Below are 144,179 nucleotides of genomic sequence, written 5' to 3' on the forward strand. Positions count from 1 at the left end.
GGCAATGTCAAAGATAGTCTTCACTTTATCAGTTATTTTCTTGAATCATAGACAGAAAGGGGAAAAAAAAACATGTTTCCTTCGATCTGCAAGCCTTCATACTTGTCTCTTTCATACAGGAAGAAAACAACATTCCTCAGGGGAGCTCATCTCATGTAGGAGAAATGGAAAGATGATGCTTGTATCTTTAACTATGTGAGCTGCAAAATTATGTGGCCATCTGAAGAGACAAATGTGGTGTAGGTGGGAATGCAGCAAAATCCATGTCAAAATGTACCAGTGGAGTCGCTTCTGTTCTTGACTGAAACAGGAGAAACGCGAGATTGATGACAGGATCAGGGGAACGATGAAAATATGGTCAGTAGTACAGAAAGAAATTAAAACTGTCAAACTCCCTTTGTAGAGCTCGTAAAATAGCAACCAACCCAGATGTTCTACCCTCTATTATGGACGCCTGCTATAGGAATTGGGCATACAAGGCGTTAATATATTGTGCAAGTGATCAGCGGACAAACCATGAGGTCATTCGAGCAACTTCCACAGGAATTGAATCTACCAGCCCATGACCTTTATAAATTCCTACACCTAAGACCTTACCTTCAGAACCACAAGGAATGGGAGAAAAGATGTAAAACACCACCCAAACTAGAGGAACTGTTAATGGCATCCATAGAGGAAGAAACACCAAAAATCTATAAAGCACTGCAACGTGAATCTAATGATAACAACACAGAGGTCAAAGAAAAATGAGAGTTGGCAGCAAATACTAAGGCAAAACGGGAGGAAACATTGAAAGTTGGGCACCGGCTAACCAACAGCTCAAGATGGAGGTGAAAATGTGGTATTTGAACACTCCATCTAACACGTCAAACTACAGCAGTACATCTGAACTATACGTCTGGGGGTGTGTGGGCTGGCGGGGGGCTTCACACTTCTATTTAAAGCTCCTGGATTTCTGGAATAATATTCAAAAGGAGGTATTTGCTTAAAATCCAGTACTTTTCATACTGGGTGTGCTTGCTGATAATATGACGGCTAGAGATTTGATTTTTTTTGTTTTTTTTGTTGTTTTTAATTGAGAATTCTGCTTTTAATGGCGAAAGAAAATAGATAGCAGTTTCCTGGCTGAAGCCAGTATAGTGTAATAGAGGGACAGGGTAAACGTGTCTTTATCTTTTTTAGGTTTGTTCTTTTATGATTTCTGATCACGGAGAAAAGCCCAGCAAGACTCCGGCTGAAAGCGGGTTTGGTCGCCGTTAATACAGTGGCCTCTTTCTCCTTATTCTTGCTTTTATTTATTTCATTGTGTTTATTTGTGTTTGTATTATTTTCTCAGGTATAAGCCACAAAGTATGTTTGGCTAAAACTGCAGTTATTGTACTGTTCATTCACTGGTGGTACGAGTGGTGTGGTATTTGATGTGCTGCTCACGTTTGTGTCGTATGGAAATTGTCATTACCGATGAAGAGAAACTATTTCATAACAACGTCCAGAACAGGCATGAGAAGAATACAAGTTAAAACCCCCTCCAAGTTGTGTGTTCTCTGTATTGTGTGTGTTGAATGAAAAAAAAAACTGATAAAAAAAAACTATGTGAGCTGTAAAACACACAGAAATGCATCTCAACATCTTCTTCTTCTTCTTCTTCGTGGATTTTTCCACCTTTTTCTCCCCAGCTGTGCTTGTCCAATTACCCCGCTCTTCCGAGCCGTCCCGGTCTCTGCTCCACCCCCCTCTGCCGATCTGGGGAGGGCTGCAGACTACCACCTGCCTCCTCCTGATACATGTGGAGTCGCCAGCCGCTTCTTTTCACCTGACAGTGAGGAGTTTCACCAGGGGGACGTGTCACGTTGAAGGATCACTCTATTCCCCCCCAGTTCCCCCTCCCCTCCGAAGTGGTGCCCTGACCCACCAGAGGAGGCGCTAGTGCAACGACCAGGACACATACCCACATCCGGCTTCCCACCCGCAGACACGGCCAAGTGTGTCTGTAGGGACGCCCGACCAAGCCGGGGATCGAACCAGCGATCCCCGTGTTGGTAGGCAACGGAGTAGACCGCCACGTTGCCCGGACGCCCTTCTCAACATCTTTGATGCTGCTTATACCAGCTCATCATCTCCCTCCACCTCATCATCTCCCCCCATCTGCCCACAGTGGGCCTGCTAATTACGGTTTTCATAATGCCCATGTTTTCCCCACGTTTGGGCGGCTCTTACATAAAATGTGCCGTGTTGCATGAAGATATGCTTTTTCGGTGGATCAATATTCGAACGGACTCCTCCACCCTACCCCGCCAGTCCTTCACAGAAACAAACAGTTTCGCAGAGGCTCGGCGTGCGTCTCCTTCCACAGCAGCCTGACTGAGTCCCAGGAGCCACTGGTGCACAAACGGGCAAAAGAAAGCAAGCTGCATGGAGACGTAACTCTCTCTCTCTCTCCCTCTCTCCCTCTCTCCCTCCAACCCAAACTTATGCAGTGATTATGTCACACTCCGGGGAGACTTGTTAAAAGCATTCTGGAGATCCAAACTTTCATTCCATTTGCAAGTTATCAGCGCGGTTTGTCACAGCCAAAGTGTTGCCATGTAGCTGCGGTGCTCCCGGGGGGATTCTGTCAAAATACACCCCGCCCCCCGCCCCCCACCTCAGCCTCCTCCGCCGCCCTCTCGTGTAGAGCGCGAGCCGAGTGTAGTTTAGGTCCAGCGCTGGCCTGTTTAAGCCCCTGTGGCGTTGATTTAAAAGGGCCACGAGAGTCAGCAGGGATGACTGGTCCAGGAGCGTCCTTCCTCAAGCAAGGCGGGCAGCGGAAGAAAGAGGAGGCGCTAATGAGGTAGCTGCTCTTTAACACCCTTCAAGTGCCTTCTCTTCGGACAGAGCCTCAACACCAGAAAGTGCGCGCACTGTGTGTGTGTGTGTGTGTATATACTACACACACACATCTCCTGTAGCCAGCAGCCCTGGAGTCCTCACTGTAGAGCTCTTTATCAAACCAGGCCAGCTGACCTTTCACTCTCAGTCGTCTGCACACAGCTAGCAGAGCTGGACCACTGAGGAGGTAAACGACCAGCTGGGAAAAAGTAATGATGTTGCGAATAGCCTCGGCGTTAACTCGGGGTTAGCCCGTAAATCCCTGCACCCTCGCAGCCAGGCCATTACACACACTAGGTGTGGTCTTTGGCTGCCAGGAGGACTTCTGGCACGGGAAGGTGCTCCTCACATCGAGGCCTCGCTGACCGGCGGGTCGGTTAACGCGCTCTCGTCCGATCAGTTATCTCTGCTGCCCCGAAAACGCCGACGCCCCCGGCTTTTCAAGTTCAGCGGTTTGCATCAAGGCTACGCGTTGTTTGCACCACGTTCTTTCCGCTGCTGCTGCTCGCGGCTCTTATCTCAATTCGACAGCCTACGTATACTCCTTAAAGAGGCGGTGCCAGAACGTAAAGGCCACAAATGGGCCTTTTCAGAGGATGCCTCCACTTTTAAGATCACCTCCGAGTCAGACGTAACGCACATGTGGCGCTTGGGTCTGACTGGGAAACGCCGCGCTTTCTTCCCCTTCTGTTCACAGGCGACTTCCGAATGGAAATGGAAGCGGCCGCGGCCTTGAAGATCTCAACCTCGTTTGTCTCCTCGTCCGGTTGACTCTGACTCGAGGGCTATTACGCAAGCGGGGTGACTCTGGGTAGATGGCTGTAGGATGGCTCCCGGCAACCAAGTTCCCAAATCCTCTTTTCCTGCACAGCCTGCCTCCGCAAGACAAAGCCGGCGAAGATGAAAACATCACCTCCAGGAGAGGACCGGGTGAAGGGAGCTTACAGATAACGGTGATTTCATCCCGTAACCCCCGTGAGCTCATCTTCCCCATAAAACAACCAAAAAAAAAAAAAACCAGCTTAGTTTAGATTCAGGGACGCCGCCGCTTTAACACGGCCACCCGAAGGCCACGTATAAGAGCGGCTGCCAAGGACAAATTGGCAATGATTTAATGACTCAACTTGTTGATCTTCATTTTCATGCTTTGCGTGCTGGCTAAAGTCAACAGAAGAAAGCCTTTCCACAAACACAAGGGCGGCGGCGTGCTTCGCCAAAGTGGCCCGCGACTCGACGAGAGCTGCTTGAAATGCAAAGCGTACACATATCGCTGGCAATTTGCGGGAAACAAAAAAAAAACAAAAAAAAACAACAGCGGGCCTTTTGTGCTCTGCACATCATGGCACGGGCTGAAGGCTAGCCTTCTCTATTCAGAATCCAGTAATTATCTCAAGCCCCGCTCTCCTCACTCAAAGGAAGCGATGCCCCGTCTCCCTCTGTTTTCTGACAGTATTATTCAGATGAGTTCTGCACTGCAGTCTGAGTCATGTTTACTGACCAAAGCCGCAGTGTGAAATCCAGAATAATTGCTCTCCACAACTCCCCTGGCGTCCCCTGGCACATCGTGCCACGTTGTTTAGTTCATGCAGCAGGTCTAACCGAAATAAAAATTTCCAAAAATAAATTGAGTTTTTTTTTTTTTGCATGTGTGTGTGTGTGTGTGTGTGTGCTGTTTCCCCCCCCCCTCCCTCCCTGATGCAATTTTCAAAGTCAAACAAGAGAATGAAACAGTTACAGCATCGCCCTCGTGATATGAGGTGAGAAATTAAAGTCGAATTGGAACAAACTAAGGTGATTAGGGCACGTTTTAGTGGTAATTACACCCACAGCTCCCAGTCGGGGTTTTCTGACATCCTCGCCCTCCGCCTCTTTCTGTCTGGGGGAACATGTAATTGATCTTAATCCCACTTTTCTCAAGAGTGCTCATCGATGTTTTGTGAGCTGTTCTTCGTCATTCATTGACATAACAGAAACTCTCCCCCCCCTCCCCCTTCCCGGTTGTATCCGGCTCCACTCTTCCGGTCGCTGCTCCACCCCCCTCTGCCGATCCGGGGAGGGCTGCAGACTGCCACATGCCTCCTCCCATACACGTGGAGTCGCCAGCCGCTTCCTTTCACCTGACAGTGAGGAGTTTCGCCAGGGGGGACGTAGCGCGCGGGAGGATCACGCTACCCCCCCCAGTCCCCCCTCCCCCCCCTGAACAGGCGCCCCGACCTATCAGAGGAGGCGCCAGTGCGGCGACCAGGACACATACCCACATCCGGCTTCCCACCCGCACACACGGCCAATCGACCCTGTGTACAACTGTTGTCCGCTGACTTCCGGTATCCACTGCAGCGGTCACACCAGTTTCCTGTGTTTTGGCGTGTGCTATCGCCACTGCCATATTATGAGGATGAGGATACTCATCCTCATAATTGTGGACGTAACTTGGTATGTACAATTTTAAACTTTTCACCCGTTTGCTGGTAGGTGCAGGTGAAAGTTTGCCGACAATCCTGTGCACGTCGTTGACGATCTGGGTGGATTAGATGGGTGACATGTCGTCGACATCCATCCAGGGTAAATCTGGCAGGCGTCGCGAAAACTATGCCATTGTGGTGACCCACATCTATATAACTAGAGACATTCACCTAAGAGGACAGTGTACCTTTAAGGGAAGAGGTGAGGGGTCAGATAAGGCACTTCCGCTTCCGGTACACAGTTCAGTGTCGTTGTCGAACGTATAACATGCAAAGTTGGAGCTAGTAAACTACCTCGACTACGTCCACTCTCACGTCTCCTGTCTCGTTGTTTTCTAACTCCACACCATTGTCAATAGCACGCGCCAGCAAACGGGAAACCGGCATGACCGCTGCAGTAGAAACCGGAAGTCGGTGGACTACAGTCACGCAGAGAGCCGAGTGTGTCTGTAGGGACGCCCGACCGAGCCGGAGGTAACACGGGGATTCGAACCGGCGACCCCCGTGTTGGCAGGCGACGGAACAGAGCTGCCACCCGCACCCCCCCAGAAACAAACATGTCAACTCCTCTTTGTGAGGGGCTCGCCCCGCCGTTGCAGAGTCTCGTGGAGAACAGAACCGACTCCGCCCCACCGTCTCTCACGTCAGCAACGCCAGCTTCCGGCATGGTGGCGTGAGAGAGCAGACCCTCAGAAGAGCAGGCCGGTGCGGGTACAGGAGCTATTAGAAACAGCACAGCTCGTGGAGCCGTATACAGATGTGGCTACTCCAACATTTACACTTGCTATTTTCAGCTCATTAGACCTTAATCTGTTTATTCAGTGTTGATGCACACATTGACATCCAGGAACAAACCGCGTGTGTGTGTGTGTGTGTGTGTGTGTGTGTGTGTGTGTGTGTGTGTGTGTGTGTGTGTGTGTGTGTGTGTCTTTGTGTTGGACAGCTTGGCGTGGCAACACCAGAGAAAGGCAGAAAACAGTCCCACCAAGAGTGTGTTGCCAATGATGCAAATAAGGAAGCAAAGGCCAGGAGCGTCACAACCCGGTGACACACACACACACACACACACACACACACACACACACACACACACACACACATACGTTCCCCCCGCTGGCATGTCAGACTCCGAAACTCTTTCATGTGCTTTAGGATGACTAAATAAAACCAAAAGGCAAACAAATTCTCCGGGGAGGGAGGCGGAGAGAATGTGTCTTTACTTAGCACGTCTGCCTATGTCAAATACGGAGGGGCTCTGCTGACAAATACTTGTCAGCAGAGCCCCTCCAAATTGGCACTTCGTTCTCCCTCACAGCCTGAACCTAACTATATATAGATATAGTTAGGTTCAGTATATATATTCAGATATACATACATACATACACACACACACTGATGAGCCAAAACATTAGGGTCTGGGTAGACTTGATGGTAAGTGGTAAGCAAACAGCCAGTTCTCGTAGTCAGCGTGTTGGACGCAGGAGAAATGGGCAGGAGTAATGACCAGAACGACTTTGACGAGGCCCAAACTATTATGGCCCCACGACTGGGTCAGGGCATCTCTGAAACGGCAAGGTCTGTGGGCCGCCCCCGGTCAGCAGCGGTGAGTACCACAAACCGCAAACCGGTGACAAGGGTGCTGGGTGTCCAAGGCTCATTTATGCGTGAGGGCAATGAAGGCTGTCCCGTCTGGTCTGAGCCGACAGAAGATCTGCTGTGGCACAAGTCACAGAAATGTTTAATGATGGTTATGGGAGGAATGTAAACCCAGCCACTGAGGGCGCACAAGCCAGCGCATTCTTAGCGCCGGTCCCAAGCCCGGATAAATGGGGAGGGTTGCGACAGGAAGGACATCCGGCCTAAAAAATCTTTGCCAAATCAGATATGCGGATCATAAATAAGATTTCCATACCGGATCGGTCGAGGCCCGGGTTACTAACGACCGCCACCGGTACTGTTAACGAGCCGGGTGCCGGTGGAAACTATGCTACTGTTGGGCGAAGGAGAAGGAGAGGGGGAAGGCATGTGGAGAGGCAGTGGGAGAGGAGGAAAGGTAGGAGTGTGGAGGGGAGAGTCTGAACTCTGAATGTTGGCACTATGACTGGTAAAGGGAGAGAGCTGGCTGATATGATGGAGAGAAGGAAGGTAGGTATACTGTCTGTGCAAGAGCCCAGGTGGAAGGGGAGTAAGGCCAGGAGTATCGGAGGTGGGTTCAAACTCTTCTACCATGGTGCACATGGGAGGAGTAATGGGGTAGGGGTAATTCTGAAAGAAGAGTATGTCAAGAGTGTGCTGGAGGTGAGGAGACAGAGTGATGAGTATGAAGCTGTAAATCGAAGGTGTATTGCTGAATGTTATCAGCGCATATGCCCCCGCAAGTTGGGTGTGAGATGGACGAGAAAGAGGAATTCTGGAGTGAGTTGGATGAAGTGGTGGTGAGTGTACCCAAGGAGGAGAGAGTGGTGATTGGAGCGGACTTCAACGGACATGTTGGTGAAGGGAACAGAGGTGATTAGGAGGTGATGGGTAGGTATATGGAGTCAAGGAGAGGAATGTGGGAGGACAGATGGTGGTGGATTTTGTGAAAAGGATGGAAATGGCTGGGGTGAATACATATTTCAAGAAGAGGGAGGAACACAGGGTGACGTAAAAGAGTGGAGGAAAGTGCACACAGGTGGACTATATCTTATGTAGAAGGCGCCATCTGAAAGGGATTGGAGACTGCAAGGTGGTGGCAGGGGAGAACGTAGCTAGGCAGCATCAGAAGGTGGTTAGGGTTAGGGTTAGGGTTAGTTGAAGAAGGAAGACTTCAGGAGTTCAGGGAGGAGTTAAGACAGCACATGACAGGGTGCCGAGAGAGGAGGTGTGGTATTGTATGAGGAAGTCGGGAGTAACAGAGAAGTATGTAGGAGTGGTGCAGGATATGTATGAGGGAAGTGTAACAGTGGTGAGGTGTGCGGTTGGAATGACAGATGGGTTCAAGGTGGAGGTGGGATTACATCAAGGATCGGCTCTGAGCCCTTTCTTGTTTGCAGTGGTGATGGACAGGTTGACGGACAAGATCAGGCAGGAGTCTCCGTGGACTATGATGTTTGTGGATGACATTGCGATCCCTAGCGAGAGTAGGGTGCAGGTTGAGGAGAGCCTGGAGAGGTGGAGGTATGCACTGGAGAGAAGAGGAATGAAAGTCCGAAGGAGTAAGAACGAATACCTATGCGTGAATGGGAGGGAGGACAGCGGAATGGTGAGCATGCAGGAGTAGAGGTGACGAAGGCGTATGAGCTAAATACTTGGGCCCAACTGTCCAAAGTAACGGGGAGTGCAGAAGAGAGGCGAAAAAGAGAGTGCAGGCAGGGTGGAGTGGGTGGAGAAGAGTGTCAGGAGTGATTTGCGACAAAAGGGAACCATCAAGAGTTAAAGGGAAGGTTTACAAGATGGCGGTGAGACCAGCTATGTTATATGGTTTGGAGACAGTGGCACTGATGAAAAGACAGGAGGTGGAGCTGGAGGTGGCAGAGTTGAAGATGCTAAGATTTTCATTGGGGGTGACGAAGGAGGACAGGATTAGGAACTATTATATTAGAGGGACCGCTCAGGTTGGATGGTTTGGAGACAAACCAAGAGAGGCAAGATTCAGATGGTCTGGACATGTGTGGAGGAGAGATGCTGGGTATATTGGGAGAAGGCTGCTGAATATGGAGCTGCCAGGGAAGAGGAGAAGAGGTAGGCCAAAGAGGAGGTTTATGGATGTGGTGAGGGAGGACATGCAGGTGGCTGGTGTGACAGAGGAAGAGGAAGATGCAGAGGACAGGAAGAGATGGAAACGGATGATCCGCTGTGGCGACCCCTAACGGGAGCAGCCGGAAGTAGTAGAGTAGTAGTAGTTACGGGAGGGATGTGCAACAAGACACAGTGCATCGCACCCTGCTTTGTATGGGGCTGTACGGAGCCCGGCGGGTGACATGGACAAATTATTTTTATAACGCGCACGTGCGCGTCATAAGTAAGTAACACGCGCGCGCGCGCATGTCCCCGGCCCTACTACGGCATCTCAGTGCTCAGTTGGCGCCTGGCCGGAGCGCCACTTTAGACACCGGTAAGGTTCACGAATAGCCTACTTGTGCATTACATATTAGGCTTTAAGAATATGTAGTTATCTAACCACTATACTGTAACGTGCATGGATTAGTAGACACGTTGGTCCTTGACTATTGGGTCGGATCCTTTAGTCCAGTGGTTCTCAACCTTTTTGGGGTCCTGGACCCCCTGCGTATTTTTGATCTACCCTGAGGACCCCTCCACCTGATCTTGGGGGAGGGGGGTTGCAATTTGGTGGAAACAGTAGAAACTGCATTTTAAATTGCATTATAGCATTTATTCACTCTTTGGGGCAAAAATAAGAGCTTTCAGTTGTAACTTAGATATAGTTAACAAAACAGAATTCTTATGCAGTAACTTTCAGATATATGTAACAAAACAGAATATGTATTCAGTAACTTTCAGATATATGTAACAAAACAGAATATGTATTCAGTAACTGTCAGATATATGTAACAACAGAATTCCTATGCAGTAACTTTTAACAATGCAAACGGGAGCGAGATCTCTTATTAAAATACAATAAATTACACTTGTGAAACAGATGTAATTAGAGAAAAAAGTCCTGTTACCCTTTATAGTTTAGGTAGATAAAGGTCTCAGTCACATTTGAGTAAAATAATCCTATTTCTATAAACGTCCTAGGATCTTTTTTTTAAAGATATTTTATTTTCACGGACCCCTTGCAATTACACCACGGACCACTAGGGGTCCGCGGACCCCCGGTTGAGAAACACTGCTTTAGTCGACTGGTTGACGCTGTCGTTTGCGGAGTGGGAACTGCGGGTTCGCGTCCCGGTTGCGGCGACGGTTCCCGGGCTGCCCACCCAATTGACTACAATGGTATATTTGTGAACTACTTTATTCATTGAAAGTACGGACAGCTTCTTTTTCCGATGCTGATTGCCAGCTAGTGTAGCAGGAGTGAAAGTACTTGCATGTTAATACGTTGAAGTTCGTCAAAATATTCTGTTTTGGTTCCTGAGGGAGTAACGCTCTCGTGGTCTTTAAATATGGAAAATTTTAATTGATTTCTGGCGCCCTCTTGCGGTGTTAGTTGGCACTGGCTGTAATTGCCGTAAACGTCACTCTCGGCGGCCCTTTCCTCGCGACCGCTGACGGGAGTGGTGGGTAGAGTCTTTGCTCCGTCCCTTGTGATGAATTAAAATGTTATAAGCCGCTTGAAAATAATAATACACACGTATTGAGGGTTTTATGAATGTATATGTAACGGTTTGTGATGAAGTCGAAGTGTTATAAGGGCCTACTGTGATTATTTTATCGACATAAATGAACGGTGTTCTGTAAATTCGCTAGCTAGCTTCCGCAGGCTAGCTGGATAACTGCCGTCCGAGCGTCGTCAAGCTAGCGGCTAATACTGGTGCCCTAAATATGATTAGCTTTCCATGAACAGGGGCTGGAGCAAGACATATTAACACAACACTCTGCCAACGGGTTTTTCTTTTTATCGCCAGGTATGTTATACTTATCCAGGGGCGATTCTAGGATCAGAGCTTTAGGGGTGCTGAGCACCCAAAGTGCTGGCCGGCCAGGCAAGATAAATTTTGGGGGGGGGGGGTGGATCAAACCATTTTCGAAGCATGGGGGGGTGCTGTAGTTTTGTTGTTAAAATATTACGTTTAAACCATATAATGGATATGGTTTTGACATTTCTTCAGCTTATTAAACATGGACATCCAGTAAAAAATAAAAAATCTCTTCAATTTTAGGGGTGTTGGGGTTCAATTTAGGGGTGCTGCAGCACCCCCAAAAATGGGCTAGAAACGCCTATGCTATGGGGTAACGTGATACCCTGCAACAGTCGCTATTTGTCTTGTCTACTAGTGTCTTTATCTACTTGTATCAAGTATATCTACTTGTATATCTAATATTCATCGTTAAAGTGATGTCTGTCAGTAGGCATTGCTGCTACACATTATTCCACAATGTTAATGCGGCAGCTAAAACATAATTAGTTGTAATGCAGCTTGGTTGGAAACTTTTCTAATGAAGATTAGTGACTACATCAAAAATGGGACCATGTTTTTTGCTCAAGTGTAAATAAAATGCCTCTGACATGTAACTATAATGTGGGCTCACTTCAACCTCATTATTGGAATTTCCTAACCTAACTGTTCTCTCTACAGGCGGAGGAGGACCTCCTGTCATTTCTGCGGCAATGCAGGGTTTCTGAGAAAGTACTTGCTCAGATGGACAAGGTAAACTGATATTGATTATAAGGTTGGGCTGATGGACAATATAATCGTAAATCGACAATTGATTAAGTCAGTCGACTATCCGTGTTCAGTTGGCAATTTGAATACGATATAAAGCCCCATGTTGTATTGATGACATTCAGCTGCAGTTTTTTTTGCAACATGTTGGACAACTACTGTAATTTGGACTCTTAACGAGCAACACCAGACATTACTATTGTCACTACACTCTTGTGCAATTCAATTATTAGTGCTATTGGATCATTACTGCTATTTGCAACATTTGCAATATGTTGGACAGTTAATGCTATTGCAATATTGTACAGTAGAGTAGTTTTTATTTAGCTTATTAGGCACCTATCTTTATCTCTGTTCACCTACTGTTTGCACGTTGTACAGCAGGTATAGTTTTTTTCGTCAATATACTCAAGCGCACATTGTACAGCAGTATAGTTTTTTTCCTCAATATACCTAAATGCACATTGTACAGTAGGGTATAGTTTTTTTCTCAATATACCTAAGTGCACATTGTACAGTAGGGTATAGTTTTTTTCCTCAATATACCTAAGTGCACATTGTACCAGTAGGGTATAGTTTTTTTCCTCAATATACCTAAGTGCACATTGTACAGTAGGGTATAGTCTTTTTCCTCAATATACCTAAGTGCACATTGTACCAGCAGGGTATAGTTTTTTTCCTCAATATACCTAAGTGTCAATACTGCCTGTAAATGTACGGGTCATACCTGCTGCATACCTGCACTTTATATAGTATGCTATTTGTTATTATGCTATTTCACTGTGCATCCATTACTGTGCAATTTAAGTTAACTCTAGGTTAGGGTTATTACCACTTTATTAAAAAAAAATTGTCCATGTCACCTCTCGGGCTCCGTAGGGCTGTGTAGCTGCTGCAGACTGATCTGAGTACCCATCATGACCCCTGCCCACTGTCAATAGTACCTACAATTGGAACTCGAGCATTGGAGCTGGACCTTGGAGCAGTGGAAGAAGGTCGCTTGGTCCAGTGAGTCCTATTTTCTTTTAGATCACGTGGATGGCCATGTACATGTGGGCCGTTTACCAGAGGAAGTAATGGCACTAGGATGAACTGTGGGAAATGACAAGCCGGTGGAAGGAGTGAGATGCTCTGGGCATTGTTCTGCTGGAAATCCCTGGGTTCAGCCATTCATGTGTCAACTACCTAAACATTGTTGCAGACCAGGTACACCCTTTCATGGCAACGGTATTCCCTGATGGCAATGGCCTCATTCAGCAGGATAATGCACCCTGCCACACTGCACACATAGTTCAGGAATGGTTTGAGGAACATGAAGTGTTCAAAGTGTTGCCCTGGCCTCCAATTTCTCCAGATCTCAATCTGACTTGAGCGTCTGTGGGATGTGCTGGACCGACATGTCTGATCCACCGCACAACTTACAGGACTTGAAGGATCTGCTGCTAATATTTTGGTGCCAGATACCACAGGACACGTTCAGGGGGGTCTTGTAGAGTCCATGCCTCGATGGGTCGGCGCTGTTTTGGCGGCACATGGAGTACCAGCATATTAGGCAGGCGGTCATAATGTTTTGGCTCATCAGTATGTGTATAATCTCTCTAAAGGACTTACTGCCATCTATTGGTAATGGTAACTGGATCCAAACATCAGTCTGTTTTCATTGGGCTAAGCTGCATATTCTTTGTTTGCACTGGGCAAGCTGGCCTTGGATAGCATATATTCATCTGTGCTAGGCTAATTACAGACTACCATACACCGGCATGTACAGTGTGAGGTGTTTTCATATTCTAGCTGTAGACTGAGAAGTATTCTCTAGGTTTGATAATGACCAGGTGTTGGTTAAAACACCCACTACCCACTCAAAACACTGAGAATTACCATCATCATTTAGATGCAATTTCTGCCTTTTAAATGCTAGTCAGAGCAAGTGCAGATGACCTGTTTTCTAAACATCTTGAATCACAATCTTAGTCTCATTTCTACATGCTTGACTGAGCTATAATTACTATTTAGAGTGGGATGGACGTGCACTGGATGTAATTGTCGTTATACAGGTTCCATGATACATAGCAGCCCGTCTTCCCTGATTACTTGATTAGATGGAGCTGAAAGCGGAAGATTGAGAAGACAGATATTGTCTGGCCACCTACAAAAACAGCTTTCCCATTCTGGATAACATGCAGTTAGCTGTAGCGGTCATTTCAATGACTAAATGTGCCCAGGTAAAATAGTTATGACAATACACCAGTGATGAAAACTACTGATTTCATTTTATTTCAAAAAGTCAAACTCTGGGGTAATGAGGGGGGGGAAATCAAGAAAGTAACATTGCGTGTTACAGAAAATGTTGAGTAATTACAACTCATTCTGAGGGGCATTGCCTGCAGCACCTTTGCTGTGAACTGGCCAAGCTCCATCAAGTGATGGAGATAGGAGGTAAAACATGGCATCGATAGAGTTGTCACGTAATTGGCAGAAATATAACTTAGGCTTAAGAAAACAGTGGCTTCTTCGAAGTCCAACATGTCATAGCAACACAATTCATCAAGTTGACCTCTAACAATATCAAAAAAGAAAAAAAAACAGTGATAGTTAACTGAATAACTCGAAAAGGAATCGTATTTTCAAAGAATTTATTTTTGACATCAGATTCACCACTGTGTCTTTCATCCCAGGAGGAAGTGAGCAACAGTCAAAGCTCAGCTAGACAACACATGAACAAAATGTAGGAGCCCTTGCAGTAGAGTTCGACTACACATCATGATGGAATGAAAAGGGAGGCAAAACAGAAAAAAGACTAAAAAAAAAAAAGACAAGGACTTCTGTAGTAATACATTCTACAATTCCTCCTTTATGCTCATCTATAAAAAGACTTGTTTTTTAGAAAAGGACATGAGTGGTGGTTTGCTTGAGGCTGTCAGTCAGCGTCTTCCTCCTCAGACTCGGACTCTGGAAAGCACAAGATATTTGTAAGCCTCACACATACATGTAGGCTTCGTTGAACGTCGCCATCAGAGTGATTAAAAACTCAGAATGTGTTTGGATAAAGAATAAGAGATTTGGCAGGAAGAGTAGCTTGAGAGCAATAGTACAGCGAAATCATCAAGTACACGTTATCCATTTGTCATAAGCACACTCAAACCAAGCCAGCATCTCAAAAGGAAAAAAAAACTGGCTCCCCGACTAGCACCAAAGTCAATGCCTACGAGCTTACCTTCCTCTGCGTTCTTGAGCCATTCAACAAACGTTTTCATCTGTTCAAGGAAAACACTTTTTCCTTTGGCAACGTGTGCTTCGCTGTACCACTTAAGAATCGCTTCCTCGCTAATGACGTTCGCTGTCGCAAAAAGAAAAAAAAAGTTATTCAAACCAATGCCAACAGCACAGATGCATTCACAGGTGCTTGAAGAACAAATGTCGCCCAGCAGGTTGAGGACATCAATAAAGACTAAATTTTGGCTAAAATGCCGAGCCATCTGGCACTCCTCACTTATGCCCACTCCCTTTCTCCCCATCAAATAAACAATTTTCTCCAAATACCACATGAGAATGACAGTTTACCGAGTTCCTTTTGAGGATATATACATATATAATAAAAAAAAAACCCTGAAAATATTGTGCACACGCACACACACACACCTTTGTAGAGCAGCACCACAATCTTCTGGAAGGCCTTCATGAAGTGGATGTTGTCATAGCAGTACTCTTGGATCTTCAGAAGGAGAGTAAGTTCAGACAGGCCTTGGGAGGTAAAGGCATTCAGCAGAGGGCTGTATTGCTGAAAACGTACAGGACAAAACAATGATAAGCAACGTGTAAGTTGGCAGATGCTGGCGCTGGAGTCGAACACTTTGTGACACCGAAATAAAAGTGTCGATAAGAAACTTGGAGAGAAGGGAATCGCTGAGACTTTCACGGCAATGTCACTATGGTCAAATAGATTTCGATGCGGTAAAGTGGAGAACAACCCTCCAGGATATTTTCCAGATACAATTTGAAAGATTCTTATCCCCCACCTCCCGCCCCCGTCAAGTGTCTCAATTTGATGGCCTGAATTAAGCGGCGGCAGAAGTCCAAGGTGAAAAGTAGGGCAAAATAAAGAGGGGTCTTACCTTTAAGTGTTTGATTGCTTGCTCTGTGACCAGCTCCTCCTTTTTGTTCCACTCCATGGAGCTCATTATGCTGGACCAGATTATTCCAATCATCGTCTGCTCAGAGATGTTGCTCTTTTTCATTTCCTCACGGCCATAGGAGATGATCTGTGGGGTCCAGACACAGCGCATATCCCTGGCAAAGCAGGCTAACTGATCTCCCACATATGCACAAGCTTACTGCTTATCAAAAACTCACTGAAACATGGCATATGTCAACCATAGTGGGATACAAGAGGTTTGCAGTAACGGACAACACGTTCAAAGTCGAGCCAAATCAATCAATAAATCACCATTTACTCAATGACTCTGGAAACAGATGGGAGCCGAGGTTAAGAAGAAAGCGAGCTCAAGTGTTATATAGAGTGATTTGATGAAGGTGTCCTCTCGTCGCAGCTCACCTCTTTGAGTGGCTCGTCACGTGACATCTGCTCCTGGAGCTCCAGAAGGAGCTCCTTGCGAGCCCCGATGGATTGCTGGTTCCTGGCGAAGTCAGACAACTCCTTGAGTCCTGCATCTGTGAAGTATTTTGAGAAGTGCTCGCAGCTCCGCTTGTTGGAGGGGAACAACTCCTGAAACACATTAAGAGTTTGGCAAAATTGAACAGAGGCGGCGATTCCCTGATATTTAAACAGCGTTGCATTACTGACCACCTGTGTGGTGAATTACCCTGATTAGGGGTAATTCACTTTAGCTTAAGGCTTCATTGTGCTGATGCAAATCATTTTCATTTACTCCATTAATGCAATATTACGTAATCAAAACCACTCTTAATAAGCAGACAGACTGCTTCTTGAACATAATTGTATAATACAGTTTATCCCCAAAGGAGCAGTGTCAATAGTCAACTCATTAGAAGCAAATGATTTGCCTTAATCCAGAGGTGCCAAGTCATATGCGATGGAAAGCCATGTGTACATACACTGCACCCACACATTACACTATGTGATTTTACCCATGAGCACAGTTTCAGCTAGGGGGGGTGAGGTTAGTATGACCATCTTGTGTAGCGTTTGAATGGAATGAAAACCAGTATATCCACGATTTTCCACAGCACGTAGTCTGACACCACGGCCTTAACCGTTTTACTGGTTTCCAGTTTGATCAAATGCCATATTCTTACCATGAGTCTGTTGTCCATGCCAACCTTCCTGAGAGTGGCAGCAACAGAGTTGATGTCCCTCTCGTTCAGCCATGATTTGAAGAGTTTTACAGCGAAGGCTGCCGAAACACCTGAGCAAATACATTAAAATGAGTCAGCAGATGCTAATGTATTCTAATCGTAATTTGTATTTGTAATTTACCATTGTAATAAAAATTGTAATTGCAATTTTAACGTAATTGAAGTGTAATTGTAATGTAATGTACTGCCAGAGAATTGATGACTGGCCTAACAGTGACAGCAGCAAACAAAACTCTGGGATGTCATTTGACATGCGATACCTGGTTCACTACCTAGAAAGCAATAAAGACCTGACAAAGGTGCCATGTGCCAACCCGATACCAGTACAGGTTAAAACAGGTCTGAAATGACGTCGCATGAAATTCATGTAGATTCAAAAAGATTCTATATGTTGGGGGGGGGGTGTTCAGGTTTTAACCACTTAATTGTGATGCATTTAATTGCTGCTGTTAGTAATATTTGTAAAAGATATTTTTCAGCTCTTCCATCAATCCCTTCCGGCATCAATCCCAGTAATGCCGTCTTTGGATCTTTTGTGAAGTTTTGCAACATACAATTTATGAACTGAGGAAGTATGGGAACTATATCAATCTGAGACTTCAGGAAGATATAGTTATTAAAAGGTGGAGCCCGGCCGTGGCTATATTGAGACAGTGAAGCGTTTTAAAGTCTCGTACACGTTTTGTATCATACATGCATCTCCATCTTCCCGATTCACCTTATCCCTTTATGCATATACACGCACCCATACCACTACACACATTCGTACACAACTCCCCTCCGACCCCGACCCCTCCTTTGCTTTTTGTAATTATTCATGTCTTTAATTTATACCTCCATTACAACCAACACTTCAAGCTGCAGGGTTTTTTTTAAATTTATTTGCTTTTGTTAAATTATCTGTAAGCCATATAGGTACAGCTGAAAAAAATGGAAAAACCAGCAGGCAAAATTGTGAATTTGGTTGTATACATTGTTGAAATTGAAAACCAAGTAAAAAAAAAAGAAGAAAGACTCGATACGGTTTCCATGTAGTTTGTAATCGGTATGTAATCTACAGAAAAAAATGCATGCGAATCGAATAAGTGCAACAGCTCGAGAGCCCATATTCACTTCACCATCTTGCATCCATTTGCCTCCTTCCTCTAAAAACCATTTTAATGTCAGCACTTTGACATTCTATTCAGACAATATAGCATAAAAATGCATCTGTATGTTTACAGAAACTAGTTTTTTTTTTCTGTGGATAACAGCCTATAGTATGTGTAACAGAGGGAAAAAAAACAAAAGGCTTGCACAGGGGCCATGCTTCTGGTCAGAGGTCCTGAGCAGGCTAGCTGATATCCCCCTCTATATTTTTTATGAGGAGACTTACTTTCACTCCAAATACCAAAACAAGTTAAACCTTTCACAATGGTAGCATTATCCACAGCCAAATATATCATATTGTGCAACTGGAGAGATAGCACTACCGGCTCAACTGGTTAACCAAACACTCAACATTAGAGAGACTCACAGCAACCTTAAATAACATCAGATCCTTCCAGACCACCCGGTCCCCTTTTTTACATGTCCTACAGAGCTAATTCTGCAAAGACTCTGCAGCTCATTCGACTCATTTACATACCTTCCCCTCTCCAAAAGTACACAGCACACATTATAAGACAAATGCAATGCGCAGCATCTTACAATGTCTCTGATTATTTCCTGTTCTTTACCTCCACCTTGTCTTATCTTTCCATGTCTGTCCCGCCTTGCCCTTTTCTGCCTTGTTAAATGCCACCCTGCCAAGTGTCATGTGTTCCAATACCTTGTACTTTATAAAACCTCCATTTATTCCACTTTTGTCATCATTGCTGTCGCCTTGTTTTTTTGTTTTTTTACTTTACTGGCATAGATTGCGGTCCTTGTTTTTCTAGTCTGTTACTTTGTCAGGTGTTGCCATTTCTGTCTTTTGCACCAATCTTAAAAAAAAAAAAAAAGCCATCCACTGAAAGGCAGTTGGAAGTAACAAAACTCGCCTTAAACAATTTCCAAGCAAGTAGTAAACATGAGCTGTGATGCCTTTTCTCCATCCATCCATCCATTATCCAAACCGCTTATCCTGCTCTCAGGGTTGCGGGGATGCTGGAGCCTATCCCAGCAGTCTTTGGGTGGCAAGCAGGGAGACACCGTGGACAGGCCGCCAGGCCATCACAGGGCATATCAGTACAAATGACGAGAACTGCAGGTAGTAGAACAATACTACAGAAATAGTAAATAAAATAAATAATAAAATAAATACACTGCAGCCTTAGATTTCTGTTAAATAGTAATTTTGTGTTGAGGTTTCTGTTATTATACTGCCACCTGCGGGCGATTTGTGGTGCTGTTGCACACATTAGTGAAAGGCATTCAGTTTCGTTTACGTTCATAGCGAGTCGGCAAACATGAATGTGCTTTGTGGTTAAAAAGGAAAAAAAAGAGAAAGAAATACACTATATGTCTTATATATACACTGTCTTGGAGAAAGAAGATGTGGGGAATAGCTGGGTAGCGCCTCTGCCATTTTGATCTCCAAAATGATGTTTGCCCAGCAACAAGGAGCAATCAGTGAAGCGGCTCTGCCCCCTTCAAAAGATGTTAGGGGGAAGACCTGAAATGAAATGCCACTTTATAGAGTTCATTCAAAAGATGATTGATAACGACCACGCTGAACCTGCCCCACCCCTAGATGACAGCAAACAGCACTGGTGCCAATGTTCGGTGTATGCCATCCGCAAAAACAAGATCAAATACGTGTTGTGTTTGACTCTAGTGCTAAATGTGAGGGAGTGTCTGAACGATGCACTACTCAGTGGGCCAGACTTGACTTGATTTGACTTAAATAACACGCTACTGGGGGGTCCTACTGCGTTTTAGGAGAAAACTAATAGCATTCACAGTAGACTACTACTTTGTAGTACAAGAACAGCATCGAGACTATCTCTGCTTCCTGTGGTACGAGGCCAATGATATGGACAAGAAGGTGATAGAGTACAGAATGAAAGTTCATGTCTTCGGAAACAGCCTCTCACCCGCTGTGGCCATATATTGTATGAGAAGAGCGGCACAGGAAGGTGAGCGTGACCACGGTTCAGACGTTAGGTTGCTGGTGTTGACATCTTGAGATGAATCAAGCAGATGTTGGCGGAATCTAACCTACACTTGCACAAGGTGGCTTCCAACAGTGAAGAAGTGATGCGAGCCTTTCCAGCAGAGGATAGGGCGAAGAACCTGAAGGATCTGAATCTTGGTGTGGACCCTCTGCCAGCCCAGTGGAGCTTGGGACTCTCTTGGGATATAGAGACAGACAGTTTCACCTTTCAGGTATCACGTGAATGAAAGCCATATACATGTAGAGGTATCCTGTCCACAGTTAACAGTCTCTATGACCCGTTAGGATTTGTGGAACCCATAACCATTCAGGGCAGGGCAATAGTTAGAGAGCTCTCATCTGAACGAAGTGACTGACACGAACCACTCCCTGAAGAAAAGAAAGAGTGGAATCTCTGGAAGGAATCACTGGAGGCTCTTGAGCATCTTAAGTTTAGAGGTGTTGCCTTTCAGTATCATTGTCATCCAAACTGAGAAAAGAGCTATGCATCTTTTCAGATGCTTCTATGATGGCAATAGGAGCTGTGGTCTACCTTAGAGCCTGTGACCTTGAAGGACAGCATCATGTCAGATTTATATTGGGAAAGTCCAAATTAGCACCAAAACCTGCACATACAGTTCTGTGGCTTGAGTTATGTGCTGTTGTGTTGGCCACTGAGCTATACGAGTTGCTAAAAGATGAGATGGATGTCAATAGGGATGAAGTGAAGTTTTATACGGACAGCAGAATAGTTTTGGGCTATATACATAACACCAACATAAGGTTCTACACTTATATGTATCCAACAGAGTGTCTCATATCCGAAGAGCTACACATCCTGATCAGTATCTCAACTGAGAGGAAGCCTGCAGATCATGCCACCAGGTTCACAAAAGCAAGCCTCCTTCAACAAACAAGCTGGCTCTCGGGCTCACCTTGCCTACAACGCACCAGTATGGATGTGTCTCCTGAAACAAACACCTCTACTCTTGTAGATCCAGAGAGAGATGAAGAGATCCGTCCTGATATCACAGCCATAAAGACTCAAGAGTTTTGAGGTGCAACTAGGCTCTCATCGCTTCTTGTGTTTTTCAAGCTAGAGGACACTTAGTCACACTATGGCCAGACTCATTCATATTGCCACATCCTTTCAAGGTCCAGACTATGCAGGCCACAAGGGATGACAACGTTTCAGAGAGCTGTGTAGCACCACAGAAATGGCCAAAGGCAAAAACTTGATCATTGGATCTGTACAGCAGGAAGTTTTCAAACAAGAATACAGATGAATTGTAAGACGGTAGATGATCCCAAAGCAAAGCCCAGTAAAAAAGCTCAACCCCATTATGGATGAGAACGGATAACTCAGGATAGGGGGGTCGCTTAGTCTTGGCAAGCATATCAAGAGAGGAAAAACACCCTCTTATCTCCCATGCCATCACCACGTCTCTACCCTTCTTGTGAGATTTTATCATGAGCATGTGGCACACCAGAGACGTCACATTATGGAGGGAGTCTTGTATCTAGTGTCCTACACAAATCTGTAATATGCCGCAAGTTTATAGGACACTTAATGGTGTCAGAAACCTCCGTTCACAAATGTTGGACTTGATGTCTTTGGCCCGTGGATAGTAATAACACGGCGCACAAGAGGAGGCAGTGCAGAGACCAAACACTTGGCAGTGATCTGCACATGTATGTCCACACGGGCTGTCTACATACTGCTCATTGAAGCCATGTCTACATCCAGTCTGATCAATGCGGTGAGGAGGTTCTTCTCTAGCTGTGGGCCTGCTAAAACCCTGCACTCTGACAGAGGAACCAACTTTTTTGGAGCATGCAGGGAATTGAACATTGATACCAGTGACACATCATTCCAAACTTATCTGCAGAAGAGAGGCTGCACCTGGCTGTTTAACCCACCGCATTCATCGGATATGGTGGGTCATGGGGGAGACTAATAGGAGTAGCCAGGGGTATCCTAGATGCAATGTTGTTGATATCAAAACCTACCTGTTTTACCCACAAGGTTTTGAGCACTCTCATGGCTGAAGTCATGGTGATAATGAATGCAAGACCCCTACTGCCAGTTTCTACAGATCCAGACAACCCTACAGTCTTTACCCCAGCAATGCTCCTGCTGCAAAAGGTGGATCCTTTGACAGTGCCCTCTGGAGAAGCTGACACATCAGCTCTTCACAGAAAGCAATGAAAGCAAGTCCAAGCTCTTGCAGATACCTTTTGGAAATGTTGGCATACAGAGTACCTGTCTTCTCTGCAAGGTCGCAGGAAGTAGATGGATGTGAGGCTCAGCGTGAAGGTTGGGGACGTTGTCTTGATGAAAGACAATGAAGTACACAGAAATGAATGGCCTGTGGGACTCATTGTGAACATGTTTCCAGGCAAGGACTCAAGGGTCTGTAAGGTAGAAGTGAGAGTAAGCAAACAAGGAACAGTTAAAACCTTTCTGAGACCAGTGACAGAAATTGTAATTCTTCCTAAATCCCTCTAGAAAACTGTCATTGATATACAGTAATGTGTTGAAAAGTAGATAGTGACACAAACTAATTGTGTCAGGCGGGGAGCGTGATGCCTTTTCTGTTAAATAGTAATTTTGTGTTGAGATTTCTGTTATTATACTGCCACATGCAGGTGATTTGTGGTGCTGTTGCACATATTAGTGAGAGGCATTCAGTTTATTTTCAGTTCATAGCGAGTTGGCCAACGTGATTGTGCTTTGTGGTTAAAAAAAAAGTCCTTACATGCAGAGCCTTGGAGACTATTCGTGTGTGAGTAACATATTTATGCGTTGTTACATGGTAATTGTGAACCATACCTAGAACTAAAGAACCAGATAAAACACTGGAAAGAATGTTGATGTTAATCTGGGGTCTTTGCTAATCCATCCATCCATCCAGCCGTCCATCCATCCATCATCTAAACCACTTATCCTGCTCTCAGGGTTGTGAGGATGCCAGAGCCTATCCCAGCAGTCATTGAGCTAATATTTTTTAATTAATTAATTTACTGATTTTTTTTATTTTTAATTGGGCTAATCTTTTTTTTTATTTATTTGGGTTTATCTTTGCTAATAAGCTACATTAAACGTTTGCACGTGCTGTTTAGTATGTTAGCATAAGCTGGTTAGGATGTAAATCCTCGGTTTAATGGAATTCTGTTATGCTGTAAGTCATGTATGATATGTGGGTTTTTTTTTCTGTTTGTATTTTCGGTTTTACAACAAAATCATTGCTTCAGTAAAATAAAGAAAAGTAATGCCTTGGTCTTTATTGCAGGATGCTCGGTTGTTCGCTAGCTGTCTAGCTCTGCAAGATAGTGGCGCACTGTGAGGATGGCATATGAGCCAAACACAACAGTCCCACAAAGATAGAGAAGCCAGTCAGATGTAAACAGTGTGAGTGGAGATGAGCTGAGGGAGGAACGAGTGAAATCATAGTTGTGGGCAGAACCACCATGAGTCACAAACCAGCCATGGCTGTAAGGCAATATTCTGCATTCAGAATACATAAAAAAGTAGCTGTATACACTCTTTTTATATTCTGAAACACCTACATTCAGATTACAGTTACTTTAAAGATTTCGAGGAGAATAACTCCCTCCTAATCAGCGTCTGGGTTAAGGGTGGGGCGATATGGTCATGTTTTGTTGGTGGGTGAACACGAGTAAAAATTGAAAAGCTAATTTTTAAAACGGAATCGGGGGAAATTGTCTTAGTTGTCGCTGTAGTCTGCAACTCAGCAATGATAAAACACGTGGAAAATATCTCAGCAACAGATTTACACTGTGCACTGTAGTTTATGTAATGCACGTGTGTGTGTGTGTGTGTGTGTGTGTGTGTGTGTCACTTCCTGGTCAAAACTTATACCTCAGTCAAGCAACACAATAATAATACTAATAGTTGAGGCGAAGTCAACTAAAAAGCCCCCCATGGTGAAACTTTACGCCCTGGCGCCAACGCTGCTCCTAATTAAAAGTAATGACAGTCTTTTAAACAAACTATGAATTATTTTTAAATCAGCACGTGCACATTTCCTCCTGCGTGCGCCAAATGTCAGTAGAGCACAGCGGTAATTGGCAGATGGTCAACACACATATTGAGATAATGACGTGGAAGATATCAGTAACTAAAGAATAAGAAACCAACAAATAATATTCATGACATAGCGCAACTGTTTAAAATGTGCCTTTTGAGATATTCTAAAAGTAATTGGGACATGTTACTCTTTTTGAGTATTGTAACTAAACAAGATACTATTTACATTCGGACACTAAATAATTTTTCAAAGTACTTTGCCCAGCCGTTGCCAGCGATGTGTTGGGAGAATATTCGGTGAGTAGTTTCCGTGAAGGGACTAGAGATTGTTTCGTAGCAAGCACGTAATACCCAACACATTTATCATTTAATCCACTTGAGAGGTATGATAAGCTTCAAATAAACAATGTTTCACTGATGTCGAGCAAACACAAATTTATCTGAGAGATTTAGAAAATCTAACTTTGACAACATCCTCTACTTGATGTGCCCCAGCTTTTTATTTAATGTTTCTGAAAACCATTAATTATGGAAATAACTGATGAAATATACAGTGCATCCGGAAAGTATTCATACACCTTCACTTTCCCCACATTTTGTTATGTTACAGCCTTATTCCAAAATGGATTAAATTCCTTTTTTTCTCATCAATCTACATACAATACCCCATAATGACAAAGCGAAAAAGGTTTTGTAGACATTTTTGCAAATTTATTAAAAATAAAAAAACTGAAATATTGCATGTACATAAGTACTCACACCCTTTACTCAGTACTTGGTTGACGCACCCTTGGCAGCGATTACAGCCTCAAGTCTTCTTGGGTATGAAGCTACAAGCTTGGCACACCTATATTTGGGGTATTTCTCCCATTCTTCTCTGCAGATCCTCTCGAGCTCTGTAAGGTTAGATGGGGAGCGTCGCTGCACAGCTATTTTCAGGTCTTTCCAGAGATGTTCAGTGGGGTTCAAGTCTGGGCTCTGGCTGGGCCACTAAAGGACATTCACAGACTTGTCCTGAAGCCACTCCTTTTTGTCTTGGCTGTGTGCTTAGGGTCGTTGTCATGTTGAACGGTAAACCTTCACCCCAGTCTGAGGTCCTAAGGAATCTGGAGCAGGTTTTCATCAAGGATCTCTCTGTACTTTGCTCCATTCGTCGTTCCCTCGATCCTGACTAGTCTCCCAGTTCCTGCCGCTGAAGAACATCCCCACAGCATGATGCTGCCACCACCATGCTTCACTGTAGCGATGGTATTAGCAAGGTGATGAGAGGTGCCTGGTTTCCTCCAGACGTGACATTTAGCATTCAGGCCAAAGAGTTCAATCTTGGTTTCATCAGACCAGAGAATCTTGTTTCTCATGGTCTGAGAGTCCTTTAGGTGCTTTCTGGCAAACTCCAAGCGGGCTGTCATGTGCCTTTTACTGAGTAGAGGCTTCCGTCTGGCCACTCTACCATAAAGGCCTGATTGGTGGAGTGCTGCAGAGATGGTTGTCCTTCTGGAAGGTTTTCCCATCTCCACAGAGGAACGCTGGAGCTCTGTCAGAGTGACCATCGGGTTCTTGGTCACCTCCCTGACCAAGGCCCTTCTCCCCCGATTGCTCAGTTTGGCTGGGCGGCCAGCTCCAGGAAGAGTCCTGGTGGATCCAAACTTCTTCCATTTACAAATGATGGAGACCACTGTGCTCTTCGGGACCTTCAAAGCTGTAGAAATTTTTTTGTACCCTTCCCTAGATCTGTGCCTCGATACAATCCTGTCTCAGAGGTCCACAGACAATTCCTTTGACTTCATGGCTTGGTTTCTGCTCTGACATGCACTGTCAACAGTGGGACCTTATATATAGACAGGTGTGTGCCTTTCCAAATCATGTTCAATCAATTGAATTTACTACAGATGGACTCCAATCAAGATGTAAACATCTCAAGGATGATCAGTGGAAACAGGATGAACCTGAGCTCAATTCTGAGTGTCATAGCAAAGGGTGTGAATACTTATGTACATGCAATATTTCAGTAAATTTGCAAACATTTCTGCAAAACCTTTTTCACTTTGTCATTATCGGGTATTGTGTGTAGATTGATGAGGAAAAAAAGGAATTTAATCCATTTTGGAATAAGGCTGTAACATAACAAAATGTGGGGAAAGTGAAGGGGTGTGAATACTTTCCGGATGCACTGTATATTGCTTGCATGGTATTTAGAGGCATAATATGATCGATAGAGCTAAAGCTCTTGGGAATGTTTCTTGTTTTACTGTATTATTATGCATGGAGAGTTAATCGTTGAATTTTGAACTGAAAACAGAAGAGCATTGTAGTTGCGCATGAAATTACAAATATTATGACCAGGCACGGGGCTAAAAATGTCCTAAAATTAGCATGTTAAAAAAAATGTCTCAAAATCATCCTTAATTCCTTAGATAGTAGCTGGCAGATAATTGCAATTTCTTAAATACTTTTTAGAATATAGCAATCTTGAAAAAAGTGAAAAATGAATTGGATGTTAAAGCCTTTAAACGTGCCCTCTAACTTGGCTATATTGGATTCACAAATCTTTGACAAGTTACAGTTCTGGAGCTATCTGCTGATCAGATTTTTCTCCCATCTGTGACATTCCCAGAGGTCAAAGTAACCAAAAAAACAGTGGTTTATGTGTGAATACACAAAAAGAAACATGGATGCAGGATTGAGGTCACCTTCAAAGGCTTAATACTACCTTGTGTGTTAAGCTGAATGATGCAATGCTTTACAAATAACTGTCGAGTTTTATCTCCACAACAAATACCAAACATGTGCCTTACGACTTCTTGGCACTGGCTCCTGAAACTGCAAATAAAAGCTTCAATGCCAAAGTGTTTTCTCCTTTGGTTCTGTTCATTTTTAACAAGGGAATCCACCTTTTTTGTAAGGCAGAGAACTAGGTACCTTCTTTGACTAGGTTCTCATTGAACAGGCTGATCAGAATGGAGGCAGAGATATTGCCATTGGCCAGCAGAATACCAGTCAGCATGGCCAGCTTGTTGCGCTCCGATTCAGTGAAGCCTTTGAGAAACAACAGCAGCTACAAAGGAGAAAACAGAAGAAATAAACCCAATTATCACGTATACTTAGCCTGAACTGAGTCCAATTTCATATAACTGAGCAGGTGCCCTGTTTAAGTGCTCCTTGAGAGGACCTGGTTGACACACTAACCTTTTTAATCTCCTCCTCAAACCCTTTCTCCAAGTACTTGTAACGCCTGATGAGCTTGTTGAAAACCTGAGAAAAAGGAGACAAGATTTATTTTTTCCTTGCTTCTGACATATAGTACTTAAAAAACCCAACTTTGTCTGTAACTTGGAAGACCCTGCTTCAACTACGAGTTTGAAGATGCTGTAATAACAAGGGATGCTCAAGATTAGTGAGAATTGCATGCTCACCTGTGCATATGCCTGCATGGTTTCCATGTCTTCTTGCGCTTTGAAAAGACAAAATTCTGTGCGGGTCAAGTCATCAGACAAGGTACCTCCAGGAGCTGAAAAAAGAAAATTGCTTTCCAAATCTTTTGTCTTACCGCAACAAATCGTCAGTGCTGTCCCATTTCTCTAATTGGACCCAACTGATTGCTTACAAGGAAAATGTCAGAAAATGGCTTGGTACCTTCACTAACTATTTTCCTATTTTATGTTCTGTAAAAAATGTGGGGAAAAAAATAATTTTCCTGCCACTTTATGTTATGAATAATTTGTTGTGTTGTTTTCATGTTGATAGACGTAGGCTCAGTTTAGGCATTTCATAGCTTGCTTCACCCTAATAGAACTTGTTTCAGAACCATCATAGAAACTATTATTATACTTTTCAGCCAAGCTTTTTGATTGTTCTAAAATATGAATTATAAGGAAAATTAACTTTATTTATATAGCACTTCTTGCCAAGCGTATCCAAAAGAAAATTTATCTAATTGGTCTGTTGGTAATCGTTGAATGAAACCAACTTTTTAACACTGAGGGTATTCATTTGTACTCACTTGGCGATGCCAATGGTGCTAAACTGCTCTTTGGATTTAGCTGCATCACCAAAACACCCATGATCACAGTTGAAATTTCACTTCAAATATACCTCTAAATCAATTACATATAACTGGAGTGGCCAAATCGAAAAGAGCTGCCATTTACCCAGCATCCCGCCAGCCACCAAAATGTCGAAGAGTGTCTCAGCATAGCGGCGGTAGTCGAGCTTGGCACCAGAGGCATCGAGGAACTTTGCAACAGCCTCCAAATCAGTGCCAGTTTGGTTCAGACCTTGTACGATGCTCTCCTGGAAGTGTGTAGGGTCAAATCTCTCCTTTTCATCTATTGGGAGGTCAGAGATTTACAGTAGTTAAGGTCCCCACCTCCAGTTTAACTCTCAGACACTGAAATAGTGTAATGACAACCTAAAGAAAGCTCTGAAATGCAAAGATCCCTAACATTCGGCAGAAGCATTTCATGTAATTTCCAGACATATAGCCACTGCATTGCACCCTACAAGCCTTAGGTTATAAAAAAGTAATTGTGTGATTAGTCTTCAGCTTCCCATGTCCAAATGAACCTCATCACCAAGACTATATCCAAGTCAAATCAAGCTAATAAAAGATCAAATTGCAAACATATATTTTTGGCGTTATTGAGTGCACATGGTCAAATCCTGCGTATTGTTCTTTCTTATTTGGAATAAGACTGAGAGGTGTGACTGGTCTGTAGGGCTTCCGTGTTGCCATAAGAAGAGAGCAATGTTGGCACCGGTAATAAGGACGAACTCGCTCACCTCTTTTTCTCGTTTTGAACCGCTGGCCTGTTAGCGTAGGCTTCTGTTGCCTTTGATTACTCATAAAAAGACACCCTGGATGATAAACAGAGGAAAGAGGGCTGGGGTCAAACAAAAGCAATCACTCCATCATTTTTTTTGTGGCACAAACACAGCACTCCAGATCCCCATAGATGACAATGTCCTCAACATTGATTCTGACAATACCTCAATTTTATGATAAACTATCAAGGCTCTAAATAATCCTGGTGAGGTGTCAACCAGTTTCATAACTGTTGGTAAACGGTGTTTGCACATGTCTGGCCTAGCCTACCACACAGCCAATATGAAACACCAATTTAAACAGGACAAGGCAATCTCAAGCTGCATAACTACACAGATCCATGATACAAGTCACAACAGGGTGTGGAAATAAACCAAAATGACAGTTTCTGGATTAAATTACATGAAGGTTTGTTATTTGGGGGGGGAGGGTTACGCAATAAGGTCTCCAGTATTTGAGGCTGAGGGATTTGAAATCTAGTGGTGGTACGTTATCATGCATTACCAAGCAGTTCAACGACGAACCTCAGCTAGACTCTTACAACCTGGTATTTTCTGCACATGCAAGCGGGTAGAAATACATCTCCTGGTAATATTTTGCTGAAGTCTATTTAGGATGTGGTTGCATTTTAACTACACAAATAATTAAAAAAAAATGTCCGAATCATAACAATCGGATGAGACGCCTCGACGGCAGCGCTGCAGGATGGGAGGCTTTGCCCCGGTGTGTCAAACCCAAGTACAGCACATCGCGTCCTCGCGAAGCGTGCAGGGCCAACCCGGATGTCGGTGCGCCGCTAAGGTACAGCCCCACCCCCCCACCACCACCACCGAATATTCCCAAACAAAGCAGTGATTTACCAAAAAAACAACCCAACCCTGTTCCAGCCAACTGACGCCTCGCCGAATTACAAACCACGCGAACAACTTACCGAAATCCTATTTATGGCTAAAAACAGTCGACGAAACACAAAGTGAACGCGACACAAGTGGGGAACGCCACCGACAAGCTAAATTCCCAGGGAAGGACTGTGGCGATCTCAACGGCGCATGCGCGACGTCGGCCCGATTCGGATCACGGCACTTGCGTGTGTGTGTGTGTGTGTGTGTGTGCGGGGGCGGGGGCGTTGTGTATAAACAGGCGATAAGCTGATTCAAAATATTTTCCAGGGAAAGGACGAACTAATGTCGACCAATAGGATTTATTTCAGATGATATAGCTGATTTTTTTCCCTTACGTGTTAATGCAGACAAAATACCACCAAAAGCATTTTCAGTTTTACCCCCCCCCCCATTTTCAGTTTTAACCCCCTCCCACCCTCTCCAACTAAAGAGGCAACAAAGTTTCGGCCCCTTGTGAAGCTGCTTCAGGGATCAGATTGGCTCATCGTAATCTATATTTATTTACTAGCGGTACACGGCGTAAAACCCACCCGCAGCCAGCGATGGCTTGGCACCGATTTCGTCGTTGCTATCTGCAAACATGACGCAGGAGGGAGGTGTTGTGCTGTCAGGTGGGTGAGTTTGCAGCATCAGTGCATATGTTCGCCTCCCTCCCCTCCCCTCCCCTCCCCTCCCCTCCCCTCCCCCCCATCCCCCTCCCTGACTGGCAGGAGGTGATTAGGGGACCAGACGCCTCTTCTTCAGCCACTCCCTGCGCTTGTGGAACCAACTCCCAGCCCGGAGCCAGTTACTCCATGCAAGGTCCAGAGAGGCGGATGGTAGGCACGTCCAGACTCACCCAGCACAGACTAAAGTGAAAGTATCAAGCGGGGAAGGGGTTCAAGAGTCTCTAAACCCGAAAAAAAGAAGCACCCCCCCCCCTGGGATTTCTACATTGTTTGTAGAGAGGATTATTACGAGGGGAACAACGCTTATAACAAAGAGGCAAGTACTCTATCCTAACATTTTGGAGGTATATTTTTTTTCCAAGTAATTGAAAAAAGTTCTCGTCTGTTGTGGATTGCTCCTTTACTTTGTCGTGCGTGACCCCCCCCCCCCCGCAAGACTCAAACTTTCGGACGCATGCACGGCGCTTTCCCACCCAACTCCATTCATTCGTCTTCACTTTGTGCAAAGAGAGAGAGAGAGGGGAGGGGGTGGTGGTGTTGGGGACTTTTTGTCCCAGAAATGAAAATGCTTCTAGGATGTAGAAAGTTGGACCCGGGTCTGCGTGTAGAATCGCTTTCAGCCACGTGAAACACGACCTGTGATTGTTGATTGCCAACATCTGTGCGCCGTGATTTGGAGCCGGACGCCGAACAGTGTGTGTCGATCCGCGCTGCGTGGGTCTGAAAGGGAGTCACGTTGGTGCCGTTTAACCCGGGGAGAAGACATTATTCACCCTCGGGGGGCGAGAAGAGTATGAACCGTTTTCAGGCGTCGGCTTTAATTGATTTGTTTTCTGACTACTTTCTTGGAAGTTGCGCAAAAACAAAGAAATGTCGTTCCAGTGGTTCGTCTCGTCTGTGATGAGCTCCAGTAACGCGTTACACGGAATGTAACGCGTTACTTCCACAAGCTGTCTTAAGATGTCTTAACGCGCCTTACCGGAATAAATACCCCACATCTGCACCATTAATGCATCCTTTTGTTAGTTCCTGAATTAAACTTTACTGCCTGGAGTCTGATTTTATGTTTTGTTCAGTCAGGCACCCGATTTTAACTCGGGATTGGTAAAAGGAGAAGGAGACGTACGTGGTAAATATGTGAACAAGATTTAAATAAGGCTTGCATTTATTTTAAACCAAGCGATTCCAGGTCTTTCATGACTTGAGTCTATTGGCTGGTCCTTGTGTATTTGACCCCGACTTGTTGCCATGCAGTGACTCTGTCCTCTATTAAAAACCACTCCTCTCCCCAATATGTTGAACTGCTGACGATGCTGACACTCTGGATCACGACTGAACTTGAAACGGGCACCAGGAAATATATCAGAACTCCGTCTGGAGACGTTTTTGAAACTGTGCTCTGAGTTTGACAAATTAGGCTTGGCTCCATTTTGAACAGTAGAGTAGATCCAAACACTGCCATCGAGTCTGAACTCCCATTGGACAGGCTGGATCCTGTTATTGTGTGTGTGTACTTCCACTTGCAGTCTGTGACTTCAGATCATATGTAATACGTACTATCTCCATTATGTAAAGTAGCCTATCTGCTAGTGGGGGGGGTGTCTCATTATGCTGATCAAACAATGATGGCAGCTGACTGGATGCTGCAGCAGGGCCAAGGTGCCATATAGGAAGATAGTGACAGTTGACTGAAGGGAGATTTGTTGTAAACCGAACAAGCTTTTTTTCTCAGTGTATATCAGCAATTTAGAAATGGGAGTCTCCAGTGGCCTTTTTTTTTCTTCCCTTTTTTAAGCTCTGCACCAGTTTGAGTTTCCCTGATTACAGCAGTCAGGCCGAGAGTCTAATGTCCTGGTGCTGTTGAGCAAAGAAAGACCTCGGCCGATGCCATGGTGATAATAGATGGTGTTTGCACATGTCTGCCCTAAGCTTAATGTAGTGGGGGGTGTGTTACTTGTGTTTACCATGTGTGAGCCAATAGAGATGGACAGGTGCACACACGTGCAGCTCATTGAAAGCAATCAGGGCCCTCTAAAGCGGTGCTGAATTGATCGGTGAGGGTCAATTGTGCTCGTGATTGTGGCCTTGCAGTAATCTGGTGTGTTTTGTATTTAGTTGTGTGCCCCCTTCATTACTCGAGAGTTGGAATCATAAAGATGACACGGACTACCTAAAAAGATTTACAGGATTTAATGGGAGCCTAGAACGACCGGGATTTTCTTCCTACCTAAAACGACCATTGGCGGTCAAAATGACGGCCGGTTTTTAAACTCTATATTCTGTCAAGATAAATGCCCAATTGGGATGTTAATGCATGCCATATGTTAGTATGTCTGTTGACTATGTTCAGTAAAGTGAACATTTTCAGTATCTCACCGGTTGTCCACCCATTGGCTTTGTTGTAACCCGATGACTTTTTCTTGCTGGGGAGCTGGAGTATTAATACTTTTGATGCAGCTCAGGGCGACTGTTTTCTCTGTTCAGCCGGTTGAAACCAAGCCTAACGTGGACGGTCCCAAATTTCCAGTCTTGTAGGACAGTTGAGCATCTTCATACAGAGTGCAACGGCCACCGGGAATACCTTTCTAACAGTGTTGCCCTCTCGCTTTACCACAACATGAGCTCCACCCGGTGCTGCACATGGAGGCTGGAGGCCCATGCAGACACCAGTTCTTTCTGCAGTTGCTTGGCACATGTGTGTGTGTGTGTGTGTGTGTGTGTGTGTGTGTGTGGAACCAGTCTTGGCCCCTCTTTGACCTGTTACCGGACATTTGCCCAATTTCACAAAATACATTATTTCATTTTAGATGTTTACTCCGCTGTCCTGAGGAGTAAACATCTAAAAAATTCATCTATTTTGTGGCAAATGTCCCATGATGGGTCAACGAGAGGCCAAGACTGGTTCTACACACATTTTTACTCTGCTGTCCCGAGCAGGCACGGGCACAAGTCCATGAATACTGGGATGCCAGCCAGCGCTGTACCTGCGTCCTGTCCGTGGGGTTAGTGGTTGTGCCAGAAGCGCATCCGCCGTAAAATTTTGCCAAATCACTAGGCGGATTGACAAGACCACACCGGATCGGCCGAGGCTCCATACCGGATCGGTCAAGGCCTGGGTTAACAACTGTAGCGTGATCCTCCCTCGCGTTACGTCCCCCTGGCGAAACTCCTCACCGTCAGGTGAAAAGAAGCGGCTGGTGGACTCCACATGTATCTGAGGAGGTATGTGGTAGTCTGCAGCCCCCTCCCCAGATCAGCAGAAGGGGTGGAGCAGTGACCGGGGCGGCTCGGAAAAGTGAGGTAATTGGCCGGATACAATTAGGGAGAAAAAGGGGGGGGTTTAGACCCCTTAACTTTTACCACGGTAACGACTACATGGATTGACAGATTCGCCAGTGTAATTCACACTCTCAGAAAGAGGCTGCAGTCTGGAGCCCTGGTACAGCGTGGATCGGTAACGGCAGTCCAATATCCGATGAGGGAATTATGTCAGTATTGGCACCCGATACTGGCGTTGGACTGCTCCCAACTCTCGCAATGTTCAGATAAGCTATGGCATTATGCTGCCCCACCCTCATTGAAGAACCAACCCCATGTGTGCCATTTTAAAGACACCCACAAAAACACACTGCACCACCCTCCAACACTGACACATGGCATGATGGCTGCGTGGACTTGTATGGACGTCTCCATAACCTAGTCCTCCTATCCGCGTCTGAACCCGGAGATCATCAGCTGACACTTTATATCGAAGTGTGACGAGTTGCATGTTGGGTGAAGTGACATGGGTGGATTCCTTGTTAACCGATTGGCCTGCAGATGAGTTTGCCGTCCTAGAGAAACATGGAACGCTGTTGGGTATAAGAATTTGGCAAGATTGCAGCTCTGGACATGCTTATGGCTCGCCTGGCCTCTACTCACCCTGCTCAGGACCACTGAGATGTGATTTGGATTGTGTACAATCCATGTCTCAAGCCTTTCAAAACTCTTCTTCTTTAGCCTTCCCTTCTTCTCTTCTTCATCGACACCAGGCAAATCATCTACTGCTCTTTAACCCCCCCCCCCCGGTCGACCTGTGTTAAAAGCTACCATTCATCATGTTTTGGAGTTTGTGTATAGCTCCTGAAAAGGTTTACACTTTGTGTGTTTTGTTGATCATTGGAGAGATGGCGTCATCCGAGAGCTGCTGTTATTAGTGGTCTACATTACAGTAAGGACGGGGAGCCTTTTACTGTTTACTTGCTACTCCTTTTTCTTGGCAGGGCCTCCCACTGTTTTTTTTTTTTTATATATACACATTTTTTTGGGTAGCTACTGAGGCTGATGAAAACGCACTTGGCACTCCTCTTCCTCACCTTACTAGAGCTGCCCTGTTGCTTTTGTTTTGTTTTTTTTGTACCCCACTCTTGCAGCCGTCCCTGTCGCTGCTCCCCCCCCCCCCCCCTCTGCCGATCCGGGGAAGGCTGCAGACTACCACATGCCTCCTCTGATACATGCGGGGTCGCCAGCCGCTTCTTTTCACCTGACAGTGAGGAGTTTCACCAGGGGGACGTAGTGTGTCGGAGGATCACACTATCCCCCCCCCCAGTTCCCCCTCCCCCCCAAACAGGCGTCCCCGACCGACCAGGGGAGGCTCTAGTGCAGCGACCAGGACACATACCCACATCCGGCTTCCCACCCGCAGACGCGGCCAATTGTGTCTGTAGGGGCACCCGACCCAGCCGGAGGTAACATGGGGATTCGAACCAGCGATCCCCGTGTTGGTAGGCAACGGAATAGACCGCCTGGACGCCCCCTGCACTGCTGCCTCTTGTCCTCCCAACAGCTTTGAAGACGGCTCATCATCAGTTATTCCCGCTGGTGATGGAGTCTGTCGTCCCAGTTGGGATTTAGCCCATATGGCAAATAATGGCTGTTGGAACCTTAACACCTAGTGCATATTAACATTTAACATCTATAACGTGTTAGTTGACATGCTTCGTCACTATTTTTCATGGGGGGGTGGGGGGTTAAGAGCATGTTTCTCCTAAGGCTCCTATGGAGGCGAGTTCACAACATTCATGTTGATGCTGGAATGGCTGCTGTGCTTGGACTAGAGCTGTAAGGAAGGGACAGTTGGCTTTGAGGCGGCCAAGGGCAGACTTCCATAACCGGTTGTTCTCAGGAACTGTAAATCCTGACATCACTGAATCCTACCAGCTGACTTTCTCTGTGTGCTGACTGAGTGCCCCTTCGTTCTGTAGTCCTCGTTTTGTCTGTGGGCAGATCTATGGCCTCCTAAACGTCCGGGTCCTTTGCACATGTCCACGCTTGCCATAATGGCAAATAATGACACCTTATTCTCCGTAACAGGGGAAGAACCTTTTCAAAATGTTTTTGTAATGAGGGGAGTTTATAGAGAAAGGCCATGTTTAGAGGGTTCCTCCTGTGTGACAGGCCGGTGGCCTGGAATTAGGAGCGTCTGTATTGCCCCAAAAATATCTAATGCATCTGTCTATTTCACAAACCCCAAAATGGATCTTGGAGTGGGCGGTGTTAGCGTTTGCCCTCACTTCGGCTGACACACCCCACTGTATTGCACCCCCCCACCCCGCCGTCGCTCTAATGCTTAGCTGAGAAATCCTACAACCCCTGCACACTAGCCACATGTCTGGGGGGGGGGGTCAGCTCTTTCATCACATCAGTGAACTGCAGCCTACCAATAATAATATCAAGCAGTCAGCAGGAAAGGGCAACTTCCCACATCCCTCACGATGAATTACCCCTCTGTTGAGCTGCTGCAAGTTTTTTTTTTTTATAAGTCAATCTACATTTTGTCTCGGACTTGGCCCATTCTTCCTCTGTGTCGGTCAGCGGCCCAGCCTACGGTGGGTTCTCTAGTCCAGTAAAACCGCGTCCCGGCCTGTTCTTTTGGCAAAGCCCCACGCTGGGCCGCTGACCCTTTTGGGAAGAGCCTTAATCTCCGTGATTGCCAACAGGCTGTGATGTTGTGACTTGGCTGGCTGCGGCAGGGCCGTATCCATCTCTGGGGGATTTACACTCTATTACGCCACATAATGGGGTCTAATATAATTTGTTTGCCCAGAGAGACGGCACAGTGTTCTCACACGGCCGCTTCCGAGGTAGAATGGACGCTTTTCTTATCTTGCAGCAGCCCGAACAATATGCGTTTCTGCCCACACGGACCTCGTGTCGTTTTAGATTGTGCTGCTTCATAACTGTTTATTATGCATATGCTGACCCGTTTTAACCTCCTTTGTGAAATTATACTACCCTAATAGTGACAGCTGTTTGGTGGGTCCAACTCTACCCGTGTTCACTTTTGTCTTTTCATGCATGTTTGCGCCTGTATAGTCGTTGGGTTTTATGTGACGGACCTTTTTTTTTTTCTCCCCTTGAACCCTTCAGATGGGGGGGGAAAAGCACGCGTGGCCTGGGTCCAGGACCTGTAAATTATATAGCGTTTTCCTGCAGCCCCGGCTGGGGAATCTGGGTCAGTGTCAAACACCGAAGGCAGAGCGTTTCTTAAAATAATATTCTCAACGGCGTGCTCTGTAATCCCAGGTCCGGCCCACCCGTCACCGACATGATTTTAGCACTTGACAGATCCCTGTCATTTCTTCTTGGGGTGGCCGGGCTTAAAAAAGCAAAACAAGCAAACAAGCAGGAATTCAAGATTTTTAAGATGCTTATTTAATTTTGTGACTTGTGTTTGCTGAATGTAAACGTTGTTCCCGTCATGCCCATATAACGTCCAGTTACAAATATTATTCACATCCAAACAAGGGGGTCATGCAGTGCTGTAGTACTCGAGTCCGAGTCTCGTGATTCGACTTGGACTTGAGCACTGATGACTCGGACTCGGACTTGAGCGTTGTCTGCTTTCGGACTGGGACTTGTTAATTGATAAAGACTGTTTTTGTTAGTTTTGTGTAATGGGCCCTAATAATTTGGCATGAGATATTGATAGCTATATTAATACTGTAACATTATTTAATTTCATGCAAGGATAGGCATGTGTGTTCCACCTACGTGCGGATTCACATGCATACTCTCATGCAAATCCTGTTGGAACTTGACTCAGACTCAACCTTGATGACTCGGACTCAGGTAATGGGGACTTGACTCGGACTCGACTCGGACTCTTCTTTGGGGACTCGAGACTCGACTCAGACTCGAGGTTTAGTGACTCGACTACAACACTGGGGTCATGTGACTTCAGCAAGCAGGAAGATGCTTTGTGATGCCTATAGAGACTAAGGTGAAGCTCTACTCGGCTCCATCATTAGAGGGTCTGGGACTGGACTGGGAACGGGGAGGACAACATGTCACCTGGCCATTTGGGATCTAAATGTTTGGTTTTGAAATTACTGAAAATATTAAAAATACGGGTGAGGATTAGCAACAAAGTTAGTTTTTAGCGTCCGGATGGCGTAGCGGTCTATTCCGTTGCCTACCAACACGGGGATCGCTGGTTCGAATCCCCGTGTTACCTCCGGCTTGGTCGGGCGTCCCTACGGATGCAGTTGCAATTGTTTTCGTATCTGTTTAAGTGGGAGAGTACTGCTGGCGTTGTGGGTGGCTGCCGCTTCGCCCTTTCGTAACCCCCCTCCCCTTCCCATCCACCGCTGTGAGTCTGTGCTATGTTTATGTGTCGTCTTGTTTCACCCCGTTTATTGTAAAGCAACTTTGAGTGTTAGAAAAGTGCTATATAAGATTGATTTGTTATTATTAATTGGCTGTGTCTGTGGGTGGGAAGCCGGATGTGGGTGTGTGTCCTGGTCGCTGCGCTAGTGCCTCCTCTGGTCAGTCAGGGCGCCTGCTTGGGGGGGAGGGGAAACTGGGGGGAATAGCGTGATCCTCCCACGCGCTACGTCCCCCTGGGGAAACTCCTCACTGCCAGGTGTAAAGAAGCGGCTGGCGACTCCACGTGTATGGGAGGATGCATGTGGTAGTCTGCAGCCCTCCCCGGATCGGCAGAGGGGGTGGAGCAGCGACCAGGACAGCTGGGAAGAGTGGGGTAGTTGGCCATGTACAGCTGGGGGTGGGGGGTTAGTTTTTAAAATTGGCTCTGATGCGGAAGCGTATCTCTGTTGACCTTTATTCGAACCGGCGGCCGGTATTATTCTAGAAGTACGATCGTTGTTCAGCTTTTTCTGTTTCCTCTCCCCTTCTCATCTCGGGATGAACAGCACGTCTATGCAGATGGCCACTGATCTCTGAAGAGCAGCTGTTCACATCCAGCTGGTAGCTGGTGTTGTGGCGAGAGTTGCAGAGATTTCACAGGTAGCGTTCACAAACGTGTTGTTGTTGAGGTCATGAGAAGAGGTCTACTTTTATTTAATTTAGTTCTGAGGAAGATGCTGTGACAGAAGGCCAGAGGAGAAACGGCTTTCATACAGCCATGTTCCTATCACGCAACCACCAGGGGATGTGTTTTGCTGGCACATGTTCAGGTTTTAAATCAAACTGAAGGGGAAAAAGGCCGTCAAATCTCTCAGTTTGAGTCTGTCTGTAAACATGTGTACCGGATGACTGTTAGCTAGAGGAACCGAATCCTTGGCAAGATACAATTATTGCATTTTCCAACGGGTCCCAATTCTGCTCTAAATTAATTTTAGTTCCTCTCTCGGTAAGTGAGAACAAGGGTCCACCTGCTTTGACGATGCATTAGAGGACCATTGTCTTTATTTTTCCTACTGTGAATTACGTTTTCGTCTTAGTCCACATCTTAACCGCCTTCCTTGTTAGGTTAGTATAATGCAGCCTGTAGACAGCACTGGGATGGATTTTATTGAAAAGTTAAATGGTAGCATACAACCCCTTTTTCTTTTCTTTTCTTTAGAACTATCGGGTGTTAAAGATTTTGTGAATGTCATTTAGTATTTGGGTCAGTTTTTGGCTGTGGAACGTGAATCTCGACTCTTAACCAAGAGCAGACTTGACTTTTTTTTATTGGCCCTTAACATTTTGCCCTGCAGGACAGCCGAAGCCAGGGAGAAGTGAAGTGGTGGTCCAAACAGAGGCGTCCCTTTCTGACAGAACTTGAGTTGTTGCCATGCCGCTGCAGAGGCAAAATTTTGGAATTGGTTTCGAAACTTGACAGCTATCACTTGGAGACAAAGCAGGGATTTTCCTCGGCTGAAATATTGGAGCCTCCGGTGCCTCTTTTCCTTTATACACGAGTCAGCCCCTCATCGCCTTGACATTCCAAGCTCCCCTCGTGGAGATGCTGCTGCTTGACGGGACTACCGGGGTGTAGTAAATCCTTCGCCTAAACTGATTAGCGAGGGGCCGTGGAAAGCAAAACACTCCTCTTTGTCTGCTTTATGGATGGCTGTAGACTGCTCATCTCTGCCTGTGGGCCAGGTTTCGGCTGTTCCTCTAAACTACATCGTAATGTATGTAGGATTAGAGTAGCCACAGTAACCCGTGTCTTTAGACGGTTCTGTGTTTATTCCTCGTGCGCCAGGTGGTTTATGACCTGTGATTCAGAGTAATTTCAGGTAACAGAAATGTCTAGGACCGGTTATTTGGTTGCGAATTTAGCTCCCTTCTGTTAAAGTGGTACATTCAGGTGCCTGTGCTCACCCTTGTAATCTGGAGGTGATAAACGGGAGTAGGTGTGCAGCTAAGATTTTAAAAGCCCCTCATCCATTCCACCCATCTCTTTAGATCACATTACTCACGATATCGGCTGCATGTACTTGCTGCAGTAGGGCCATGTGTGCATTGTCGCAACTCGGAAGTGGCCGCCGTAGACCAGCATTTAGGGCAGTTGTACTTTCTTTTTTCCCATACGTAACACTAAAATGCTCTAGGGGGAAAATCAGAGGTCCACTATGGTCAGGGCTTCATGCTTTGGTGCAGCCTGTGCTATTGTGACCTTATTTCTGTTAACAAAACCATATTCAAAACATCAAATTTATCTTGTACGTGTAAAGTCTTCAATGTTTTACTTGATGATAGCAGCTGTTTTCCTTCAGATCCTAAAGAGAGAGAGAGAGAGAGAGAGAGAGAGAGAGAGAGAGAGAGAGAGAGAGAGAGAGAGAGAGATCTGTACAGTGAGAGGAATGAACAATGGGTGATGAACGCATGGCCTCACCCGGAGGCCCCCAGTACAACAGCTGACATGGGGTTTGTAGTACGGCAAAGCCCTGTATCAAGGCCCTGAATTGTGCCCTAGGCTGCTCTTTTATCTGTGGCCCTATAGCTCCAGGATTAGGGTCCTACACCAGACAGGGCGCAACCCTGGACAGAAAACTGCCACCTCCAGCAGTGTCTTTGTCTAGGCTACATGGACTGTGGCCCAGATCTTTAGCCATTTGCAAATATTACTCTGCCACACAAGCAACTGGAGAGGGGAAACTCTGAGGCTGCTTACAGTTCTCCAGGTTTTAAGAGGCTGTTTGGGGGTGGGAGTTGATTTTTCATGGGCCTTTGGCTGGACCTCCGCCAAGCGAACACACTGAGATGCAAGTTTCAAAGTTCCCCTTTTTTTTTTTTTTTCTTCGATTCTCCAATGGAATCTTTTAGGTCCACAGTGTGCTGGGCTTGAACGACACAGACCAGCCAATCAAACGGTCCTGCTCCTCCCGCAGAGTCAAACCACTGCTGAACAAACATGTCCTCCCCAGAGTTTATTTGTGCTGGCTAAGTTTAGCACTGTTTGTTATTGGCTGATGAGAGGGCTCCTCGGGAGTCTTTGCCATCAGGATTAATAATGGACACAAATACAAAATACTCACTTTAGAGTAACATGTCAAGCATTTCTTTTAACCTAACTGGCTGGAAATCGGTCTCTTTTCTAGGAGTCTAAAGCTCATGTTTTTTTGTTTTTTCTCTCTCTCCCCATGCTTCTCTGCAGGGGGTTCAGCAGCAGCCAAAATGGAGGTGAAGACATCACTTCTAGACAACATGATCGGGGTGGGGGACATGGTTCTCTTAGAGCCCCTGACTGAAGACTCCTTCATTGAGAACCTCAGGAACCGCTTTGACCACAATGAGATCTACGTAAGTAACCCACTATTCAAGGCTGCTGTATGTCCTCCCAGCGGAGAATGTTTTGGTTTCCTACATCTTACTGTCCCTCTCGTCTTCCCCCAAAGGGACATGGGAGCCGTCTTTAGTTAGTAAATGTGCTGATGCTTCTTGTAACTCCATTGTTTTCTCCACTCACTCTCACTCCTTTTAGCTCGGGCCTTCGAAAACAGTGGCGCAAATACAGCAGCCACAGTAACCATTCAATCAATAAATCGCATCAAGAAGGAATGTACATGATGCCTTAAATGAGGCAGAACATCCAGAGCTCAGGGGGCGAGCGAGATGGGCTGTGGCTTGCTGGCTTGCTTTCCTCCCGAAGTGAGGGGCTAATGAACTGAGATCTCTGGATCAGAGCAGTTGCTACGGGCTTTGTGCCTTGGCAGTCGGTAGTTTTCTCTTCCCTGCATGTCGGCTGCTCCAGACATCAACCTAGATGATTACAGCTCTGCTGTAGTTGCTGTTGGCTGATGTGGCCCGTGGAATGATGTCACCGTACGCAGCTCTGATTGGCTCAGCAGTGCACTGATTTTTTTTTCTTCTTTTTCTTCTCTTAAGCCATAGCCACTTCCTGCTGCGGCGGAATAAGAATGCACGGTGTCTTGACTTTTTAGATGCCCTCAATTCTAAGTTGTGCCGTCTGAAAGTACCAGCTCAGTCTCCCCGACTGTGTCTCTCTGACCCATCTGTATTTGAATCCAGTAATTACGCGTTGATGCGGTTCAGACATTTATTATTAATACAAACTAATCCAAGACTTTTCCTGTGAAATTATTATTTTTCACATATGACTACAATGAATGTGCAGTCAGTGGTTTACGGTAGAAACTGTGTACTGTAGAAACCTTTTTTTTTTTTTTTTGTACGTGACAGGAGTATTTGTGTGGCATGAGCTACACTTCTGAGTGCTCACCGGGGGAAACTTAAAAACCAGTACTTATCTACGAAGTGGGTGTGGCGTACATCCTTACATGTAATGAAAATGTGGCATTATGCCCTTGAACCCCTCCTCATCCTAGCAGAGGACACATGGCTTTGTTTTTTCCTTTTTTTTTATCCCCCCCCCCCCCCCCATAGGCACAGAGTGTCAGGTATCGGGTAAACAGATGGACATCTGAGACATTTAGCATTTCCCTTTTTGCTTCAGAGCTACTGTGACTTCATCCTCAGCCTCAGGCAGGGACACCGTTTCTTGTGAATTCACAGATTGTTCGTCCTTCAAAAACAGCCCCTAGCATTAGAGGCTGGATATGGAGATATAGAGAAGTTTTGTGATAAGGTAGCCTGTGTTTTTCCCCTTGCAAAGAGTAATAAATCCACACTGTGACATCATTTCCAGTCTGTAATTTGCCCGTCAGGTTTTGCTAGTTCGCAAATTACAAATTTGCCTCAAGTGTCTAGGTGGGGGGGGGGAATCAAGTCGGAGATCATTTTTCAGTTTCACCGTTAACTGAATTGCGAGTGCTTATACAGTCTTTGAACTAGTCGTGTTCATAAATTGTCCGTCTTTAATGGCTTTCAGGTTTTTGGCTGGACCGGGCCAGCCCTACAAATGCGAATGCTCCTGACAGTGATCATGTTTGACGCGATTGGGCCGCTGGATCAGGTGACCGATAACGTCACTGAAGTTACACAATTGGTCGGCCGAGCGCCGAGATGCATGAGGGAGCGTGGACAGTTAAAGCACCCCACATAACAATGACTCTGACAAAACACTCACTGGCGAATTCACAAAAAGGTTGTGCGACTTTTGCGGCTGCTAAATCTGCACAGATAAGACAAAAGGAAACCGTTGTAATTCTCAAAGCAGCCACGAAGGGTGAACTGCACCCTTAACTGTGCTGCCAAGCATATAGTGTCTCGGTGCTCTGGTGCCATTTGCATGTATTTACATTAGGTAATATGCATACATTTGGTGCAAAATTGCCCCCTTTCCATGCATATGAGCATCATTGCAAAACACCAGCACTAATAGCCACACACAGTTAGTGAAATTTAGCGTCTTCTGAGGGTTGGTGGTAACTGATGCCCAGACTTTCCTGTGATCATGGCAGCAGTGATGGTAGCTAGGCGAAGGAGTCATCATGCCAGGCGTGCTTGTGGGTGGATATTTTGAAGGGAAATATCACGGTGGCGCAGCCGTTAGCACGGTCGCCTCACAGCAAGAAGGTGCTGGGTTCGAGTCCCTAGGGGTAGTCCAACCTTGGGGGTCGTCCCGGGTCGTCCTCTGTGTGGAGTTTGCATGTTCGCCCCGTGTCTGCGTCGGTTTCCTCCGGGTGCTCCGGTTTCCTCCCACAGTCCAAAGACATGTAGGTCAGGTGAATTGGCCGTATTAAATTGTCCTTAGCTGTGTGTGTGCGTGTGGAGGGGCAGCCTGTCCAGGGTGTCTCCCCACCTGCCGCCGGATGACTGCTGGGATAGGCTCCAGCATTCCCGCGACCCTGAGAGCAGGATAAGCGGTTTGGATCACGGGTGGACGGATGAGACGGGTTGATTTAACAGGTTGCCAGGTCTAATAATTCCTGCTATAGTCATTGAACCTGCGTACTGTGTCCTTGGCGCAGAGCCACCATTTATATGTTGCCACATGGATAATTGCAATCAGACACAAAACAAGGGCAAATTGCACTTGGCTGCAAAGTTTTATGGGCGTGCTTGCGTTGTAGTATCTTTTGTGAATGGGACCTTGAGACGGGGCAGATAGGGCAGATAGCAGTTGCAAGTGATGCACAATTCATGGTGCTATCAGCGGCTACAATCAATTCTGTGTGACTTTCCCAGTCAATACAGAGTGAGTCTTAGGAAAAACGAGACACATCCACAGATGGGGGGGGGGGGGATTAGCAGATAATTTACAATTAAGTTCTTCAAACATCCCAAGATATGAGTGGGAAGTATTGTTCTTGCAACTGCATTTATAACTTCTTTTTTTTTTAACTTGTAGCTTAGCCATGTCATGTGACATGCCACTTCAGTACAACTTCAACAACAAATATTAGTGGGACCACCACAGGAAGTTGCAGATGGAACATTTTATAATCCGGGAATTCACATTATAGACACACTATCTCTGTAACAAACGGGCCACAATTCCCAACACTGACGGCACACGGTGCAGCCGTGTACTAGGTTTTGACCTAGTCTTGTTTTTTTGTCTTTCGTACACAATGGCCCCATTCCCATCCAGCATTAATTGCCCATTGTCCAGTTAACTGGAAAGCCTCTGCACCCCCTGCTCCGTTTCGCGGCCCCTTCCACAGGTCATCATTTTTTTACTTTCTGCACCCGCTTGTATCTGATGGAGTCGGCCGCGACCCGTTTATTTACACGCACCTTGTCCGTGTACGTATGCGTGTCCTCGGCATCTCAAAAGGCCTCGCTCTGCCCTCACTGTAACTTTACAACAATAGGCTGTGGGAGGTGGCGGCGGCGTTGCCGTGGAAACGGCCGGGCTTCGCTCCTGTCGAAGTGGGTTATGTAACCGCCATTATCGTTGAGAGTGAAAGGTTCAAATTGATGGCTGAGGAGTGCTATCTGAGCTCCCCGGTGCGGGGGCTGATGTTGCTTACAATGGCCATTCCTGAAAGGACACGTAACCGGCGTCGGCCCGCGGAACGGTGTGACTGCTGTATTGTTTATTTTTCCTGCGGTCTTTTGTTTACAGTTATGAAATATGGGGATTAGGGCAAATATCTTATCCCTTACACATCTGGATGTGTCCTTACTGCATTCAGTCAGGCATGCATGATCTCTCTATCTCTATCTCGCTCTCTCGCACACAACATACTTTGTCAAAGAGACGCTTGTTTGACATGTTGACCTCCGCATGCTAGCTGTTACTTGTGTGTTTCCAGGTCTGAGGATTCCTCAGATTTTGCCGGGTTTTTTTTTTTAATCTATCCAGCTTTACATCCAAGCCAAGCACGCCTGAACAACACATTTGGGAATTTTCAGCTTGGAAGAGAATAAATAGGGCGGCAGAATTGCTCTTACCTTGTTTGTCAGGGTCCAGATGGATGGATGGCTGGATGGATGGATGGGAGGGTACTTGAATTTATACTGTGTATTTTGCTCTCTTAAGTTGAACTTTTATTCTGTTGTGATCAACTTGTATTTTGATGTTTGGAGGGGAACTTTTGATGTACAGGCTGTAGTAATAAATTTCCCGAAGTAGGAAAATAAAGATTTTTTTTTCCTTTGGATTTTCTCCCCAATTGCACTTGGCCAATTACTCCACTATTCCAAGCCGTCCCGGTCGCTGCTCCACCCCCTCTGCCGATCCGGGGAGGGCTGCAGACCTACCACATGCCTCCTCCGATACATGTGGAGTCACCAGCCACTTCTTTTTGCCTGACAGTGAGGAGTTTCACCAGGTGGACGTAGCGGGTGGGAGGATCACGCTATCCCCCCACCCCGAACAGGCGCCCCAACCAACCAGAGGAGGTGCTAGTGCAGCGACCAGGACACATACCCACATCTGGCTTCCTACCCGCAGACACGGCCGATTGTGTCCGTAGGGACGCCTGACCAAGCCGGAGGTAACACGGGGATTCAATCCCCGTGTTGGTAGGCAACGGAACAGACCGCTACACTACCCGGACGCCCAATAAAGAACATCTTTGTCTTCTTGAAAATATTATACAGTGCAAATGACAGTTTCATGCTAACAACCTTTTTGCTTTGCTTTTGCTTTCATACCCCCCCCCCCCACCCCACCCCTCTCCTTCTAGACATACATTGGAAGTGTGGTGATCTCCATCAACCCCTACAGGTCTCTGCCAATCTTCACGCCAGATAAAGTGGAGGAGTATCGCAACAGGAACTTTTATGAGCTCAGTCCACACATGTGAGTCCACAGCTGGAGTTACTCCAAAACCTCTTGTTCTCACCTTTACCCAAGTTTTGTCGGACAACATGGCTTTGGTTTAACTGATTCATGCAAGTGACAATAACGCCTTGTGTTCTTCATATTTATCTGAATGTGACAAACCTTTGCGCAACTCTGACACCAGAGTTGCACGCTGAACTAGAGTTGCACACTAAGAGTTGCCAGTTTGGCTCCAGCTCTCGGGTAAGTTTTGCATGAGCATGTACTTGGGTACTAGATTGCAGTGACTAATTGGAGAGAGACATGGAAAGCCAAGAAGCGGCGCTAGTCTTGAGAGACACACTGGGTCTTGTTGTTTGGACAGACCGCCTGGTGGCATTGAGGGGCCCATTCAGAACCCCATACAGCACCAAGGGGTAAGCCATCTGTCTGCCTAACACTGTTGGTCTGCCAGGCTAAAACAAAGGCCGGTGCTTGTCAATTAGCCTGCTGTCTCTCCAGGCTGCGGCGCAGAGCCTCTCGGGGGTGTTTCAGTGATGACATGCTCCCTGCAGACAAAGGCAGGGGCCCGTGTCTATTTTACAGGCAACTGCACAGGGACAGACACTTTGCACTGTTGCAGTCCTAGTTTGCCTTTTGTGTAATTTTTTTTTCCGCCGATGCTTTTTCTTCCCCCTCATCTTTTGTGCGACGCTGGAACTCGTGTAAAACATGGCACGTTTTGAGCTTGGTCGATGAAAACTACCCGGTTTTGTGTGGCAAAAGCCTGGCGCACAACAGGATAATTGGCTTGATTTGCAGGCCCGATTTGGGCGAACCCAATTTTGAGGCTGCTCAGAACTGTTTCCCCAGATGATGCTATAGTGTGAGGTATTTAAGATTCAATCTGTAGCCTCCCCATCTCCTCGCGAGCCAGCTACTCCGCTATCATCAAATGTGCCAGATATTTACGACTGGAAATCCTGTACTTAGAGGGGAACAGAATTCCACAACAGCCAACGACTCGAGATAACTCTGAAGTGGAAATTTCAGAACTCAAAACGACAAAACAATGACAATTTAATTTTTTCCCCCCAAAACAATGAACACGAAAGCCTGTCAAGTTAACCTCCAGGTTTGTTTTGCTCAGAAGTCATGTTGGATCATGAGTTTCTGTGAGTCTTTTTTTTTTTTTGTTAGCGGCAGTTGGTACCCAAAGTCTTGCATTCCCACCAACTACTGGTTTGAAATAAAACGGCTCTGAATGACTGATAAATTGATGATTTGTGTAATCATGGTGTGATGTGCCGTCTTCGTCAGATCATCCAGTACGTTCTCATTCTGATGACTGAAAGACCAAAAAAAAAGTGTCCTCGTGTGATTGTTTTGTTTTTGTTTTTTTTAGCACCAGTTAGGATGTGAAGCTGATGATGAGTTAATTAAAGGCGAGTTTGTAATATCTGAAGATTTTATCATCATCATCCTCGTGTGTCTGGCGAGGACTGCAGTCCTAAACCATCTTTCTGATTCAGGTTTTAAGGTTTCATAGGATTTGTATGAACCCCTACTGATGTATATATTTTGGCGTCGGTGTTTGGTCCTGCTGAAGTGAACCTGTCCAGGATGCCGTTGGAGCGGCCCGGCTGAGGGGTCCTGTCAGACCGGAGCAGTCAAGCTGGGGGCCGGGGGGGTTCGACTGTGGACAGTCTTGAGATCACGTTGCTTTATCCATCCGCTGCATGATATTGGAATAAAAAAGAAAATTAATCTCTCCCCCTGCCATTTTATTCAATATTTACCAAATGTTCACGGGGCATAAAAAAATGTTTTTAATGGTCGCATGTCCAAACCCAAGAACAAGAACCCTTAGAAAGTTTATCTAGAAACCGTGATTTAGAAATTAGGCTTTAAACGGCTCTTCTTAGCTCATGTCCCCAAGATGAGATTAAATTAGTTTAATCCTGCTCTCCAAGTGCTGTTTAACCAAAGGATATTAAGTGTAGGTTCACCTTAATGTCAGTCAAGTCCAGATTGTTTCAAAACTGATTTATCTTTAAGTGCTTCCATCAAGCCATCTGGACTTAGCTTTGTGTCTTTGCATTGATCGACCAGTTATGTTACACAACCTTAGTAAATATTAGTCCGGGCTGTCATCCTCATGTCCATTTCATTAAGCTAATATGCAGAGAGGAAAAAAAAACATCCTTACTTAATTTACTTTGCCCACTGTGTGCCTTAATGGGGCTGCTTGGACCATAAGGATGCAGTGGGCTTGCTTCTATTGTTGTTGCAAAGTTGTTGGGTTTTTCTTATTATTTAATTTAATTTTTATAAGGTGGCCCCATACTTGCAAAGCAACTGGTGACCACAAGCTCGAATCTTTAATTCATAATGTCATTAGATAGATACTGTAATGATGATTATTATTATTATTATTGTTATTATTATTATTATCATCTGTAGTAGTCCTCCATTAGAAGTATGGCTGGCCCGGTGGAAAGCCGTCTGGCAATGTGCCGATGCACCACCAGCCAAAGCACACTATATATATCAGCTTGTTTTGTTATTTTAAATATGTATTGGCCCAATGTTCAATACACCCAAGGAATTTGACCTTCATATCGATCTTGGTTTTTACCACTTCAACATTCATCACATCCTGTTTTTCAAATCTTCATCCCATCTTTTGGTTACTTCACTATTACCACATCATTTCAGGAGAGCCACTGCTGCAGGTACGATTGTGCAAGTAAATTGCAGAAATAACTGTGACAGAAAGTCGAACGGGTATTCCAGTAAGTAGATAACGTGGAAAAGAGAAATGATGGGAATGTAAAATTGGCATTTCCTCCTCCTCCTCCTCCTTGGAGTTTGGCCTTGTTATATGGCCCTGCTCTTAGTGGAAGATAAACATTATTGTAGCGGAGCCATATCCCTGCATATACAGCCCTGCTGTGCCCCGTGACACAACGCCAGCCTTGTACAGACGAAGTGGGGAGGAATAACCTGATTCATGTATCAAAATCCCCCGAGATGACCGGAGGACATGACAGACGCACCAACGTCATGGCCTGTCAGCTTTCGGTTTGGCATTGTGCCATGTATTTGTGTTTAAGATTTACTAGATGTAATCTTCGTTGTTAGTTTTAGATGGTAAATACACTGCAACATGATTAAACTTTATTGGATTTAATTTACAGTTGGAGTTAACGATCCGTTCTCTGCAGAAATGACGCCGGAGTCCGGATTTTTCTGCACAAGGAAGTTGCATGCTGCTGACGGGCATCGTGTCCAAAGGGCCGGTCGGTGTTAGAGGAGTTAAACCAGTGCTGGACTTTAATTAAAGTAACACCAGGGGATCCGAGAGGTCACCCGCCTTAGGCTGATCCCATTAGACACTGGAACAGTTTGTTGAAATGATCGGCGTGGGGTGAATGGCGGCGGATGAGACTGTACCATCTCGCCAGGGCTTTGGGATCCCTCATGAAGTGTAAATGCTGCCATTGTGCACAGGTCCTGGGCCCAGCTTTTAGTTCAAGCATATATTTATCAAACAAAGTAATCCTCGAGCTTTTAAATTAAGCCTATTTATACTCCGTGTGCAGTTGGTGTGGCCAGGCCCACCGCAGCACTTAAAACGTAATGAAGAGGAACTTATTCTTCAGCCATTTAAAAACACCACATGAATGCAAGACTTCTTGCGAGGGTTGGTTAAAGACCTTTCATGTTGTTTTGGAAGCCGCTCACCAGCTGCCGCAGCCTACCGCTCCAACAGGCCATTGGCTCTTAAAAGCCCATGATGACCAGGGTTGGGGTGGGGGGGGGGGGTTGTATACAGAAAGGTGGCAGAAAGACCACCCCTGCTGACTCTGTCACACGTTTGGCAGAACAGGGCTAGTCATGACCCTGACTGACCCTGTTCTCTGCAGAACAGGGTCCAGAGTCAACCAAAAGGGGTAGCAAGGGCTGACGGGCAGGGTGTTTGTATTTATTTATTTATTTATTTATTGTTATAGAAGGAAGGTCTATGCTATGTTTATTTTGGGAGCAATTTGTACATAACTTGAGCTATCATATATGATTTTCTGTATCAGCCATGCAGGAACTTGACAGTAGTGTGTCCAGTCTGGGTTTGTATATAATGACTTTAGTTTTAAGTTTTTGTCATTTATTTCCGCTTTGTGGCACTGCAAGCGCAATCCAGCATTAACGGTCGCTGGTCTGGAAATAGTTTTTCAAATGACATCGGGCGAAATGACGGACAGCCGAGCTGCATGTTTGAGTTCCCCCTCGACGATTAAGTTAAACCCTGCCTGCGTAATAGCTGTGGTTTATGAGGTTATTGGTCTATTTTATTTATTTATTTTGCAGCGGGGCCTTTTGGGAACAAGAGCATATTAAACTAATTTGCTGCAACAGTAAGATGCCTTTGTAAAACGCATTTACATTTTGCAGGGGTTTGCATGCATTATTTTTTTTAATGAAAGTCAACTTTATTTAAAAAGTACTTGAAACACAACAAATTTGCTGCAAAATGCTTTACAGTGGTTTAAACATGTCGAATGTGCATGCATACCTAAATATATACACACAAAAACATGGGCAGTGGGGGGGGAAAAAAGAAAACGGACATTACAAGTCAAAGAGAAAAGATGTTTTTAGACGTGTCTTGAAGGAATCGACAGAGTCGGCTGATCCGATGTCGGGAGGAAGGCGGTCGGCCCCAAAGCTTCAGGGCGGCTAGAGGAAAGGTTTGTGCACCCTTATTTAAATACATAGGGTAGTGTTTGGTAATGTTTGGCTTTTTTTTTTTTTTTTTTTTTGGTTCCGATTTAATTTATCAGATCCCGTTTTGACGGGATTATCGTTCTGATTATCATCATTTTTGAAGAAGAGAAAAAAGTTTGAAAATCAGTGGCCCTCATGGGTGCAAGCTGAATCTGGGGTGTTTTGATAAACTGATAAAAAGGATCAGATTCTTCTGGGTAGCGTAGCGGTCTATTCCATTGCCTGCCAACACGGGGATCGCCAGTTCGAATCCCCGTGTTACCTCCGGCTTGGTCTGGTGTCCCTACAGACACAATTGGCTGTGTCTGTGGGTGGGAAGCCAGATGTGGGTATGTGTCCTGGTTGCTGCATTGGTCCTCTGGTCAGTTAAGCTATGTTCCTCTGGTCAGTTGGGGTGCCTGTTGGGGGGGGGGGGAACTGGGGGGGGGGTAGCATGATCCTCCCATGCACTACGTCCCCCTGGCGAAACTTCTCACTGTCAGGTGAAAAGAAGCAGCTGGCAACTCCACATGTATCGGAGGAGGCATGTGGTAGTCTGCAGCCCTCCCCGGATCGGCAGAAGGGATGGAGCAGCGACCGGGACGGCTTGGAGGAGTGGGGTAATTGGCCGGATAAAATTGGAGAGAAAAGAGGGGGAAAATTAGGGGGATAAAAAAGGATCTTATTCAAGATACTTCTTCTTCTTAACTCGCCAATCTCCCCCCCTTTCTCCTCCTCCTCGTCCAGTAAAAGCTGGACTTCACAACGGAATTAATTTTTGTTCATTTCGTGGCCTGTTTGGAGACCACACCGAGACATTTGACATGAGGCTTGACGTATGTCAACAGCTGACTCGTTGGTCATATATCTGAAGTTTGGGTGACCACATATAATCATCTCGTTTAATGTATATTCTAGTATAGCTCAACCCTCTGAAACTCCTTTGCTCTCTCTAAGACTGTCCAGACGTCCGTGCGTTACGTAGCAGTACATGTGAGACAAAAATTGAACCATAAAAATAGACATGGTGGTTAGGTCTCTTCTGGCTTTAATTTATCCTCCATGCTGCGTTGGTTTTCCTGGCTAAAAGTTGGGGTTTGTGAGGTGCAAATGTCATAAACTTGAGCTTTACTGAAATCTAACATACCTACCAACAAAATCTAACCATGGTGTAGGCTGCAGTTTGATTTAGCAGGAAAAAGGCACAGATGTTTGCAGATAATCCATCATGTAAGAGTGCTGGAATAAGAATGATTGTCACATTTTGCAATGTTTGAAGATTGTGCTGTATTTTCTGTAAATGGGTAAGCAGTTGTGGTTTTGTTGGCTTCATCAGAACGCAAACTCCAGCACGCACTGGGGCGGTTTGTAGCTGAGTGTGAAATGGCCGGGACGAGAGTCAGCACCTCCAAGTCTGAGGCCTTGGTTCTCTACTGGAAAATGATGGATTGCTCCCTCCAGGTTCAGGATGAGTTGCTGCCTCAAGTGAAGGAATTCAAGTATCTCGGGGTCTTGTTCACGGGTGAGGGTAGGATGGAGCGGGAGAATGACAGGAGGATTGGTGCAGCATCAGCAGTAATTCGGACCCTGTACCCGGGCCGTTGTGGTGAAGAGGGACCTGAGCCGGAAGGCAAAGCTCTCAATGTACCAGTCAATCTTTGTTCCACTCCTCACCTATGGTCATGAGCTTTGGGTAGTGACCGAAAGGGTGAGGTCGCAGATACAAGCAGCTGAAATGAGTTTCCTCAGTAGGGTGCCTGGGCTCAGCCTTAGAGATAGGGTGAGGAGCTCGGACATCCGGAGGGAGCTCAGAGTAGAGCCGCTGCACCTTTGCAACAAAGGGGGCCGGTGAGGTGGTTCGGGCATCTGATTAGGATGCCTCCTGGACACCTTCCCTCCTTCGGAGGTTTTCCAGGCATGTCCAACTGGGAGGAGACCCCGGGGTAGACTCAGAACTCACTGGAGGGACTAAGTGTCCAATCTGGGCTGGGAATGCCTTGGCATCCCCCAGGATTAGCTGAAGGGTGTTGCTGCCGGGGAGGGGGGCATCTGGAACGCCCTACTTGGCTTGCCGCCACGGCGACCTGACCCCGGAGAAGCAGCTGATGATGACATGAGATGGGTAAGCAGTAGTTGTGTTGTAGTCGCAGATGGTAGGTTTTTGTGCCCTGTGGGAGATGTGTTGGCCCAGTGTGTGGAGGACTAAGAGGATGCTTTACAGTTGCCGCACCAGAAACCTGAAAGATAGCTGAGATGGGTGAGGTCCCAAGGCTGCTGCGTGGTGCGCCACTCGGTTTCTTTCTTGATACTACATGGTCATTTCCAAGAACTGACCCTAACCCTTTTTGCTGCACAATTTCGGAGTGGGCAATAAATATTTCAGTGCTCACTGTGCTTTATACATGAAGTATGTGTGCAAATAAACCTTTGAATCTTGGATTGGGCTTTCGCTCTGTTAGACCCTATTAGAACACACAGACACATATCTCATCGCAAATAAAAACTTTATGTTCTTTTAAGCTCAGCTGGGGGAGAAAAATCTGTCTCGTTATGATTAGGCATCAGTGATTATAAATGGCATTTACTTGAGTTTATCTGGTTTGATTGAAACTATACTGATCAGCTGCCCACATCGCATGTAGGCCTGTTTGTGCATTTCTGTATCCCTTATCTGAAATTGCTAACACTGTTGATTTTGTAAGGCAAGGCGAATAGGCTATCTATATGCAAAACGGGTAAGATTGTGTGGCCTGAAGTTACTGGTGAAATAATGAGGGGATTAGGTGCTGGTCTTTATCATACACAGTAACTCTTAAATGTTTAATGTTGTGGCCTCCTCACTGGCTCTGTGCGTGTGTGGGAGGGGTGCGGATTCGTGTCTGGTGTGGGTGTTCCAGGTTTGCCGTGTCACGACTACGCTGAACAGAGAGCCGGAGTGTGTATCTGTCCTACCGGCTGATTTCCTATCCATCTATTTGGCGGTGGACTAATGCCTTACAGATAAGGATGGAGAGATGATCCATCCATCTGTACCAGAGTGACCGTCTATTGATTCATCCCGTCATATTTGGTGACAGGCTCCATGCCCATATGAAGCGTCTCCGTATAAAATTTGAATGTGTCCCCCCCCCGATGCACTCCTTGGCCTTGGAGAGATGAGCGAATCAGTGTCCCTCTCCATGTGTATGGACTATGGAGGGACGGTCCTCTCCATGTCTCCAAGGTAGGATCATGTTTCCTCAGTGGGTAATAAGTCATTGAAACCTCTTTTGTGTGCTCCAAAAGCAGCCCACCCACCCCACTCCTCTCAGCAGTTGGTACCTAGTGGCACTACAGTATCGGCCATGGGAGACCCTAGATGGCTAATGGAGCTGAGAGGCCCACTTGAATGTGTCGGGGCTTTTAGCGGTCTTAGCTATGGCAATGTCAATCTCACTACTCATGAGACTTGGAGGAGCAAGGTTCATTTTGTGTAATTTTGACATAGGAGTATTGGCGTCTTTTTGGTGGCACCGGTGACGGCGTTGCAGCCGAACTTTTAATGTAGGGCTGCATGACCATCTTGCACAAAAGCTGTTTCAACCCCAACGCAATTGATGTTGTTCTTTTACGTGTGTGTGTGTGTGTGGGGGGGGGGGTCTGGTTGTTTGTTGATTGTAAACACTTCAAAATTTATCTTTATTTCAAGACTTCCAATGCCTAGCATTAGTCACCACAACAAATGTGCGTGAGTCAACAGCATCTACCATGTGTACTTGGATTATCGATTTTTGGTGACTAGACGGTTGTTGTTTTTTTTCCATTTAACCATTAATTTGACAAAATAATCTTCTACACTTGGTCTTTTTCATCCAATAGCAATCTACAATGGTATTGCAGAAGTTATTGTGACTAAATGATATCGCACACTATCGTACCGTACATCAAGACGGCGCGTTACGTGCCACTTGGTTGAGGACACATTTAAAAGGAATCAGAAGTACCTGGAAGTGATTCCATCAGGCGGGTTTCCAAGGGAAGGTCTGGTGCTTTCCATGTCAAAATACACTAATTAGAACCAGAGGTCGTATGTGAGAGTCTGCCGATTGGAGGGAGTGCCTGCCCGACCTGCGTTGCACTGGGAAGTAGTCCCATCCATTGTGTGCGTGCGTATCTGTGTGAAAGAAAGGAATGGAAGAAGAGAAAACCGATCGATGGGCTTGGTGTAACTACATGAGCATAGACTGGATTTTTCCTGACCTCACTGGAACAGGAAGACGGTCTCGGAGCAGGCCTAACGAAACCTTATCGTGTTGGATTATATCCCTCTTCCCTCTCTCAGAGGGTTGTAGATGAGTTCATTTGTGTGCATGGGTGGATGCTACAAGTGCGTTTTCTTCAATAGTGCCGTTCATCCTGGTCTCATTGGCGGATATCTCGCACATCTGCGGAGTGTATTTATCGTGAGAAGGGTGTGTCGGATGTCTGGCACCACTGTCACTGTGCAATTCCCGCCATCGCTGTAGCCATCCATGTGTGACACTGCTACCTTGTGTATATGTGGTGCAAAAAATACTTTCTTCTAAATGTCCATTTGTGCCGGGATGCGTTTCATTTTTATATGGAGGCCTTATTTGCACGGGCAATCGACAATGGATAGCGTGGACTTTCGACTCCTTTATTGCACTCTGGCCTCGCAGTTTGCATGTGTTGTTGGTTTGAACAGTGCGCACAAAAGGCAATGAGGAAAAAGAAGCCCATTTTTTACAGTGCATATGGACAACGGCGATAAGATAGTAAATAAAGCTCTTTATTGAGGTCGTCATTAGAACTTGTCCAGTAGAATAACTAGACTTTGACCTGGTGGCAGCATTTATTGGTTACTGTATGGTTTCCTACGGACCTGTTTCCTACAAATTCCTTGAAGCGTCTAATTTAAATTAGTTTTTGTTTTTGTCCAGAATCCTCAGAGCAGTAAACTCTCTTTAGAAAATGTTTTCTCATGAAGAGCTGCGTGTTTGGTTTCTCTCATGAGGTCCGCCTGGACACGTAATGTGTTTTGATGAGCGACCCGTACCTCTGTACTTTTTATACAGAATACCTGTGGGTCCGCAATCCCCTTTATTTTTTTGGTATTACATAAGCCAACTTGTTTTTATTCAGAGCAGCCCACATGGCTATATTTACAGAAGTGCGCAGAACCTGGCTGCATGTGGGTAGTTTTAAGTGGGCTCTCGTGGAAATGGCTTTTTTGACTTGGGTGGGCTGAGCGTGTCTCCTCCAGCATCTGTGTTGGTGTGATGGAGAGCTTGTTGAACGTGGAGAGGTGTTGGGGGAGAAAGGTGACAAGAGCTGCGTTGGTTTGAGCATGTGCATCTTCTCCTCATGTTTTGCCTTTTATTAGCCTGGAATGGAAAAAAAAAGCAAGGGCATGAAAGTAGTGCATGTAATGCACATGGCTAAATAATTTCTGATTCTGAATCAAGTAGATGCCCCTGTATAGGCAGCAACCACTTGAAATCGCCAGGTTCCTCCTTGGATACACACAGGACTCGAGCCTGTGTGTATACCAAATTTGTTATTAAATGTGCAATGGACTCCTTTAGAGCCTTTTTAAAAGTTGGTTTCTGAAATCACTTGGTTCCTGGAAAGTTATTGATAGAAAATGTAGTATGTGTACATTACATACTGCTACTCTGTGCTTATGGTTGAACGATACTGACTACATTTGGCCGTGCTCTCCATCATGTAGTGTTTTTGCAGTGATGTGGGTGGGTTCATCGGTTTTTCTATTGTTGCAATTGCCGAGAATCCAGGATAAGTGTTTCCATTCAGTGTCGGAACATAGCTTCATGTTATGTACATAGATTACATAACCTCATGTGTGAAGTGCAGGTAAATGGCGGCAAATTGATAAGAGATTTCAGCTTGGTTAATTATTCTCCTGGTGTGAAACCTTTAGCCTCCTCTCCAGTCCTCAAGACCATGCGGTGCTGCTGGTTTGCTACTTTATCAGGAACTCCATTATCTCCACCTGTTGCGTCGGATCTAAATACGAATTAGGTGGTTGAAATACCCGACAGAATAGAAACGCAGCAGGTACTGACTATTCCTGAGGACTGAGAACAAATACTTTAACCCATGGTATCGGTGTGATACATGGATAAATCCATAAAGAGAAGAGCTTATTGTGATGTGGGAAAGAGAAATGAAGAGGAAATCCTGCACAGGAGTAGAAAACATAAAAACAAAATCGGACAATAGAACCGAGTAGTGCTATGCTTGTGCAGGTGTCCCTGCAACAGCTTCCGTCTTAGTTGGCTGAGGCCGAGTCCATTGTTGCAGAAGATGTTGTGTAACCGGATGGCAGTCCTGTTAGTGAGTTCTTGAGGTGCTCCTTTATAAACCCAAGGTACTGTACCGTAGTAGCAGATGTTCTCAGAGTAGGTGAGAGGCTTTGTCTTATGCCCGGATCAGACAAACACATATTCAGCCTGATTTTAACACGATTTTGTCACCGGCGACAGATTTCCAGCATCGGGCCCGATTATGAACGACGAACGGGCGCCTTTACACCATGCAGTGTGACATAATCGAAGAACAGCGATGCGGCATCTTCGACACCCCGACGAAAAGTCTAGCATGCCAGAATCTTTTGTGTTATCTTTTTTTTTTAACAAAACTTTATTTAAATCCAGTTCAAAACATTACAAAGAGAACATCATATATATATATATATACATACATACACACACACATGCATACATACATATACTACATAAACCAATTATAAACAATAGAGAACAATACAGCAGGGGACATGAAGAAAAAAAAATTAAATGTATGTTCAAAACATCGTATATTTTCAAAGTTTGAAGGTCACAACAAACTTTTTTTTTAGCTAAGTGTAACACATTCTTATATAATTCAAATTTCTACAAGTGAAAATGGAAAAAGGCAGATAATCAATTAAATATGCAAAGTAAACAAGTATAAAGTATCTAAACATGATAAACATTAACCTAAACAAAGTCAATGAAACTTAATCAGAGGCTACAGAAAATAGTGCCTTATAATATGACAGTGTGCGTTCACTTTTTTTATTCGTCATAAGGGCCAATGTGTCTAAATACATACATATTGGACTCTCTTGTATTTTCTTGCCTAGTCTGACAACTCTTATGACGTGTTCCTTGACATTGACCAATAGGATGACAGAGTGGTCTCTGGCGCACATATATGTAAACATGGCAAAGAGAGAGGGATGCCACCGTCAAGTGGAATGACGAAACTGAGGAAAGTTAGTTGAGCAGTGGCAACAATACCCCTGTCTTTACACGTTTCCTTGAGGGAATACCATGACGGAGTCAAAAAAGATAGGCTGACAGTTGGTTAGAAATGGCGGAGGCACTTCAGCAACCTGGTGAGTAGCTGGTTAAGCTATGCTAGCTTAAGCTATGCTAGGCTAGCATTCCCCAGTAGCACTAGCCACAACAGCATCCACAATCATTTTTTTCTCTTTCTTTTATTTTTCTTTTCAGAACACAAGACTGCCAGCATCACAACACATAGTGATTCTGTAGCCATGATTGACAATTTCTTGACCCTCCTCCCCAATGACCTATGAACTCGCGCTAGGTCATGAAAGGCAGATTGGTCGGGCTCTTACTTGTAGTGCTGCCAGTCTCCTGGCCAAGTCACGGCAAGAATTTATGGCACTATGATTGCCTAATCTGAAGCGGTGACCATTGTGAAAGACAAAAATATTCTGTTATTTGATGCCAGTATTAGGGGCCATTCAGATGTTGTGTCTTTTGTGCACACAAATTCATTGTTTTCAATGGGGATGGTGCGTTCAAAACCGAAAGCAACACTGTCGTGGTGCACATTCATTGTGACACATTTGCTTGTCCACAGGACTTGCTTCCCCCTTTTCATCCAAGGACAAATCTAGCAGGGATTTATAGTGCTGGAAATCCATTTATCCTTGTTTTAACAAGTTAGTTTAGTCAGTGAGGCTTACTGCTAAATTACTGCAAATTTTCTGCATGAAATGGCCGAATCAACAGACTGCCGCTGACCGCTTGTCATTTGGACCAGTTGTCACATTTTGTGTCATTTGTTTCGGCAGGCGCAACCTCCCAATTACCTTGGATAAAAGAATGAAAGCGGCACAGCTGTCATTTTCCTTGCCCTTTTAGACGCAACATCTGAACGGCCCCTTAGATGGACTTGTAGAAGTGATGGCCTGTATGCCATCCATCCATCCATTATCCAAACCGCTTATCCTGCTCTCAGGGATGGCGGGGATGCTGGAGCCTATCCCAGCAGACATTGGGCAGCAAGCGGGGAGACACCCTGGACAGGCCGCCAGGCCATTAATCCCTATAATATTGATTGGGTTTTCCCAAAAGTGTTAATGCACCAGTGTTGTTTTTGTTCCATTATAAATCAATTAATGATGTTAACTGGAATGAAAGCGCTAGGATTTCTGGGTAAAACCAGGCCCGCTGTGAGCACGACACAAAACCCAACCACCTGTTGGCTGAGAACACATGGCCTCTGATACACAAGGCAATGTTTTGAAGAGCAAATGCTTTTTACCTCAAGGAGTTCTTTGGCGTCCAGGGACCTATGACCCAGGTTATAAGTGAGACAGACTTATGTTTGCTTTTCTCACTGTTTACATTCCTAACTAGTACTTCCCATGACCGGGGCTGCGGCTCAGCATGGTAATTGAAACGCTACATCTTGCCATTGAAAAAGCGCTGCCTTTTGGATGGCAAAGCGGCGTGTGATAGGTCGTGTTTGATAAACTTAACAACTACCATGAAGTCGGTTGGTGTTTGTAGCTTTGAGGGATCAGCGGGCTTTAGAAACTTGTCTGTGGATTTGTGAACCAGAGCTCAGTGCTTACAGGGCTATACATGTAATTGTCTTCTGATGCCACAACGTTTGGTCTTTTTACAACCCTATCAAATGCTCCACAGGCTGCAATATTTACTCTGGGTCTTTACAGCTTTGACTCAACCCTGTGTTTTTCATAGATGAGAGTTTCATCTTTCTCATCATTTCTCGTCGATTTATTTAAGGTGGAGTAACCTATTAAAGATTTTCACTTTAATTTAGTTTACATTCCTCCAGTGAGGCGTAAAGACATGATGGAAGGATGAACTTCTATTTGTTTAAACTTGTTTGTTGTCCCCTTTTCTCATTTTAACATAAATTGTCAGGATTAAAAAATAACCTGGAATTTGTACTTTGACTCCATTCAACCTTTGGTAAACATTAAGGCTGAACCCATACCAATGCGCCTTAGAGCTGGGCAATGTATGTCTGTCATGGTTTGAGACTAGATGTGGTCTGGGATTTTGATGATAGTGATACTGTGATATAACTGTTGTCGTTCCCTGATCTAAAAGGCGGTATTACAATAAAGTGATACAATTTAGTTGAGTGAAATGAACAATTAATATCTCTACCTGCTTGGTATAAATATCTCATAAAAGCACCAGTAGTCATCCCCAAAATATCATCACATTATTGATATTTATTTGTTCTGTCAAAAATGTCATCTTTGATTTTGTCAAAATTGCCCGGCCCTAATGTGCCGCCATGTGAAATGGGTGCAACTGCAAAATATGGTAGATGAGCAGAAAGTCTTTGCACAGATACACTGATCAGCCAAAACATTAAAACCACTAACAGATAAGTGATTAACATTGATCTTGTTACAGTGGCACCTGTCAAGGGGTGGGATATATTAGGCAGCGAGTGAACAGTCAGTTCTTGAAGTTGATGTGTTGGACGGAGGAAAAATGGGCCAAGAGCCAAACACTGATTGCTAGACGACTGGGTCAGAGCATCTTCAAAACGGCAGGCCTTGTGGGGTGTTCATGGTATGCAGTGGTCAGTACCTACCAAAAGTGATCCAAGGAAGGACAACCGGTGAACCAGTGATAGAGTCATGGGCACCCAAGCCTCACTGATGTACATGGAGAGCGAAAACTAACCCATTTGGTCCAATCCTACTGTAGCTCAAATTGTTGAAACAGTTAACGCTGGCTATGATAGACAGGTGTCAGAACACACAGTGCAGCACAGCTTGCTGCATAGCCACAGATCGGTCAGAGTGCCCATGCCTGACCCCTGTCCACCCCTAAAAGTGCCTACAGTGGGCACATGAGCATCAGAACTGGGCCTTGGAGCAATGGTGGCCTGGTCTGATGAGTCCCGTTTTCTTTTACATCATGTAGAAGGCCAGGTATGTGTGTGTCATTTAGCTTGGGAGGTGATGGCACCAGGATGCACTATGAGAAGAAGGCACGCTGGCAGAGGCAGTGTGATGCTCTGGGCAATGTTCTGCTAGGAAACCTTGGGTCCTGGCATTCATGTGGATGTCACTTTGACACGTACTACCTACCTAAACATCGTTGTAGACCAAGTACCCCCCTTCATGGCAACAGTATTCCCTGATGGCAGTGGCCTCTTTCAGCAGGATAATGTACCCTGCCACACTGCAAAAATTGTTCATGAATGGTTTGAGGAACATGAAAGAGTTCAAAGATGTTGCCTTGGCCTCCAAATTCCCCCAATCTTAATCTGATCGAGCACCTGTGGGATGTGCTGGAAAAACAAGTCCAGTCCATGGAAGCCCCACCTTGCAATTTACAGGACATAAAGAATCTGCTGCTAGTGTTTTGGTGCCAGATACCAGAGGACACCTTCGGGGGTCTTGTGGGGTCTATGCCTCGACAGGTCAGAGCTGTTTTGGTGGCACGAGGGGGACCGACACAATATTAGACATGTGGTTTTAATGTTTTGGCTGATCGTCACCCTGCAGCATAGTTTCAAGGACCGCTGGCTGTAAGGATAAACTGCAGTATACAGACATGGTAATGGAGGGTAAAGTAAATACAACGCACAATTTTAGTCTGTTTGTTGCACTGAGATCGGTCATTACGTTGAACCAAAGAAAATAATTTGCATATGTCCTTGTAAGATATGTGTGTTTCTGCCCATCTAGAGATGTAGTATAACAGGTAGGTTCTGGCATTGACTACCTTCTGTATGCTAAATGGTTGTGCGTTGGCTGACGATCAGTCGCAATATCCGTTCTCTGTACCTCCTCTTCACTCAGCCCAGATTCAGTATATGAGCACCATCTGTCATTGACTGTAAAATTATAGCGTCATTACTTTTTTCCCCTTTGCAGTAGTGCGGTTGCAGTTCTATGAAGTTGCACCATATAATTCGCGTTTGCTTGTTGAGAGTGTGCATAATGCATTGATGTTCAGGAGGTGTGGAGACACGAGGATCATGGCTGGAGATTTTTTTTCCAGTCCTTAGCTTTGTCCTGGACCTCTTATTCACCTGCTAGGACGCCTCGATCTTGCATACTGTAGTAGATCTTTCAGTATTTCAGCCAGTCTAACGATATTCCCTTCATGTTCATCTCTGGGCCCCCTCCCTATTTCCTGGTTTGGGTCAGGCAAGGCAGTCATCATCTGTTGCGATGATGACGAGCGTCCACCATGAGGCTGCCAGTCAGAGCCACAATGGCCGTCTGTTGTCTGGAAGGGCTCGGCTGCTGAGCTTTAGCTTTGGGTCTGTGCCTAGATCCATACAGGGACACCCTGAGGTCACCGCTCATGCACATGTCAAGTGATGTTGTGCTAAACTTGGCAACACAGTTTCTCTTTCTGTGCTGTCTTTATGTATGGATAATTGTGTTTTTGTGTGTGTGTGTGTGTGTGTGTGTGTGTGTGTGTGTGTGTGTGTATAGGCAGTTAATTGTCTGTCCATCATGATTTTTAAGACTGATATTTAGAGTGTAAATTCCTGATGGTTTATGACTGAAAGACTTTATTCAGTAGAAACTGAATATCTAAGAACAGAAGTTTTGGGGTTGACCAGAATTCCCCCCCCCCCCCTCATTTTTCTCCCCATTTGTACCTGGCCAGTTACCCCACTCTTCTGAGCCGTCCTGGTCTCTGCTCCACCCCCTCTGCCGATCCGGGGAGGGCTGCAGGCTACCACGTCTCCTCCGATACATGTGGAGTCACCAGCCGCTACTTTTCACCTGACAGTGAGGAGTTTCGCCAGGCGGACGTACCGCGTGGGAGGATCACGCTATCCCCCCCCCCCCCTGAACAGGCACCCTGACCGACCAGAGGAGGCGCTAGTGCGGCAACCAGGGCACATACCCACATCCGGCTTCCCACTCGCAGACACAGTCAATTGTCTGTAGGGACCAAGCCGGAGGTAACACAGGGATTCGAACCGGCGATCCCCGTGTTGGTAGGCAACGGAATAGACCGCCACGCTACCCGAACGCCCAGAATTCCCGCTTCTTGAAACATCTTACTCATTTGTGCCACCTTTTCAGCTGAAATACATGGATTTTGTCATTTGTTGAGCGGTCACGCCGTGTTTTATACCGAGTTGTTGCATACTTTACACAGACAACCACATCAGTCGAGACCAAGTTTTGTGTTTTGGTGGTGGATCGTGTTTGTGGAAGACCGATCTGTTACCGTCAGAGGTGTTTTACAAACAGTACAACGGGTTTTTCCACTGAAGGTCAGCGGACTGTGATATCCAAGGGCCAAAAGCTAGAGGAGGAAACCCGAGTCACGAAGTGGAACCAGGAGGGGGGAGTTCTCCTTCCCGACCAGGACTGGAGCTCTCTAGGCTAAAAAAAGAAGAAGAAAAAAGCTGCTCTGACTAATGCCTTCTGTTTTCCACCATCTTTGCTGCATGTGTGTGTGTGTGTGTGTGTGTGTGTGTGTGTGTGTGTGTGTGTGTGTGTGTGTGTGTGTGTGTGTGTGTTCATGCAAACACACAATCTTTTTTTTTTTCTGTCTTTGCCATTCTGAGCTGGGATTTTTTTTTTTTTTTTTGGCCAAAGGCAGTGGGAGGTGGTTGGGGGGGTGGGTGGGATTGTCCTCCCAGAGTACAGGCCAGTCACGCTACACACTTGTTCCAATTGTAAAGACACACTGTGGATTGTTTGTAGGTTAAGGCCGCTGGCCAGATCTCGCTGGGGGGCCCTTCTCGGTCCTCGCCATATGAAATCTTACTACTTGACAATTTCTTTCAGCTCCTTTTTTAAGGGCAGTTAATGTGAGGCCTGCAGAGTGATGTAGCTTTCCTAAAATAAAGTCAAGTCCAAGCTAGTTTTTCTAATTCATAGCTTTTTTTTGTGTGTGTGTTTAGCATGTATGTAACAAAGATGGTGAACATCCAAAAGAAGTTTTTTTTGGGGGGCTTTTGTGATTTTTGAGAACATTCTGCTTCATTTCTCACCACGGTCATTTCCCATACCTTTTCAGAGAACAGAAAAATCTGAGGTGTGCTTTCCCCTGTTGCTGAACACCAAATTGCTGCGCAGTAAATTAAAGCCCTAGACCATAAAGATAGACCTGGGGTGGGGTGGGGTTGGACATCAATGGAGTGATTTTACAGGAATCTCTTTTAACGCAACACCAGCGTGTGGTGACTGATTTTAAAGCAGAGTTACTTAAACACCTTTTATTTATTTTACTCGGGCAGCGGAAATCTTTTTGATTGTTCATCTTTATTTACACAGATGTGAAACTAGCATGGAAATAATACGACGGTGGCGCAGCGGTTAGCGCAGTCGCCTCAAAGCAAGATGGTCCTGGGTTCGAACCCAGGGGTAGTCCAACCTTGAGGGGTCGTCCCAGGTCATCCTCTGTGTGGAGTTTGCATGTTCTCCCCGTGTCTGTGTGGGTTTCCTCCGGGGGCTCCGGTGTCCTCCCACAGTCCAAAGACACGTAGGTCAGGTGAATCAGCCGTACTAAATTGTCCCTAGGTGTGTGTGTGTGTGTGTGTGTGTGTGTGTGTGTGTGTGTGTGTGTGTGTGTGTGTGTGTGTGTGTGTGTGTGTGTGTGTGTGAGAGAGAGCCCTGTGATGCTGGCGCTCTGTCCAGGGTGTCTCTCTGCCTGCTGCCCAATGACTACCGGGATATGCTCCAGCATCCCGCGACCCTAATTAGGATAAGCAGCTTGGATAATGGATGGATGGATGGATGGATGGACGGATGGATGGAAATAATACTGTTACTATCAGTGACAGCTGGTGGTGATATTGGGTGGGTGGGCTAACAAATGTATTATACCCATCAAAAGTGTCCACTGCAGCAACAGCAGCATCACACCCAAGATACCAAGTTACAGAGACGACACTATATATGTTGTTATAGCAAGTATCTCTCTCTCTCTCTCCCTCTTTCTCTCTCTCTCGGTGTCTCTCTCCCTCTCTCGTGGTGGATAAATATTTCAAATCCATGATTCCTTGTTGGGTCCAAGTTGTCCCTTCCAAAAAGCTAGCATGGGAAACAGAAAAGTGAACTCTTAGCTACACTTTCTGCTAGCTAGTCCTTTTGTCGAAACCAAGTAACACAAACTTATGATTTTTTTTTCCTTTTGTGTTATTTAAACATTGTTTGGATGATGTGTCCCAAGTGTCTGTACTTCCAATTTTTTCTCTCTCCAAAGACATCAAAGAAAATGGACGATAAAGTAAATAATCCACCTCCTTCACGCTAAACGCCCGCGCTCACCTTCCCCTCCCCCGCCTCACTGTACGTCACTCTGTGCGTCCACTGTCATTGGTCAGAAGTCAGCGGCCTGGGGGCTGAATGAATTAGCCCAAATGATCAGCAAATCAAGGGGGCGTGTCACAACATCTGTCACTCACTTACTATGAAGATGTATGGAAGCTAATGCTACTGTGGTACTGTGGGCTGTAAAAAATAACCTCATTTACATATATCCTGTGTTTTTCTCGTGACTTTTTGGTTCTGTTGCTGGTCAAGGTTCCACCAAAAGTTAAAGCGATCTGTTCTAAGGTTGTTTTTTTTTTTAAACTATAATTTTCTCATCTTTGTTTTAAAAGATGGGGCTTAGCCCTGTTGGCCCATTTACACCAGCCATCCCTGGTTACTATTACATCTTTGTGAAAGATATTTTCAGCTGTCTTGTAACGTTTGCTGACCAAACTTCCCCCTCAGCATTATTTGTAGCAGTACACTGTCAGTGTCATGCACACATGGGCCACATGTGTTGGAACAAAATCCCAGGCTGTGTGTGTGTGTGTGTGTGTGCGTGCGTGTGCACTTGAAGCTATTTAGAACACTGATTCACTATGGTAATACGTTTTCCTTCCCACTGTACTTCTCTGACCAATGACCCACGTGAACATGTCTGCTCCTGCCACCTGGTCCTATGGCAGCAGGAAAGAGTTGCTTCCTGGACTAAGCCGTCAGCGCGCCAGGCGGATGTCCTGAGATCTGCCCCTGGAGAAGTCGGCTCACACTGAGATCACAGGCTACTGTGGAGCCCAAACGCTCCACACACACAAACACACACAGAGTAGCGCCCCAGAGGTTGGCTGACATTAGCACCAAACTACAGGGACAGCATTGATCCATTTTTAGGGCAAATGTTTTCCTCCCTTCTTCTCCATTTTAGCAAGAAGCTATTGCTCACAGCGGTACCAGAAAGTTCCCAACTTAACCTGTTGCTGGGTGGGCTGAACTCCAGCCCTTGCATTATTTTAAAATCATTAGGACCTAAATCAAATCTTCAGAATGCGCTGTGTCTGCTATCAAAGCATCTCGCCCGTGTGGATGCAGACCACGTAGTCTGCAGACCATTAATTTGCTTCCCTGCCCCTGTTACTTGAGGTCAGAAGCAGAAAGGCCTTACAAGGACTATTTTCTGACACTTACCTCACGGAATTGCGGCTTCACGTTTGCCACGGCCACGTGCAAGTCCAAATTACAGCCTGCTGGCTGGTGTGATGGGGGTGTGTCGCTCCAGTCCTGGTCGAAAGGCTTGGGGTTTTCTATCGGCCTTCCTCACCACCCTTCCCAGCTCAAGGCCGATATACTAACCCACCACTCCACCCTACTCTCTTCCATCCTCCACATCTGGGCTGGTTAGGGGTGTAACAGGTGTCGCTAAATAACCGGTGTGTAATCTTCTGGTGTGTCTATGTGAGACACTACATGTTAACTGTAGTTTGATTGTATATGTAAAGGGATATATTCTGTGTGTGTATGGGAGAGGGTGTGTGCTGCTCTTGTTAATTGTGTTCTCTCGAACACTGAAGACCCCATAGGAGACTGTTTCTACCTTTGATGACCTCTTGGTGTTTTGTCATTGCTTTGGTTTTCCACATTGGTGAAATGGAGCATCCATTTGCTGCTTGCAGTGCTTTAAAAATCTCAATTTGTATGTAATCCTGTGACAGTAATGTAGATCATTATGCCAAATTCTATTTTCTACTTCTCTTTCTATTTTTATTCCTCCCCTTTGTAGCAGATTGTGTATAATATAATGAAAAACGTCAGGATTTTGGTTTAAATTTAGTGAGCTTTTTTTAATATTTTGTAAACATAAGGGGAAACACAAGACTTAAGTCGTTGCTCCTGCTGTGTTGGACCCCTGTTTTTACCCACTGGCACTTCCATGACTGTCATTCACAGCCATATGATTTGGGTAGTGAGGGCGTGGACGTGGTTATTTGCTCAAGCCAAAAGCTGGTAACTGGGAAAAGGACCTCCCTCTCCTCCCATCTCTAACCCCTCCCCTGCCACTACCACCCCCACCCCTCAGCCTCCGGCACTTCCCTGGGGGCAAGATAATTGTGTGATGGTTTGCTCATTGTCAGGATCATGTCAGACGGCGGGGCTGTTTTCACAAAGCAGACATCTGCTGTGCTGCCCTGCACTTTTCAGTAATGACGTAATGTCCCCTGGCCCATCTGCACCACATAAAGGCAGTGGGCAGGGGACCATGGCTGGGACAGCAGAGGACTGGGATTGGGCTTGAAAAGAGTGCTAGGGTGTAGTGGGTTGGAAATGGGCTGGGGTAAAGGTGGGGTTGGGACAGGGATAAATTGCTGGGTGGCAAGGGCTGCAGCTCTGATTGCACACATGTAGGAGGAACACGGTTTCGTGTTACTTCACAAGTGTGCAGAATTACATCAGGGAGGTTTGAGTGTTTACGTTTAGACTGAATGAAACTGTGCAGAATGGACTGGGCTGAGCTGTACAGTCTAGTCCTGAAAACGTGTGGCTGAACAGAGCCTAACGCCCCATATGCCAGACTGAGTACCGACTTTACACTGTGGCTGGAATGCTTTCATCTGGCTATGAATCTCTGTTGCCCCTGCTCTTTAATTGCTGTTTACTAGCAATCAACCACTTTCCATTTCAGGGGTCAATGAGTGTTTGGCTTTACGCCTTTATACTTTCCAAGTTTATGCTCTTTGGCCACATTTTATTGACTTGCTATCAGCCAAGTGAAATAGATTTGGTTGGTTTCGAGACATAATATCGCATCAAATAGAACATACAACCAGAGCATGACACCATATCCCATCATGCCGTGTGCTTGATTTGACTGCAGCTGTTGTCGCTGCAAAATTAGGCAAAGTTGATACTTGCCCAACCCTCAATATTTGGGGATTTTTCCCATGTTAAGTGAAGCTATACGAGACCAGTGACTGTGAACATTCCTGTGCGAATCTTTAGCCATCAGGGTTTCGTAGCTCCCGTTTCACTCAATTCTTTAATGACAGCGCTCCGCCCGTTGCCATTCATGCAAGGAATTAGGCTGGATTAGACCCTTATAGACGCTGTTCTCATAAGTCTCAAATGACCCCTAACTACAGTATGTTAACCCCATACTGATGAGGACTAATAAGATTTAGGATCTCTACTTGATAATTTAGTGTCTTTTGATGATTTAGGAGTTTAGAAGAACTAGTAATGACATTTGAACCGTATTGATCCCCCAAATCCTCTTTTCACAGGGAAGCGACTGTAAGGTCAGTACCCTTTGGAGGTGGGAGATATCCGGCGAGTTGCTCAAGGACGCTTTAAAGCAGGGCTGCTGCTTGCTGTCATAGTCTTATGTCAATCTGGGTATCTTGCAGGAGATGCCGAACGCGGCTCTATCTCCTATCAACCTATTGCTGTTTGTTTCGGGGCACAGAGGGGGGGTGTTGACTATCAAGGGGAAAAGAGGGAAACTACATGCAACATTTCCCTATAATCACAGCTATTATTAGTGGTGGCTTTGGAAAAAATTCCTGAGTAATGGATGTTGAAAAGCACAAGCTGGGAGGAAAGTGGGAGATCTAGAGGGCCAATTTGAAGTCTCGTGAACTGCTGGAGTAGAAGGTCGAATCACAAGATTTTAGAAACATGGCAGATGTCTGTCGGCATGTCAAGTGGGAACCGTAAAAAGCTGGTGCCCTAAAATCACTCCGTCGAGTTCCTGCTCCATGGTTTTCACAACAAATCCGAAGGATATTGTACCCTTTGTAAAATGACTTGGTAATACAACTCTCGACACTCTTCCCACCTCTTCCAAGCCACCATAACACAACACGGCGATGAAAAATTATTCATTGTTAGGAAATGCACTCGTGAGACTGCTGTAATCTGTCCTACATTGTCATTGTGTTGCCGTCCCTGGAGTTTATGCAACAATGGATTTCATTTTTTTTAACAAGCACCTTTTTTACCATTCAATACAAGATACGGGAGTGTTATTTTTACATTTTAATAAATTTTCATGTACAATTTTTAGAATATAATGCTTAATTGCTGTAATGCATTTAGAATTTGAGAGACTGGTGAAACATAAGTTAAACTGCGAAGGTTGAAATTGTAGTATTTAGTCTTAATTCGTAATTGTACTATTTATTTTTATTGTTTTGCTGTTCACTGAAAAAGTTCTCCCCGGGACAATTTCAGGAGATTTTAGCAGGAAATGGTCAATACTTAGTCAGAGCCAGACTCCAGATGCAGACTAGCCAGTGGGGCTAAATAAAGAAAGCCAAGTCGCTCCAGCAGCCTAGTGGCTGTCTCACACAGGCAACCTAGTTTCCAGAAGACCACATGCTATTGATTAGGCTCATCACTATGTGGCCTGGCACAACAATATGGCATCTATCTGAGCCTTTACTTTCCCGTCACTGCCCGAGCCCAAAATAGCCAAGAAAATTGAGGATGTCCTGAAAAATGAATTGAGTCACTTGGGCTTGTTTTACACCTGATTTATGCATTCAACATTCACGTAGGCCTATGTTGAAGAGTGTGCTCTTGTAGACGGGAAAACCCAAACAATGTTGGGTGTTTTTTTTTTTAAAGGAAGTGCAATGCCAGCAAAGCAACGCACATGTTGGAAAAATGTTCTGTCTTGTGTTTCTCTGCAGATGTATTTGCCTGATTAAAAAAGAAAAAAGAAAGTGCTGGAAAAATACCAATGTCCTCTTACATGTCCCTTTGTGTCCCAGCTATGCGTTGGCAGATGAAGCCTACCGTTCACTCAGGGACCAGGACAAGGACCAGTGCATCCTCATCACAGGGGAGAGCGGTGCAGGGAAAACTGGTAAGCAACATGGCATTATTTCTCCATTTCTACAAAACACATTTTAGGAAAGCCCAGTATGAGCTGATTAACATAACGGTTTGTTCATGGGACCACGGGGGCTAAAAGTGTACAGCTAGATCGGGTGTCCGGGTAGCATAGCAGTCTATTGCATTGCCTACCAACACGGGTTTCGTGGGTTCGAATCCCTGTGTTACCTCCGGCTTGGTCAGAACATCCCTACAGACACAATTGACCGCGTCTGAATGTGGGTGTGTTCTGGTCACTGCACTAGCGCCTCCTCTGGTCGGTCGGGTGCCTGTTCGGGGGGGGTATCGTGATACTCCCATGCGCTACATCCTCCTGGTGAAACACCTCACTGTCAGGTGAAAAGAAGCTGCTGGCGACTCCACATGGATACAGTTGGGGAGAAAAGCGGGACGGGGGGGTGGTACAGCTAGCTGTTTTTGTTTCCAGTTCTGAATAACTGTGCTTCAAGTACAGAGAAGACTTTATAAGGGCAAGATGAGATCTAACATGGCTTTAGATCACTTGATCTCCCTCACAAGCTAGCCGTAAACCGGGTTTGTTTTGGGAACACCGTGTCGTGTTTGTACTTGAAACTTCACCTAGACACTGAACTTACCGGTTTATTTGGCGTGCATAAAGTGATAAAGGCAGATAGCAGAGTACCCAGCAGCACCGCCTTACATCTCAATAAGTCCCTAAGTCTAAAGAGCTTCAACGGTGTTCTCAACTCCCAATAAGGGAAGTGGTGCTAAGGTCAAAATAAGTTCAGCATAACAATGGCAAAGTGGCAATCATTATTAATTATCTTGTTTTATTATTTTACAGTGCATCTATTGTAATTTATCTTAACAGTATATTACCGTATATTTTGAGTACAGTATATGTGAGTAGGGTAACTGGGTTTTACGGTAATGTTACAGTATATGCCTGCATGTTACTGTTTATTTACAAGGGTAATGAAATCTGCTACTTTTGCATTTAATTCCTATAAATCCCCACAAATTAAAAAAAGAAAAGAAAAGTAGAAAGCACAAGAGAATACACATTCAATAAAATATTGCTGTAAGTTATTACAAGTTTATTACCAGCCAGACAAATAAGGCCCATAAAATAATTCAAGTAACTAAATCACAACCTTTCTGAATTATTTTATCTTGGAATTGAGAAGATAACTCCCCGTCACGGGCACAAATAAAGAACATTTCTGGATCCGCACACTTGACTCCCTTTAACCAAGAGGTCTGAATTTGGAGGACTACTCTGTGCTTCCAGTCCAGCACTTTAATCCCCTTCCAGTCCCACAGATTAATGACAGGATGACCTGGTGTTTTCTGTGAGGAACCTGAAGTTCCACACAACTGGATTCCTGTTTTGAACATGCTCTGTTTGGGTGTGATTTTTTTTTTTTTTTTGTGCGTGTGTGTGTTTTTTCTATTTGGCACTTTGAGGTGTTGATTGTTGCCTTGATATTGGCCAATATGGAGTGGGAACTCCTCCTCCTCCTCCCGTCATCCACTAAATTATCTTAACCATCAGCACCATCACATACAATACCGCTGAGCTCGGTATATTACGTGTGTCATTTGCAGCAGTAATACTTACCTTTGGATGAATTCCCGTGTTTTGGAGGCCTGGTCTTGATGCCGGAGGATGAAAATGTTGAACACCGGCAGTGCAGCAAGTCCTGACACAAAGGTTGGCTGAATGCCCTCACAGACCACGTGCCCTTCGATGCCGATCATCCATCCGCTAACTGTTTGTCATGGGCCCATTTCCTATGAATCAGAATCATGTTTATTGCCCATGGGGGTTTGCACATACAAAATGGAATTTGATTTCGGTTTCATGGCTCTCTGTGTACTTGATAATAGAATAACACCACAGCAACACTTCAGATTTTCACACAAGGATTGACTTAAACAGGCAAAATAAGAGGTTATGGAGTGCAAAGTTGTCCTGTGGCATCTGACACCATTTTGATTGATGACTGTAATGTTTCTCAAAAACGGGAAGAAAGGTGGTTGCCTGGATTGTCACATGGGACTGTACAAGGGCTGAAAATACTTCTGGAACTGGAGACTCCCCCCTTTTAAACTCTATTGCAGTAATTTCAGTTTCAGTTAAGCCAAATGTATCTTAATTAAAAATACAATTGGAGTGTTCGGGTGGCATGTCGGTCTATACCGTTGTCTGCCAACACAGGGCTCACCAGTTTGAATCTCCGTGTTACCTCTGGCTTGGTCAGGTGTCCCTACAGACACAATTGGCCGTGTCTGCGGGTAGGAAGCCGGATGTGGGTATGTGTCCTGGTCACTGCACTAGCGCCTCCTCTGGTCGTCGGGGCGCCTGTTCGGGGGGGGGGGGACTGGAGGGAGTAGTGTGATCCACATGCTATGTGCTCCTGGCAAAACTCCTCGCTGTCAGGTGAAAAGAAGTGGCTGGCGACTCCACATGTTTCGGAGGAGGTATGTGGTAGTCTACAGCCCTCCCTGGATTGGCAGAGGGGGTGGAGCAGTGACTGGGATGGCTCGGAAGAGTGGGGCAGTTGGCCAGGTAAAATTGGGGAGAAAAAAAGGGGAAAATTTTGAAAAAAGAATACAATTAATGTTTTGGGTTTTTTTTTCAGTAGGACATTTCATTACAGTGATGGACATGGAATCGCACAACCTCTTTCTATATTTACCTCATTGTCATTATACTGACCAAAATGAGCTGAGGACTGGCCCGGTAGAATAAACCTTCTCTCAATGTTGCTGTATGTGGCAGACACCTGAAAAGTTGAGAGAAAGTAGAACAAAATAATGTTATAGTATGTGTACAATCACAAGAATCATTAGACAATCACTGATCAATAGTCATTTCAGCAAGAATCACCAGTCCATCTGGGCTCTCACCAAAATGAGCCATAAGAAGCTGAACTACATGGCGAGTCAAATCCCCATCCAAATTATGGGAAACAGTCGCTTGGACATCACAGTGATTCGATTTGGTCCTGTAGTGGTCCACAATTGTTCGTCCACTTTGCTCAATAGAAAGCTTCAAAACTTTGACGTAAGCAGCTCATAATGAGCCTCGATTCCCCTCTGAGTGAAAAGGTAGAGCCATTTCTTTCTTATGGTGATGATTTATTTCGAACATGTAAATAAGCAGGATAGATAGCATACAGATAAGCCATTGCCAATAATCTGAAGTGATCAACAAATCCACACATCAAACTCGGCAAACAAATCTCCATATGCATCAGATTATTTGTTACATGTTGGAGGAGGAGGAAGTATACACTTATTTATTTCCTACCTCTTCTCACCTACTCTTAAGTTAATTCAGCTACTATACATTACAAACCTAATTCCCACTGCACTGTATAGTTCACATTCAATGCAAGTTGTGCTGCTCAATACAAAGTCAACTACTGTGAACAAGGATAATAAGAGAAAAAAGAGAAGAAAAAGAAAAACATCCTAATGTCATGTACCAAGAATAAACAGATCTCACTGCTACATACAACCCAACTATCCACTCAGTGTCACAGAAAAAAAAATGTAATAAGACATGTTTAGAGATAGATAAAACTTAGATGGTTAACACAACTTGTCATCATCCCTATATTTTGTATTTTTTCCCCCCATTTCTATTGTGGTCACCTCCAAAAGCTGCTGTAAATTCTCACCGGAACAAAATATTCATGTCATCCGCAAATACAACACATTTCAATATGTTTGATTTCTTGTATATATCATTTAAGTGCAGAAGAACAGTTTTGGACCTAAAACCGACCCCTGGGGTACACCACAAGTAATATCCATGCATAACGATTTATGTTCGCCTGTCTTTACAAACTGCTGCCTCATTGGAGAATGCTGGCATTTGATTTATGTGGCTATGCTGAAGGCTGTATGTAGTGTCCATGAGATTACTGCAGTGGAGTACACAATACAATGTTTGATCTGGTTTAATGTTGCACCAGGGAATAACACACTTCATTTCATCTCCTTAGAGAGACACTTTAGAAATTCCAGGTCCCCCACTCCCTTTTTGAAAGTCTTCCCATTCCTTCTGGTTTGCGGTTGTACAGTCGGCTCTATAATAGAAGTAAACTTAAGTTAGCTACATCTTTCTGCGCATGGGTCTCCATGCTGTGTACCGACATGAGCCTCCCTAATTTGCACCCAAAATACCATCAAAACTTTCATTTATAAGCACAACGGCCTCCTAATTCTGGACCAAAAAGAGGTAGAATAAAGTGCGGAGGAAACAAAAAACCTTGCTTAAAAAAAACAACAACCCCAAATTACTGACATGGCGAATCGCTTGTGACTAATTATCAGATTACCTCTGTGTTTGCCGAAATATGGTAGGCAATTTGTGCTGGAATTTTTACTTGACAAATTATGGACATGGCCGATTGGTGTGGGATTAAGATCACAGATGACCGCTGCAATTTTTACAAATTACTAAAGGTCCCCAGGTAATACTAGTCGTGGGCGAATAGGACATTAGATAGTTATAGAAGAACACGGCCCCAGCCTCATTTCTGTGTTTGATATAGTATACCTCTCTGCATTTCTATTAGCTAACCTAATGGTGTGAACCATTCTAATGTCATGCTCTACGTTTGCCAATTTCGAAACTTTAAGGAACACTTGTGGGCTGGACCAAGAGGAGCAAATGGAATAAATGTAAGGGCTAGCTGTCTTCACGCACCTGGTCCATTTGTACCCTGTGCTTTTGTTTTTTAATATTGAGGTCAAGTCCCAGATAAAGCTCGCATGCAGTACAGAAGCTCTAGAGCATTGAATTACCTGGCTGCTTGTTCTGCTCAATTGGTAGTGTTGGGTGACTGGTGAAAGCCCTTTTTGTTAGCAGAGGACAGGATTTTTGGGAGGCAGATGCAAGTTCTTTACAGAATGATAAGAGAGAAAGTCATAAGCTCTTATACCACAAAGTAAAGTGGAGAAAGAAAGCAAAGGGTTGGAAGTCTTTTCAAGTAATGTATAGCACCTTGATTTGTTCATGGTTCCGTTGTCAGTTCATTGGATTCTTTATTATAAAGGTCGTGAAAGGTTACTACAGGAACCAGCATCTTTTCAGTGTAGTTCAAGGTGTAACCAGCTGAGTTGGTGAGTACTGGATAGTTAAAAAGTACACACAACCAGTGTAGCTCCTGATGGAAGTGGCAATCTCAAAGACTCTGGTTGGGTTCTTTTTTGGCTTGTACTGCCCAGGCGCCATTTTGGAAATCAGTAACCAGTTTGTACACCACAACATCACAGAGCGTCTGTTCCGCCTGTCCTCTGGTGGACCACCCAGTGCTGGGGGATGGAAAACCACCTCACTGTGGCGACGCTCAGGATGTTTTGCAGGAGTGTTGCCACAGACGCACAGATTTTCATTTCTTCATAGTACTGAAAATGCAAGGGCTTCCGTCACTGGCCCGCAAGCTGAATCGTCATTGTGCCAGCTCTTTCGGTGAAAGATAGGTACGTAACTTAACAGATACTTCTTTTTGAATGTTGGATATTGTTACTTTAACATAAGCTTGCACCTGGAACACTGATAACGGAAACGTAGCAGCAATTTGCCAATAGTGTTACGAAACCATGCTCTACACCAGTGTTTCTCAACCCAGTCCTCAAGGAACCCCTATCCTGCAGATTTTCATTGTAACCCTGCATAGGTAGCCCTGCTTGTACTTACTCGACCAATCATCTCGCAGCACTTAATTATGCAAGGTGTGCAACATCTGACAAAATTCATTGCTGATTGGTTGAATAACTACAAACAGGTACCTATTCAGGGTTGCAAAGAAAATATGCAGGATAGGGGTTCCTTGAGGACTGGGTTGAGAAACCATGCTCTGCACCTTGGCTTCCCAAACATGATCATGCTGTAACCCACCTGTGGTGATCCCTTTTAGAATGGGACCCACCAAATATTTTGCACAGTTAAAAATAAGCAAATTCTCATTTGCTGCTGTCAAAAAGTGAAATAATTAACAATCCTCTCATATTGTCTGTAAATCCTATCATATTGTTCGTCAGTGCGGTATATCTCTTTTCACTCTTCATGGCCTACTAATGCTCAAGAGTAACAAGCAAGGCAGGTCGCTTTGATATTAATTTGGTGATAGTTTGGAGGACAATTAAATCATGGCATTATTTGCATCAACTCAACATGTTTCTTACTTAGACATATTTGATCGTAAAACGATGTGCGTTTTATTTTTTTTTCCACTCAGGACAATGTGTGGAGATCCTGTGACAGCTTACAGTAGACAAACCATAGTTTGACAACCCCAGTTCTAAACGACTATTACAATGGCCCCCAATTTATAATACAGGCTGTTTTTACTGACCCATACACTGATGTACAAATATGGGTCATTACAACAGTATATGACTAGGATTCGGCCCTGTGATGGCCTGGTGGCCTGTCCAAGGTGTCTCCCTGCCTGCTGCCCAATGACTGCTGGGATGGGCTCCAGCGACCCTGAGAGCAGGATAAGCGGCTTGGATTATGGACGGATGACTAGGATTCACAAGGCTGCAACAAGTTGACTACTATTTTTTTTCTTCCTTCGTGCAGTAACTTCTCAGATTTAAAGCGCACAAAGGAAACCAGTCCGTCAGGGCACTGGGCTGAATGTAGATCTGGATGTTCTTGTCAGGTGAATGGATCTGGTTAAAGAGGTGCACCTGTCTGGTAAGGAGCCATCGGCACTAATGTTTTGCTCCTGTCTGGTACTGTTTTGTCCGGCTGTGATCTGTCACTGCTCCCCATCAAACAGAATTATAAGAATGTTAGCAGATGACGGTGCCCCCCTTCGGGATAACGCAGCAAGTCATACTATGTGTACTGTTTCAAAATTGTCCACATGATCTTTTTTCTTATCACTCGAATACAGCCATCCATCCATTATCCAAACCGCTTATCCTGCTCTCAGGGTCTCGGGGATGCTGGAGCCTATCCCAGCAGTCATTGGGCGGCAGGCGGGGGGGACACTCTGGACAGGCCGCCAGGCCATCACAGGGCTGACACACCCACATTCACACCTAGGGACAATTTAGTGCGGCCGATTCACCTGACCTACATGTCTTTGGACTGTGGGAGGAAACCGGAGCACCCGGAGGAAACCCATGCAGACACAGGGAGAACATGCAAACTCCACACAGAGGACAACCCAGGACGACCCCCCCCCCCCAGGTTGGACTACCCCGGGGTTCAAACCCAGGACCTTCTTACTGTGAGGTGATCGCGCCAACCACTGCGCCACCGTGCTGCCCTTACTCTTAATACTTTATTTTATGAATCTACAGCTGCTATGCTTGACTTCCCCCTGCCTAATGCAACCCAAAAAGAAACCGGGCTATTGTCTGAACTTGTTGCCTCACTGGGCTCATCTGCAGTCTGTGCCAGCAGCTACTGTCCACCATTTATGTGTCCTGCCTTGGCACATCTCAAACATCATCAGATCTGAACCTCTATCATCTCACTGCACAGTGGACATACTCCAAATATCATTAGTCTCCCTGCAAAGCATATTACTTTGGCCAGGCCAGCACAAATATCCCATGAGCCCATGTTACTTTTCCGATTCACATCAGCAAAGCCAAAAAAAATTTACATTTCCTTTTTCTCAAACATTTTTGAGTAATATGCATAAAAATCTACCGGATTCCATCGGAGCCTTTCGAGCTGGCTTTGGCCCTAAAATGAAAAGGGAGACTTGGTGAAAGGGGGATGATTTCATTTGGAGCTAAAAATGAGGCCTGGGTTCTCATTTGCGTCTCGGTTCCCACTGAAGTTGGTAATCTTGATGGTGGTGATGATGATGATAAATTGATGCAATAATGGTCACCATCTAACTAAACATGGGAGTGTGTGAAACGGGGCCTCGCTGCTCCCGGCCCCAGATTTTCTCAATGCCCAAATGGCGCTCTGGGGGAATGATGTAAGGGGGAGTTTTCGGGGTGGGGAGTTGGATGTGTGCGTATGTCACACTTAGTTTCTTAGTCATGTCTAGCACAGACATTTCAGCTAATGTGTGTGTGTGTGTGTTTGTGTTTGTGTGTGTGTGTATGTTCATGATATCCAGAGGCCAGTAAGCTGGTGATGTCGTATGTGGCTGCGGTGTGTGGGAAGGGCCAGGAGGTGAACAAGGTCAAGGAGCAGCTGCTGCAGTCCAATCCTGTGTTGGAGGGTGAGTAATGGCCGTCCTCTCGACCGTATCGGCTCGGCGTGATGTAACAGAGTCCAAACGGGCCACAGGTCTGACATAATGGCGAACACCTACAGGGTTCGTGCTCTTAAGGATCGTGTGCTGCAGCTGAATTTATGCAAACCTCAACTTTTTCCAATCCAGCTTCCCCCTCGTGTGGGGGGGGAAAGTAGCGATGGAATCTAAAAAGAACCATTTTATAGGCCTGGAAAGTCGAGTCTGCTTCTCTGGCATGCTGTGTTTCCAAAATATTAATAAGTGCCATGAAAGTTTGTTTGGAGCACATGTAGTTAAGGAAGTAAACAAATGCAACCGACATCAGGAAAGAGGACCCAGCTCGAGTAGTTGCCTCTAAACGTCGGCCTGTTGGTGTCCGCTAGCCTTAAAATCTACATTTGAGTCAGGGATTCGCCGCCAATCACTACAGCAAGTATCAATTCAAATTTGGCCGTTTGTCAATTCGACATGGAATGATGTGGCACATTGTTGAGCAGAAATGTGCAGAAGCCATTCACTTTTCCCTGCCAGTCATTTCCTGTGGCTTTGTTTTCGTTTTTCACAATGCGTCCTCTCTACATCGGGCGAGTTCCCATACTGCGTGGCCCAGTAGTAGCCCCGGTGACAGCTGTGTTTTAATTGGGGGCAGTAGACAGGAAATGCCCGTGAATGATGAAGCTTGTTGAGCCTCGGCACATCTGTAAAAGTTTAGCTGTCACCACTGTAATGGTCCGCATGCTCAGAAGAGCTGGGAGCATTTATGCCGCCACACACGCTCATCGTGTCCTCCATCCTGCCTCTGCACCTCCACCTCTCTCCCAGCTCATCTGCTGCTCATTTGTCTCGAGTTAATTTGTGTTTTCCTGTCACCTTTGTCTCCTTGCACCTTTGTTCTTTCTTTTGATATGTACATCTCTTAGTCTCTCATTCACACAAACACACACACACACACACACACACACACACATATTTGTCTGTGCCTGTAATGACCCTCATTGACCACAATGACTCAGAACTACATGCCTAATTCTAACATTAATCCTAAAACCAGATCCTAACCCTGAAATAGATGCTGGAAGAAGAGTGAGGACCAGCCAAAACGTCCTCACTCTTATGCTAAAAACTCAAATTGCCGGGCGTCCAGGTAGCGTAGTGGTCCATTCCATTGCCTACCAACATGGGGATTGCCGGTTCGAATCCCCGTGTTACCTCCCGGCTTGGTCGGGCGTCCCTACAGACACAATTGGCCGTGTCTGCAAGTGGGAAGCCGGATGTGGGTACGTGTCCTGGTCGCTGCACTAGCGCCTCTTCTGGTTGGTCGGGGCACCTGTTCAGGGGGAGGAGGGAGAACTTGGGGGGAATAGCGTGATCCTCCCACACGCTACGTCCCCCTGGTGAAACTCCTCATTGTCAGGTGAAAAGAAGCGGCTGGCGACTCCGCATGTATCGGAGGAGGCATGCGGCAGCCCTTCTCCGGATCGGCAGAGGGGGTGGAGCAGTGACCGGGACGGCGTGGCAGAGCGGGGTAATTGGCCAAGTGCAATTGGGGAGAAAAGGGGGGAAATTTCACAAAAAAAAACAAACTCAAATTGGTCCTCATAAATATAGCTGAGCAAGAATGCACACAGCTGGAGGGTGCTAGACAAGAAGGCCAGAAAGGCCTACCATTGCACTCCTATTCATTTCATCTGCAAGGTATTCATATATGATAATCTTACTGGTTAAGAAAGCTTCCTGCAGAATAATAGCGTGTTTACTATTGTTCATAAGTGTGCACAACATTGAACCGCTGCGCCTTCAGCATGGCGTGACAGCGAGGTTCAGCCCTTAAGCCTGGAAAGCCTCAGTGCTTTGCATAATCCACACAGCATTATGGGGCTTCATCAGTACAAATGGCTGAGATCTATCTGTGGTATGATTGACAGCTAGCTGACGTGGAGGCACATTGTTGAGAATCATTAATAAGGTCTAGCCTATTTAAAAAGAACAAGCGTCTTTAATCTCGTCTTTACTGTTCATGCCTAAAAATGGACATATCTAAATAATGTGATCTTTTCTTTAACATGACATTTATGATTTTTTCTAATTTCCCAGCTTTTGGAAATGCCAAAACAGTGAGGAATGACAATTCATCCAGATTTGTAAGTATCCTAAGACTTGTAAGCCTTTCCGTTGATGCAGATCTTCTGATTTCATGGCCTTTTCTTTAATGGGGGCTTTATTTGCTGGGAATTAGGCTTCTGATCTGTATGTCCGCATCACCAAACAAACCCCTGTGACATTTTTGTCAGCTCATTTCACGTCTTTTGGCTTTATTAACTTTATATTCCCTCAGAGCAAAAACCCCATAATACTTTATTTTCTGTTTTTCTGTGTGCCCCCCCCCCCCCGCCACCCCCCAACTAAATTTCCCTTCATCACTCCTTCATTTACATTACAACCTGGATCATTTGCCTTGCATCATTCTCAGCTCCCCCACATCCAGGACAGCTTGGCATGTCGACCGTAGAGTTTTCCTCTTGTTCTGAGCCAAGTTGTTAAAGCTACGGAGCACCGGCCCAGTACGGGAACGAAACCTGAGGCGGGCCCAAGAGTTTTGGCAAACGCATCAAGATGTCTTCTGCCGGCCTCTTGCAAAATATTACGATGTTCTGTGTTTGAGGAAGCTGCTCCTTCCTTCGCCAGGACTTCTACTCCTGTCTTGTTTTCCTAAGGAGGAATTACTCTGCCGAGCTCCTGATGTGTCCCATGCCCCCCCCCCCCCCCCCCCACCGCCTCACACAGCCCGGCTGCTGTCTCCGCTGCAACAGGCCCAGCACTGTTCAGCCTGGTGCAGAATGACCTGTGTTTGTGTGCAGGCAGCATGGACAGCCAGTAGCACTTGGCTTTAACTGAAATCTCCATTCCCCCCCCCTTGGCTCTTTGGTCTGTGCTGCTGCAGACTGTGGCCAATGCCCTACACAGAACAGGCCCAGCGGTCAGTTTGTCCCTCTTAAACCACATTGACTAATATATTCTGGAGGATGGTGTCAGTGAAAGATAGCAAACTTTTTGCTGTTGTGCTGTTTTTTGTTTTCCTTATTTTTCAACTTATTCACTGTAACGGGACATCACTGGTCTCACAGTTAAGAGTCAAACTCTTGGGTGTCCGGGTAGTGCGGTGGTCTATTCCATTGCTTACCAACACGGAGATCGCCGGTTTGAATCCCCGTGTTACCTCGGGCTTGGACAGGCGTCCCTACAAACAATTGGCTATGTCTGCAGGTGGGAAGTCGGATGTGGGTATGTGTCCTGGTCGCTGCACTAGCACCTCCTCTGGTCGGTCAGAGCGGCTGTTTGGAGGGGAGGAGGAACTGGGGGGAGTAGCGTGATCCTCCCACGTGCTATGTCCCCCCGGTGAAACGTCAGACTGTCAGGCAGAGGTGGCAAATCCAGCTCCAGAAAGTAAAAGTGCTAACTGTGCATTTGCTACACCCGTGTGCTAAACCAATTGATTCTAATCAACCCCACCCTTCAGCTTGATAGGGTAATGAAATCAGCACATGGGTGGAAGAAATACATGGTTTGGATTTGTACTTTCTGGACCCGGCTTTGTCATCTCTGCTGTCAGGTGAAAAGAAGCGGCTAGCGACCCCACATGTATCGGAGCAGGCATGTGGTAGTCTGCAGCCCTCCCCGGATCGGCAAAGTGGGTGGAGCAGCAACCAGGACGGCTCAGAGAGCAGGGTTACTGGCCAGGTACAATTGGGGAGAAAAGGGGAGGGGGGGAATTCAAACTCTTTTCCTTTATGATAACCCCAAAAGTTTTTGGCGATTAGATGGTTAAAGAACCCTGATGAAGGCGGATGGAAAATGGCAGAAGAACGGTTCCTCTTCTGCGTCGACCTCCTTGTACTATAGTTAAGTCATGCTAAGAAGTCCAGAAAAAGTTTATTTAAACAATGACGATATGGAACAAGGCATTTCCTCTTGGAAAATAGACTCTTTTTCAAGCGGGCGTTCTCACACTTTGTGGCAGTCCCCGTGTTCTCAGGTAACCCTACCGGCGGCGGCAGCAACCTGTTCCCAAGTATCACATAACCACTGGAGGTCATCTCAATGAATGAACTTGCTGTGATTTTTTTTTCTTTTGCCTTATGATGCACATGTTGGAAGTTTAGCCCAGTTTGGCAAAATAAATATACCCACCTATCAAAATTTACTCCATCACAGCCACACTGACACTGGCGAAACTGCGCCACATGCCACCAGTATATGTTTCAATGTTCCGGATTACCGACCGTCATAACGGCGGGCATTATAAAGGATTAGGGTCCTGACCTGTTTATATTTAGGGTAACCTTGGAATAAACCACTGGAGACAGGGATGTCACACCTCACCACTAGATGCCATTTTGTCATTGCACATCTCAGATGGATCGATGTTATCCCACCTTCAGGTGGTGAGATCGTGTTAACGGTCTTTACTGCGGCCCTGTTAGGCTGATCTTGGCTTGTTCTGAGGAGCCGTCTGTTATGAGAGAGAAGGATGGATGGGGTGGGGGGGATCAGTTTATTTTCTTAGCTTTAAGCGGCAGAGGAGTTAAGGTGGCTCTGGCTTACCCTTGCAGTTGAGTGTAGGTGAGCTTAAAAAGGTTATTTCCTCCACAGAAGCCAGTTACCTCGGAGCGGTTCTACTTTTTCAGTGACAGCTGGTTTTATGAATCCGGTTATGACCTGGAAAAGACCACTTTTTGAGAATTTGGGGAAACAACTTGCAGTGAGGTGGGCAGAGATATGCCCGTCAACGCTTGCCGTGGCTTTCAAGGTCTTGACGCTTTGTCATGAAGGCGCAGGCCCTGAAATCCATTTAATCCCTGTTTGGCCTTATCTTGTTTTGTCTACGCATGAAGTGGCATAAGGGCCAGAAAGGGTGACTGATCTGGCAAGCTGAGACTTTTCTTGTTTTCAGTGTGTCATCTGGTGTGATAGTCGGGGTATTTGGTTCCATGATGTTTTGTTAACTTTTCTTTGGTCTACAGGGAAAGTACATGGACATTGAGTTTGACTTCAAAGGGGATCCTCTTGGAGGAGTCATTAGCAACTGTGAGTATCACTGAAAGAAACGTCTCTTTTTATAAAACTTTGAAGGAAAAAAGTTTTTATCAATAAATCCTTTATCTGTCTTCATAGCAGCCATAAACTGCAACTCGTGTCTCATACTCTTGATCCCTACAAGTACTCTCACATAATCCTTATATATACTCATATACTGATGATATACTCTCATATATAACATATAGTCTCATATAATACTTGTACATAACATGTACTCTCATATAATCCTTATATATACTCATACTGATGATGTACTCTCATATATAACATGTACTGTCATATAATCCTCATATATATACTCATATACTGATGATATACTCTCATATATAATATATTCTCTCATATAATCCTTATATACTATTCTCATACTGATGATATACTCTCATATATAACATGTACTCTCATATAATCCTTATATATACTCATATACTGATGATATACTCTCATATATAACATATACTCTCATATAATCCATATATAAATATATACACTCATATACTGAGGATCCTTACAAGCATCAGTGGTGTGATGTGCTCAAATAAACATGCCAGCCCCGTCTCCCCACCATGACTATGCTTTGTAAAACACACAACCCCACAACTGAGTCAACATATATGATCCAGTCCATGCTTTCAGAGGGTCAGTCTTATGTTTGCATCCCAATGCATCCTGCCACCCTGTTAACACTAGAATTGTCTTTAAACTAGAATGACTGGGATTTCACTCCTAGCTAAAACGACCATGGGCGATCAAAATGACCGCTAGTTTTTAAACTCTATATTCTGTCAAGATAAATACCCAACTGAGAAAATTATGCATTGCATATGTTAGTATGTCGGTTAAGAAACAAGTGACATCAAAATTAACATTTTAACAACTATAATACCATTTTTCCTACAATTTAAAATGGCCGCTGTCCAACGCCTGTAAATACTGCAACGCCTCGGTGGTAGTCATGGTGCGTCTGTAACGGCGTCTGTAGCCAGACATGTTGGAAATAATCACAAATCAAGTTTAGACTATTTCTCTGCACTGGAGAACGCTAGTGTGTTTCTAGGACAGAGCGACAAACTTTGCGAAGGAAATGACGCGACCAACACACCTCATAAATAGTGACATAACTTGCACAATCATGCACACATTATGCGCCGTCTTTTTGACCGCTCACGGTCATTTTAGGTAGATCTTATAACTTTTTTATTGTGCAATTGATCTAAAACTCGTTTTAATGCAAATATATGCAATTTTAGGAGCATTCAGGGAGCCGCAGGCCTGTATCGTTTTATTTTTTCACAAAGTTATTAAACTTTGAAAATCCAAAACCGTCAAAATGACGGCATTGGTCGTTCTAGTACTAAAGACACAGTAAGAGATCCAGATAGATATTTTCAGCATTTGTGCCCAGTGACTTGTGGGTCAGTAGCACCTTACTGAAAACAATGTAAAACACACCAGACGCTCCAGGCATTTGAAAATGCATAGATAATCGGGTATGAAGGAGATATGCTTTTCTTGTCGCTCTGATCTGTTAAAGGCTCCGGCGAAGTGGATCCGTGACCACTCACCCCTATCCTCCTCGTTTGTCTCCTCCAAGCCTCTCTTTTTCTGTTGTGGTTTCGTTTTGCCCCTGTTCATATTGTTTTGTCTGTGCTGAACTGTCTGCCATGGGTCACGGAAACAAAGAGGCGCTGACGGCCGAGACACAGATGCATCTCTGTGTCTGTGTCTGTTTCTGTCTCCGTCAGCTGTGTCAGAGGTCTTATGGAACCAGAGCACTCAAAAAATAAAGAAATCTGAAGGAAAGACTTGGACATGTGAACCATCTCAGACAGGGCAGGCTAGATAAATGGATAAGAACATTGCTGGAGGCCATGGATGGTTGGCCTTTCTCTTTGTTTGTCAACTGACACCTTGTTTCTTTACCGCTATTTCTATAGCTTGCAGGCCTGCGGCTTCTCTGTGCTGGAGAAATGGCAGCATGAAAGCCACCGGATGGAGAGAGGAGCGTTGTGTGTCATATCTGTCAATGTGGGTTCTCAGTAGTCCTGGTAATGATAGCGTGGTAAAGATAGCATATTCGGCAGACAACAAGGCAAAGCCTTTCAGTCAAAACATTGCACAGGATATGGAGGCAATTTTTTTTTCCCTATCCCCACATTGCTACTTTAATGTATGTTTGCTTATCTAAAGGCACATCCTGAGTACAGCGTGCCACAGATACCATTCAGGACGCTGTGCTGAAGCCACGCAAGACCTTGTGTAGCTGGGGAACTAAAAAGCAATAACAAGAGGACTGAATTCTTGGAGTTTACAAAAAGTAGAAGGTCACTGGAAGGTCCCCTGAGGCGGAGAATGTCTCTAAAAAAATTCTTTGACCTCTCTCTTAAGATTGTGATGCCTGAGCAGAGGGGCAGCACAACTTGCTAACAGTTGTCTCCCCAAAGACAGAGACATGATATTTAAGAAAAAAAAAAATCAGACATGAATAGTTGATAACGGAGAAGCTGGGAACAAGGGCGAGGAAGTGTTTCTTCAGTTTGTGTTGTCCTCTCGGCTTCTTTGATTACCGCCGTGTTGTGCTTGCCGGCCATTTGTTAAACGGCGGCTGTATTATTGATGAGCTGGACGCTCCGGAGCCACTTACACCATACTAAAGGCTTAAGTGTTGCATGGCCGTTGGGCGCCGCAGATTAATATGCAGCCTGCTTGCCCGCTAGCTAGCACCGGCAAACCCCATTTCCCTTTGTGTCGCTCCGTAGCTTGTCTATTACTGCGGCGTGAAGTGATCCTTCACAGCCTCTCAAAGCCCAAAGAAATGCACGAGATGCAACTTGAGAGTTGGTATCTGAAGAGCAAAAACACTCTCCAGCACTCACTTGACTGGAAATATGGCTGCAGTAATAATAACAGTTACTGCAGGTTTTACCTCCATAAAGTTTGTCCCCTTGCAGTCATGTAACATTATACACAGTGGAGTCGCATGAGTGAGCTTGTTTTCTTACGAGGGGCAACAGAGTACTTTTTCCCAAGCCAAGCTGTAGTGCAGTAGGTCTCAAGTAACCACAATCAACCACGTCGCCCTGAAAAGGCTCCTTAATTAAATCATTCTAAGTCCATCGCCGTGTACAGATGTTGGAACCCTTTTAATCTTTTGGTGTTGCAGTTGGTCAGTAGCCCAGGAGAAGGAGCCTGACGTTTGATCTCCTCGTGTGGTTTCCTCCTCGGAGACTTCCTGTCTTGTCCCAGCTCGGCAGTTTATACACACACACACACACACACACACAATGAACAAAAGGAGAATCTACGCTGGCCCTGTCGCCTTGAAAACTTAAATATCGGTTCCACCACCAGGGAACCATCAGAGTCTGTTGCAAGTGCAGCCTGGACAACAACCCCATTTAATACAAATTATAGCTTTTAATGCTCATTATAAGCAATTATCACTCACATTGTCCTACTCGGTGACAACGAAGTGAATCAGCAGTTTCTTAACCAAACACTGTGGTAAACAAGTCTAATGTTAGTAGCGCCATCTCATCATTTCCTTTGCTATGCCTCCTTCAGATCTGCTGGAGAAGTCACGGGTTGTGAAGCAGCCAAGAGGAGAGAGGAACTTTCACGTCTTCTACCAGCTGTTGTCTGGAGCCTCTGAGGACACACTCAGTGAGTCACAGCACCGGCGAAACCGGGGTTTTAGGTAGAGGGAATAAGTTAATGGTGGGGAAAATGATGGTGAGAAATAGAAAAAGGGGTAAAAATGACTTTCCTAAATATTGGTTTATGCCAGAGAAACTTCATGGCTCCGACCCGCTCGGGTCTTAAAACGTTGAAATAGCTAAATACTTAAAAATCTTGAAACTTGTTTGTGCAACTGAAGCATTTTTTTTTTTTTTTTTTTTTGGGTAGCTTGAGCAAGTTAGCTTTCAGTAACCTTTTGTGTTAAAGGAACATGTGGGTTAAGCAGAACAAAGGCAGGACTTGGAATCTCCTTCCATTTGCTAATGCTGAACCAGGGGCGGCATTGTTTTACCTTCCGGACACAGGAGAACAATATAACGGTCATTAAATTATAGCGCCGGAGTCCACGCGTCAGAGACCTCCATTCAAATGTGGTTGGTGCAAGATGTAATCAAATACAACACATGGAGTGTCATGAGTAAGAGATTTCCTTGATACCAGATACGGGGCTTTGAAGAGGCCTGTTCCCCCAGCTGGCGTAGCGTGCAAAGCACCTGCGTACAGTAGAAAGCTTGTCCGGGGCAGGTTAGAGAAGCAACCTTGTGACTTGAGGCGTTGACCCATGGGGTCGTTGGACTACAGACCAATGTCTCCTGCTCACTGGTTAGCTTTTTTTTTTATACCCTTTTTGGTAACACTTTCTATGAAGCTTGCATCTATAACGTCCTATAAGCATCTATAACGCCCTATAAGTGTAGCTATAAGTCATTGTAAGATTCATTATAACCATGTATACTCCCTGACAACACCTCATAACCACCTTTATGATACATTACGTCAATTTAAAACGGATTTATGCATTATAAATATGTCATCATTAGCCTGTTTATCTGTCAAATGTCATAATGCATCATAGCCAACTTGTTTTGCTGAAGTTTTGTAGAGATGCATAATGAGACTTCAGTGCTATTTCACAGTCTTCAGCCATAGCCGTTAGTCATGGTAATACACATAGGAAAGTATGGGCGTTATAGATGCTTATAGGGCATTATAGATGCTTATACAGCGTTACAGATGCAAGCTCTATAGAAAGTGTTACCCTTTCTTTTTTTTTTACTAGCTTTGCTCGGGACGGTGAGATGTGATAGGAAAGGTGGTGTGGAAAGAGGGAGGATTTGCAGCATAGGTCCTGAGCCGGGTTTAAAGCCAGGCTTGCACTTAGGTCCAACCCAATAAAGCTACACAGTAGGCGACTGAGCCGGGACATTTCTGGTAGTTTCCACGTGGGGGTGTTTAGATGTCCAGCTCTGTTGTCTTGCGCTCCCTTCACTGTCAATGTTAACAAGTTTGCTCTTAGTCCACCCTCCTGGTTAAAACCATTGTAATTTTTTTTTTAAATGTGTGGTTTTGTGTTTTTTAGAGAAATTAAAGCTTGAACGAGACTTCAGTAAGTACAACTACCTTAGCCTGGACTCGGCCAATGTCAATGGGCTGGACGATGCATCCAACTTCAGGACAGTCAGAGTGAGTACGAGACGCATGCAAAAACACATTTGCCCACAAGATATCTCTCCAGTGGCATTCCTTATCTGTCCATGCATGCACACACACGTGTGGGGCCTTGTCTCCGTGTGCAGTGGCCCTCCTTCCTGTCCTTAGAGTCAGTCCCGTAGGATGCTGTAAAGCCTGTCTGCTTGTTTGAGAGCCAAATTCTACTGTAATCTATAATCAGTCCCACTCCACTAAGCTTTAGCAACGTAGTTATCTTTGCTTTGTTCTTCTTACATTCTGTGCCTTCACCTACATTTATGTCCTCTCCTTTTGTCACCTTTCCTCTCTGTGTATATTGGCACGTGTCAGCAAATCTTGATGCCTTTTATAACTTTAAGGGGTTTTGCATTTATAACACATCAGTATGTACAAACATACTGAACTTGCACACACGTTACCCCACGTTGTACCCTCATCCCTCCCTTACCTCCCCTATGACCAAGAACACACTCAGAAAGGAAAGAAAAATAATATAATCTACTACTACTACTACTACTTTCGGCTGCTGCCAGTAGGGGTCGCCACAGCGGATCATCCGTTCCCATTTCTTCCTGTCCTCTGCATCTTCCTCTGTCACACCAGCCACCTGCATGTCCTCCCTCACCACATACATAAACCTCCTCTTTGGCCTTCCTCTTTTCCCTGGCAGCTCCATATTCAGCATCCGTCTCCCAGTATACCCAGCATATCTCCTCCACACATGTCCAAACCATCTCAATCTTGCCTCTCTTGCTTTGAAAAATAATATGATATAGATATAGATATCACAGAAACTTGGATCAGTTCATCTGGGCACGTTTACTGAGAGAAACGTTTCATCACTCATCTAAGTGACCTCTTCAGTCTTAACTGACTGCAGGTATCCCCACCCTTATAAACAATACAGTGGCATAATGACTGAAAACGATCAGTTTCATATGCAAATTGCCATGACTATTAACTTAGAGTTTTCAATGCCCATGTGTGCTATTCACAGAGGACTGGGAATGGTTGCAATCTCACCATTATAAGATGGTGACAGATGTACTCTTAGCCCCCCCCCCCCTCGGTTCAGGGATGGTCTTCCCTCTACACATAGAAGGCTTCTTTGACTCCCCGTTCAAACAAGCGTTCCTCCCTATGAAGGATGTGCACCTTTTCATCCTTGAAAGAGTGGCAACTGGCCTGTAGATGGGTGTAGACTGTGGAGTCCTACCTGACATGTTGGCTCTCCTGTGTTGTGTCATCCTCTTGGCCAGCATCTGTTTGGTTCCCCCAATGTACATACAAAGTCACAGCAGTCTTCCTGGCACTTAACAGCATACACTATATTGCTGTGTTTCTGTTTGGGACCCAATCCTTTGGGTGGACAAATTTCTGGCGCAGCATATTTTGGGGTTTGAAAGCAACTGTTTGGAAAATACGTTTCTCAACTGTTCTGACACTCCCGCCACATACCTAATCACCACTGGTTTACGCTTAGGCAGCTGTTGTCCTTCTCCTCTCATCGATCGGCTGATGCACTGTTTGGGCATCTTCCTGGCTTTGACAAAGCCTACAATCAGTTGAGACTGAAGAGGTCACTTAGATGAGTGATGAAACGTTTCTCTCAATAAACGTTGTGTCCAGGTGAACTGATCCAATTTTCTGTGATTTTTCTTACCTGGATTGTTGAGCATGCATAAAGACATAAATCTAGATGCTAAGTAAATTAAAAAAAAAGTCCAATGTATAAACATTATTCATAGTGTTAATAAGTTGAATAGGAAAAAGAATCAGCTCCTTTACATAGTCAGTAAATGAGAACCATAAACGTGTCATAGGACCCTCTCAACGTATGTCTTATTTTCTCAAGCTGGAGCAAAGACAATACCTCCTGTATCCATCTCATGATTTTTTTTTTTTGGATTTCCAATTCATGAGAATTAGTCTACATGCTATGAGTCTACTAAATGCTATTGCTTTCTTTTGTGCATGGGTTTCCACCGGTGTTACTCCAGAGATCGTGGTGGAGAGTAGGTTGGGTTCAAGAGGTGTATTAGATAGAGCTGAGGACGAATACAGAATAGGGTGGGACATGACCAGAACATGTGGCCTGAAGAAACTGGGTTACTGCATCTAGAGCAGGTAGGGTTAACATATGGGTATAGTTTAGCTAATAATGTCTTTGGAGTAATGTATTCTATGGAACACCTTGAATTGAATTAACCTGTGTCTTAGACAAATGTAGGAGGTATGAATAGCAAAGATGCAATCCTCAAGGAGTACTATTTCTAGGTTCCCCTTACTTAGTCCTTGTTGGTGGATAAATATTTTGGATAATGTATGTCCTGGAAATTAACCCCCTGTCAAATGCATTCATGTATTCTGTCCGAATGTAGAATCTGTAGAATCATATGTAGAATAGTTCATATGTAGAATCTTCATTTGAAGGATTGGGGTAGGTAGGTAAATGTTTGGAAGCAAAGCTGCAAGCTTGACGCTTTATGAGAAAGTGTGATTTTGGGATATCATGTTCTTTGTGTGAAAATTCAAAGGACATGAATGAATTGTCACCAATTAGGTCTTCACAGAAAATTAATGTGTTGGTGCCAACCAGCAAAATTTGAGTCGATTTGTGAAGGTGTAAAGAGATGATTAATGGAATTAAACACTACAGGATTGGGGAAAAAATATTAGTATTAGTGCATGCTGACAATGGAGGAGATAATAGGGAGATCAGGGAGATTGATGTATGTGAGATGAGTTCCATTGTTGCCCAGACAGGCTCATCTTTATCAGAAAATGCTGTCACCCAATATATCAGTTGAAGATATTTGCTGCCCAGTAATAATTAAGAAACTTAGGGAGACCCAGCCCTCCTTCAGATTTAGGTCTTTCCAAATAGGTCTTCTTCATTCAAGGGGTTGATTTGTTCCATACAAAAGGTGAAATGTATTTCTCTAATTTAACAAAGAATTGTTTTGGGAGTCAGACACGAAGTGCTTGAAACAATTACAGAAATCTTGGTAATACTGTCATTTTGAGGGCGTTAACATGCCCAGCTAATGAAATCAGGAGGCACAACCACCATTCTAAATCTGCTTTCATATGTTCTAACATTATATTGAAATTTGCCACTGTGAGTGTTTTAAAGGAACTAGTTATATGTATGCCTTAGTACTTGATGGATTGATGTTCACTTCTGAAAAGGAGTTGGACATATTTTAGCAGTTTACAAATATTATTTTTAGAAAAAAGAAGGCTTTTAGTTCAACTTAATTTATAGCCTCGATTTATAGCCTGAGAAGTTCCCAATGTCCTGTAGCAGATGTAAGAGTTGAGGTATGGACTGGCAATATAGAGGAGCAGGTCATCAGCGTATATCGAAATCTTATGGACTGCGTCTTCCCTTGTATCCTGATCGCACCACCGAGAGGTTCTATACTTAAAATCAAACAAAAACGGTGACAAGCAACTACCATCGTGGGTACCCTATATCTTGATACCTTTTTAAACTGAGATTTCATAACAGTCCCTAACACAGCTGCAGTTCACTACCAGGGTTAAAGGCCAGTGCCACAGAACAATGGCCTTTTCCACTGAGTATAAAGTCCTATTTGTTTAAGCCAGTAATGGCAGCACTGTTTTTCCTTCTCAACCACTCTTACAATATTGACCGGTCACAGTAAAAACACAATGCATAATCATTGTTCACTCCCAGTGTATTTATATTCAGCAGAGTTCTCCAAATGTGATGCATTTTCCCTATGCTGTCACTGCATTTGTTTTTCAGTGCCATGCGATCGAATATCATTTGACAGATCCTTTAACTAAACATCCTCTTATCACATTTTGCCTTCCAGAATGCCATGCAGATTGTGGGCTTCATGGAGGATGAGGTGCAGTCAGTGCTGGAGCTGGTAGCGGCCGTGCTGAAGCTGGGCAACATTGAGTTCAAGCCCGAGTCGCGCTGCAATGGCTTTGATGAGAGCCGGGTCAAAGACAAAAATGGTGAGTTTGATAGATGAGGAAGATGGCTAAGGGTCATCGTCATCTTAGGAAAATATCTTCTCTAGCCACACCTGAATCTCAAAGTTTTGCCTTTTTTGGGGGGGGGGGGGGTGTATACTTTTGCCAGTCAATCTTGGTCTTTTTTAAAAAAAATTATAAGCATGAGCTTGTTAGGCACTGCCCTAAAAATTAACCCAATAAATTAGCCTTTACGTTTAATCCCTCTATTTGTTATATACTTGTTCTGTTTTTTTCTTTCCATCTTTCAGTCATTGGACATAGTATGTTGATTATCAACTAATACGATATTTTATTATTTTTGCTATTATAGTTCTTATAATGTGTTTTTTTTTTTTTTTATTCATACAAGACAGATGATCTTGCTTCACCTTAATCACACGGGTCACTTTGTGCACCATGCTTTCCCTTTACACCTTTCAGACTGCTGTTTGACCACTGCCACCTATTGGTTGCTCTGCTGTCAACCCTTACACATTGTCAGTACGTGCAGTATGATGGTTTTATGACTTGCTGTGTGAGGAACCGGCTGCCCTCATCACCCATGCACCCGAGCTCCACTAAACAAATATGACATTTGCATGTTTTGGTCCTGGGTCATTGTGTGGTCCCATGCTAAGCAAATACATGTCCACGTCATTCATACACACGTTTTCATGTTGAGCTCATTTTTGTGGATATGACACTCGAGTCTCGTCAATACCTCAAGTCTTATTTTATTGTGTTTCCCCACTACATGGTTGATTCCGGCGTTACCCAAACCACACAGATGGATTGATCGCCAGCGCTTATTACACCTTTCACAAGGCAATAGGGGCTGAACCATTGGCCTAAAGATACTATTAAGTATAGGTTCGCTTTTTTTTTTTGAACCCAGACCTCAAAACGTTGTCGGGCATCATTTAGAATCAAACAGACTACAACTTAACAGATCACTTCGATGAAGTCGCAAAACGTTCGAAATCTGATTTTACACTTACTCAGAACATATTCTGAACCAACAGAGCTGAAGTGATCAGTTAGGTTTTGTTGTCTGTGTGATTCTTCATAACATTTTAGTAAGCGCCCAAGAATTACAATTCCCCCCCCCCCCCCGCCCATCATCATAAGTCATTGCTTGATTGTTGGGTGCTCTGCTAGCAAATGGAGACGAGATCATCAGACAGGCCACAATGTTTTCCTGCCTGCAGCGCTGAGATGTCTCAGTGATCACCACATACACACACACACACACACGCACACACACACACACGGGGTGTTCGAGAAAGCCACTAAGAATGATGAAGGCTCAAGGAAATATCTGTTGAAGGAATTTTTCCAACCTTGGGTTCATGTTGACATTTTTTAGAAAAATTGGTTTAAATCTTGAATCCGTCTTTGTATTTATATTTGCCAGGGGTTAAACACAACTAAGGAGTGTATCACTGGCTGATAAACAAACTGGCTAGTAGTAAAATAACCTACAGTATTTCTTAAAATGTATGCTAAAATGTACTCTGAAACTAGAGAATAGAACTTGGCGTGAACAGGCTTGATAAGAGAGGAAAATAAGCACTAAATGAAAGTTGTTGCATGGAAGATATGGGGGGGGGGGTGTTGAACACAAGACGGCAGCACGGTGGCGCAATGGTTAGCACTGTCGCCTCACAGCAAGAAGGTCCTGGGTTCGAACCCCGGGGTTGTCCAACCTTGAGGGAGGGGGGTCATCCCAGGTCATCCTCTGTGTGGAGTTTGCATGTTCTCCCCGTGTCTGCGGTGGGTTTTCTCCGGGTGCTCCGGTTTCCCCCACCATCAAAAAGACATGCATGTTAGGGTTAATACTCCTGTCTGTGCCCCTGAGTAAGGCATGGCGAGACGAACTAGAGTTGGTCCCCGGGCGCTGCACGGCGGCTACCCGCTGCTCCTAGCTGCACAGCTAGGATGGGTTAAATGCAGAGAGGATTTTCCCCACAGGGATGATTAAAAGTATATCAAAATTTAAAAAAAATTAGAAATTAAAAAAAGATGAAATGAGTGATGTAACTTTTTTTGTGCTCATTTTGTTTTGTTTCTTCCTGTGTGTGTTTCCAGACTTGAAGGAGATGTGTGAGCTGCTGGGCATCGAGCAGTCCGTTCTGGAGAGGGCTTTCAGCTACCGCACCGTGGAGGCCAAGATGGAGAAGGTGTCCACCACACTCAACGTGGCCCAGGTTAGAGCTTGAAGCGATGTCCGTCACACGTGACGCATCGCCACCCTCTCCCCCCGCAGCCGACATGTGGTTTCGGAGCGTGTGTTTGTGTGCACACAAAGCCAAGTCATGGTGCTTGGAAACAGGAGAGCAGGGCATTACTTCCCCCCGAGTTGCTCCAGTGGCTGCCAACCATAAAGCTTGTCAAAGCTACGTGAAAAGCACTCCATTATAGATGAGTATTCCCTCCCGTAAATTCAAATATAGGTCATATTTTAGAGGTTAGCGAGTTCACTCAGACGTTTAGACTGGCAGAAATCGGTACCTGGGACCAAGCTGACTCCTTAGTCATGTGAACATTTCTATTTGCATATTAAGGTGCATCTCAGGAGTGAGTTTAAAGCCTTTTTATCTCAATTTTTATTTGCTTTACTGCATTCCATGACGGACTGACTGAGAAATATCAAAATTTCATGAGCAGATTATAGACTTAGGTGGGTTTTTTTTGGACCCATTTTCATTTTTCTCTGGACTGTCATGGATAATATTAACTAATTTTGGGGCATCCAGGTAGTGTAGCGGTTTATTCCGTTGCCTACAAACGGGGAACACCGGTTTGAATCCCCGTGTTACCTCCAGCTTGGTCGGGCGTCCCTACAGGCACAATTGGGCGTGTCTGCGGGTGGGAAGCCAGATGTGGGTATGTGTCCTGGTCGCTGCACTAGCACCTTCTGTGGTAGGTCAGGGCGCCTGTTTGGGGGGGGGGGGGTACTGGAGGGAATAGCGTGATCATCCCACACCCCACATGCTATGTCCCCCCCCGGTGACTGTCAAGTGAAAAGAAGCGGCTGGTGACTCCACGTGTATCGGAGGAGGCATGTGGTAGTCTGCAGCCCTCCTTGGATCAGCAGAGGGGGTGGAGCAGCGACCGGGGTGGCCCAGAAGAGTGGGGTAATTGGCCGGATACATCCATCCATCCATTATCCGAACTGCTTATCCTGCTCTCAGGGTCGCGGGGATGCTGGAGCCTATCCCAGCAGTCACTGGGTGGCAGGCGGGGGAGACACCCTGGACAGGCCGCCAGTCCATCACACAGGGCCGACCCACACACACATTCACACCTAGGGACAATTTAGTACGGCTGATTCACCTGACCTACATGTCTTTGGACTGTGGGAGGAAACCGGAGCCCCCCGAGGAAACCCACGCAGACACGGGGAGAACATGCAAACTCCACACAGATGACGACCCAGGACGACCCCCAAGGTTGGACTACCCCGGACCTTCTTGCTGTGAAGCGACCGCGTGAACCACTGTGCCACTGTGCTGCCCTGGCCAGATACGACTGGGGGAGAGAAAAAAAAGGGAGGGGGGGATTTTCCAAAAAAAAAAAAAATTATATATATTAACTAATTTCTCAGAAGAATTCCAGCCCTGAGAAACGGTCAGTGATTGATCAGTTCAACCACATTTAAACCTCATTCAGACATGCTGATGACCCCATAAACCTACCCTCAATTTTTTGTGTCGAGCTCACTTGTGAGCATGAGCTGGAGTCAGTAATCTGTTGAAATTGCATTGACAATTTGCCAACTCGCAACATAATAGCATTTAACTATTACCAAACGGATAGTATGAACAAAAATTCATCAGATTGGCATATTTGGAAATGCTTTGGTCCACTTGCTACAGGAGCCAGTGAGCCAGTCACAAGGACTGTATCCGTGACTTGTACATGGCAGATGAAGTGAAGCATATTTAAAACTGTCTGGAAAATGGATGACCTAGAAGTAAGGGAGCTTCTTCGGTTTGCACAGACAGTGGACTCAGTAAGCAGCTGTGTGCTACAGTGAGATTGACGTCTGAAAATTGCAGAATAATAAATGAATGAATAAATGGGCGGCACGGTGGCGCAGTGGTTAGTGCAGTGGCCTCACAGCAAGAAGGTCCTGGGTTCAAGCCCCCGGGGTAGTCCAAACTTGGGGGTCATCCCGGGTCGTCCTCTGTGTGGAGTTTGCATGTTCTCCCTGTGTCTGCATGGGTTTCCTCCCACAGTCCAAAGACATGTAGGTCAGATGAATTGGCCGTACTAAATTGTCCCTAGGTGTGAGTTGGCCCTGTGATGGACTGGTGGCCAGTCCAGGGTGTCTCCTGCCTGCTGCGGGGAGACACCCAAAAATAAGTCTGCTGGCATATGAAAAAGTGAGCACATCTCTGTATTCTGTCTAGTATTCGTTTCTTCTTCTAATCAAAAATTTATATATATTTCTTATTTATTTATTCCCCCCCTCCCCAATTGTACCTGGCCAATTACCCCACTCTTCCAAGCCTTCCCAGTCGCTGCTCCACCCTCTCTGCCAGTCCGAGGAGGGCTGCGGACTACCACATGCCTCCTCCGATACATGTGGAGTCGCCAGCTGCTTCTTTTCACCTGACAGTGAGGAGTTTCACCAGGGGGACATAGCGTGTGGGAGGATCACACTACCCCCCCCCCCCCCGAACAGGTGACCCAACCGACCAGAGGAAGCGCTAGTGCAGCGACCAGGACACATACCCACATCCGGCTTCTCACCCGCAGAAACGGCCGATTGTGTCTGTAGGGACGCCCGACCAAGCCGGAGGTAACATGGGGATCCGGACTGGGACCTTCGTGTTGGTAGGCAACGAAATAGACCGCTACGCCAGGGGTTCCCAAATTTTTCCATGCCAAGGCCCCCCAAATAGCATTAGCTTCTGGCCGGGGGCCCCCTTTTTGCAAGATGTCTTTAAAAACCCATTGACAATACTAAGGCAAATGTTAAAAAGAAGGGAAAAAAACTCCTGAATACATTTCCTTACTTTTGTTAATGCAATAATAATGACGTTTATACTTCAAATTTTAATCCTTCCATTATATTGAATATTTCTGTTCTCCATTATAAGCATTTTTTGTTATAAAATATATTTGATCATGATATACATAATAATTCAATTTATTTTTCAAAAACATTTTTTTTAGCATTTTCCCTCATCTTCCCTCCAATTTGCTGAGGTCTCCTTGGTGTCCCCTGGTGGCCCCCTATGGGGCCGCGGCCCCCACTTTGAAAACCGCTGCGCTATGCTACCCGGATGCCCCTAATCAAAATATTTGAATGACTGTGAGAACAAGCAAAGGTTGATATTGGGTGGCATTTCCACAGAGTTGTAAAAGCTGTTTCATAAGGACTATTATTAGGAAGTATTTTCGATGGAGTGTAGTTTTTCCTTATGAAGACAGGCACGAGACAAATCATGCGAAAATAATGTTTAGAGCAGCACATCACAGCACAAATGACCACAAACTACTGTGTATTTATTAGTTTGAGAGAGTACGCTCAGTATTTACCACAAAAAGGCATGCTGGTATTACGGATGTTCCACCAGCTGACGTTGATCTGCTACGTTTTAATTGTGCGACAGCAATGACGTAATTAATGGTGGAGAAAATGACCCAAGTAGTGTCCGAAATTTTGAGCTCACTATAACATCTTCTATAGAGAACTCCCTAGATAGGGAGTAGTGAATGGGTTGATGTTTTCGGGCACGGCGCTGGTTTGCAGCAGCAGATTTTTAAAGATGAGGGTTGAAGTAAAATGCTGCAGGTACTTGACCAGTCAGAAATGTTCAACACTCCAAGCCCCACCCCCAAAAGTCCTGTACTTTTGGAAACTACTACCTCCCAGAGTATGGACTTTTTGGGGGGTAAAATAATGTCCCTGCAGTGGAAACAGAGTTCCTCAGAAGGTTCCTAGTTCCTGGAGAAAGTTCCTGCAGTGCAAATTTTTGTAATTGTGTAATCTAGCCTATTGTGTTTCCCACTCTTGACACCACTCTGTATAAGTACGTATAGTGTCTGTTTGGGCTTAACACCGGCTGCCATCTATACGACAGCTGAAACGTCACCGCAGGGCCAAACCATCACTGTGAGGGCATTTCATTCTGCCCCACCCCCGGCCCAGTTCAATCCTCACTGTCTTGTGTAGCAGTTGGGTTGCTGTGTTTACACAAGCCATGACAGAATCTGACCCCCATGAGCCAAAGCGGCGGGCCTAGTATTTGTCTCCATGACACGCCTACTCTGAGGGTTCGGTGTATAATTTCCCTTGTGCACAATGGATGGCCCGGAGAAGTTGTGGCTGAACTCACTGAGCCTAGCGTTCACTTCTATAAGTTGCACAATTCTAAGCCCGTGGTTGCCATCACCGTGAGTTATACTGTGTAATAACATGAATCTGACCTTCTGCAAATATTTACAGCAGCTGTCTCCCGCTAAGTATTTCAACAGTAATACACTTCCTGTGGAAGCTGACTTTACAATACGGTTTATGAAAATAGAGGATGAATGTTCTTGCCGGCTGTTTGTGTCAAACCATTGTTGCGTGTTTTCTTTTACAGGCCTACTATGCCCGCGACGCCCTTGCCAAAAATCTCTACAGTCGTCTGTTTAGCTGGCTGGTTGCCAGGATCAATGAAAGCATTAAAGTAGGTTTATTTACTGTATTTTTTTTTCCGATTGTCGTCCACTGACGATGGCGACTGGCAGTCAGCTTAAGTGCGGCCATCTTCCTCATGCTCACTGTTGTCTTTCGGCAGGCTCAAACCAAATCCCGTCATAAGGTGATGGGTGTGCTGGACATCTACGGCTTTGAGATATTTGAGGTGAGATTAAATATGAACCTCTCTCTCTGAGAGCTCCTAACAACACCACCCAATCACTTTGAGATTAATAAACTGAAAGAAAAAAATACCCAAGACGGCTTGCTCGCAGCAGCCTATCAGCGGCTTGCATTTTAAGAAATGTTTTCAATTACTCCTCTCTGTGAGTTTGCTGAAACGATGTTTCCAAAGTGCATGTCTTCCTCCCCCTGGGTGTTTACACCGCTCACTGTCGAGTCCTTCCTCTCTCCTCGCTGTTGTGTTTTGTCTGGGTCTCCAGGACGGAGTAAGTAACACCTGCCAAAGGGCATTTGCTGTGCAAGAGTGCATGCTGTGATCTCAATCCCCTTTAGTCCTAATTCAGCTCTTCGTCTAAGATGACACAGGGCACCCAGGGCGCAGCGCCACCACATGGCTGAAAAGGCAATGGCATTTAAAAGATTACTTTTTGGAGCCTCGTGCACTTCTTTAAGTCACGCCAAACTGTCAGGCCTGTGCTGAAATGTGGTTCTGTCTGACTTGAAATACAATTTAATCCCACTGATGGTGATTAGGTCTATACTAGATAATAGGAAAGCATGGACTACTTTTCCCATCTCAGTTATCAATGGCATCCCCCCCCCCTGGTTTTCTCTTGCAGTAAGCTTATCCATTACGCAAGAAGAGACAGAAAAATTTTATTTGAACTACCTGAAGTTTTGTATACCAGCCTGTCATAAGCCACTGTAATTCAAGCTCAGATGGTTTTGGTTACAGAATCAGACGGTCACATTTCAGCCTGGTGTCCGCTGCCACCTGGGCAATAGAGATGCTTCAATTTACAGTTGTGTGATTTTTTTTTTTTTTGACGGGGGAAGGTGACTTCCTGGTTTCTCTGTCAACTGAAATGGATGACACACTTTTTTTACAATACCCGAAAGTCCAAAGTCCTCCTCCCTGTTGCTGTGTCCTATCCATTTCCTTTGGTTGCTGAGTAAACTAGCCGCGTCCTTCTCTCTGAGCTTTTAGACTAGACCTGCTCTTCTAACCAACATTGAGGGAAATATCTTTTGCAAATGAATTTTTCCTAACCTAGCGTATGTTGATGACATCAGCCGAGAGGTATCAACTCACAACTAAATGCTCATAATTTGCTATAACTGGTGGAAAATATGGGGGTATTTGGGGCAGTCTTTCAAAGGGGTCGGTAGCACATTAATGTTGAACTACACAGGTTGGATGGAACTTTTTTCCCCCTCGGATGAGGTTGCATCTATGACGGCACACCAGAAAAATCCACAGCGGCTTGGTTGTGCACAACTGATGACATCTTTGTTCAGTAAATGTTAGGCGATAAAGCTATAGACCTCCAAGCAAAGGAAGATCTCTGGACCCCTCATAACTTGTGTAGGTTTAAAATTAACACCATTTGATTTTTAGGGCCTGCTGACTGAGGACAAATTTGTTCTGGCAGAGACATTGTCTTTATGAATGTGGTATAACATCAGAACAGTGGCCAGCAGAACCTGGTGAGGTTTTGGGGTTGACAAAACTGCAGGGGAAACCCAGGTTCTGGCAGTCTATTGGCAAGTTGCGTCTCACCGCCACCATTAATCTGTATTGTGCACCTGGGGAAGAGAATTCAACATGCTACTGACAGATGGAGCTAACTGTTTGTCACTTTGAATACTCCCCGCAGGACAACAGCTTTGAGCAGTTTATCATCAACTACTGCAATGAGAAGCTACAGCAGATCTTCATTGAGCTGACCCTCCGTGAGGAGCAGGAGGAGTACATCAGAGAGGTAGGTCAGCGGTGTGCTCTCACAGCCGGGTATCCATATACACTCCTTATAATCCATACTGCACAGCAGGTCTAGCCCTTATCCCTGACAACCTTATTTCGCCCACATCCCCTGTCTCAGCATACGAAATTGTGCTGCACTACATTCATGGTGGGTACCACTGGGCTATAAGCTATGAGCTTTACTCAACGCCATCATTCATCTTTTCAGCCTTTGGCATTTGTATGCTAATGTTGCATACTTGCTACTGACCTGGTGACATTTACATGTTCCTCTTCATGATTTTACTGCATCTGTATCTGCTGCACCATATGCCTCTTTGTATCTGTCCTAATATTCTCTGTCACTCTCCTCCTCCCATCTCCCTCCATTGGCTTGGGGACGGAAGTGATCCCTCACTCCAGCAAGAGTAAACACTTCTCTCCCCCCTGGGGCTCTAGGGCTCTGTTTGCTTTCAAATCTCTAAATATGCGAGTGCTGTTCCCCTGACCCCAACCTCCCTCTCTCTCCCCACATTACCAATGATATTCCACTCCCTGGCCCCTGTCCAGCATGTTGCATGGGAAAATACCATGGCTCAGAGGAGCAGAGAGGGCCACCAATCAGCAGTACACAGCCTGGATGTGAGCCATCCCATCTCAATTTAAGCCACGCCCTCTTATTGGTCTTATTGCGTAAACGTAGACCCTCCGTCATATAGCCCCAACCAGCCAAAGCTGCTTTCCCAGCCCAAACCATTGGCTCTGAACTTTCTCCCTACAACAAACAACGACCCAACAAGTGATTTATCAATAATATGATATTGCAGTTCTTGTTGCACGCAAAGAAGCAACCACCACTTAAGCATTCAAAGTGATTTTATTAGGTAATCGTCTCTTCTTAAATGGTTAACTCATCATTAGTTATATAAACGTCATTAAGGTTAATTGGGCTCATAAATCATGTTAAACTGAGTCCACATAGGTGATGTAGGAGAGGTTTCTTTGAGGCCGAAGTGAAAGTTGTTTGGACCGAGAGAACGTCTGGACACTCTGACCCTCTTTGCTTTTTTATTCCAGGGCATCGAGTGGACCAACATTGAATATTTCAACAACGCCATCATCTGCGACCTCATTGAGAATGTGAGTCTGTCCTGAATGTCTCATGGCTCTTGGAAAATGGTCAAAGCAATTTATCAGGACCCCACACTTCACTTGAGTCTGAAGCAGTAATGTCAAAAAGCCATAGAGAGATGAGTTTCTCAATAGTTGCAGATAAGTTGTAACGGAGTTAAATTGCCCCCGTGAGTCAGTTTTTAATTCATTTTACAGCATTTGTCTAAAACAGTTAGAAGGCCTGTTTGTCTAGTAAATAACTAAGAAAATGAACTAAATTGTCATATTCTTATATTTTAATTTATTCAGCCTCCTTACTGCTAACCTCCTGCTCTTGTCTCCTCTGTGTCCAGAACCAGAATGGCATCTTGGCCATGCTGGATGAGGAGTGTCTAAGGCCTGGCACGGTCACAGACGACACGTTCCTTGACAAACTAAACACAGTCTGCGCTGAACACCAACACTTTGAGAGTCGACTCAGCAAGAATTCAAAGTTCCTCACCGACCACAGCCTACCACACAGTTGCTTTCGCATCCAGCATTATGCTGGCAAGGTACTGGTATACAGCATCCTGTGTTTGTTTGTGATCTGGGATAAGCATTGGAAGGTCAAGCTTAAATTGAATATGGTCACTTGTAGTGATGTACGTTCCCTTGCATATGTTGAAAAGGTGTTAATGTTTGTTTATGGGATGTCCTTGTGGCTCAGCCAGTTAAACTTGCATCATGGTGGCTCAGGCCTTATGACAGCGTCTGGATTCAAATACAGCCTCTGGACCTTTACTGCAGGTCTTCCCTTTCAGTCTTCTCCCTGTGTTTCCTGTTGGTCTCTACTTTATAATCAAGACTAAAATGCAAAAAAATAAAACTTACTCGTCTCTTTTTAATCCAGGTTCTGTACCGTGTTGAGGGTTTTGTGGACAAGAACAATGACCTGCTGTACCGCGACCTGTCGCAGGCCATGTACAAGGCCAACCACAGCCTCATCAAGCAGCTGTTCCCTGAAGGTAACCCAACAAAGGTGAATCTGAAGAGACCCCTGACAGCTGGATTCCAGTTCAAGGCATCGGTGGGCACTTTGATGAGGAACTTGCAGACCAAGAACCCAAACTACATCAGGTATGGTTTTCCCACATCATGTCTTCATTGTGTCTCAGTTACTAGCCTATTGTCTCAGTCTGATATGAAGACGGAGTATGGCTTGTTAAATGTTTGCACCCTGTCGCTCTCGTCTTTTGCCTAGGTGTATCAAGCCCAATGACAAGAAGGCAGCCCACATCTTCACAGAGTCTTTGGTGTGCCATCAGGTGCGCTACTTGGGCCTAATGGAGAACGTGCGTGTGAGGAGGGCAGGCTATGCCTTCCGTCAGATGTATGAGCCCTGCCTGGAGCGCTACAAGATGCTCTGCAAGCAGACCTGGCCACACTGGAGAGGGCCTGCCAGGTAAGGCTTAAACTCTGCCTGCCTGTAATACAGCATCTGTTTTTTAATGGGGTTGTTGAGGTATAGTTTATATACATATATATACACACACACACACACACACACACACACACACACACACACCATAATAAGTCCCCTAAGGCTCCAGTGTCAATATGGTTGTGTGACATAAAACCAGAAATCAGCCATTGTCTTCTCTCATCCACAACATGTTGAGACGTTCCACCCTTATCTCCCCTGCTATCTTAGAGTATTAAGCTTCACTGGTTGTACTCGCTGTACCATTAAAAACATTTACTCCTATCTGATTGCAATTCCAAATATTGTGTATCTTCTGAGTTTAGCTTTTCCAAACAAGCCCACAACCTCCATACATGTGGGCTCAGTGGTCCATGTGGTTGACAAATGCACTGTGTTCTCCTCAGTTTGCTTTAGATATGTTATCTACCTCAAGTGACATTCTTTCAGTTTCTCTGATCCTTCCTCACAATTATTGTTGTTCATTCCTTGACCCCACTCCTCTTATGTTTGTGTCCTTCCAGTGCCTTGCCATGTTTTAATTCAGTCATGACTGTTTAATATGCTCTCAGTATTTGTTGTTAATCTATCTTGCTTCTCATAGGGAAGGAGTGGAGGTGCTGATGGCAGACCTCCAGGTCCCAGCAGAAGAGTTTGCTTACGGACGCTCCAAGATCTTCATCAGGAACCCCAGAACGGTAGGCGATACAACGATGATGTATAATTAGATCCTATCAACATATAAGATTCATTACCCCATTGTTAAGGGTACTCGAGTAGATGGCGCTGTCTTGGAAAGGCTCATGGTTGAGTCCAGGAACTTTTCACATTGAGAGGGTCCTAAAGCTGGGAAGGGGAGGTGCTCTCTGGGCTCTCTCGTCATTAATTAACATACAACCAACATTCTGAGAACACATGGTTTCACTTAACCATCCCATCTTGCATGGGAAATGGCTGTTTTTTTGTTTTGTTTTTTTCCACTCAACACTCGTATGTGTGCTCTTAAACCTGCAGCACTGGAAAAGACTTTCTTACGTACAAATAAAGCTTGCAGTAACAAAGATGTTGGATTGGTCGGTTGTTTAACCACAATTGTTACATCTGTAGGGCCTTTCAGCTCTACTTCGAGCTGCACACTGATATAGAGTTTATATTCGCTCAGTATAGATCAGCTGGAGTCACCGATGTGACCCTGGCACTATCCCTGCACCATGAGAGTCCCTGGGAGAGTTTGTTGAGGTTTGCGGACGGTAACACCTGCTCAGCTCTCATCTTTACCTGGGCTCGGGTCAAAGACTTTCGGAAAACGGGAGGACTTAAATCATCCCTCCAGAGTCTGGGTACTTTTTGAGTCCAAAATGTCCATGGTTGGGGGGGAAAAATGTACCTGGCTAGAAACGGGTTCTCTGTGTAATGTAGAAATCATATAACATTAGCAGCGAAGGAGAAATAAAGATTGACTTGTCCTAACCTTTGTGCCACTAAAAGAGAACCTGTTCTTCGTGCGACTCTGGTGAAAGAAGGACGTTGCAATGTATATGAGGGTGTTGCCTAGTGCACCCCTTATTGAAATGTCCCCTTCTGTCCTCTTCGTGGCAGCTTTTCTTCCTAGAGGAGCGAAGAAGGCAGTGTCTGGAGGACCTGGCCACCCTCATCCAGAAGATCTATCGTGGCTGGAAGTGCCGCACACAGTTCCTACTGCTGAAGAAGAGTCAGGTGGTGGTGGCGGCATGGTACCGCAGATACGCGGTGAGATCCCCCCCGATACTGCACTCGCACTCCTTACCCAAGTACACAAAGCCAATAAATGTATCTTGGCTGTAACACAAAAATGTGCTTTGTTAGGAGACTTCTGACATTTCCTTTCCGTTTTACAGCAACAAAAGAAGTACCAGAAGATCAAAAGTGCCACCACTGTTGTGCAGTCCTTTACCAGAGGATGGAAGGTGAGCACATCCCTCATGTGCTTTTGCAATGAAATGCAGTATAATAAGCCGAAATATTCAGAAGTGGCACAAAATGCATGTTGTTGATTTTACCAGGCCCGCAAGATCCTGAGAGAACTGAAATATCAGAAGAGATGTAAGGAAGCAGTGACCACCATTGCAGCCTATTGGCACGGAACTCAGGTACAGATGCAGATGGGTTCTTACCAAGGAATGACCGCTGGACGGGGATTGGAATTAGTTTCAGCTGTTCAACTGATTGAGCTTGATCTTTAAAATAACAGTCAGATCGCATTTATTTACTCGATTCTCCTGCATTTACTTGAAATTGCTGGGTTTTTTTCCATCTATTTTTTTTTCCTGGCGAGTTTTATCGGTATTATATGCAGTATGTTCCCTGACTGAGCTATGCTTATTGTTATCACGGCTGTTTCCTCTTATTCCTGCTTTACATGGCTGATCGAACGAGTGCCACTTGTCTTTTCACTCTATCAATCTCCTCCTCTTCCTCACCTTTTCCCTGCTCACCTGTCAACCCATCTACCTTAACACCCATCACGTCCGCTAGGCTCGGATGGAGCTGAGACGTCGAAAGCAAGAGGCACGGAATAAACACGCGGTGACAATTATTTGGGCGTACTGGCAGGGAACCAAGGTATTTCAGCCCGGCCATAGTGCGTCCTCGTCCCAACTGTCTTTGCCATCCCAACTCCCTGCCTTCTTGTCCCATTCCGCTTTAAAAGCTGGCTAATGGAATCAGCCAGTCTGAATGTCCCTTCCTTCCATATCTTTCTGTCATCCCCACCGGTCTAACTGTCTGCTAGTGGTGTCCGTAACTCATCCAGTTTGTCTATGTGATGTTACATTTGGGGACAAGTTTGAATTCACTAACTATTTGTTTTATTGACTTGGGTGTCTTGCATATGAGTGTTGGATCTCTGTGGCTTGTACCCCAATAATACTCTCAAGTTATTGTACCTGAATTCTCCACTATGGCTCCTTTCTACTTCAAGTGATGTCTTGTTTAGTTGTTCACCCAGTCAGGCCCTTTATCTTTTATAATCTGTTAATGTAATAGATTTATAATAGACTGTGTATAATGCAGACCCTGTAGATAATATATTCTTTGCAATGTACATTAACAGTCTTCAGATTACAATCCTCTCCCCATAAAATATCCCCATCACCATGCTTGGGCGTTCTTGGAAATTATTGTTACGCTATCCTGGATGCATTATACCACATATGGTGGCACTTTTAAAATTCCCAGTGGCTCAATGTAATCTGTTGAATTTGTTGGCTAATTCTTGTAGCCATTAGCATCAAAGCATCTCATGCGTTGTACAACCATACCATTCCCTCTATGACATTGTCTTGACTTTGTCGTCCATTTCATCAGTTCAGACTTTAGATTTTTGTTAATTGTTACGAAACATTTTATCTGAGGGCCTCATAGCCTCTCTCCGATAAGCATCAGAGCATTCTAATGACCCATCATAGGTGACTTTGAGGTCTATTTGTGGCCAAAAATACCGGACTAATTTATAGACTACGTTGTGTAATTAAAGCAGAGACCTTGAGTTTATCACGGTGACAAATCAGATGGAGGTAATCGGCATGAACTTTAGTTCTTTGCGAAACCAAAGGCATGTTACCTGTGATTGTTGGTTTGAAGCAATGGATGGTACAATACTAACCCAGACACTGTCCTCATGCAGCACCGCTATAAAAAAAAGCCACAAACTATGAAACTATAATTGATAGTTGTACAATGGTCACATGAACCATTCAGTGCTTTATCTTGTGTTTGGCCAACTTGACACCATGTATCTCCTGGGCTACCTGACTTATGACTTATTAAGTTGGAAATTAACCTTCCTCACCACCATCACCACTTCCTACCAGGCCCGGAGAGAGCTACGTCGGCTGAAGGAGGCGGCGAGGAATAAACATGCCGTGTCAGTCATTTGGGCCGGCTGGCAAGGTACCAAGGTATTGGGAAGCTTGTCGACGTTCTTGAGTCACCGCCTCCATCAACCCACCTGCTACCCACCCCAACCCAACACACACACACACACTGCCTTGCACAAACTCTGTCAACATATCCACTCACCCCAGCCCATTACCACCATTTCATTAATATGTGACAAGCAACCAAACAGTCATGCAGACCCCATCATCCAGCGGTCCATTGCATGCAGAAGTAACGAGGGGTCTTTCTCACTGGATCAAGCAACACTAGTCGTGTTTCCATAAAGGGTTTTAATGCGCACTTGGGGCATATCGCATTAAAAACATTTTATGGAAACGCCAAGTCGCATCAAGGTTACTACGCTCGCTTCAGGTGGATTTAGCCTGATTCGAATCAGAGTTAATGTGCGAAAAGGGAAATGGAAACACCTTTGCTGAATTAGTTCTGATGTAGCGAATATTTACCTCACGTGACCAGCTGTTTCCGCTGTAGGCGTCTTCCTGTTCACGTTCACACGTGCGAAAATATGGCTGCCAACAGAAGCATGTGGACCGATGAGGAGACCAAAATATTCCTCGCTCTCATCCACAAGAAAAATGTAACTTCAATTTTAGATGGAAAACAGCAACATAATGCAACAATCTACCAGGAATTACGTAATGAAAAGCTCGCAAGAGGATTTGACAAGCCCTGGATCGTTTGGGTTAGTCTTCCTGTTATCGCCATGCGTAACGTATACCGTCATCTTCTGACGAAACTACGCCGTGCGTAGCCCAGTTAATTCGCTACAAACCAGTTAATGGAAACGCGCATCAGCACACCTAATTCACATTTTCTTTTCGCGAATTTCCAACCGTTCGCTTAAAATTCACATGACATTTTATGGAAACCCCATTACTGTCCTGTTAGGCCGGTCTGGCGCTTTCTGGTGGAGAAATGTGAGAACAGGATGGCTGAACTAATGACTGACCCTTGGATTTGACTGACCTTGGAGACTGAGAGCGGTGACTGACGGGTTGGGGGGGGGGGATTGGGAGAGGACACAGTCGATGTTAAGCCTCTTTGCCATGCAGCCACTGGATTACAGCCCATACAGTCTTCTCTGAGAGAGGGAGGGGGGATGTTGGCATGAGCATTCCCATGGACACCGCCGGCATGCTTTGATTCTAAATGGTACCAGTTTAGCAGCAGGGCATCCCTTTCCAATAAGACTGACAAGTACTGACACACACACAGACATAACCAGAAAGATGGACTCCTCCAGTGAGACTAGGTCATGTTTGCAGTGCCTGTTTTCATCTAGTGCTCTGCATGGTGGCTACTGTCTCTGTGTGACCTCTTTCTTCCTGAGTAGTTTGTGCATGATTATGCCTTGTTTGCTGACAAAATCTATGGAGTGCTTCTGTTTTCCTTTGTTTTTGTTTTTTGTTGTTCGTTTTGTTTTTTCTTGAATTAACGTGAGTCTGGAGTTGTTTGACTTTTACTCTCTCCCTTTTACATGTGAAGTGCCTCTGTAGCAGACCAAGCGTGTTTTCCTTACAGACGCTCCTCTAGTAAATGTTCAGTTGATCAGCAGTATTGTGAAGCTGTACTTTCAGTCTTTTGACAGTCTCACAGGTTTTGTGTGCAGTGTGCGTGTGTCCAGCGCATGTGTGCCTTAAACGAGAAGGAGTATCTCCCTCCTCTTCTTCACCTCACCTCCCTTCATTTGGTCCTGCTCTCTTTCTCTCCCCACCTATGCCTGACAGGCTCGTAGGGAGCTGAAGAGACTGAAGGAGGAAGCCAGGCGTAAGCACGCTGTCGCTGTGATTTGGGCCTACTGGCTAGGACTCAAGGTACCTACCAGTCCCACAGCCCAGCTGCCACCAACCCCAACACCCACCCAACTCCCCTCAACCACCCCAGTATCTGTCTTGGGTGTGGCAGCCAGCCTCACAAGTCAAGTCGGGAGTCCTCTGGACCACCTGGTGCCTTTCTGTCCAGTACATTAAGTTGACTGGTTGTACTGGGCAACAATTGTGACCCTCCTCCACCTTTCCTGTTGAATAGCCGCTTAACACTTAAGCACATCTGAGTAAATAATTGAGTTTTTTGCGGGAAGGTGGAAACCTCTTGCCAAGAGAAACCTGCCCATGAAACCACTCTGCTGTAGTTGAATTTATAGAATCACTGAGGGACAAAGGCTTTGTCAAAGCAAGAGGCACAGAATAAACACACAGTGTAAATTATTTGGGCGTACTGGCAGGGAATCAAGGTATTTTAGCCCTAGTGCGTCCTCATCCCAACTGTCTTGCCATTCCAACTCCCTACCACCTTGTCGCATTCCTCTTTAAAAGCTGGCTAATGGAATCAGCCACTCTGGATGTCCCTTCTTTCTACATCTTTGTCATCCCTACCGGTTTAACTGTCTGCTAGTAGTGTTCTTAACTCGTCCAGTTTGTCTCCGTGGCATTACATTTGGGATTAATTTTGAATTCACTATTTGTTTTATTGACTTGGGTGTCCTGCATATGAGTGTTGGATCTCTGTGGCTTGTACCCCAATAATACTCTCAAGTTATTGTACCTGAATTCTCCACTATGGCTCCTTTCTCCTTCAAGTGATGTCTTGTTTAGTTGTTCACCCAGTCAGGCCTTTTATCTCTTGTAATTTGTTAAGTCGATATATTTATAATAGACTGTGTACAATGCAGACCCGGTAGATATATTCTTTGCAATGTCCATTAACAGTCTTCAGATTACAATCCTCTCCTTATAAAATACCCCATCACCATGCTTGGGCATTCTTAGAAATTATCATTATGCTATCCTGGATGCATTATACCACATGTGGTGGCACTTTTAAAATTCCCAGTGGCCCAATGTAATCTGTTGAATTTGTTGGCTAATTATTGTAGCCATTAGCATCAAAGCATCTCATACGTTGTACAACCATACCATTTCCTCGATGACATTGTCTTGACTTTGTCGTCCATTTCATCAGTTCAGACTTTAGATTTTCGTTAATTGTTACGAAACATTTTATCTGAAGGCCTCATAGCCTCTCCCCGATAAGCATCAGAGCGTTCTAATGACCCATCATAGGTGACATTGGGGTCTATTTGTTGCCAAAACTCCCGGACTAATTTATAGACTACGTTGTGTAATTAAAGCAGAGACCTTGAGTTTATCACGGTGACAAATCAGATGGAGGTAATAAGCATGAACTTTAGTTCTTTGTGAAACCAAAGGCATGTTACCTGTGAATGTTGGTTTGAAGCAATGGATGGTACAGTACTAACCCAGACACTGTCCTCATGCAGCACCGATATAAAAAAAGCCACAAACTATGAAACTATAATTGATAGTTATACAACAGTCACATGAACCATTCAGTGCTTTATCTTGTGTTTGGCCAACTTGACACCATGTATCTCCTGGGCTACCTGACTTATGACTTATTAAGTTGGAAATTAACCTTCCTCACCACCGTCATCACTTCCTACCAGGCCCGGAGAGAGCTACGTCGGCTGAAGGAGGCGGCGAGGAATAAACATGCCGTGTCAGTCATTTGGGCTGGCTGGCAAGGTACCAAGGTATTGGGAAGCTTGTCGATGTTCTTGAGTCACCATCTCCATCAACTCACTAGCTACCCATCCCACCCCAAACCAACACACACACACACACACACACACTGCCTTGAACAAACCCTGTCAACATATCCACTCACCCCAGCCCATTACCACCATTTCATTAATATGTGACAAGCCACCAAACAGTCATGAAGACCCCATCATCCAGCGGTCCATTGCATGCAGAAGTAATGAGGGGTCTTTCTTACTGGATCAAGCAACACTGTCCTTTTAGGCCGGTCTGGCACTTTCTGATGGAGAAATGTGAGAACAGGATGACTGGACTAATGACTGACCCTTGGATTTGACTGACCTTGGGGACTGAGAGCGGCGACTGACAGGGGATTGGGAGAGGACACAGTCGATGTTAAGCCTCTTTGCCATGCAGCCACTGGATTACAGCCCGTCCAGTCCTCTCTGAGAGAGGGAGGGGGGATGTTGGCATGAGCATTCCCATGGACACCGCCGGCATGCTTTGATTCTAAATGGTACCAGTTTAGCAGCAGGGCATCCCTTTCCAATAAGACTGACAAGTACTGACACACACACAGACATAACCAGAAAGATGGACTCCTCCAGTGAGACTAGGTCATGTTTGCAGTGCCTGTTTTCATCTAATGCTCTGCATGGTGGCTACTGTCTCTGTGTGACCTCTTTCTTCCTGCGTAGTTTGTGCATGATTATGCCTTGTTTGCTGATAAAATCTATGCAGTGTTTTATGTTTTCCTTTTTGTTGGTTTTGTTTTTTCTTGAATTAACGTGAGTCTGGAGTTGTTTGACTTTAACTCTCCCTTTTACATGTGAAGTGCCTCTGTAGCAGACCAAGCGTGTTTTCCTTACAGACACTCCTCTAGTAAATGTTCAGTTGATCAGCAGTATTGTGAAGCTGTACTTTCAGTCTTTTGACAGTCTCACAGGTTTTGTGTGCAGTGTGCGTGTGTCCAGCGCGTGTGTGCCTTAAACGAGAAGGAGTATCTCCCTCCTCTTCTTCACCTCACCTCCCTTCATTTGGTCCTGCTCTCTTTCTCTCCCCACCTATGCCTGACAGGCTCGTAGGGAACTGAAGAGACTGAAGGAGGAAGCCAGGCGTAAGCACGCTGTCGCTGTGATTTGGGCCTACTGGCTAGGACTCAAGGTACCTACCAGTCCCACAGCCTAGCTGCCACCAACCCCAACACCCACCCAACTCCCCTCAACCACCCCAGTATCTGTCTTGGGTGTGGCAGCCAGCCTCACAAGTCAAGTCGGCAGTCCTCTGGACCACCTGGTGCCTTTCTGTCCAGTACATTAAGTTGACTGGTTGTACTGGGCAACAATTGTGACCCTCCTCCACCTTTCCTGTTGAATAGCCGCTTAACACTTAAGCACATCTGAGTAAATGATTGAGTTGTGTGCAGGAAGGTGGAAACCTCTTGCCAAGAGAAACCTGCCCATGAAACCACTCTGCTGTAGTTGAATTTATAGAATCACTGAGGGACAAATGCCCCCCCCCCCTTTGGTGCTTGAGGGCCACAGTAATGCAATTTAGCCCAACTGATTTGGCCGAGGCTGGCTGTCCTTCTGACTTGTTCTCCCCCTGTCAAGCTGTCTGTTGTGTTTACATCCCCCTGCATGTCCAGCTGTGGCACTAACCTCATGAGGAAACTCCAGTTTTCATCAACCATGTCAGCCCTCCTGTGTTGTTTAAAGGTGTGTGAGCTGTGTCCGTGTGCCGTTTGCCTCTTTTCGGTTTTTAAAGGGAAACTATCGCCATAAAATGGTCCCTCGTACTGGTTCTAATCCTTTCATCATGTTAATCGATCACTTTGCAGCTTTTTCTCTCAATGCATCTGTTTATAACCCACTTTGTGTAATTAAGGTCCGCATGACCATTTCATTTTCCATGTAACAACGTCACTTTTTTTTCTCTTTTTACGGCAATTCATTTGAAATTTTCCTTTTTAAGTTTACAGGTCAGCAGCTTGGAGCTTACTGTGGCCCTGTCAGTTGTCTGTAACCATACGTGGCAGTCTGTGACTAACAAAATGTCAATCTAGTGCCCTGCGTCTGTATATTTCGGTCATTCCCTGCTATTTGTAATTTCCTTTCCCTGCCCGCACCCTCGTCTAAAGCCAGTGGGTAACTGACAGGTCTTGGTTCACTCCATCACAGGTCCGTCGAGAATACAGGAAGTTTTTCAGGGCCAACGCTGGCAGAAAGATCTACGACTTCACCATCCAAAGAATTGTAAGTAGGGCATGAACATCGCACACTAGCATATAAATGCACAGAACACCAAATATTCTCGAAATCTTGATAAAAGAAGGCAGGTGTTTTGAAGCAAAGCTTTGTCGTTCAGTATAATGTGAGATTGCTGCGGAGTCCAAGCAAATATTTTCCAGATTCCAGAGCGGTCTGTCATCCGGTTTTCATTTTGTTCTTGCATGTTCAGATGCAGAAGTATTTCCTGGGCTTAAAGAGTGCCATGTCCGCCATGTCGCCCATAAATAAGAACTGGCCGGCCAGGCCCTACCTCTTCCTGGACCAGACCCACACTGAGCTCAGGAGGATCTTCCACCTCTGGAGGGTCAGTCTAATAACCAGACCCATTTTCCAATTCGGCTTCATTCAACCTCCTGGAATCGAAATTCCTCTATAGGACTGCATTTTGAAAGTATGAGTGGTTCTGTTAGTTGTAGTCGTAACTGGTGTTTGTGTGTGGGTGGGTGTGCTCAGTGCAAGAAATACAGGAGCCAATTCACAGAGGAAAAGAAGGCTGTGTATGAGGAGAAGCTGGAGGCCAGTGAGCTCTTCAAAGATAAGAAGGCCCTCTACCCCAGCAGGTAATCCTCATCTAGCTCTTAAACGTTTGAAAGTAAATATGGAAATGGATTGAAATGGGAGAAGAATGTCCTTCTACTTCCGACCGGTGCACTGTTTGTTCAGCACAAAGCCTCGGTGGCCAAAACACCTTTCATTTGACATGCATTGTGAGTCTCTATGTAATGCATTATCTTGCTGTGTCTCAGTGTGAGCCAGCCTTTCATAGGAGACTACGTGGAGATCCGCAAGAACCCAAAGTACCAGAAGCTCAACAGTGCCGTGGAAGAAAAGGTTCTACTGGCCGACGTGGTCAACAAGATCAACAGGGCCAACGGAAAGGTGAGACCTACACACACTCAACCAAATAAACATCACTTTCCTGCATGTAAAAAACTAAATGAAAAGAAGTAAGCTGGATTTTTCATCTCTGACTTGCTTTCAGCTGCATAACTGCCTTTTTGCCACACCGGACAAGCCTAGTCAAGCACACCAAAACTATTTGAGCTATTTTGGATGCGTGTGTCTGGCCCAGTTCTCCAGCAAATTATCACATTCAGGCACACTGATGTACTGAAGATTTAGACCAGATTAAACAGGGGCTTTTATTACTTGCATCCAAACCACACTCTGAAACCACTCCTGAGTTAGAGAGTCTAATAGACTCTACATGCCCCACAGAGAAGCTTTTCACTCACTTCCTGTATGCCTTCGCCAAATGTGGAGCAAATTATGAAAGTGGCCAATTTGAACACCTTTCCTCTGGTTCCAAGGGCGCAGCTCGAATCTTCCTGCTGACCAAAAGCAGCTTTGTTCTGGCTGACCAGAAGACGGGCCAGGTGAAGGCCAGCGTCCCCCTGCCCGACCTCACTAGTGTGTCAGTCAGCACACAGAACGACGGCTTCTTCGCCCTGCGACTCAAAGAGGTGAGCGAGAAGCAGACGAAGAGTTCAGTGGCGACACTGGAGATGAAGGCACCAGTGCAGTTCTACGCTCGCATTGGGTTGTTGGGTCTATTACACTGAGTTATCTTCATTCTATACCTGTTGTGTTACACTCAGGGGTCCGCTTCTGCTGCGAAAGGAGACTTCCTGCTTAGCAGCGAGCATCTAATTGAGATCATCACCAAACTCTACCGCGTTGGCGCCACCGACAGAGAACAGCTCAGCATCGACATCTCAGATGAGTAAGTACCCCGAGTCCCTACCAATCTTAACTGAACTTGTTTATTATTTAGTTTCTTTACACTTGTATCTTTTGATATTTTAACATTAGAACGACCAAGGCCGCCATTTTGACGGTTTTGGATTTCAAAGTTTAATAACTTTGTAGAGAAAAAAAAAAAGATACAGACCTGCCGCTCCCTGAATGCTCCTAAAGTTGTATATATTTGCATTAAAATGAGTTTTGGATTAATTGCACAAAAAAAGTTACAAGATCTACCTGAAACGAGCATGAGCGGTCAAAATGGCGGCTCCTAATTTGCGCGTCATCGTGCGCATCATGTCACTATTTATGACGTGTTGGTCGCATCATTTTCTGCGTGAAGTCCATCGCTCTGTCCTAGAAACACACTAGTGTGCCTGCCAACACTGGCTCGCCGGGTCGAATCCCCGCGTTACCTCCGGCTTGCTCGGGCATCCCTACAGACACAATTGGCCGTGTGCGGGTGGGAAGCTGGATGTGGGTATTTTTCCTGGTCGCTGCACTAGCGCCTCCTCTGGTCGGTCGGGAGGCCCCCTGGATCGGCAGACGGGGTGGAGCAGCAATGGGGACAGCTCAAAAAAGAGCAGGGTAATTGGCCAGATACAATTGGGGGGGAAATTGAAAAGGGGGGAAAAAAGAAACACACTAGCGTTCTCCAGTGGAGAGAAATAGTCTAAACTTGATTTTTGATTATTTCCAACATGTCTGGTTACAGACACACCATGACTACCACCAAGGCGTTGCAGTATTTACAGGCGTTGGACAGCGGCCATCTTAAATTGTTTGAAAATTAGTATTAAAGTTGTTAAAATGTTAATTTTGGTGTCAGTCATTTGATCTGGTAGATTTTAAGTTCCAGTCGTTATTTGGGACTGTTTCAGTAGTTATTTTCAGTTCTTTTTTTTTTTACATTTCACGTTTTATAGGCCTTGTTGTGTTTGTTAGATCAGCAACATGTGTTTTCCGTTTTGTTTTTCAGGTAATATTTTCACTTTTTCAATTTTGCTATTCAAGTTCAACCATTTCTCTCTGAAGTTTAAATTGTTTAAAAATAGTATTATAGGGCATCCGAGTAGCGTGGCGGTCTATTCCGTTGCCTACCATCATGGGGATCGGCAGCTGGAATCCCCGTGTTACCTCCGGCTTGCTCGGGCGTCCCTACAGACACAATTGGCTGTGTCTGTGGGTGGGAAGCCGGATGTGGGTGTGTGTCCCAGTCCCTGCACTAGCACCTCCTCTGGTCGGTCGGGGCGCCTGTTCCGGGGGCGAGGGGGAACGGGGGGGAATAGCGTGATCCTCCCATGCGCTACGTCCCCCTGGTGAAACTCCTCACTGTCGGGTGAAAAGAAGCGGCTGGTGACTCCACATGTATGGGAGGAGGCATGTGGTAGCCTGCAGCCCTCCCCGGGTCAGCAGAGTGGGTGGAGCAGCGACGGCACAGCTCGGAAGAGTGGGTTAATTGGCCAAGTGTCTCAATTGGGTATCTTATCTTGACAGAATACAGTTTAAAAATCGGCGGTCATTTTGACCGCCCATGGTCGTTTAGCTAGGAGTGAAATCCGGGTCGTTCCAGTGTTAATGTGTCTACTCGTGAGTTTGTCTGTACCATTACCCGGATGTTGTGTCTGCATTATTTCTAATGCTGCCGTCGTCTTCCTCTGTGGCAGGTTTCTCGTGCAATTCAAACAGGACAAGGTGTGTGTGAAATTTCTCCAGGGAGGCCCCAAGAACGGCAACAGCGTGTCCTGCAAGCGCAAGAACAACCGCCTACTGGAGGTGCTGGTGCCCTCGACGGCATAAGGGCCCAGCCCCGCTATTCCACCTCTCCGACAAGGATACACAAAGCGTTAAAGATCGGCGACCGTTGACCACCAAACCTACCCCGGACCCCCGAACTGTTCCCTGAACTCTGCTCCCAAGCACCTACACAACAGTCCCCGACCCTGAACTGACTGTGCAATTTATTTTTACTTATTGTGCGAATGCTTTTTGTTTCCTTCAATCTGTCCTGATCCAGAATTCTTGTGGCACATCTGTAATGACGGCGCGACGCCACCTCCGTTCGGTAGAGAGAGCCCAAACCGGGTTGCATGCCACAGGAGTTGAGGGTTGGAAATGTTTTACTAATGTGTTTTTAAGAGCTGGTGCGAAGAGTTGAAGGAAAAACAAGTGTCGTTGCCGTCGCCGGACCTCCAGTTGGTGGTTGCGGCGGCGGCGGCGGTGATTTATGCCTGTACGTTGCCGCAATCATGGAGGTATGTCAGGGTGGGGGAGTCGAGTGACAGCCTGGTTCAAATGGCTTTGCATCATCATTTCCTGCTGAGCGCGAACCAAGACGGCTCTTCCGGAGGAGGAGGGTGGTGATGATGATGATGATGATGATGATGAGCGGAGAGCTTTTGACCGGGGGCCCGGCAGATCTATTTACTCTGTAAAAACTTAAGGACTGCACTTGTTTTCATCTGGATTTGATCAACAACAACAGCAAAAAAAAAGAAAAGAGGATTATCTGAAAATAGATTTGATTGTATGTTTAGTTCTTCTAAATCTCGTATTGTTTCGCACATCCATGAATTGAACCGCGCGAGGCGGGCCTCCCACCAGACGCGCCCGCGCTCGTTCAAATGTAAATCTTTTTTTTTTTCTCCATGTGATTGTAAAACCACTTTTGTATCCACGTCTCCTATGTGCCATTCAGCAAGTCCCCTCAGCTTCCGGGACTCCACGACCTTGCCACATGTGTCAGTATACAATTAGTAAGTTGTAAACTTTTATCTAAGAACCATAAATATGATTTAAAAAAAATGTTAGCTTTCTGTAATTGTTGCCAAAAAAAATTTTTTTTGTTTTCTTTTTTTTTTGACGGCACTGAATTTCCATCGGCTCTTTGCTCCTCGCCGGCACGGTACATCCCTCCACCTCCCCCAAGCTTGATTTCACTTAGCACTCGAACGTGTGTAGGGAGACTTCTGACAAACCGCCGCCCTCCGTCTTATAGCGGCCAACTCTGTCAAAACGGGGCGGGGCGAATCCGCGAGGCGGAAGGCCGAGGGACCCAGCGGTTCCCACGCTTTACGGCACGTCGTACAACCTCTTCACCGGATGCCGGTTTTGTGACGCAAAGTTAAAAACTCTCGCTTCGAAACGACGGGAATTCTACGCGGCCCTCCGTCTTATACTGGCCAACTCTATCAAAACGGGGCGGGGCGAGGCGGGAGGCCGAGGGACCAGGCGGTTCCCACGCTTTACGGCACGTCGTACAACCTCTTCGCCGGATGCCGGTTTTGAGGTTTTCTGACGTAAAGTTAAAAACTCTTCACTATGAACATTCACAGACGTCTCACTATGAAGATGTCCGACGCGTTTCTCCAAAGCAGCGAGTTCTCCGCGTTCTCTGGTCCGGGTGGGGGTGGGGTAAAGTGCAGTGAGAGGCCACACAATTGTGAAGCGCGCGGAGTGCTGCTTGCAGGCGGTGGTACACACACGCACGCACACGCACACACACACGCTAGGCTGCAGCCCTGACACGGCCGGAGGGTTTTTTGTGTAACTTCTTATTGCTGTGTGGCTCAAATATCTCTTCTTCTTCTTCTTCTTTTTACCATCGCAACCTGGGTTGCTTTTCCTTGTAGTGCATGACTGACCCCGGGCTGATAACAAACGCAGTATATTTCTATGGGGGGGGGGGGGGGGGTGAGCAGCCCGAACCTCAGCTTCTCTTAACAGCCACCGGTTCTTGGAGGTTCGTGCATGATGTCCACTAATCAAAAGCTTCATCCGGCCTGCTTGTATGCAGATTAGATATAGAAAACGACGCCATGCATGACACTGTTGCGCAGAGAAGAAACCGTTCCCCTGCACCTTGGGAAGTATATTTAATACCACGTTTATCGGTGTTTTTTTTGCAGACCGTTTTTGTATTGTTGATCTCTAAGTTAATTGCTCCTCCTCCGGTGCCTGTGTGGAGGGGGGTCTGGAGCGGCCATGCTCGGCTGCGTCACCTTTTCTTAATCCTGCAGGGGCGTCCTGGTTTTAAAGGTTTTTACGTGTTTTTTTTGTAATGCCACGGACCAGGGAGGACTGGAGGAACTAGTTTCTGTTCCTCGCACGGGGAGAGGTTTAGCTAGGAATTGTCACGTGTCCCTCCGCCGTGCACTTCACAGGGTTTCAATACTTTTTTTTTTGTAAGGGTAAATCTATTTTTTGTTCTTCCCCTCTCTCTTCTGTGTTTGGTATTTGAAGTAAAGATGGGTAGAACTGCTAAATGACGTACGCGTTCTTGTTCTGTGCCTAATGTTATCTGTGCTAAGAGGAGACATCGAAATATGTTTCAATAGATCTTGTTGCAACACATTTACAGTTAATCTTTTTTTAAATTAAAACGAGCAATAAATATTGACTCTGTGGTTTTGTTGCACACACCCAATAGTGTGAAGACGCATTAAAGTGTTCATTACGGGAGGGAAACGGAACAGATGCCAAGGCAGTGAGGCATGGTTTATTTAAAATGTATTGGGAATGAAAAAGGAAGGTATGTATTTATTCTCTGCCTAAATCGAAAGTGAACGGGAGGGGGGGCGTTCAGAGGAATGGACTCATGGGCATTTGCCATCGGCTCTGTGCAGAGCAGTCCTCTCATGCACCCCAACATGTGGGCAACGGTGTTATTATATCTGCCATCAGTACATGTGATTAAGTCCCACATCCCCCCCCCCCCCCAGGGGTTTTGGTTACTACTCATCAGACACACACACACACACACACACGGGTCGTCCGGGTTCGGGAAAGGCCTCGGGGTGCGAGCAGTGGGAGTGGACAGCGAGGCCTTGTAGTTTAACAGCTGGCCAGATGTTTTCCATCACATCTGGGGTGGGGGGGTGATGCGGGGGGGGGGTTGCTGTACGGAGGTTACATTCCGCGGCTTGTGGAGGGTGCCGACGGCAGGTCTCCGGGGAGCAGGCCTCAATGGATTGTGCGCAGAGGTAAAAATAGCGCACCATTTCGGAGTGTTCCGTGCCCGGTTCCCACCACTCTGCAGGCTGGGAAAGGAAGGAGGAGCCCCGGCTCCCCTGTGGAGACCGGCTCCACAGTGGGAGAGACGAGGAGCCGCTGAACGCACCACAGCCTGTGGTGTTCGTCAGCGCTGACACGCAGATCCGTAACGCCTCCCTCCTCCCCGTCCGCCGTAAAGCATGCCGCGGATGGTGTCGCTCCACCCGGGCCTTCTGGCCTACGCACTGGCAACCCCGAGCCACCGAGAACCAACCGGTACGCCGGTTTTCATTCCAGCCGGTCACCAATGCCCGGCTGATTTCACCGGTTAGCCTCTTCTCACTGACCGGAAGCGTGTTGGACGGTGAAATCACGCGGTGCTGTGATTGGTTAGGAGGAAAACCTGCACTTCCGGGTGCTCCGGGTGTCGGATCAACACACTTACTTGCTGGGGTAGGCGACGGGCTCCTAGTTCTGAAGGAACACAAAGCCCCCTCCGCAGCGCCGCACACACTCTCGCCTCGGCAGAGGACAGGAGCAACGACCGGGGGGGGGGGGGCCGCCGCCGCTTCCTCTGACACTACTTGGTTCTTAGCGACACCTAGTGGGCATTTTAAAAATCACACCATTTTCCCATCGTGGCGGCGAGGCGAGCGGGCGACACACCGCCGCCCGGGATCTCCTACCACGCATCCACCCGAAGGCGGAATGGCGACCCGCTGGGCCATATGCGGTGCAGGGCAAATCAGCCACGACTTCACAGCCGCGCTGAGGACTCTATCCCCCGGGGACCACGAGGTACATGCCCGAGTCGATCTCCCCCACCCCCGTGGTTCGCGTGCGATTGTGTTGGACTTCCACGGACGGGCCGTGTTCATTTCCTGTCTTTGTCATTTGACCCAGCGTTAGGAAATGGATCGAGTGAGCCCCTAAATAGTTGCTACCCCCCCACACCCCACCCCCTCAGCCCTTACACGGGAAAAACATCATGCTCGTTTCATAACAGCGCAGCGTTGAACGACCGAGCCGGAAGTCACGCGTCTCATTTCCCGCAGTGGTTTCGTCGCGAGGCATCTTAAAAAAAATTAACAACGCCCATCGCAGAGATGACGACGCCAAAGTCATGTTGACGTGGCATGCTGGCGTGATTCTGGCCTTATTTTGTCGTGTACTGAGTAACTTGACAAGGCCAACAAAACCCTGTTGGCTGTTCGGCGTGGCGACAGGTGGGGGCGCTACAGGTGAGGGCGCGACAGGTGAGGGCACTACAGGTGGGGGCGCTACAGGTGAGGGCGCGACAGGTGGGGGTGCTACAGGTGGGGGTGCGACAGGTGAGGGCGCTATAGGTGAGGGCGCTACAGGTGGGGGCGCTACAGGTGGGGGCGCGACAGGTGGGGGCGCTACAGGTGAGGGCGCTACAGGTGAGGGCACTACAGGTGAGGGCGCGACAGGTGAGGGCACTACAGGTGAGGGCGCGACAGGTGAGGGCACTACAGGTGAGGGCGTGACAGGTGAGGGCGCTACAGGTGGGGGCGCTACAGGTGAGGGCTGTACAGGTGAGGGCGTGACAGGTGAGGGCGTGACAGGTGAGGGCGCTACAGGTGGGGGCGCTACAGGTGAGGGCTGTACAGGTGAGGGCGCCACAGGTGAGGGCTGTACAGGTGAGGGCGTGACAGGTGAGGGCGCTACAGGTGGGGGCGCTACAGGTGAGGGCGCGACAGGTGAGGGCGCCGCGTGTGACTGTGTGGTGTTTTGAGTCCGCAGGTTGTGGCTGTTGCTGCCAGGAGTCTGCAGCGCGCTCGAGACTTCGCGAAGAAGCACGACGTCCCTCGAGCCTACGGAAGTTACGAGGAACTGGCACGCGACCCTGATATTGGTGGGTTCCGTCACTGGAGTCTGGTGCCGGTGATTGGCTCTACCTTGTCCAAACCTGAGACGAACATCTCGTTCTGGTTAAGTGTGTTCTATACCGCCATCAGTGGCGCCCCCAGAAATGTTTCATAGGGGCGGCCAAATGGGGCCACTGCAAATCTTGGGGTGGCCCACCAAAACCAAAAGCCATGACTGCCTTTCAGGAAGTCTATCATGCTAATGCAGTATTCTGTACAGGCTAGCTGAAAACTGTCAAGTTAAGGGATCGCACGCTGAAACACTTCGGCTTCTCATTTTTCACAGTTAATGTTACTGAATAGACTAATACGGTACCGTTAACATTTTGAGTTTCAATGTGTCATGTATCGGTATATATTGTAACAGGTTAGACGATTCCTTGTTACATTGTGTATGTCCAGAAATGAAAAATGAAAATATCAGATAGAAGCATATTATGCATAATCAGAAGCATATTCTGCATATGCAACACGTGGCCACCCCTTGGGGGCGCCACTGACTGCCATCACATTATGGTTCTCTCTCTCTCTCTCTTGCTCTCTCTGCAGATGTGGTGTATGTTGGGACCATTCATCCTCACCATCTGAGCCCTGGCAAACTCTTCATCAAGTCGAAGAAAAATGTGTTGATCGAGAAGCCCCTAGCCATGAATAGAGGGGAGGTGCAGGAGCTTATCACTGCTGCACAGGAGAACAATGTATTTCTCATGGAGGTACTTCATGTACTAGATAGACAATCACAGGTCCATCCATCCATCCATCCATCCATCCATTATCCAAACCGCTTATCCTTGCTCAGGGTCGCGGGGATGCAGGAGCCTATCCCAGCAGTCACTGGGTGGCAGGCGGGGAGACACCCTGGACAGGCTGCCAATCCACTTGTACATATAAACAATTTAAAGACTTCTACTCATCAGCCAGCTATTATTGACTGCCATGAGTTTGTGGTGACAGTAAACTGCTGTATATTCAATCTGCCTACTACTCAACTCCCTCTCAGATACACGTTATTCTCCACCATAAATAAATCCAGAAACTTTGTGTGGAGTGTACTTGTACTTCACTGAGGAAGGAGAACATGTACTAGTAGCACAGGTCCATTTCACTACGTCACTCTGTCTTTCCATGCCATCTCCTTCCAGGCAATTTGGACGCGTTTCTTCCCCGTGTCGGTGGAAATCCGACAGCTGCTGGGTGAAGGTGAAGTGGGCGAGGTGCAGATGGTGAGGGCTGACCTGGGGACTCCGCTCACACACATCCCTCGCCTGGCAGAGAGGGAGCTGGGCGGAGGAGCCCTGCTGAGCCTGGGAGTCTACTGCCTCCAGTTTGTCTTCATGGTCTTCAATGGGGAAAGGCCGGAGTCCATCCAAGCCACAGGGCACTGCATAGACACAGGTGATGGAGGGGCGCGTGTGCATTTCGCTCGCATTATTTTGCTTCATTATTTTGCTGCACAGATTTGAGTATATATATATATAAAAAAAAAATCCTTTGAACAAATTCGTTACCTTTCCTAAGTTAAATATGCACCATTTAATCATATGTGACATTTAATCAAGTAGAAAGAGAAGTACAGAATTAAAATGTGGTACACTTAAATGGTAGTACTGAGCTTAAATGCGTGGATGACAAGATGATTACAGATTTTACAGAGAAGAAATCCGTGCTTTGTTTTCCCAACAGCAATACATTTTGTGTTTTGAAAAGGCATTTTGATTTGGATTTTTTTCTAAGACAGCCTATTCATTTATGGCATGGATTTATTTTCTGCTGGCTGCAAGAAACAGTCTGTGCTCCTAAGAAATGTTGAAGTTTTTGTCCTGCCTTTGGTCCAGGTGTTGATGGGACGGTAGTTTTGGTCCTGAAGTTCTCCGGGAACAGAATGGCTGTCTGCACTTGCTCCATCACCATGATGCTGACCAACGATGCCGTGATCACCGGAACCAAGGGCACCATTAAGGTACTGTGGTCACACACACACACACACACACGTACATGCACATTTTATTTCTGGTATATTTTTATCTAGAAAACATAAAGCGGAAACCTGATCTGGTGTATTTTATAGTTTCATTTTTAGGCTCAGCTATTTTTACTCGATAATCACTCATTGGCTAATTTATACAAGACTGCCTATGTAAGGTCTGTCATCACAGGGCTAAGCTATTGCCACCTTTTTTTTTTAAGAGTCCTAAAAAAAATGTTCAACATCAAGAAACATGGGCCATCTCTTTACAGTGTTCACAAATGATTTGCATTGGTAAGAACCATGTTAACATAAATACATACACACTGGGAGAAGAGTATTTTCTAAACGCAGTATAAAGTAGACTACTAAATGCTACACATATAGCCTATAACAGTAATTATTGTCCAACAGAAGGTCAAACTGTCATTAGAAGTAATTGAGTTATGAAGTTGTACAGTAATGGATCGAAGTACAGATGCAGCTGAGCATCCCTGTGACCTGGATGTGCTGACTGGCGTGATAGATGAAAAAAACCCTCACGAGCTCACAGTCCCGTTGAGTTCACCAGATAATTTTTGATTGAAGACGCCATTAATAGGACTTATGGAATAAGTGGATTACTGTTATCCAGCAAGCTGTCAGGTGCTGAAAGCTCTCCATATGTGCTCCATACTGAGTGCGGCGAGGCGTGACAGTGATGTATTTCCACGCAAGGTACCCCGCCACATGTGGTGCCCCACCGCCTTGGAGGTGAATGGGAAGGAGAAGCAGTTCCCCCTCCCAGATGCGCCGCTGCCGCTAAACTTCACCCACAGCACGGGCCTGGGGTACGAAGCCCAGGAGGTTCGCCAGTGTCTGCTCAAAGGTACAGTGGCCTCTTAAGAAAAATGAAAAAAAGTTATTTTTATTACAGTTTACTATGTCGTTCAGCAGACGCTTTTATCCAAAGCGACTATTCCATCCGAGAGTTAATACAGCAACAGGCAAGCATCTAGTCAGGGGGCGACAATGCAAGTAAGTGCCAAAAAATTAGGTTCAAGTCCAGTAGGACATAGGTGTCAACAGGCAGTGCACAAAGGCAATGCACAGGGTACATAGAAGAGATTGGTTTTTTTTTTGTGGTTTTTTTTAATATTAATACCATCAGGTGTGGTGTTTGAGAAAGAGCTGGGTCTTTAACTTCTTAAAGATGGAGGAGGGACTCAGTGGATTGAATGGCATTTGGTAACTCGTTCCAGCACCGGGAAACTACAGAAGAGAAGAGTCCGGCTAGTGACATAGGGCTCTGTTGCGGCGGAAGTGCCAGGCGCCTTTCATTGGCCGAGCATAGTGAGCGGGACTGAGTGGAGACCTAAATGAGGTAGTTCAGGTAGGCGGGAGCCGCTTTAGTCGCTGTTTTGTAAGCGAGCATTAAGGTTTTGAATTTGATGCGGGCAGCAACTGGGAGCCAGTGGAGGGATATGGACAGCGGGGTGACACGTGCTGTTTTGGGTTGGTTGAGGACCAGACACACCGCCACGTTCTGGATCATTTGCAGAGGTATGAAAGTTGCAGTAGTCAATGCATGATATAACAAGAGCCTGTACCAGGAGTTGTGCTGCATGCTCAGACAGGTAGGGTCAAATTTTCCTGATGTTGTACAGGGCAAATCGGCACGACCGAGCAATCGAGGCCATGTGAACCTTAAAGGTTAGTCGGTCATCAACCATGACACCCAGGTTTCGGGCAGACTTTGTGGGCAGGAGTTGGGTTGATCCGAGCTGGATGTTGATCTGTTGAAGGTGGCGTTCTTTCATCCACGCAGAGATATCGGCAAGGCATGATGATATCCGTGCCGGATATTTTACATATCTAAAGGTATAGACAGGTGAAAAATGAAAGGAAAACCCTGAATACTTGACCCCTACAGTGAGGGGGTGTGGGGGCTCTGTTATACAGTGGGGGACATTTTCCTGGCATGGTTTGAGTCCACTTGTCCCCTCAGAGGGGAGGGTCACTGCAGATCAATACAAAGTTATTTATCCTATGATGAGACATCTCTATCCTGATGGGAGTGGTCTCTTCCAGGATGACAATGCCCCCATCCACAGGGCACGAGGGGGTCACTGAATAGTTTGATGAGGACGGAGATGTAAATCATATGCTATAGCCTTAACAGTCACCAGATCTCAACCCTTCTGCACACCTATGGGAGATTTTGGACCGGCGTGTTTGACAGCGCTCTCCACCACCATCATCAAAACACCAAATGAGGGAATCTTTTGGAAAAATATTGTTCCATCCCTCCAGTTGAGTTCAGAGACTTGTAGAATCTATGACAAGGAGCACTGAAGATGTTTTGGTGGACCAATATCTTACTAACACACTTTATGTTGGCTTTTCCTTTAGTTTGTCACCTATCTGTATGTTCTATCTCTATTTGTAAAAATTTAAAACTATATATATACCTGGGCGGCAATGGTGGTGTAGCGGTTAGCACGGTCACCTCACGGCAAGAAGGTCCTGGGTTCGAGCCCCGGGGTCGTCCAACCTTTGGGGGGTCGTTCCGGGTCGTCCTCTGTGTGGAGTTTGCATGTTCTCCCCGTGTCTGCGTGGGTTTCCTCCGGGTGCTCCGGTTTCCTCCCACAGTCCAAAGACATGTAGGTCAGGTGAATCGGCCATACCAAATTGTCCCTAGATGTGAATATGTGTGAGTGTGTGTGTTTGTCGGCCCTGTGATGACCTGGCGGCCTGTCCAGGCTGTCTCCCTGCCTGCCGCCCAGTGACTGCCGGGATAGGCTCCAGCATCCCGTGACCCTGAGAGCAGGATAAGCGGTTTGGATAATGGACGGATGGATGGATATATATACCTTGTTACAGTGCCTTGCAAAAGTACTCAACCCCCTTGACAGTCATCACTGATTTCTGGATTATAAAAGATACTCACACATCTGTTCCTGAACAATATTATTTTTGTGAACCCATAAACTCTAACAGCATGTTCCAAAAGCCAACATAAGTTATGTTTCGTTGACTTTTTATTAATAAATCAAAAACTAAACTATAGTGCTTGCATAAGTATTCAATCCCGTGCGCTCTTTAAGCTCCAAGTTTACCCAAATGACAAATTATTCCTAAAACAAACTCAGGTAAACACAAGTGGACATAATTTTGTGCACCTGTAAGACATTAAAGTAACGGTCTTGTTTATGGGTATAAAAAGCACTCTTGTGTAAAGTTCACTAGCCGGGCGTGAGCTCCAACAGAAAATGCCGACAAAGCAGCATAATACTGAAGTAAGAGACAAGGTGATTAAAATGCCGAAGGCGGGACAGGGATACAAAACAATATCCAAGTGTTTGGCTGTCCCATGGAACACTGTTGGATCCATTGTCAGAAAGTGGAAGCTGTATCACACCACCCAGATGCTTTGTGGGACAGGCCGTCCCTCAATGCCAAGTGTCCGAGCAAGACGTGGGCTGGTGAAGAAAGCCACAGATGATCCTGCAATCACTCTGAAGGAGCTCCAGAGGTCAATGGCTGGAACTGGAGTAAATGTGCATGAGTCACCCATATCACAGGCTCTGCATAGATCTGGCCTGTATGGGAGGGTGGTTAGAAAGAAGCCGTTGTTCAAAACTGCATATAAAAGCACACTTGGAGTTTGCTACCAAGCATGAGAGAGACCCGGTTAGGACGTGGGTAAAGGTTTTGTGCTCAGATGAGACTAAATTTGAGCTTTTTGGCCAAAACTCAAAGCGTTGTGTGTGGTGCAAACCTAACACTGCTCATGCCCTAAAAAACACTGTACCTACAGTGAAGCATGGCGGCGGCAGCATAATGCTATGGGGTTGCTTGTCATCTGCAGGCACTGGGAACCTTGTTCAAAGTGAGGGAAGATTGGATGGAGGTAAATACAGGGAAATATTGGAAGAAAACCTGTTGCAGTCTGCCATAAAACTGAAGCTTAGGAGAAGGTTCACCTTCCAGCAGGACAATGATCCTAAGCACAAGGCTAAAGCACCAATGTGGCATGGCTCGGCAACAAAAAGGCGAACGTTTTGGAGTGGCCAAGTCAAAGTACGGACCTCAACCCCATTGCAAACCCATGGCACAGACTGAAAATCACAGTCCAGAGGCCCCATCTCATCGATCTGCAAGACCTGTACAAATTCTGCCAAGAAGAATGGGCAAAAATTACTGCAGAAGAACGTGCAAAGCTTATACATACTTACCCCAAGAGACTCATGGCTGTTATTGCAGCAAAAGAGTACTCTACAAAGTACTGATATGTGGGGGTTGAATACTTTATGCAGACACTATGTTGTAGTTTTTAATTATTAATTAAAATGTCAGCAAAACATAACTTATTTTAGCTTTGGGAACATCCAGTTTAAGACTCTGGTGCTAGCCTACAGGGCAGTGAAAGGAACAGCTCCCTCCTATCTCCAGGCCTTGGTCAAGCCCTACACCCCCGCCCGACCCCTTTGCTCTGCTGCCTCGGGACGCCTGGTTGCCCCGTCGCTCAGAGGCCCTTGCTGCCGATCGACCCGGTCACGGCTCTGTTCTGTCCTGGCCCCACAGTGGTGGAGTGAACTCCCCACTGGTGTCAGGACAGCGGAGTCGCTGCCCATCTTTCAGCGCAGGTTGAAAACTCACCTCCTTAAGAACTACTACCCTGTTACTTGTTCGTAGCACTTATTGTATTCACTCATTTCAAACAAAAAAATATCTTTCTTGCGCTTTTACTTTAGCACTGGTTTTGCTCTTAGATGCTTGTTTAGATGCACTTATGACCTCTGATGACTAGTAGTTCTCCTGATTTCCTACCTTAAATGCACTTATTGTAGGTCGCTTTGGTTAAAAGCGTCAGCTAAATGACTGTAATGTAATGTAATGTAATGTAATGTAGTTAGAGCTTATGGGTTTACAAAAGTAATATTGTTCAGGAACAGATGTGTGAGCATCTTTTATAATCCAGAAATTAGTGACGAATGCGGGGGTTGAATACTTTTGCAAGGCACTATGTCCTTTATATAGTACAAGATGTGGAACATCGGCAAAGAACTGTGTTGTCTTTGACTGCAAGTACAGGTTTGTATAGTTCCTGACTTGGGCTATGTTTATACTGCTGGTCTTGATGCCCAACCCTGATTTTTTTTATTTGCCTATAAACATATTTTTTGACTGCCTGTTGACATCTACTTTTAAAAACTGATCCATAGCCAATCCCTATGCTTACACCTTAACTCTTGGGTTTGCACTTGAAACACCTGCATGTGAGGCCTACATGAGCGTGTGTGCACCGCATCACTCAGGATGCCCCAGGAGTGAGAGAGTGTTGCAGCTTAAATGGTGGGTGATTAGCAATCACCTGAAAAACCTGATCTGTGTGGTTACAGGAGTCACACTGGCAGATTTCTACACACCCCAATTCCAATGAGGTTGGTACATTGTGTAAAACGTAAATAAAAACAGAATACGATGATTTGCAAACCCTTTTCCACCTATATTCAATTGAATACACTACAAAGACAAGATATTTAATGTTCATACTGATAAACTTTGTTTTTTTGCAAATATTCACTCATTTTGAATTTGATGCCTGCAGCACGTTCCAAAGAAGCTGGGACAGGGGCGTGTTTACCACTGTGTTACATCACCTTTCCTTTTAACAACACTCAGTAAGCGTTTGGGAACTGAGGACTCTAATTGTTGAAGCTTTGTAGGTGGAATTCTTTCCCATTCTTGCTTGATGTACGACTTCAGTTGCTCAACAGTCCGGGGTCTCCGTTGTCGTATTTTGCGCTTCATGATGCGCCACACATGTTCAATGGGAGACAGGTCTGGACTGCAGGCAGGCCAGTCCAGTACCCGCACTCTTTTACTACGAAGCCCCGCTGGTGTAACACGTTCAGGATGTGGCTTGGCATTGTCTTGCTGAAATAAGCAGGGACGTCCCTGAAAAAGACGTCGCTTGGATGGCAGCATATGTTGCTCCAAAACCTGTATGTACCTTTCAGCATTAATGGTGCCTTCACAGATGTGCAAGTTACCCATGATGCCATGGGCACTAACCCCCCCCCCCATACCATCACAGATGCTGGCTTTTGGACTTTGGGCTGATAACAATCTGGATGGTCCTTTTCCTCTTTAGCCCGGAGGACACGACGTCCATGATTTCCAAAAACAATGTGAAATGTGGACTCGTCAGACCACAGCACACTTTTCCACTTTGCGTCAGTCCATCTCAGATGAGCTCGGGCCCAGAGAAGCCGGAGGCGTTTCTGGGTGGTGTTGATATCTGGCTTTCACTTTGCCTGGTAGAGTTTTAACTTGCACTTGTAGATGTAGTGACGAACTGTGTTAACTGATGATGGTTTTCCCAAGTGTTCCTGAGCCCACGTGGTAATATCCTTTACAGAATGATGTCAGTTTTTAATGCAGTGCCACCTGAGGGATCGAAGGTCACGGGCATTCAGTGTTGGTTTTCGGCCTTGCCGCTTACGTGCCGAGATTTCTCCGGATTCTCTGAATCTTTTGATGATATTATGGACTGTAGATGATGAAATCCCTAAATTCCTCGCAATTGTACGTTGAGAAACGTTGTTCTTAAACTGTTGGACTATTTGCTCAGGCAGTTGTTCACAAAGCGGTGAACCTCGCCCCATCCTTGCTTGTGAACGACTGAGCCTTTCAGGGATGCTCCTTTTATACCCAGTCATGACACTAACCTGTTTCCAGTTAACCTGTTCACCTGTGGAATGTTCCCAACAGGTGTTTTTTGAGCATTCCTCAACTTTCCCGGTCTTTTGTTGCCCCTCTCCCAGCTTCTTTGGAACGTGTTGCAGGCATCAAATTCAAAATGAGTGAATATTTGCAAAAAAACAATAAAGTTTATCAGTTTGAACATTAAATATCTTGTCTTTGTAGCGTATTCAATTGGATATAGGTGGAAAAGGATTTGCAAAATCACTGTATTCTGTTTTTATTCAGGTTTTACACAACGTCCCAACTTCATTGGAATTGGGGTTTGTAATTTCTGTCTGATTTATTTCCTCATATGAATACGATCAAAATCAGGTATGACAATATCCAATTCCTTATGACTTTTTTTTTCCTGGTTACACGGTCATAATACATTTCCAATCTGTGCCACTTGTGAGCAAAAAACCAGAACTGGGTCACTCATACCAGGTGGTTTAAATGTACCCGTGTAGTACTTCACTTGGTTTGATGCAGACATGGCGACAAACATCTTCCGTTTGAGTCTTTCTTTTTTGGTGATTGTTGTTATCGGATGTGATTGGTTGTCTCACTGTAGGACTCCGGGAGAGTCCCGTGATGCCGTGGGCACATTCCAGCCTGTTTGCTGAGGTGATGGACGAGGCCAGGAGACAGGTGGCTCACATATGACCAAGACAACAGCCACTGAGAGGAGCATCGCAGCCCAAGAGTGTGTACAGTCACACCAACCCTCAGACAGGCGGGTTGTATGTACTGTGTACTGGTCTCTACCGTGGATGACTGGGCCTGCGATCATGATGGGACGTCTTGATGAGGTTTAAACGGCTTCCATTCTGCAGTCGAACATGCATGTCAGTCCTCCTGGCGCCCTGCGCATCGTATGGGACCACAGTCAGAAGTGTGTTGGCACCGATCGGACTTCAAAACATGTTAAGACTGTTCAGAGATAATGGCAATGGAAATATTTTAATCCAATTTCAAGTAGCAGCCCCTCATATTCATCATTATAACAACTAACTGTGAGCCGTTCTAACTGTTATGATAATCATTTACAGCTGTAAAAACTAAATTGCTGTAATTGTCGCTGTATTTAATTGATCGAGGGATTATTCACACTAAAGGTAACCGTGACCTGTCGGTCCGATGATGTGACGGCAGTTTTCAGGTAACTCGCGTCTGAAACGGATTAAGAATAGGACAGTGCTTACTTTCTCATTTGTCATTTACATTACATACAAACTCCCGCCATCTCAAAGCAGATCACCTGGCTCTTCCTTTTATTATTATTTTTCCCTCCTGCTTTTTTTTTTTTTTTTTTTTGTACTGGACTCTGTTTTTCCAATCTCGCACTGATCGAGAGCAAGAGGGGCAAAAACAATTAAAGTCTGTACATCTGCCGTAGGTAACGGAGCCCACCATCTGTTTAACTTGGATATGAAGAAAATTGTAATTAAACTTACTGGTAACACAGGTGCCGGTGTGTGTTCAGTCAGGTGAACGAATTCCTGTGGAAATATATTCATCCCAAGCAACGAGGACAAAAATAAACAAATAAATAACATTGCATTCAAGCTGCTGTATGTTCAGCTGTCCTGGACAGTTTTTCATAATTTGTGTGTGTGTGTGTGAGAGACACGCGATCGCTGGCATTTTTTATTTTTTACCTGATTTTTTTTTTGACCTGCTTAAAGTCCCATGTGGTTAGTTTTGATGGCTTACAAGGAAATAGTATTACACCTGTATATAGCTACGGTCACAGATCTATACAAGCAGTGTTACAAGTGGTTTCATTTCACAGCGCGAGATGGATGAAGATCACAAGCTGCACCTGACCCAGATTTCAGGATGTGCGTTTAAAGAGATGAGAGGGACGAGGCGCTGGCTTTAAACGGAAACCTTTCAGCCGTCCCTGCCGCAGAGAGACGGCCACCGAAGAAGATGTGGATGTCCCTCTTGCTTGGTTCCTCTGATACGGATATAAGGTGAGGAAGAGGAGTGTATTGATAAATGTATAGACAAGCCAAAGTCGACATGGAGGAGTGTCCACTGCGGTGGTGGGCAGAGAGGGGGGGGGGCACGTGCCAGGTTGGCACACATGCCTATCAATCAGGAACAATTTATTGTCACTTATTTCATGTACTTGGCAAAAGAAACGAAATTCCGTCTCCCCCAGCCCACAGCAGTGCAACACAAAAACACACACCCCAAAATTCCCAAAAACGACACCGCCATGCTGTGTTCCCGTCAAGAATGACCGTTTTGATACTTTCACTCTGTAATCAAAATCTGTTATTTCATCTGAAACCTATGAGGCTTCATGACATCCTTCACCCCACCTACTTTAATGCATAAAAACAATTATAGTGAAATTCATGGAGTTTTCTTTTTTTTTTTGTCATGTTCTTACACGTTGTTTCATTTGTAGTGTCTCTGGTCAAAAATGACCGGTCCTGTAAAATGAATATCCAAGGCTATTGTACAGAAGGGAATCATAAAGTACACACACACAAAACATACCCAGCTCTACAACCTACCACTTTTACAGATTTTCTCACGCCTTCCACTTGTATACAGTCCAGGCCCAGAGGTCACGGTGGATGAGCGCCTGGTCCCATTCAGAGGCCGTTGTCCTTTCCCAGCAAGCCTGGGAAACCCGGCATCAAGACACGGGCAGCCTGTGATGCCCGGAGTAGCTATGCATGGAATATGCAAGTTTATGCTGGAAAACCAGTGCACGGAGGGCGAGAGAAAAACCAAGGCATGTCCTTGATATGACAAAAGGGCTAAAAGGTCACAATATCACCCGTGACGATGTCTTTACGTCATATGCCCTTGGAGAGGAGCTTCTGAAGAGGAAGTGGACTATGGTGGGGACGGTGCGTAGGAACAAGGCTGAACTTCCATCACAGCTGGTCCGAAAGAAAGAAAGACAGGGCACGGTTCTCTTCCATGTTGGGTTTTACTTCGACACATACACTCGTGTCGTACTGTCCTAAGAAAAATGCGAAGGACGTTCTGCTGATGAGCACTCTTCACACGGACGCAAAAATCGGTGGCAGGCGGGACAAGAAACCAGACATCATCCTACACTATAATCACAGCATTGATAAGGTATTGCATTTTTCTTTGCCTCCTGCTGAATTAATTTGCTCTGTATAGAAATACAGCATAATTGAGCACTCTGTTATGTCATCACAAATTCTTTATGAAGAGGCACCAAACCAAGATATGTTGATGATAAACATAAAGTGGCAGCGGGGCAAGTTCTACAAGAGGAGACTTTTTCTGGAAGAGCTCGGAAGAGCTCTGGTGACTCCACTCATTCAGAGACGACAGCACCCTCCACAAACACCAGCGTCAGCACATGTGGTGACGGCGGCACAAGCCAGGCAGGGAACACCTGCCTCTGCAACAACTCCACTGAGGAAAGGAGATAAGAGGAAGCGAGGCCATGTCCGCACCCCAAGACATGTGAAAACCAGTCTTGTGCCAGAAGTGCAACAAGTATATCTGCAAGGCACATGCCAGTATAGTCACTTACTGCAACTCATGTCCACGAATACGTGAACAAACGCACACATACATGCAAATTCACTTACACTTTCCCTCCATCTCACTGTCTTTGTGCACATATACACACACACAAATGTGCAGACGCACACCAACACACTCAGTCGTTCATTCTTCCACCTTATCTCTCGCTCTCTTTTTCCACACATACACAAACACGTGTTCTTGTATTGTTCATGTTCATTTCCCATAAATATTATGGGGTCCTCATAAAGTATCAATAAGTTCCCCCCCCCCCGATAAGCTTTAAGAGTGAAAATCATTGTTACCGTTGTTATTTGTCATGTTTAACGTATTCCAACGGGTGTTCTTCTGAATAGGTGTGCTCCTTCTTCAGAAATCACACCGGTCATTTTTGACTGAGAACACAAGCGTTATTATGTTGTAAATTTCAAAATGTTTTAATGTATAATTTAAATTTGTGTTCTTAATTGTTAAATACATAACAATACTAATAATCCTTAAATTTAGAGCTTTACTGGTTGTGCCTATGCTAAGAACCTTAATAAATTTCACTTATTTTGAAAGAAAAAAAAAACGAGTGCACAACATCATTAAACAAGGAGTAAAAACTAAAATACATATATACACTACCGTTCAAAAGTTTGGGATCACCCAAACAATTTCGTGTTTTCCATGAAAAGTCACACTTATTCACCACCATATGTTGTGAAATGAATAGAAAATAGAGTCAAGACATTGACAAGGTTAGAAATAATGATTTGTATTTGAAATAAGATTTTTTTTACATCAAACTTTGCTTTCGTCAAAGAATCCTCCATTTGCAGCAATTACAGCATTGCAGACCTTTGGCATTCTAGCTGTTAATTTGTTGAGGTAATCTGGAGAAATTGCACCCCACGCTTCCAGAAGCAGCTCCCACAAGTTGGATTGGTTGGATGGGCACTTCTTTGAGCAGATTGAGTTTCTGGAGCATCACATTTGTGGGGTCAATTAAACGCTCAAAATGGCCAGAAAAAGAGAACTTTCATCTGAAACTCGACAGTCTATTCTTGTTCTTAGAAATGAAGGCTATTCCATGCGAGAAATTGCTAAGAAATTGAAGATTTCCTACACCGGTGTGTACTACTCCCTTCAGAGGACAGCACAAACAGGCTCTAACAGGTACTATTTAATGAAGATGCCAGTTGGGGACCTGTGAGGCGTCTGTTTCTCAAACTAGAGACTCTAATGTACTTATCTTCTTGCTCAGTTGTGCAACGCGGCCTCCCACTTCTTTTTCTACTCTGGTTAGAGCCTGTTTGTGCTGTCCTCTGAAGGGAGTAGTACACACCGGTGTAGGAAATCTTCAATTTCTTAGCAATTTCTCGCATGGAATAGCCTTCATTTCTAAGAACAAGAATAGACTGTCGAGTTTCAGATGAAAGTTCTCTTTTTCTGGCCATTTTGAGCGTTTAATTGACCCCACAAATGTGATGCTCCAGAAACTCAATCTGCTCAAAGAAGTGCCCATCCAACCAATCCAACTTGTGGGAGCTGCTTCTGGAAGCGTGGGGTGCAATTTCTCCAGATTACCTCAACAAATTAACAGCTAGAATGCCAAAGGTCTGCAATGCTGTAATTGCTGCAAATGGAGGATTCTTTGACGAAAGCAAAGTTTGATGTAAAAAAAATCTTATTTCAAATACAAATCATTATTTCTAACCTTGTCAATGTCTTGACTCTATTTTCTATTCATTTCACAACATATGGTGGTGAATAAGTGTGACTTTCATGGAAAACACAAAATTGTTTGGGTGATCCCAAACTTTTGAACGGTAGTGTATGTATAACTAAAACTGTCATAAACACTAACGCTTATGTATGTTAAAAGATTTAAATCAAAATTGATCAAAATGAAATGTTTACAAATAGCACTATTAACCAGGCATATATCAATTGTGAGAGTGGTGATTGGAACGGACTTCAATGGACATGTTGGTGAAGGGAACAGAGGTGATGAGGAGGTGATGGGAAGGTATGGAGTCAAGAAGAGAAATGTGGAAGGACAGATGGTGGTGGATTTTGCAAAAAGGATGGAAATGTCTGTGGTGAATACATATTTCAAGAAGAGGGAGGAACACAGGGTGACGTACAAGAGTGGAGGAAAGTGCACACAGGTGGACTATATCTTATGTAGGAGGCGCCATCTAAAAGGGATTGGAGACTGCAAGGTGGTGACAGGGGAGAACGTAGCTAGGCAGCATAGGATGGTGGTCTGTAGGATGACTTTGGAGACCAAGAAGAGGAAGCGAGTGAAGACACAGCTGAAGATCAAATGGTGGAAGTTGAAGAAGGAAGACTGTTGTGTGGAGTTCAGGCAGGAGTTAAGACAGGCACTGGGTGGTAGTGAAGAGTTGCCAGATGGCTGGACAACCACTGCAGAAATAGTGAGGGAGACAGCTAGGAAGGTACTTGGTGTGTCATCAGGACAGAGGAAGGAAGACAAGGAGACTTGGTGGTGGAATGAGGAAGTACAGCAAATTATACAGAGGAAAAGGTTGGCAAAGAAGAAGTGGGATAGTCAGAGAGATGAAGGAAGTAGACAGGAGTACAAAGAGATGCAGCGTAAAGCAAAGAGAGAGGTGGCAAAGGAAAAGGCAAAGGAAAAGGCGTATGGTGAGTTGTATGACAGATTAGACACTAAGGAAGGAGAAAAGGACTTGTACCGATTGGCTAGACAGAGGGACCAAGCTGCAAAGGATGTGCAGCAAGTTAGGGCAATCAAGGATAGAGATGGAAATGTGCTGACAAGCGAGGAGAGTGTGCTAAGAAGGTGGAAGGAGTACTTTGAGGGGCTGATGAATGAAGAAAATGAGAGAGAGAGAAGGTTGGATGATGTAGGGATAGTGAATCAGGAAGTGCAGTGGATTAACAAGGAGGAAGTGAGGGCAGCTATGAAGAGGATGAAGAGTGGAAAGGCAGTTGGTCCTGATGACATACCTGTGGAGGCATGGAGATGTTTAGGAGAGATGGCAGTGGAGTTTTTAACTAGATTGTTTAACACAATCCTAGAAAGTGAGAGGATGCCTGAGGAGTGGAGAAGAAGCATACTGGTACCGATTTTCAAGAACAAGGGCGATGTGTAGAACTGTAGCAACTACAGAGGTATAAAGTTGATCAGCCACAGCATGAAGATATGGGAAAGAGTAATAGAAGCTAGGTTAAGAGGAGCGGTGATGATTAGCGAGCAGCAGTATGGTTTCATGCCACGAAAGAGCACCACAGATGTGATGTTTGCTTTGAGAGAATGTTGATGGAGAAGTATAGAGAAGGCCAGAAAGAGTTGCATTGTGTCTTTGTAGATTTAGAGAAAGCATACGACAGAGTGCCGAGAGAGGAGGTGTGGTATTGTATGAGGAAGTCAGGAGTTGCAGAGAAGTATGTAGGAGTGGTGCAGGATACGTATGAGGGAAGTGTGACAATGGTGAGGTGTGCGGTTGGAATGACAGATGGGTTCAAGGTGGAGTCGGATTACATCAAGGATCGGCTCTGAGCCCTTTCTTGTTTGCAATGGTGATGGACAGGTTGACGGACAAGATCAGGCAGCAGTCTCCATGGACGATGATGTTCGCGGATGACATTGTGATCTGTAGCGAGAGTAGGGTGCAGGTTGAGGAGAGCCTGGAGAGGTGGAGGTATGCACTGGAGAGAAGAGGAATGAAAGTCAGTAGGCGCGAGACGGAATACCTATGGGTGAATGAGAGGGAGGACAGTGGAATGGTGAGGATGCAAGGAGTGGAGGTGACAAAGGCATTTGAGTTTAAATACTTGGGGTCAGCTGTCCAAAGTAACGGGGAGTGCAGTAGAGAGGTGAAGAAGAGAGTGCAGGCAGGGTGGAGTGGATGGAGAAGTGTGTCAGGAGTGATTTGCGACAGAAGGGTACCAGCAAGAGTTAAAGGGAAGGTTTACAAGATGGTTGTGAGACCAGCTAAGTTATATGGTTTGGAGACAGTGGCACTGACGAAAAGACAGGAGGTGGAGCTGGAGGTGGCAGAGTTGAAGATGCTAAGATTTTCACTGGGAGTAACGAAGAAGGACAGGATTAGGAACGAGTATATTAGAGGGACCGCTCAGGTTGGACGATTTGGAGACAAAGCAAGAGAGGCAAGATTGAGAAGGTTTGGACATGTGTGGAGGAGAGATGCTGGGTATATTGGGAGAAGGATGCTGAATATGGAGCTGCCAGGGAAGAGGAGAAGAGGAAGGCCGAAGAGGAGGTTTAGGGATGTGGTGAGGGAGGACATGCAGGTGGCTGGTGTGACAGAGGAAGACGCAGAAGACGGGAAGAAAGGGAAACGGATGATCCGCTGTGGCGACCCCCTAACGGGAGCAGCCGGAAGTAGTAGTAGATATCAATTGTGACCGAAAGCACAAGTGTAACCAGGTTTTGAACAAAAACAAAAAAAAAACAAACCGCTCACGTTTCTTTTTATTCTCAATCAGTCCTTTACTGAGTTAGACTTGATGTGTGTGTGGGGGGGGTTTATTTATCTATTTCTATTACTTTCGATTTCCAGCGCTTCCTTCGCAGGCGCGTCGGCGAGGGCCGCTGCGCGGTTGCTAGGCAACTGCCGACGCTTTCCTCCCCCCGGAAGTGCGTGGCTCCCAGAAGGAAACATGGCGCACGGACCGCCGCTGTTATCCGCTCTATGTGCCCTGCCGGGGCAGTTTGTGAGCGGGTTTCCGGCGTATATCCTCGTCGTTTTGGCGGCTGTAGCCGCGGGAAACGCCGACGACGTGTTCAGCGCAAGCCGCTCGCCCACCGTACCCGTCGCGGCGGCCAGGGACATACGGTGAGACTGGGTTCTAGCTGCACGCAGCACGCTAGCTCACGATGGCACCGTGCATGCACTCCACAAAAAAACCAACAACTATATACAACGTTGATCAACAGTCAATAAGAGATATCGCCCTTCAAAATGTTATTCAATTGTTACCCCGGATATTGCGTAACGTGGTGTATGCAGTTTCTTCAGTCGTGTGCGCGCAGGTCTCCGGGACCGATTTGGGGATAACGGTATATCGCTGACAAGCAGGGGCGGATCTACGGGGTGGCAAGGGGGCTGGCAGCTGCCACCTCTGGGACACAGTCTTGCCACCCCGTTTATAAACCAGATAATATGTTTTTAAAGTATATTTTATGTACATGCATGGTGAAGGTCAATGAGACCCGCGCAAAACTCGTCTCAAACAGAAGTCGCCGATTTAGAATCCCCCCCCCCTCACAGGCGCGGATCTACGGGGTGGCAAAGGGGTGGCAGCTGCCACCTCTGGGACACAGTCTTGCCACCCCTTTGCCACCCCAGGAAAAAATCTCTAGATCCACCACTGCTGACAAGTGTAGGACATTTTTTAGTTTTAAAGACTTGAATGTCTCCTTTCATCATAATTGCGTTAACAGCGTTCACTAGTTTATCCTTGCCCCTTATTTCGCCCGCATATAGTCAATATTTGAAGAGTGCGTTGTTATTCTTTGTTAAGTACTCTTGAGAGCCAAGAAACCGGAGCCAAATTCCACGTGTGTGCAAACAATAAATCTGATTCTGATTCTGGTAGTTGGGTGGCCGTGGTGGTATTGGGCGAGCTACGTTGAAGTGTACATCGTTTTCTTAAGACTTTACAGTCATTTGATAAGGCTTGATGGGCAAAGACTGATCAGCCTTTGGTTGGATCCCACAGCTTAAAACCCAAAAGTTATATAGGTTATCAGCCAATGATGCTGCTCTAACTTGCTGGAGCCACATCGGTCATACTGTTTTGTCTATGTGCCCATAATCGAGGTGCTTAATCCTTACCCTTAACCAAAGAGCACATGTACACTCGTGCACATATCAATAAAAGTGAAATCGGCTGCAGACGTTGCTACACTTTTTGATGTTTCAACTTTACAGTAAGCAGACATTTACATTTAGAAGGATGGTTGCGCTGCTTAACTCCCCCTTACTGTAATGAGCCGTGTCTTTGCTTTTCTATTTTCCCTGCTTTTTATATTAAGTGGTCTACTGTCATTGGAATAAACCTCATTTGTATATCACTTTTTAATTGATTGAAATATAATGATTTTTAGAGCTGACTCGGTTGGAGGAACCATCATAAATGTATTCCCATTCCAGCAACTGAATTTGCGTCAGCCTAAAGTGAGACCAGTTTATTTTTAATGGTGTGTAGGAATAAAGAGTATTTTTGAATTGGCTTTTTCAGGTGGGTAAAGAATGATACATTTGCTACATGATTTAAAAGTGGCTATGCTACCTATAACTATCAGTGGGATTAATACATATTGTTCTGCATAACAATATCAGAAATTTCATGTTAATTGATTATATGAACTAATGGTAGTATGTAAATGTAAGATGGGGCTAAGATTTTAACCTTGAGCAATTGACACTATTTGCTGCACAACTCCTGCGACTGTGGGTTATTGTATTCGACCCCAGCTCCATATCCCATCCCCCTCAACAGGGAACCGAACCTAACTTTAATTTCTATTGAGGATCAAAACTACATTCCTTAATTTTCTGTTAAATTTGTTTGTTCTTGTATTCATAGACAGACAATTCTTGCAATTGATCCCCTCTCTCAGGACTCTCAAATGTCTCTTTTCATCTTAGCTACCTTCTGTATGATGTGAACCCACCAGAGGGTTTCAACTTGCGGCGGGATGTGTACATCCGCATGGCATCCCTGGTCAAGACCCTGAGAAAGGAGGGAGATGACTGGGTCTTGGTTCTTCCCCCCTGGGGCCGGCTCTACCACTGGCAGAGCCCTGACATCCACCAAGTCCGCATTCCCTGGGGCGAGTTCTTCAGCCTTACAAGCCTGCAGGTCAATGTGCCTGTCATGGAGTATGAAGAATTTATGGCTGGTGAGTGATTTAGGGTCTTGGCGATCACTTACTCTTGGCCTGCACCCTTAGTCTCTCTAAGTCAACATGTCGTTAATAAGTTATTTTTAATGTTGTTTTATTCATAAAAAGTTAATAATTTTCAGGTCCAAAGGCCCAGTCAGTTGATAACGCTCGTTACTCATATTTGAGTTGACTTGTTGCACATGCAAAGCATATGGATTGCCTCATGGAAGTTGCATAAGGACTTAAAATTATTACAGCGCATTCATAACTATTGCTATGAACAGTCTTGAATTACTATTGATTATATGTGAATTATTCATTTTGTAATGGCATTTTAAAGGTGGTTTCACCACATGATTACTTGTACAGTTATTTGGTAAAAAGCAGCTAAGACACAACCTATACATAACTTCAATAAGCTCGTTTATTATGGAAAATCTCTGTTGGCTTGCAGTTGTTAAATTTATTTTGTCCTTCTTTTGCTCAGAGTCTGGAGGCCCATTCATTGACCAGGTTCTGGTGTTGCAGAACTATGCTGAAGGGTGGACTGATGGGAAATGGGAGGAGAAAGTAGATGAGCGACCTTGTATTGATAAACTGATGTTCTCCAAAGACAAACAGGGGTATTACAGGTAGAGTAACCCTTTTCACACAGCACATTATCAAAAAGTTTAGAAAACTCCTTTTATTGAAATCCAAATACTTGTGTAATTAAAGAGTAAGGCAATGATTGAGAAACACTGGAGATCCTTAACAGATAGTGACAGTCAAGTTTCCCTGTTGTTCAGTTCATCCAGCTGCCCCTAGTCAGTGTCTTGTCTCCATACATAACCACCTGTCTCACCTCTGTCTGTTTCTAAGGGGCTGGTTTTGGGGCTACGAGGAGACACGAGCGAGGAATGTCACATGTGTGTCAGCCCAAGGTCACGCATCGATCCTCGCCCCAGTTCTTCAGAAAAACCTCACAGCAACGTGAGTCCACAGAAGTGGCAAATAAACACACACCAAACTGATTTCTGCTGTGTATTGTAAATTGGGTGAAAGTAATTTTAAGTGGTTTGTAAAACTGATTTGGGAAAAGCCGAATAGACCAGCAAGGTGTCTACTTCAGTGAGGATTTTTTTTTTGTTGCTTCATCTGATCTCGGTGAGTGTCAAGAGATGCGCTAGCTTACCCATGCTGTTTGTTATGTATGGATGATGCTATTCTACCAGTGACCACTAGTTGGCACCTGTATTCTATATTGCTGTTGTCTGGGTGGTAACCAACAGAAGAAGAGCTCCTAGTAAAGCATGGAAATGAACAGCCGTGTGTGCGTTGTGGTCCCTGCATCGTGTGTGAAATTGTTTACACCATAGTGTTATTAGCCAGCTACATAATACTGTTCTTTTGCAGATCAGTAATGCTGGACAGAGCAGAAACAGTTCTGCATGACCACTACGCTGGGAAGGACTACTGGGATGTAAGTCCTGCTATAGTCACTTATAATAGTTCTGATGAAATTTTCAATGATAACCTGAATTATATGATCTTCATCTTGATCCAGCTGGCCATATTTCTCCGGCTTGGTCGGGCGTCCCTACAGACACAATTGGCCATGTCTGCTGGTGGGAAGCCAGATGTGGGTATGTGCCCTGGTCGCTGCACTAGTGCCTCCTCTGGTTGGTCAGGGCACCTGTTCGGGGGAGAGGGGGAACTGGGGGGAATAGCGCGATCCTCCCATGTGCTACATCCCCCTGGTGAAACACCTCACTGTCAGGTGAAAAGAAGTAACTGCCAACTGCACGTATCGGAGGAGGCATGTGGTAGTCTGTAGCCCTCCCTGGATCGGCAGAGGGGGTGGAGCAGCGAACGGGATGGCTTGTAAGGGTGGGGTAATTGGCCAAGTACAATTGGGGAGAAAAAGGGCGGAAAAATCCCCCCCCCCCACCACCAAAAAAAGGCCATATTTTGATGTAACCACTTGAAACAAGGCTTTTTATTTAATGCAGACCCGCCGCAGTATGGTTTTTGCCAAACACCTGAGGCTCATAGGAGATGAGTTCAGAGCTAAGAACCTGAACTCTACAGACAGCAGTGACCATACTGTATACAATGAGGACTGGACTCGTATGAAAGTGAGTGAGGTTCTTCTGTTTTAAAAGGAAACAATCATGATTGCTCTAGATAGAGATGCAGGGATATCACTTCATTAACAATTAATCTGTGAATCGCTGTTTTCACAAGGCATTCGGTGGCATTCTCTATGAGAGCTGATGTGGCGTTATTATTTGTATTTTCTTAAACAACGTATCCTGTTTCGAAGTAGCCCACTGAAGGCAATGGCAAACCGGGAAGTAAGGGTTA

The 144,179-nt window shown here is 45.4% G+C and overlaps 4 protein-coding genes across 7 annotated transcripts in view; 3 read left to right on the forward strand and 1 right to left on the reverse strand.

Annotated features, from left to right (window-relative positions):
* Nucleotides 1-13,919: 13,919 nt before the first annotated feature.
* Nucleotides 13,920-30,005, reverse strand: LOC130120609 (eIF5-mimic protein 2-A-like). The gene is made up of 12 exons (XM_056289251.1): nt 29,916-30,005; nt 28,942-29,016; nt 28,311-28,487; nt 27,576-27,670; nt 27,349-27,414; nt 27,082-27,217; nt 16,937-17,046; nt 16,215-16,385; nt 15,775-15,921; nt 15,302-15,440; nt 14,877-14,999; nt 13,920-14,611 (listed from the first exon to the last, which is right to left on the reverse strand). Exons 2-12 carry the CDS (start codon nt 29,003-29,005, stop codon nt 14,580-14,582), a joined length of 1,260 nt encoding a protein of 419 aa, XP_056145226.1. The 5' UTR covers nt 29,006-29,016; nt 29,916-30,005; the 3' UTR covers nt 13,920-14,579.
* A 649-nt stretch (nt 30,006-30,654) lies between these two features.
* On the forward strand, nt 30,655-117,646 carry myo1b (myosin IB). Of its 4 annotated transcripts, XM_056288844.1 has the most exons (31): nt 30,655-30,870; nt 41,422-41,567; nt 46,325-46,440; nt 70,486-70,580; nt 78,685-78,789; nt 80,899-80,945; nt 83,826-83,889; nt 87,466-87,564; nt 89,000-89,103; nt 92,955-93,102; nt 95,191-95,309; nt 99,702-99,788; nt 99,900-99,965; nt 101,641-101,745; nt 102,804-102,866; nt 103,193-103,393; nt 103,732-103,958; nt 104,083-104,283; nt 104,906-104,999; nt 105,901-106,050; nt 106,179-106,247; nt 106,344-106,430; nt 106,816-106,902; nt 112,878-112,964; nt 113,981-114,055; nt 114,261-114,395; nt 114,545-114,651; nt 114,838-114,970; nt 115,402-115,554; nt 115,690-115,814; nt 117,502-117,646. In XM_056288844.1, exons 2-31 carry the CDS (start codon nt 41,442-41,444, stop codon nt 117,632-117,634), a joined length of 3,408 nt encoding a protein of 1,135 aa, XP_056144819.1. In that variant the 5' UTR covers nt 30,655-30,870; nt 41,422-41,441; the 3' UTR covers nt 117,635-117,646. The 4 variants fall into 4 exon arrangements, with proteins under 4 accessions (XP_056144819.1, XP_056144820.1, XP_056144821.1 ...); XM_056288845.1 differs by lacking the exon at nt 106,816-106,902; XM_056288847.1 differs by lacking the exons at nt 30,655-30,870; nt 106,816-106,902 and adding an exon at nt 109,968-110,054 and having other exon boundaries at nt 41,428-41,567.
* Nucleotides 117,647-121,231: 3,585 nt separating this feature from the next.
* On the forward strand, nt 121,232-132,968 carry LOC130120903 (trans-1,2-dihydrobenzene-1,2-diol dehydrogenase-like). Its single transcript, XM_056289716.1, has 7 exons — nt 121,232-121,624; nt 122,591-122,702; nt 123,265-123,428; nt 123,858-124,110; nt 124,551-124,675; nt 125,399-125,549; nt 131,988-132,968. Exons 1-7 carry the CDS (start codon nt 121,535-121,537, stop codon nt 132,077-132,079), a joined length of 987 nt encoding a protein of 328 aa, XP_056145691.1. The 5' UTR covers nt 121,232-121,534; the 3' UTR covers nt 132,080-132,968.
* Nucleotides 132,969-139,578: 6,610 nt separating this feature from the next.
* Nucleotides 139,579-144,179, forward strand: part of pofut2 (protein O-fucosyltransferase 2) — a 7,421-nt gene continuing 2,820 nt past the window's right edge. The window contains exons 1-6 of the mRNA XM_056289908.1: nt 139,579-139,776; nt 141,595-141,848; nt 142,321-142,465; nt 142,695-142,805; nt 143,229-143,295; nt 143,825-143,950. Coding sequence (XP_056145883.1) covers nt 139,601-139,776; nt 141,595-141,848; nt 142,321-142,465; nt 142,695-142,805; nt 143,229-143,295; nt 143,825-143,950 — 879 coding nt within the window. The 5' untranslated portion in view covers nt 139,579-139,600. The remainder of the gene's footprint in view (nt 139,777-141,594; nt 141,849-142,320; nt 142,466-142,694; nt 142,806-143,228; nt 143,296-143,824; nt 143,951-144,179) is intronic.

This window comes from Lampris incognitus, chromosome 11, assembly GCF_029633865.1.
Source record: "Lampris incognitus isolate fLamInc1 chromosome 11, fLamInc1.hap2, whole genome shotgun sequence".
Taxonomy (NCBI): domain Eukaryota; kingdom Metazoa; phylum Chordata; class Actinopteri; order Lampriformes; family Lampridae; genus Lampris; species Lampris incognitus.

Excerpts from the sequence above, each read along its gene's own strand:
- LOC130120609 (XM_056289251.1), bottom strand. The coding sequence starts at position 29,005 with ATGAGTAATCAAAGGCAACAGAAGCCTACGCTAACAGGCCAGCGGTTC. Across the intron at positions 28,488-28,941 it reads GTTCAAAACGAGAAAAAGAG|ATGAAAAGGAGAGATTTGAC; the intron begins GTGAGCGAGTTC and ends ACCTCCCAATAG. Across the intron at positions 27,218-27,348 it reads TTGAGGAGGAGATTAAAAAG|CTGCTGTTGTTTCTCAAAGG; the intron begins GTTAGTGTGTCA and ends TCTCCTTTGTAG.
- LOC130120903 (XM_056289716.1), top strand. The coding sequence starts at position 121,535 with ATGGCGACCCGCTGGGCCATATGCGGTGCAGGGCAAATCAGCCACGAC. Across the intron at positions 121,625-122,590 it reads TATCCCCCGGGGACCACGAG|GTTGTGGCTGTTGCTGCCAG; the intron begins GTACATGCCCGA and ends TTGAGTCCGCAG. Across the intron at positions 124,111-124,550 it reads AGGGCACTGCATAGACACAG|GTGTTGATGGGACGGTAGTT; the intron begins GTGATGGAGGGG and ends CCTTTGGTCCAG.
- myo1b (XM_056288844.1), top strand. The coding sequence starts at position 41,442 with ATGGAGGTGAAGACATCACTTCTAGACAACATGATCGGGGTGGGGGAC. Across the intron at positions 106,431-106,815 it reads CCTATTGGCACGGAACTCAG|GCTCGGATGGAGCTGAGACG; the intron begins GTACAGATGCAG and ends CACGTCCGCTAG. Across the intron at positions 115,815-117,501 it reads AGCATCGACATCTCAGATGA|GTTTCTCGTGCAATTCAAAC; the intron begins GTAAGTACCCCG and ends CCTCTGTGGCAG.